The sequence below is a fragment of the Equus asinus genome, unplaced genomic scaffold (assembly GCF_041296235.1).
Source record: "Equus asinus isolate D_3611 breed Donkey unplaced genomic scaffold, EquAss-T2T_v2 contig_545, whole genome shotgun sequence".
NCBI classification, from domain to species: domain Eukaryota; kingdom Metazoa; phylum Chordata; class Mammalia; order Perissodactyla; family Equidae; genus Equus; species Equus asinus.
The window spans coordinates 1,518-132,713 of NW_027225233.1; the positions used below are offsets into that span (position 1 = coordinate 1,518).

Sequence of the window (131,196 nt, forward strand, 5' to 3'; positions counted from 1 at the left end):
ATTTATAAGCTATGCCACACTAGAAAATCATTTATCTTGTAATTCACCATTGTCCCATCCACAAAATGAGAAAATTGTATGAGAATATTTCTAAGGTTCCTTTCAGCTTCAATAAGTCTATGACATCTTCATAAAAAAAGAAACTTGCTAAAATTGAGTATGGATGAGTGTCAAATAGAATACAGATGTATGAGAGGAAGGAAAAGCAACCTAGGTTACAGAGAAAATCTAAGGTAGTCAGAGTGTTGCAGAGGCTGATGGCAGTCCACAAAATCCACTCTCCTCTTTCCAACCAGAAAGCGAGACTACATCCCAGCTTGTGTTTGACAAATAAAAATGGCAAGCAATAGGATATATTGGAGTATATGAGCAAGCCATTTGGTATAAACCTAATTCGGCCTGACCTTGTTTTTTCAAAAGGGCCTGACTGTGGCTGTTGAGCACGCATTGCATATCTGCTTAGACATTTCCTGTGGCAAGAACAAAGGCCCTCGAGATAAAGGTGCAACTTCCCCCCACATTGGCATTTCCTTAGGGATAAGCATCTTTCCTTAGGCTAGGAACTGATTGCTGCACTCACCTTTGACCACCAGCTCACCTGTTACCACTCAGCTGGAGACAACAGACTGCCACCCTGCTGCGTTCACTGAGACAGAAGACCTACCTGCTGTTTCCATCAATCGCTGTGCGGACAGAGCAGTCTCGCGACTACGGTAAAAGGGACATTTCAATCCTATGTGAAACATCCTCTCTGGGGGTATATAACCACTCTGTGCACCCCACTTCTTTGGTGCCCTTTCTTCCTTTGGGAAGAAAGGCCCTGGGTTATAATCCTCAGATTTAAGCTCAGAATAAACTCACCCAAATTTTCATTTATAGATTGATTATGGATTATTTTCCTTGACAATGTCAACCACTTAACATATTTATTGGCATTTAATGTGTTTTCAGTCATTTGCTACTGTCAACAATGCCGCAACTGATAGCCTGATATACATGTCCTTGCACAGTCATTCAAATATATGTATACATTCTTAAAAGCAGAATTGCTCGCATAAAGGGTACATGCGCCTTCCAATTTTGATATTGCCGAATTACCTTCCAAAATAGTTTTATTAAATCAATAGTGTTTTCTACTCCTAAACAACGAACAATTATTAGCAACTGCAGGTCATGTTTTTGGTGAGAGAAAGGAGATAATTCTTGATGCTTCTTAAATCAACTAAGAAAAGGACTGAAAGGAAATGAAATTGCCTAAAGAAAATGTTAATACTTTACTGGGATACATATTTAAAACAAAGGAAAACCAAGCACTATTTCTGGGAAAGAATTCAGAATCACTTTTCCACTTTCGCTAAAAAAGTTTGAGCTCATTACTAAGTGAGTTTTTCCATTCTTCAATAATTCTTTTCCTAAGTCAACCTTTTAGGAACTTACAGCCAATGGGAACAGGAGTTCAAACAAAAAGAAAGAGGAAAAACCTAAAACTCACAGTTTCTAAGGAGCACAAGATTCTTTTGTTTCTGGGCTGGGTAGTAACTTTCAACTCTTGTCGTTTTAAGGGTTTTTAGATTAAAACAGGAAAAAGTATGACTGTTTAAAGGTGGTAATTCTCTTTTGATTGTGGAAAAAAATTTCTCTGCCGTGTTTTCCCACCGATTGCGAAGTCTTCAAGGATGGGCGACGGACGGCGTTCGTACCGGCTGCCCGCCCTCCAGAGGCTTCCAGCAGACGGCCGTCGTCTCCACTGCCGCCAGGACAGCCGCCCTCCGCGCCCCGTGGCCGCCTCTGCTCCAGACGCTGGAAACGCGCCTCCCCGCGGCGAGTGTCCGGGGACGCAGGGGACGACGCGTGACGCCACGGGGCCGCCGCCCAATCAGACGCGGCGTCGCGGAAATTTTGACCTTTAAGGCGGTGCGGGCGTCGAGCCGGCCGGCGCTCGGCGGGATGGCGGAGGAGGCGGCGGTGGCCGTGTGCGTGCGCCTGAGGCCGCTCAACAGCAGGTAGGCCGTCGGCAGCTCGGCCGCTCGCCCTTGGTGCGCGGTCCCGGCCCGGGCGAGAGACGGGCCGGCGGGGCTTCTCTCGACGCTGCGCAGCCGGCTCCCTGCGCGCTGGCCGCTGGCCCGGCCGCCCGGTGTCCCGGGGCGCGAGGCCCAGGCTGCTCGCTGCGCCCAGGCTTCGCTCCGGCGGCGGCTGGCTCAGCGTTCAGGACGCTGCGAGCCTGATATTCGCCCATTTGGAATTCTTTCCTTTTGGTACAGTGTAGACACTACCGTCGTTGCCCCGTGGATCTTACATTCTAGAGGAGGAGACACAGAGGTCATGAACCCTATAGAGAGAGCAGGAAGGGCAAGAAATGATGTCTGTTTGCTTCTCTAGTCTCTGCCCCTCCCTCAGAATACTAACACATTTTTGCATTTGAGAAATATGTGTTAAATGTTACTGTGTTAAATAAAGGGGAATATCAAGACGAGGACTTCCCTCTTGTCTAGGAGCTCATTATCTAATGCGTTAGAAGACAGCTCCGGAACAAAACCATCACGACACTGTGACAGGTGCTGTGACGGGCAGGTGGGGAGTGTGCCGGAGGGGTCATTAGCCCCACAGCGAGATGACGGCGTGGGAGACGGACAGGGCTGGTGTCAGGAAAGTCCTGACACTTTTCAGGGAGAAAGAATAGTTACGTTACTTGATGGAAACGGAAGTCGGGTATTCCAGGCACAGAGGGATTAAATCTCTTCTCTTGGGGAACCTTCAGATAGTTGATTTGTCTTGAGTTAGGGTGTATATAGGAAGTCAGAGGAAGCAAAGGTTGAAGAGAGAAATAAACATGATCGAAGTCTCACGTGCCGTGTGTTGAGGATTTCGGATGGTTTTGAAAGATGTTAAGCAAGAAGGATAATCGGAGTTGCGTTTGAATGTATCTTTTCAGCATACAGTGCTGGGTGGGGGAAGGGCGTGAAGACCTTCCCAGGGACGCTCCGGTGAGAGGGCAGGAGGTCAGGGAAGCCCCATTGAAAAGTGGTGACCCCTTAAAGGTGGACTTTCCACATTTCTCCCAATTATAGTATAGGTCATTACCATCCTTTAAAATATTCTTCAGAAGACGAAATCTTTTTAAATTATCTTTCATATAACAGACTTCAAAACTAGTTATAAAATGCACTGTTTTATTCTTTTAGAGAAGAAGCTCTTGGAGAAGATACGCAAGTTTACTGGAAAACTGACAATAATGCTATTTATCAAGTTGATGGAAGTAAATCCTTCAATTTTGGTAAGCTTATAATAGCATCAAAGTAAACATATTATCCTTTTCCTTTTAAGAGTACAAAAGGCTTATCCAGAATACTGGATTTGACATTAAAGATAAGACTAAGCCGTCTGTAAACTGCTTCAGTGGAAGATTTGAAAAATTGCTCATCCATCCTTTATGATAAGTAAGATAATGAATTGATGTTTAAAACACAGTTATAGTCATAATGCCTTATGACTGAAACTAACATTTTCCTCTTATTCATTAGTGTATTTGTGGCCTAAGACTCCGTAAGCCCAAAATATGTTGCTTAATGTCAAGTCATCTTTAAGATCTTTCAGTTAGGTATATTCTTTCCACAATTATTTTCAAGAAAACTCTTTAAAGAATAAATAGTGAAGATATTCCTTCTTGGCTAGAATACAGTGGGTACCTACTGCCCCTTTTGTGGAGCTTGTCATATGGTGGGAAGAAAGACTTTAGACTACTAATTACACTTATGATGACATGGCTTTGTGGGAGTTTCTAGCAGGGGATCTAACTAGCTTAGGTACCTGGCACCTGTAGGATGAGCGAGAGCTAGCTAGGGCAAAAGGACTTGGAGGCCCTCAAGGTTGGCCAGGCTGATTTGTGTATTGATTTAGCACATTCTGTATAGTGCTGACCATGTGCCGGACACTGTTCTAAGCACCTCATATATATTAACTCATTTAATCCTCCTAACAAGCCCATGTGATAGGTACCTTCCCCATTTTAATGAGGAACTGAAACGCAAATCACACAGCCAGCAAATGGAGGAGTCAGATCTGTGTTCCAGCCACACTGCCATGCTGCCACGTAGGCACCACAAAGCACAGTAAGGTCCCCTCAACAACCTTAGGAGTGAGAGTGATTAGGTTGTTGACTTAGTGTTATGCTAGAAAGCCAATATCTAAGCCTTTAGAGTAAAGATGTATAGAATAGAAAATGATTCCTGGTAAAGGACTATTTGATAGTATCAACATAAATTTTTAAAAGGTAGAACAGTATGTTCCAGAGATGATAAAACCAAGAACAAGGGATACACAGGCATTCTGACTCAAGTGCTGCAGGTTCTCAGTAGCTGTGTATGCTCACAAGGGGTTTGGACTCACCTACCTGTCTGAAGCAGCTGGTATTAAGATTTGAATCATCCTGCCATCTCTCCTTGCCCTGAACTCCTGACCCCTGGCAGCATTCAGATGGCACTTTGGTTTCCCATAGGGTTCTACCTGCAAGTGCAGATGTTGGTCATGGTGCAAGCCGTGTGAGCACTGAATTTCTCAAGACAGTTGATACATTTCCCTCCTGACTGACAAATCCATTTCTTGGGGGCTTTCTAATGTGAGCCCATCACTGAGAGAGTGGTCCATTTTTGATGCACCAACAAAGGAGAGACCACATCCTGGACTGGTGGATTCATCATGGCAAGTGCTACCTAACCCCAGCCCTCAGCAGCCAGCCAACCAGCTGTTCTCTGTAACACTTCAGCTTGGCTCGGTGCTTTTCTTCCAATTGTCTGTGTTTCTTGGTTTAGTTTGAGCCAGGCCTTCTTGCTAGATATGTTATAAACACTAAAATTTCTCAAAGAATAGTAATAGTTTGCATTTCCTAAGTATTAACCATATGTTCACAGTAATTCTCTAAGGAAGATAATATATATTCACTTTACAGGTTAGGGAAGTGAGGCACAGAGACATCATCCACGTTGCCCGAGGTCACATAGCTTGTAAGTGACAGAACCAGGATTTGCAGGCAGTCTGATTCCAGATCCCCAGGTTCAGCCACTATGCCTCACTGCCTCTTGAAAGCACATAAGATAGCTGACTTGTGTTTTTTTGTGTGAGAACCAGCACATTTTACTTTATAGAGAAGTGTATTTTCAGAGGACCAATAAGTTGAAGAAAATATTGTGAGTTAAATATTTTATCATACCATATCCTGACAATTTTATTTCTTTGGGCAGCTACTAATTCAAAGTGAAAACACAGTTGATTTGTTTAGTTTAACTTGTGTGGTTTTTTTTTTAGATCGTGTCTTTGACAGTGATGAATCTACTAAAAATGTGTATGAGGAAATCGCAGTACCAATCATAGATTCTGCCATACAAGGCTACAATGGTTTGTATCCACTGCAGAAACGTTTTATTTAGTCTTGGGTGTGTGTTCAACAGTATTGATAGTTTTACATACTCTCGATGCTTTTTCAATCTTGTGTGTGTGTGTTTTTGTGTCCCCAGGTACTGTATTTGCCTATGGGCAGACTGCTTCAGGAAAAACATATACCATGATGGGTTCAAAAGATTATTTGGGAGTAATACCCAGGGCAATTCATGACATTTTCCAAAAAATTAAGAAGGTAAATAGCCAAATTTCCGGTACATACGGGTAAAAGCAGTCACCTCTTGTCATGGTGGAAGGAAGCAGGTTTACAGTTCTCTTTCGATTATCCACGGGGAAGGAAGAAAGGCATAGCGTACATTTGCTTTCCCCACAGCCTTGCTTTAGAGCTTAGAGTCCTTTCATTCTTTCCCTTGATCCTGAAGCAGTGCTGCTCCTGTCACAAAGCAGGCATTGAGGAACAAGAAATCTTAACCCTGCCTTTGAGGAGCTGTCCGTGATCGTTCAGGAGCAGGAGAGGGTAGATGTGGTGAGAAGACCAGGATAGGCAACCTAATCAGTTAAGGCGGGTTTTCAATTTGTTTTTTCCTTACTGTTTTAATGATTTTTAATGTTCTTATTTGAACATCTGTTTGTAGGGTTTTATTTTAAGCTTAGAGAGTTGGACTGGGCACCCTCTTCTTCGAATTTTATGATGCCATACTTTTCATTATTTCTGAAACAATGCTTTTATATTTCTTTTTTTTTTTTAAAGATTTTATTTTTTCCTTTTTCTCCCCAAAGCCCCCCGGTACATAGTTGTGTATTCTTCGTTGTGGGTTCTTCTAGTTGTGGCATGTGGGATGCTGCCTCAGCGTGGTCTGATGAGCAGTGCCATGTCCGCGCCCAGGATTCGAACTAACGAAACACTGGGCCGCCTGCAGCGGAGCACGCGAACTTAACCACTCAGCCACGGGGCCAGCCCCAATGCTTTTATATTTTTGTGTTTACTTTTGTCAATATAGAACCATAGGATTTTTTTTGTTTGTTTTACAAAGATAACTTCTCAAAGAATATTTTAATGTTTATTATGAGCACATCAACATTCAGTATTAGGTTTTCATAACTGGGTGATCTCTGATGTTTTTACATATGTTTTCCCCTAGTTTCCTGATAGGGAATTTCTCTTACGTGTGTCCTACATGGAGATATACAATGAAACCATTACAGACTTACTCTGTGACACTCAAAAAATGAAGCCTTTGATAATTCGGGAAGACTTCAATGTGAGTAACAGTGGCTCAAACAATACAGTTACTTATTGGGATTATAGTTCATGAACATTAACCTTTACTTTCCATTATTTTTTAAAATGTCTCCTGTTTCTGTGATTTGTTTTTTGTTTTCTTTCTTAAATGTTTATGAGATCATCTTTTAAGTGATGTGTATCATTTTGAAATGTTGACAGTTGTAATATTTTTGTGTAAGGGCCTCAAAAGAACAAGATGGAAGTATCAGGTTAGAATTTGGTGTGCTTTGGTATAGGATATAAATTGTAAATATCATAGATTTACTTCTTATTTTTATACAGAGTAATATTCTCCATTTTCTACTTTTAACTTCTACAAATTAATTCTGTAATAGTTTGCACCTTCTCTTGAGATGCACACTTTTAAGTGACTTCTATTTCTCTACTCTTCCCATCATTAACCTTGTTTCAGAGGAATGTATATGTGGCTGATCTCACAGAAGAAGTTGTTTATACACCAGAAATGGCTTTGAAGTGGATCACAAAGGGAGAAAGTAAGACTTTATGCTGTATTTCCTCAAAACACTTGTAGAATAGTAAAAACTATTCACTTGAATGTATTTAGGCTTCAAATCACACTTTTCACTTTTAAGCTACAGTAAAAGTTAATGTTTTTCTTTGGATTTTAATATATGCCGCTGAAATATGACTCATTTTTACAGAGAACAGACACTATGGAATCACAAAGATGAATCAAAGGAGCAGTCGTTCTCATACCATTTTTAGGATGGTGGGTAATTCTCTCTCTACTTGGTCTTTCCAATTAAGAAGACACTAATTTTTCTACAAGTTGCCTTTTCTGTCTAGATTTTGGAAAGTAGAGAGAAAGGTGAACCCTCTAATTGTGAAGGATCTGTCAAGGTGTCCCATTTGGTGAGTATTGGTAAACCCTGCTAATGTACTCTATGGGCCAAAGCAAAATTTAATTCAGCTGCTGGATGTTTGGTTTCATAAGAACTGTTAACTAAATAGGGAAAAACATCTATAAATTGGTAGTTTATTCTTATCGGTAGCATGAGATAACTAGTTAAAATATAGGAAAAATTCGGGGGTCTTTCTTCCTGTTATGTTATGGCTGCCATCTCCTAAAATTTAGATGTAATGGTTGTAGGAGTTGAGGCCTTTCCTAACCAGTAACAAAAGAGGATTTGGGTTTTTTTTTCCAATCTACATTTAAAACTTAAAGTAATCTTGGAATTTGGTGATTTTTTTTTAACTTAGTCTCAGCCAGTAGAATTGAGACTTGTGAGATCAACAGAAACCTAGATGGGATGGTTAAAAAATAAATCACATATTCAAGTTCGTTCTTAAGTACAATAAAAAAATACGTTTTATATTATGAGCACAATGTTTTATGGTTTTTATTTTTTTAATGAAAAAAAATTACATTTATTTAACCGATGGAAATGTTGCCACTGTTGACGATGTATTCAAAGTATGCATTCTGTAGATGGCACTCTCTTTGGTTTACAGCACAGGCCTTCCCATGCATCCTCCAAGTTGTGTTGGATCATATGCTGATTCACCCAGAGTTTCTTTTTGTTTTCAAATGGAGTGTTTCTTCCAATAAACTTTATTTTTCCCCCAAGGTAGTTTCTTTCTTTCTTTTTCTTTTTTCTTACTGTTCTGTTGGACATGCGTGTCAGTGAAAGCAAATTAAAATGAATTGAGGGGGTTTGCGGCATTCTACAGATCTGAAGAATTTATTGCAACAGGAGAAACCATTGTGGTCTTTCTTATTTAATTTTAACAGTCCGTAGATACTGGGACTTTTTGTTCCCCCTTAATTGCAATTTTTCTCCCAAATGGTGGGTTGAATTTATTTATTTATTTATTTATTTTTTATTGAGTTAATGATAGGTTACAATCTTGTGAAATTTCAGTTGTACATTACTGTTTGTCATTCGTGTTGTAGGTGCACCACTTCACCCTTTGTGCCCACCCCCCACCCCACCTTTCCCCTGGTGGCCACTAATCTGGTCTCTTTGTCTACATTTTTAAATTCCTCATGTGAGTGGAGTGAATCAGAGATTATCCTTCTCTAACTGGCTTATTTCACTTAACATAATTCCCTCAAGGTCCATCCATGTTGTTGCAAATGGGATGATTTTGTTCTGTTTTGCATCTGAGTAGTATTCCATTGTATATATATATACCACATCTTCTTTATCCATTCATCTGTTGATGGGCACTTAGGTTGCTTCCATATCTTGGCTATTGTAAATAATGCTGCAGTGAACATTGGGGTGCATAGGACTTTTGGAATTGCTGACTTCAAGCTCTTTGGATAGATATCCAGTAGTGGAATGGCTGGATCGTATGGTAGTTCTATTTTTAATTTTTTGAGGAATCTCCATACTGTTTTCCATAGTGGCTGCACTAGTTTGCATTCCCACCAGCAGTGTATGAGGGTTCCATTCTCTCCACAACTTCTCCAACATTTGTTAATATTAGATTTAGATATTTTTGTCATTCTAATGGGTGTAAGGTGATATCTTAGTGTAGCTTTGATTTGCATTTCCCTGATGATCAGTGATGATGAGCATCTTTTCATGTGCCTATTGGCCATCCGTATATCTTCTTTGGAGAAATGTCTGTTCATGTCTCCAGCCCATTTTTTGATCGGGTTGTTTGATTTTTTTGTTGTTGAGTTGTGAGAGTTCTTTATATATTATGGATATTAAGCCTTTGTCAGGTATATGACTTGCAAATATTTTTTCCCAGTTAGTGGGTTGTTTTTTTGTTTCAATCCTGTTTTCATTTGCCTTGAAGAAGCTCTTTAGTCTAATGAAGTCCCATTTGTTTATTCTTTCTATTGTTTCCCTTCTCTGAGTAGACATGGTGTCCGAAAAGATCCTTTTAATACTGATGTCAAAGAGCGTACTGCCTACGTTTTCTTCCAGAAGCCTTCTGGTTTCAGGTGTCACCTTTAGGTCTTTGATCCATTTTGAGTTTATTTTGGTGAATGGTGAAAAAGAATGGTCAATTTTCATTCTTTTACATATGGCTTTCCAGTTTTCCCAGCACCATTTGTTGAAAAGACTTTCTTTTCTCCATTGTATGCACTCTGCTCCTTTGTCGAAGATAAGCTGTCCATAGGTGTATGGTTTTATTTCTGGGCTTTCAATTCTGTTCCATTGATCTGTGCACCTGTTTTTGTACCAGTACCATGCTGTTTTGATTACTGTAGCTTTGTGGTAAGTTTTGAAGTCAGGGATTGTAATGCCTCCCGTTTTGTTCTTTTTTCTCAGGATTGCTTGAGCAATTTGGGGTCTTTTGTTGCCCCATATAAATTTTAGGATTCTTTGTTCTAATTCTGTAAAGAATGTCATTGGGATTCTGATTGGGATGGTGTTGAATCTGTAGATTGCTTTAGGTAGAACGGACATTCTAACGATGTTTATTCTTCCAATCCATGTACATGGAATGTCTTTCCATCTCCTTATGTCGTCATCCAATTCTCTCAAAAAGGCCTTGTAATTTTCATTATATAGGTCCTTCACTTCCTTAGTTAAATTTACCCTAAGGTATTTTATTCTTTTTGTTGCTTTTGTGAATGGTATTGTGTTCTTGAGTTCTTTTTCTGTTAGTTCGTTGTTAGAATATGGAAATGCTACTGATTTATGCAAATTGGTTTTATACCCTGCAACTTTGCTGTAGTTGTTGATTACTTCTAAGAGTTTTCCAATGGATTCTTTGGGGTTTTCTATATATAAGATCATGTCATCTGCAAACAGCGAGAGTTTCACTTCTTCCCTCCCTATTTGGATTCCTTTTATTCCTTTGTCTTGCCTGATTGCTCTGGCCAGGACTTCCAGTACTGTGTTAAATAAGTGTGTACAGTACTGTGTTAAATAAGTGATGATACATGTCTTGTCCTGTTTTCATGGGGATGGTGCTCAGTTTTTGCCCATTGAGTATGATGTTGGCTGTGGGTTTGTCATATATGGCCTTTATTATGTTGAGATAGTTCCCTTCTATGCCCATTTTGTTCAGAGTTTTTATCATAAATGGCTGTTGGATCTTGTCAAATGCCTTCTCTGCATCTATTGAGATGATCATGTGGTTTTTATTCCTCAGTTTGTTGATGTGGTGTATCACGTTGATTGATTTGCGGATGTTGAACCATCCCTGTGTCCCTGGTATGAATCCCACCTGATCATGATGTATGATCCTTTTGATGAATTGCTGAATTCGGGTTGCCAAAATTTTGTTTAGAATTTTTGCATCTATGTTCATCAGTGATATTGGCCTGCAGTTCTCTTTTTTCGTGGTGTCCTTGTCAGGCTTTGGTATCAGCGTGATATTGGCCTCATAGAATGTGTTAGGAAGTGTTCCATCCTCCCTAATTTTTTGGAATAGCTTGAAAAGGATAGGTATTAAATCCTCTCTGAAAGTTTGGTAGAATTCCCCAGGAAAGCCATCTGGTCCTGGGGTTTTATTCTTTGGGATGTTTTTGATTGCTGTTTCAATCTCTTGCCTTGTGATTGGTCTGTTCAAATTGTCTGCTTCTTCTTGAGTGAGCTTTGGGAGATTGTAGGAGTCTAAGAATTTATCCATTTCCTCTAGGTTATCCATTCTGTTAGCATAGAGTTTTTCATAGTATTCTCTTATAATCCGTTGTATTTCTGCAGAGTCTGTTGTTATTTCTCCTCTTTCATTTCTGCTTTTGTTTATTTGAGCTTTCTCCCGTTTTTTATTTGTAAGTCTGGCTAGGGGTTTGTCAATTTTATTTATCTTCTCAAAGAACCAACTCTTTGTTTCGTTGATCCTTTCTACTGCCTTTTTTGTTTCAATAGTATTTATTTCTGCTCTGATTTTTATTATTTCTCTCCTTCTGCTGACTTTGGGCTTTGTTTGTTCTTCTTTCTCTAGTTCAGTTAGGTGTAGTTTAAGATTGCTTATTTGGGATTTTTCTTGTTTGTTAAGATGTGCCTGTATTGCAGTGAATTTTCCTCTTAACACAGCTTTTGCTGTATCCCATATGAGTTTGTATGGCATGTTATCATTTTCATTTGTTTCTAGGTATTTTTTCTTCTTTAATTTCTTCAACGATCCATTGCTTGTTCAGTAGTGTATTGTTTAGGCTCCACATCTTTGTGCCTTTCTCAGCTTTTTTCTTCTAATTAATTTCTAGCCTTATAGCATTATGATCGGAGAAGATGCTTGTTATTATTTCAATTTTTTTTAAATTTGTAGAGGCTTGCCTTGTTTGGCAACATATGGTCTATCCTTGAGAATATTCCATTTGCACTTGAGAAGAATGTGTATTCTGCTGTTTTAGGATGAAGTGATCTATATATGTCTATTAAGCCCAATTGTTTTTTCATTTAGCTCCACTATTTCCTTGTTGATTTTCTGTCTGGATGATCTGTCCATTGATGTGAGTGGGGTGTTGAGGTCCCCTACTATTATTGTGTTGTTTTTAACATCTTCCTTTAGGTCTGTTAATAGTTGCTTTATGAATCTTGGTGCTCCTGTGTTGGGTGCATAGATATTTATAAGTGTTATTTCTTCTTCATGAAGTGTCCCTTTGATCATTATATATTGTCCCTCTGTGTCTCTCTTTACCTGTCTTATTTTGAAATCTGCTTTGTCTGATATAGGAATTGCAACACCTGGTTTTTTTTTGCTTGCTATTAGCTTGAAGTATTGTCCTCCACCCTTTCACTCTGAACCTGTGTTTGTCCTTGAGGCTGAGGTGTGTTTCCTGGAGGCAACAAATTGTTGGATCTTGTTCTTTAATTCATTTTGCCACTCTGTGTCTTTTTATTGGAGAGTTCAGTCCATTTACATTGAGAGTGATTATTGATTCATGTGGACTTAATGCTGTCAATCTGTTGCTCGTTATCTGGTTTTCCTGTGTTTGTCTTCCTGTGTGCTTTAGCCTACCCATTTAATACTGCACTTTCTTATGCTGGGTTTCTTAGCTTTTTCCTTATTTATGTTTTGTGGCTTTGTTGTGTTTTTTAGTTTAGTGTCTACCCTGAAGTTTGTATTTTGAATCTCGTGTATAATATAGTCTATTCTCTGGTGGTCTCTTACTTACTTGGCCTAGACTAATTTAGTCCCTTTGCTCTTCCCCTCCTAAATTATTATTTTCATTTCTTTTTTTTTTAAGATTTTATTTTTTTCCTTTTTCTCCCCAAAGCCCCCCAGTACATAGTTGTATATTCTTCGTTGTGGGTCCTTCTAGTTGTGGCATGTGGGACGCTGCCTCAGCGTGATTTGATGAGTAGTGTCATGTCTGCGCCCAGAATTTGAACCAACAAAACACTGGGCCGCCTGCAGCAGAGCGCGCGAACTTAACCACTTGGCCATAGGGCCAGCCCCGTTATTTTCATTTCTTATTCCAACTCGTGTTATGAGTTTGTAGTTAGAGTGATAAGATCCACTTTGCTTTGGTAGTTTCCTTACCTTTGTCCTAATGCTATAGGTGAATATTTGCTATCCTATTCTGGTTCTATTTATCTGTCTCCCTACTCTGTGGATTGTGTCCCCTTTCTCCCTTTTTTCTTTTTTCAGGTATGAGAGCCTTCTTGAGGATTTCTTGTAGTGGAGGACTTTTGGTTACAAATTCCCTTAACTTTTGTTTGTCTGGAAAAGATTTAATTTCTCCCTCACATCTGAAGGATATTCTTGCTGGATAGAGTATTCTTGGCTAAAGATTTTTATCTTTTAAAGTTTTGAATATGTCACTCCATTCTCTCCTAGCTTGTAAATTTTCTGCAGAGAAATCTGCTGAAAGTCTGATAGGAGTTCCTTTGTAGGTTATTTACTTCTGTCTTGCTGCCCTGAGTATTCTTTCTTTGTCTTTCATTTTTGCCATTTGTACTACTATATGCCTTGCAGTAGGTCTTTTCACATTGACAAATCTAGGAGATCTGAAAGCTTCCTCTACACACATTTCTCCCTCAATCCCTAGATTTGGGTAGTTCTCTTCTATAATTTCATTAAGAACACTTTCTGCTCCATTTTCCTTTTCCACGTTCTTGGGAATTCCTATTATCCATAAATTCTTTCTTCTCATTGAATCCGCTATCTCTCAGAGATTTTCCTCATTTTTTTAACTCTTAGTTCTCTTTCTTCCTCTGTCTGGAGCCATTCGGCCTGTATATCTTCAATTATGCTAATTTGCTCCTCTCTGGTGTCTACACAGGCATTCAGGGAGTCCGTATTCTGTTTTATCTGGTCCATTGTGTTTTTCATCTCTAGTTATTCTGTTTGATTCTTCTTTATAATTTCAATCTCTTTTGTGAAGTAACTCCAGAACTCGTTGGCTTGTTTCTCTATCTTTCTCTCTATCTCATTGGGTTTTTTGATTATAGCTGCTCTGAACTCATTTTCACTTAGTTTACCTATTTCTAAGTTCTCAGGACTTAATTCTGTGTTTTTATTGTTTTCCTTCTGGTCTGGAGCTTTTATAAATTGCTGGATGGTAGAGGAGCGGTTTTTTCACATGGTGGTAGAATTGAGTTGCAGTTACAGCCTGTTGCCACTATATGGGGGTTGAGAGCCGCGTGTTTTGAGCTCTCCGCCTTCGGACAAGATGGCAGCACCCAGCATTGTTTGCCAGGGGGAGGGGCTGTTTTTCTGGCTCGCCGATCTGGATTTGGATCAGTTCTGTTTTCTGGTCTCCTGAGGCCCTGGGTTTATAGGGTCCCCACACACGGAAGCTTTCCCCCATCAGCGGGTTTCCACTATACCGGCGGCAGGAGTCCTGGGCAATCCCCCGGTCACGTGGCCCCTCCCCCACTCCTTCCCTCACCTGTGGCAGTGATCCCAGACTCTAGGGGAGGGAGCGAAGTTCTCTCCTACCCTGTTCCAGCTCCTCTGAGGCCAGCAGCAGGGTCTCTGTCCTCCGTCTTTTTGATACTCTAGGTCTCTGATCTCCTGGCATTAGGTTTATTAGCTGAAATTCAGTTTTTTTTCAGTCCTTTGTTGTAGTTTGGAGGGGAGAGAGTCCCAGGTCACCTCACCCCGCCATTTTGCTCCACCCACCCCGTCCATGAGCACAATGTTTTAGACTGTAAATCGCTTGAAGGGAAGAGTAATGTCTAATTCATCTTTATAGCCCCAACACATCGTATGTAGTTTATATTCAATACCTGTTTGTTGAATGAGTGAACATAAGCATTATGCAAACACTCCTTACCACATAAGTAAACCTCCCATTTCCTTCTTGCTGCGCTGTATCAATTCTCTCTGTTTTTGTGCTTCCTTCCTATTCCTTACCATTATTACTTTATTCTCTGTCTTCAGGACCTAAATTCTTTAGCTTGATGTGGGATACGATTTAAGATTATTCTGTTTGGGAGCTGGCCCCGTGGCCAAGAGGTTGAGTTCTCATGCTGCTTTGGAGGCCTGGGGTTTCGCCACTTTGGATCCTGGGTGCGGACCCAGCACCGCTCATCAGGCCACGCTGAGGTGGTGTCCCACATAGCACAGCCAGAAGGACCTACTACAACTAGAATATACAACTGTGTGCTGGGGGGCTTTGGGGAAAAGAAGAAGTGGGGGGGAAGATTGGTAACAGATGTTAGCTCAGATGCCAATCTTTAAAAAATAAAGATTATTTTATTTGAAAACTTCAGGGAAAAAACGAGTAAATCTATAATATGTTTATTCACTTTGAGATTTTGAAAAATCACTCAAGTATCTAATTCTAGTTCACCCCAGTTATTTTACTACACAGTATAATGTCTATTATAATAGCCTATTCTTTCTTCAGTTTAACAATAAAAAACCCCACAAAACCTAACTTCTGTTTTGTTTTCCAAACCTGGCCTGTGATATTTCACTGCAATTTTTAACTTTTCTCTTAATAATGTAGCTTTAATACTCTTGACATATTCAGTGATCCATTTGGTGACTTTTCTTGTGTTCTTTGATGTTCTATTATCTGGCGACCTTAGATATCATCAAGTCCAGCCCTCCAGCCTCCCGCTCACTCTAAGTATCTTCTTGGAAAGAAGTCTTCCCCAGAGTCATTTTCTGGCTCTTTGGAGGGAGTCTCTGAGTGTCTCCTGGCCTTTCTGGGAGAATAATATCCAGGTTCTCTTAGCTCTGCTCCGTCTCTGTTCCCTTCTGTGGCTTCTTTTCCCTACCTTTCTAACAAAAACTCAGGCGTGTTCTGTGGCCTTTCTTACTTCCCCGTTGCCCTCTGACATTTGGTTCACATTTGTCTTTTGATGACAGCCATATATTTATTTTGTCTAGAGCTCTGAGTTCTAATTCATATCTTCCTAAAGATTGTTATAATGGTGTGTCTCACTGATATCTCAAATTTTAGTGTGTCTAAAACCAAGTTATTTCTTCCTACCATGGTGAATATTCCTTTTTCCAGTATTATCAGTGTTATCCTGGTCACCTAGGCTGGAAACCCAAGTCAGTTTCACCTCATCTTTTTCTGCCTTCTCTTTTGTCCCGTCATCCCCGTTTTTTATTGATGCTACCCTTTAGCATTCCATGGGTGTCATACTCAAGTCCTCATCTCTTGAATTACTGTATCATTCCCCTGGACCTGGCCCCCATGACCTGGTTTTGCTTCTTCAGTCTGTTATGCAGATTTCTGATGTCACTAAGCTTGTGTCGTGTCACTTCCTTGGACAAGATCTGGCCACTCTTAACCAGTCTAACTTGACGTCCTTCTGCTCCATGTGCGCTCCTCTCTTAAGGATAGGTTGGGCCACTTGGTATCTTTGAACACTAATGCTTATTCCCATCTTTATACCTAAGTTCATGCTGCCTTCACCACCACTTCACCCCTTTATTATGTATCTAGGCCATCTGTGGTAGATACTACACAGGAAAGGTGAGACTTCTTTGAATGTTTTAAAGAAAGAAGTATCTGAGACAGGACTCCAAAGCAGAAGTGTGTAATCACCTGCTCATCACTGGAGGTCTCCACAGAGACAAATAATTTAAATCTTTGACTTTCTTTTAATGCATTAAGAATATTTGCGGAGGCTTTACAGTGTTCTGAGCCCAGGACTGGGCTCTGAGATTAAAAGAGTAAAGAAGACATCCCTCCATACTTACTGTCTCCATGGCAACCTCCCTAGTCCAGGCCGCCTTGTCTCCATTCACATTCCTGCCCCAGCCTCCTAACTGGGCTCCTGGCTACGGTCTTGCCCCTCTCCAATCTGTTTGCCCCCCAGGGGCCCAGGTGACCCTTGAGGAAGTTCAGTCAAGCATGTCACTCTTGTCAAAGCCGTCCAATGGCTTCCCATTGCATCCCAAAAACCCACTTCTGTACCCTATCTTGTCCCATCTCTCCTTCACCAACTCTGCCACACTGCCCTTTCCATTTCTTGAACACACCAAGCTCATTTCTGCTTTGTGACTGGTGTGCTGGTTGTTCTTTAATCTGGAGTATGGTTCCCTTGGTCTTTGCAGGGCTGGCTCCCTCTTCTCCGTCCTTCCAGATCTTAGCTGAATTGGGGGACTTCCCCTGCCATCCTGCCCAAAGAGCCTGTCCTGTCCTTTCCTCTTCCCACTTCTAACACTCTGTTTAAATTGTCTGTATTACGCTTAACATGCTATGTTTCTTATTTGTTTGTCTTTTTCTCTCCTCTCACTAACTTCCTCCTCCCCGAGTCCCACCCTGTGCAGAACATAAGCTGAGAGCAGGGTCCTCATTTGCCTGTTGCGCTGCCATATCCCTAGCACCTAACGTGCTGCCTGCAGCACGACAGGCAGTCAGTTCTTTCCAACAATATTTGTGAAATGGAAGAGAGGCCCATGGTTTTAAAGATGCTACAGTGTGGTCAGAGACGCAAATAACTAGCTCAACACAGTAAGTGCTATAATAACCAGTCATATCTATAAAGACCTCTGGGTACACCGTTGAAAGGTCAATTCATTCACGGTATAGGGAAGGAAGGATCAAGTTGACAAAGCTACACTGGGAAGGTGGCAGTTGCCTTTGGTCGTGAAGGAAGAGTAGGGGCAGACTAGAACATCAGAATCAGCGAAACACAGGGAATGGCAAAGGGTAGCTGTTCATGGTGTGGAGGGCATAGTCCGTAGTTCAGCCAGAGTTAAGAGTAACTGATGGACAGAAATGAGGCTAGAGCAACACAAGTGCCGGATTATAAAGAATCGTATTCACCATGGTAAGATTTCGAACTTTGTGTAGGAAAGTGAACCTATTCTGGCAGCATTATGGAGGAGGTATTATAAAGAAGGAACAAGATGTTGAGCTCAGTTTGACTCAGACAAGGGAAGGCTTAAATAGTGAGGTGAGAAACAAGGAAACAGATGGGGTGTTCAGATAAACCATGGGTTAAAAATGTTCTTCCAGTACTTTGGATTTTATTATTTCAAGTTACACTTCCTAAAGGTTTATTTTCATCTCCTGCAGAATTTGGTTGATCTTGCAGGCAGTGAAAGAGCTGCTCAAACAGGTGCTGAAGGTAATGAAAACTCATGAAATATTTTGGTCTGAAAGTCCTCCTGTTCTTTAACAGAGTAAAAGTGCCACCATGCATTTTAGAGACTAATAAAGTAATGATGATAATTTTGTGATAAAAGTCTTTAACAGAAAAAGCAGCTTCCTTATCTGGCTTATTATCTGCTTTGTGCTGCTGTAGCGTTAGTTAAAAAGATGAAACTCTGTCGTTGACAGGATTTATAGTTGGAAAGCTCCTGAGAGTCCCATGAACACCATAATCAGTAAGGAAATTCAGAAAAGTGGCAGGATACAAAATTAATCTATAGACATGAGCACCTCCTAACACAACAGCCGGTTGGAATATTTAATGTACGAAAAGACCCCCTTTGCAATAATGACTTAAAAGGCATAATACCTAGGAAGAAACTCAACAAAAATTGTATAAGACCAAAATAAGGAAAACATTAAAACAGACCTGAAAGAGGTAACCAAACACTGAGACAAATGAAAACGCATACTTAGATGGGAAGTTTCAGAACCATAAAGATGTCAGGCCTCTCTCTGTGTTAGTTTCCTGCAGCCTGACATAGAGACACTCAGCTGAGTGTGGCCTGTACCCACCACACCAGTGGATCCTCAGACCTGTGAACAAGAAATAAATGCCTGTTGCTTTAAGCTGGCTTGTTAAACAGCAGTATTCCAGCAATAGCTGAATAACGCACCTGTGCAATAACTGCTGTTCAGAAGGATTTGTTGCAGTATTTTTTGTGTACATGGCAGATTGAACACCTGCATGTCCCTCAGCAGGGTGCTAGGTAAATAAATTCTGATACATCCATACAATGGAATTCTATGCTGTAAAAAAGAGTGAAAAAGACCAATGTTTACCAATAAGATAGATGATATATTGCCAAGTGAAAAAAGCAAAGTGCAAAATAGTGTGTAAAGTATGTTACTATTTATGTAAAGAAGAAAGGGGAAAAATTAATACGTATGAACTTGTATTTCTAAAAATCTCTAGAAGAATAAACTAATAATAGTTCTTGGTTAGAGCGATAGGAACTGGTTGAAAGGAGAATAAAGTGAGAGAAACCTTTTTCAGTAGACTTCCGTTTAAGACATGTGAGCATATTAACAGTTTAAAAATAAGGACTTTTGGTTGTGAACCTCTAGGAACTAACTTGGTTGCACGTCATTAGTTGCCTGTATTGGAGGTTTGGAAAAATAGATTTGAATTGAGGAGTTCGAGGAGCTCTTTTAGGACGTGGTGCAGACATGGGCTTTCCTGCATTCTTATTCTTTTCTTAGTCGTCTTTTTCGAGCTGTTTCTCTTGGGTGAGAGCCTTTCTGCTTCACGTGATGGGTGGGAGGAAGGGAAGGGCGCCTGTCAGCAGTGGGAGGAAAGGTGGGCGCAGATCTAATTTGAAGCACAGACTGTAGCATCTGACCCTGCAATTTCTAATTTCTCCCATAAATTACTGATAAATAAGTTCATCATCTAGTACAGGGGCCAATTTGTTTTCTTATTTATTTAATAAATGCAGGTGTGCGACTCAAGGAAGGCTGTAATATAAATCGTAGCTTATTTATTTTGGGACAAGTGATCAAGAAACTTAGTGATGGACAAGTTGGGTAAGTTTGTCCCATTGTACATTTACCTATTAATGCTTACGTTTTTCATTAGGTTGAAAATTATGATATTTCAGTGACACTCAAATAAATGTACTGATACCCCTGTATGTTCAAAAGCTTCTGTGATTCTATGAGCATGCGTTGCTTCTTATATGTATGACCGTGACCTACTAAATTTACTTTATATTTTAAATATTTTCTAGTTAGTAGTTTTGCTCTGCCTCAAGTAACCAGTAAAGAATGAATTTTTTAAACTGTAGCAAATTTAAGGTTCTGCGTTAAAAATAAACCACTTTTGTTATATAAAAAGTTTTACTCTTTTTCTCCCCAAACTCATCTCTCACTAAGTGGTTTCATAAATTATCGAGATAGCAAATTAACACGAATTCTCCAGAATTCCTTGGGAGGAAATGCAAAAACACGCATTATCTGCACAATTACTCCAGTGTCTTTGGATGAAACCCTGACTACTCTCCAGGTGAGTTTGATTTTTATCTCGAATCAATATGGGGGAAATCATCTTTCAGAAGGAAAAATTAGCTACTAAAATTAGGTGTAATTTTTTGTAATTGACATAACATACCTGTTAAAATAAAATTGGTGTGTCTACTAAATAGCATTCCTTAATCTTCCCAAACTTCAATCATTCATATCCTGCCTCCCCAATTTTTGCCACATCCAACAATATTTTATTGAAATTGACTTGATTTTTTCTTAAATAACTCACTTTTTAAATTTAACTTATTATAAAAGGAAACTTTCTATCAGTCCCATAAATGAAAAACTGGTTATCACTTGGAACAAACAGAAGGTGACCCAAAAAATGGGTGTGCGTGTTTATAACAAAATAATTCTTAAGTTCCTGCTAACAAATTGTTGCCTGCCTTTGCTCTGAGCCTAAGGCCTGTATTTTCTGTTTTCAAAAGAAAAGAAGAATGAGAACTGTCAGTAGAATAGCTGTCTCAATGAAGGGTTCAGTGTTATTTAATGGGCACCCTCACGTACCCAGTTAAAGTTACTTTTGACACTCATGCTCTAAGAAACATCACTTTAAGTAGCTATTGAGCGCTGGATCAAGGTTCTGTCAGAGAAACAAAGGTAGGAGATAGCGTTCCTGGCTTCACAGAATTTATAGTCTTATAGTGAAGATAAGACCTGTCTTCCAGCGTGATTTCCTTGGATTAAAAGTTAAGTGGCTAATAAGTAGGACAGAGTTCAAAGGAAGGAGAGGTGCTTTTGACTGGAAGTGAAGCTTCAGCGCAGAGGGAGCATTTGCCCTGGACTTTGAGGAGTAGATGGATTCCAGTGAGCCAGGGTGTGTAGGCTCTCTGTTGGCATCTGTCTTCAAGATATTTCTCTGACCCTCCTGAAGACTAGTGGCAAAGGTAAGTTATGGACATTGTTACAGGGACGTAGAATGCTGTGTGTTCAGAAGCTGTAAGCCACCTGGGAAGCTTTTACTGATGTTTCTTTACAAAAGAAAATTACAAGAAACCTAAATATTAATTAAACTAATCTTTTGGTGTCAACGTTTAACACTCTTGTATTTTTTCCCAGTTTGCCAGCACTGCTAAATATATGAAGAATACTCCTTATGTCAATGAGGTGTCTAGTGATGAAGCTCTCCTGAAAAGATATAGAAAAGAAATAATGGATCTTAAAAAACAATTAGAGGAGGTATGTATGAACTGTGTATTTCAGTAAAGAATAGAGATGGATTTAGAATTGAGATCTGCCTACATGCCCAGAGACTCTTAAATCCTCAATATCTGAGTTCTACAATCTAAATTTAAAACAAGTAGTTTTTAACTAAGGAGAAATCAACCCGTAAAAACTTTACTATAAACTGCAAGATTTGGTTTCTTGAAATTATTTTAGATTTTGTTTTTCATTTCCAAAGGGCAAAATTTGAGATTTTCAAATGGGCCAAGTAGAGATACGTTTTTTTAAGAGATAAAAACTGTCACAAATACAGAGAATTAGGTTAAAAAGAGAGACGATGAATAGTGTTTAAAACTACTTTGTTTCATTTTACATTATCTTGAATTCCTCTTCTAGCCCTAAGATAGCAATCTAATAAGATAGCATAATTGCTTGTCATTACCATTTGTTTGTTTAAACCATCATGGTCCCCAGTCTGTAAAAAACTTACATTTTACTGATCTTTTTAAAAATGACCTAAAATGTCAAATGGCGGTCTTAGAAGGATCTCTCTTCCTTTGCTATAGGTATTCAAGTCTCTGCTTTATGATTTCTCTGCCTATTTATATATTTTTAGTCAATTAATAGAATTGCTTTAACAGCATTGATATAATCTTATACATGGCATATAGAATAGTGACATGAGGAGAAATGTATATTTTACCCTATTATAAGTTTGAGAAATTATTGATTATGGTAACTGCATATTGGTGTTCTGCAGGTAGGGCATATTTTATTTCAATAAAATTAAAATTCTCAGGCCAGCCCTGTGGCCTAGTGGTTAAGTTTGTTGCACTCCACTTTGGCAGCCCGGGTTCAGTTGCCATCCGCAGACCTACACCACTTGGCGGCCATGCTGTCCTGTTGTCCCATGTACAAAATGGAGGAAGATAGGCACAGATGTTAGCTCAGGGCAAATCCCTTTCAAGCAGAAAGAGAAAGATAGGTACAGATGTTAGCTCAAGGTGAATCTTCCTCAGCAAAAAAAAAAGAAAAGAAAAATTCTCAAAACTCACATACAAATTTATATTTTTTTAAACTATACTTTCAAGGTTTTAAAACCTACCTACATTTATTAATGTAACCCAATATTACATTCTTTAGGTTTCTTTAGAGACTCGGGCCCAGGCAATGGAAAAAGACCAATTGGCCCAACTTTTGGAAGAAAAAGATTTGCTTCAAAAAGTGCAGATTGAGAAAATTCAAAACTTAACACGAATGCTAGTGACCTCTTCTTCCCTCACATCACAACAGGAATTAAAAGTAAAATTTAAAAGACAACAGCTTCTTTTCTTCTTCTTTTTTATTATTGTTTTTTTTAATTGCAGTAACTTTGGTTTATAACAGTATATAAATTTCAGGTGTATATCGTTATATTTCAATTCCTATGTAGATTATATCATGCTGACCACCAAAAGACTAATTACCATCACCACACATGTGCCTAATCATGCCTTTCAACCTCTTCTCTCCCCCTTTCCCCTCTGGTAACCACCAATCCAATCTCTGTTGCTATGGGATTGTCTTTTGTTGTTTTTATCTTCTATTTGTGAGTGAGATCATACAATGTTTGACTTTCTCCCTCTGACTTTTTACTCTCAGCAGCAATACCCTCAAGGTCCATCCTTGTTGTCACAATTAGCCAGATTTCATCCTTTTTTATGGCTGAGTAGTATTCCCTTGTGTATATATACCACATCTTCTTCATCCATTCATCCCTTGACGGGCACCTAAGTTGCTTCCAAGTCTTGGCTATTGTGAATAAGCCTACAGTGAACATAGGAGTGCATGTATCTTTACGCATTCACGTTTTGACGTTCTTTGGATAAATACCCAAGAGTGGAATAGCTGGATCATATGGTAGGTCTAGTCTTAATTTTTTGAGCCATCTCCATACTGTTTTCCATAGTGACTGCACCAGTTTGCACTCCCACCAGCAGTGTATGAGGGTTCCCTTCTCTCTACATCCTCTCCAACACTTATTGTTTCCAGTCTTGTTAATTATAGCCATTCTGACAAGAGTGAGGTGATATCTCATTATAGCTTTGATTTGCATTTCTCTGATAGTGATGTTGAACATCTTTTCATGTGCCTGTTGGCCATCCGTATATCTTCTTTGGAGAAATCTCCATTCAGATCTTTTGCACATTTTTGAACTGGGTTTTTGGTTTTTTTGTTGTTGAGATGTATGAGTTCTTTGTATATTTTGGATATTCACCCCTTTTTTGATATATGGTTTACAAACATCTTCTCCCAATTGTTAGGCTGTCTTTTCCTTTTCTTGATGGCTTCCTTTGCTGTGCAGAAGCTTTTTAGTTTGATGTAGTCCCATTTGTTTATTTTTTATATTGTTTCTCTTGCCCAGTCAGGCATGGTATTTGAAAATATGCTGCTAAGACCGATGTCAAAGAGTGTACTGCCTATGTTTTCTACTAGAAGTTTCGTGGTTTCAGGTCTTATATTCAAGTCTTAAATCCATTTTGAGTTGATTTTTGTGCATGGTGTAAGGTAATGGTCTACTTTCATTCTTGGGCATGTGGCTGTCCAGGTTTCCCAACACCATTTATTGAAGAGACTCTACTTTCTCCATTGTATGCTCTTGGCTCCCCTGTCAAAAATTAGCTGTCCATAGATGTGTGGGTTGATTTCTGGACTCCTGGACTCTGGATTCTGTTCCATTGATCTGTGTGTCTGTTTTTATGCCATACCATGCTGTTTTGGTTACTATAGCTTTGTAGTATATTTTGAAATCAGGGAGTGTGACGCCTCCAGCTTTGTTCTTTTTTCTCAGGGTTCCTTTGGCTATTCTGCGTCTTTTGTTGTTCCATATAAATTGTAGGATTCTTTGTTCTATTTCTGTGAAAAATGTTGTTGGAAATTTGATTGGGATTGCACTGAATCTGTAGATTACTTTAGGAAGTATGGACATTTTAACTATGTTTATTCTTCCAATCCAAGAGCATGGAATAGCCTTCCATTTCTTTACATCTTCTTCAATTTCTTTCAACAATGTTTTATAGTTTTCAGTGTACAAACCTTTCACCTCCTTGGTTAAGTTTATTCCTAGATATTTTATTCTTTTTTGTTGCAACTGTAAATGGGATTATATTCTTAATTTCTCTTTCTGCCACTTCCTTGTTAGTGTATAGAAACGCAACTGATTTTTGTATGTTGATTTTGCATCCTGAAACTTTGCCGTATTTGTTTATTAGTTCGAGAAGTTTTTGGTGGGTTCTTAAGGGTCTTCTATATATAAAATCATGTCATCTGCAGCTAGTGACAGTTTCACTTCTTCCTTTCCAATCTGACCGCTGTTTATTTCGTTTTCTTTCCTGATTGCTCTGGCTAGGACTTCCAATACTATGTTAAATAAGAGTGGTGACAGTGGGCATCCTTGTCTGGTTTCTGTTCTTAGAGGGATAGCTTTCAGTTTTTCTCCATTGAGAATGATATTAGCTGTGGGTTTGTCATATATCAGCTTTATTATGTTGAGGTACTTTCCTTCTATACCCAATTTATTTAGAGTTTTTATCATAAATGGATGCTATATCTTGTCAAACGCTGTCTCTGCATCTATTGAGATGATCATGGGATTTTTATTTTTCATTTTTGTTAATGTGGTGTATCACGTTAATAGATTTGCAGATGTTGAACCATCCCTGCATCCCTGGAATAAATCCCACTTGATCATGGTGTATGAAATTTTTAATGTATTGTTGTAGTTGATTTGCTAGTATTTTGTTGAGGATTTTTGCATCGATGTTCATCAGTGATATGAGCCTGTAATTTTCTTCTTTTGTGTTGTCCTTGTCTGCTTTTGGTATCAGGATGATGTTGACTTCGTAAAATGAATTTGGAAGCTTCCTCTCTTCTTCAATTTTTTGGAAGAGTTTGAGAAGGATAGGATTAAGTCTTTGAATGTTTGGTATAATTCACCAGGGAAGCCGTCTGGTCCTGGACTTTTATCTTTTGGGAGGTTTTTGATAACTGTTTCAATCTCCTTACTGGTGATCGGTCTATTCACATTCTCTACTTCTTCTTGATTCAGTTTTGGAAGGTTGTATTAGTCTAAGAATTTATCTATTTCTTCTAGATTATCCAGTTTGTTAGCGTATAGCTTTTCATAGTATTCTTTTATAATCTTTTGTATTTCTGAGGTATCTGTTGTAATTTCTCCTCTTTGATTTCTGATTTTATTTATCTGAGCCTTCTCTTTTTTTCTTGGTGAGTCTAGCTAAAGGTTCGTCGATGTTGTTTATCTTTTCAAAGAATCAGCGCTGAGTTTCATTGATTTTTTTTCCTGGTTTTTTTTAGTCTCTATTTCATTTATTTCTGCTCTGATTTTTATTACTTCCTTCCTTCTACTGATTTTGGGCTTTGTTCTTCTTTTTCCAGTTCCTTTAGGTGCACTGTTAGACTGTTTATTTGGGATTTTTCTTCTTTGTTGAGGTAGGCCTGTATTGATATAAACTTCCCTCTTAAAACCGCTTTTGCTGTATCACATAGACTTTGGCCTGTCGTAGTTTCATTTTCATTTGTCTCCAGATATTCTTGATTTCTCATTTGATTTCTTCTTTGACTCAATTGTTGTTCAATAGCATTTTGTTTAAGCTCCATCCATTTGTGGCTTTTCTGATTTTCTTCCTGTAGTTGATTTCTAGTTTCATACCATTGTGGTCAGAAAAGATGCTGGGTATTTTTTCAGTCTTCTTAAATTTATTGAGACTTGTTTTGTGGTCTAATATGTGATCTGTCCTGGAGAATGTTCCATGTCCGTTTGAAAAGAATGTGTATTCTGCAGGTTTGGGATGGAATGTTCTATACATGTGTACTAAGTCCATCTGGTCTAATATGTCATTTAAGGCCAACGTTTCCTTATTGATCTTTTGTTTTGATGATCTCTCCTTTGGTGTAAGTGGATTGTTAAAGTCCTCTACTATTATTGTGTTGCTATTTCTCCTTTTATGTCTGTTAATAATTGCTTTATATGTCGAGGTGCTGTTATGTTGGGTGCATAGATATTTGTAAATGTTAAATATTCTTGTTGGATCATTCCCTTTATCATTATGTAGTGCCCTTTGTCTGTTGTTACAGTTTTTATTTTAAAGTCTATGTTTTCTGATATGAATATTGCTACCTCAGCTTTCTTTTCATTGCCATTTTCATGGAGTATCTTTTTCCATTCCTTCTCTTTCAGTTTGTGAGTGTCTTTAAGTCTGAAATGCATCTCTTGTATGCAGCACATATATGGGTCTTATTTTTTTTATGAAAGATGACAGCTTAAACTTGATATATAGGGAATAGAATTGGTATTCTTATATGCTTATTATATAGCTATGTGTTTCTTATCCTTTGATACAGTATATTTTAGGAAAGAACCTTTTGTGTATTTGCCTATACCTCAACAACACCTAGAACGTTCATTAAAAATACTTAACCCTGATTCCCATATGAAGAGATCCTAATTCAGAAAGTCTGGGATGTAGTCAAGGAATCTATTTGCACTATACTTCTTATGAAATTCTAATGAAATTGATTAGGTGATTGGAAACCACAGGTGTCTAGAGTATGTGGTAATATTTTCTATTTAATGAAACAGAAATAGTAATCTCAGGAAAATTTATCTAGACTATAAATCAACATAGTAATCAAAATTCTGGCTTCCAGTCTGTGTGCTTTTGTTTTTACCAGAGTAGGGGTTTATTTATCCAGCAGATGTTTTGGGGAGTGATAGTGTCATGGTTAAGAGAATGGCCTCTGGAGCTGGACTTTCTGGATTTGAATCCCAGTTCTGTCAATTCCTAACTCTCGACCTTGGGCCCTTTCTTAAATACTTTTTGCTGCAGTTTCCTTATCTGTGAGAAAGCTTGATCCTCACCTCATAGGACTGATGTGACAATTAAGTGAAGTGATATATAGAATGTGCTTAACACTATACTCTCCATACAGCAAATCCTCAATAAGTGTATGCTGTTAAGATTATTATTAATAGACGCTACCTTTAAGTCCACCATACCAGGTAAATGGAAGGCATCAAAACCATCTGTTGGCTCAGCCATGAGTAGGAAACAGCCCAAGGAAAGGGGTAGGGAAAAGTATGCCGGTTAGACATCTACATGTACAAAAGCTTGGAGTCGTGAGAAAACATATTTCTTGGACTTAAAATATTCTGGTGGCAGGGGCATTTAAACCACATTGTAGGATTCGAACATTGCATTATGCTAAGGATATGGGAAAGCCTTGTAGGTAACATGATTGGAATTGCTGTTTAGAAAGATGTGGCTACTGTGTACCTACAATTGATTGGGCCTCCACAAGGCTTGTGGCTCTGGAGATGGAAAAAAATGGGTAAATTGGAGAGCTATTTGGGAGACAGACTCGACAGAACTTTGTGATTGTTTCAACATGGGGACATGGAAAGGGAGAAGGAAGCATCTAGAATGACATGCACACATTACTGGGCTTGCTGGATAGCTGGTAGCAGTATTTGTTGAGTTAAGGAACATTGAGTGAAGAGCAGTGGAGCTGTCCAGTGTTTTATTTGGGTCAGCTCTAGTTTAAGGTGTCAGGCAGTTGAAAATGCAAATATATGAAAATCAAGTGAAAGATCTGGGATGGAGATATCAATTTGGGCATTAACTACTGCAAATCCAAATTAAAGTCGTGAGAATGGATGAGCTTGCTCTGGGAGCATGTTGAGAATGAAAAGAACAGAGGGCCAAAGATAAGATCCTCCCAAACAACTTTTTAGGTAAAAGCAAAACAGAGGAATGCCTAAAGGAGCCCAGGTTTAGCTCTAGAGTTAAGAAAGAAACCAGGTGAACGTGGTAAACTAAAAGAAGAGAATGTTGCATAGAGAGGTCACATTCTATGTCAGTGATGTCACGTTCTGCTGAGAAGTTAAATAAGACAAATATAGACTAAAACTTTTTGGATTTAGAAACAAGAAGCTCCTTTGCAAAAACAATTTGAGTTATGTATTGGGAATGAAAGCCACCTTGCAGTAGGCTGAGATGGCCCAAAGGCGTAGGATCTTGAATACAGTAGAAGGGTCTGGCCTTAGATAGAAGGAGAAACACTCCTTCATTATAACAAGGACAGAGGAAAAGGGTAGGAATCAATGCAAGTAATGCTTTTGTAAGTTTAGGCTTGTATTTTCTTTGTGAAATAGGAGGTTTAATTTTTCTTCTGTGGTGGCTGGAGATGGTAGAGACACAGTTTGTAGACCTGCTAAGGGTTTGAAATAGTCTCGCCTTTGTAGGGAATGGAAAAGAAAGCCAACGAGGGGGCAAGGAGTCTTGCCAGGCAGCCTTAAGGGCCCAGGTGATGTTGGTAGCCAGTCTTCTGGCTGTCCACACAGTGTTCAGGAGGCTAATAAAAGCTCAGATGGCAGTGTAATTCATCTGAGTGTACATTGTGATAGGATAGGTGTGGGGAACACAGAATGGGTCTAATAGTTTGAGACCATTGACCCAAAAATGTGATTGAACTGGTGATCTATAGAATCTAAGATGATGGGATGAGAGCCCAAAGGTAGCTGGCAGAAAGAAAACAGTGGATCAAGAGACTAGATGTCCCTCTTAAGCTAACTAGCTATAATGGGATTAACTGAATCACTGGGGTGGAAGGAGTTCTAGGTTTATGAGTTTCAGATGACAGGGTCCAGTGGCTTTGGGAGCGAATGGAGTTGAGCTGAAGGTCATGGGAATCAAGGATTTATATATGAATGTGCTTTTGCAGAGCAGGCTGTGGAAAGGGCTGGCCATTTCAAGCAGAAGCCATATATTCTGGGGACAACAGATAATCTTGACAGGCAACGCAGTGGAATGGGTGGTGGATAAGGTCTGAAGTTACAAGCATGGGCTCAGCCACCAATTGGCTGTATGACTGTACACAACTCATGTAAACTTTTTGGACACTCAGGCATCTATAAAGTGGATGTAGTAAGAGAGGATTGTTGAGAGGATCAAAAAAGATGAGATAATGCTTGTTCTAGTAAAGGGACAAGAGAGGAATATACCTGTAAAATATGGAAAAACACTTAGGCGGTGGTCAGAGAAAGAGAAAGCAGTAAAGCCAAGTGAGTGATGAGGACAGCTAGCTGGGTGGGACAAGAACCAGGAGACAGAGGTATCCCAGGAGGGATGAGGAAGAAGTAGAGAGACGAGGAAGAAGAGAACATAGAAACTAAAAGAAAATGTTGGCTAGAGAGAAGGAAGGAGTGAAGGGTTTGTTTTTGAAAAAATCAAAAGCAGAAAACAGAGGCTTGAGCATTCTTAAAGCCCAGTGGAAGAAGGTAGTGAAGACGACAGATGAACAGATACCTGAGGGAACAGAGTCCCAAGGGAGAACGGAAGGAACAAGATTAGGAGCGCTGGTTGGATCGTGAGCTTTATAAACTGGCAAAGAATTGGCATGGGAATGGCCCTGTGGAAGATTTACTTGCTGAGGGAAGTTCAAATGGGCTGCCTGTCTGTTCCTTCCCAGTTAAGGCTGGGTTCCCAGAAGTGCTTTTGGTCACTATGTTGGTGGCTGTGCTGTCTTCTGTAACACCAGATTACTTGAAGGATTGATACTTAACTAATTCCTTTCAGTAAATTTGCAGAAATTCTTGTAAGTAAGCCTTCAAATACAAAATGAAATTTAAATAATAGTTTCATCAAATTTATTATGAAGTTAACACTAATTTGAAAAGTTTGAATATGTTTTCTTATCTCAGGATGTCCTTAGACTGATAAGATATTAAACTAGGCTGAATAAGAATTCTACCAAGTCAATGGTTGTTAAAAATGGAAACTAGTTCCCTTGTTTTATGATGTTTGAGCCAGATGTGTGTGAGGTAATTTTGATTTCTTCTTCTTTAGGCTAAAAAAAAACGAGGAGTCACTTGGTGTGTTGGCAAAATTAACAAAATGAAGGATTCAAACTATGTAAATGAGTTTAATGTACCAGAGAATGTAACAACAAAGACACATAAGTCTGCTCTAACTTTAGGAGGAGAAATTGATGAATGTGAGTTCTTCTTCAACTACTTTTAATTATAAAAGTATCCCTATAAAGAGAGACTTTATTTATAACTCAGTTAATGTGATAAACACAGTTAAATAAAATGTATGTATTTTAGATGTGATTACGATGATAAAAATAAGTAATTTTAAGAAAGTGAACATTGATGAAGTTCTCTATTTTTTCCAGATCTCTTAAGAATGATGTGCTGTAGTTGAAACATTTGAGACAGATATTTTTATTTTTTGTTTTTGTTTTAATCACTGCTCATTAAGTTAGTACCCATATAATGTCTGGCTTAAACTTTGCTAATCTTGAAAGGGTAGCATTTACACAGGAATCTGTTGCAAAGTTTGTCTCTAACATTATAAGTATTTTTTAGGGGCATTTAAAAATCTGCTTACAATGATTAAATCTCAAATTTAGAATTTGTCCTTTTAACCTATACAGTCGCACGTTGATTAATGATGGGACGTGTTCTGAGAAGTGCATCTTTAGGCAATTTTGTTGTTGTGTGAACATCACAGAGTGCACTTACACAAACCTAGGTGGTACAGCCTGCTACACACCTGGGCTCTGTGGTACTAATCTTGTGGGACGCCTGTTGTATATGCAGTCCGTCCTTGACTGAAACGTCCTTATGCCGTGCATGAATGTGTTGTACTAAGGATCCTACATTTTATCACTAATTCTAACCAGTGATCTTAATTCGCACGAGTATATAAATGATCACATCTGTTTATATATTCTTGGCATTCATACTGTGAGCACATATTAACTAATTTGAGCTTATTACCTCAGATCAGAATTTTTTTAATCTTTAATTTGAGTTTTAGGAAACTTAATAACATGTTTATGGATAAATTTCTTTTCCCCCTAATTATAGCTCTCTATTCAGAGTCTGATATTTTCAGTAACACTCTTGATACATTAACTGAGACAGAGTGGAATCCAGCAACAAAACTACTAAGTCAGGTAACTTAAATGTATTTTACAGAACATTATCCTTTTACTCTTCTTTAAATTCATTTGTTATTGATGTTTGCTGTTGTGGCACATGTCTAGCTCTGACTGTTTCAGTAGTAGTTGAGGTTCTTATTAAGGCTTCCCCAACTTGTTACACTCCTCGTTGGTAACTGTGGCATACAGAGAGAGGCTAAACATTTCCTAAAGTATGGTAATAGGTAAACCTTTGCTTCTAGTTTTTACCAGCAGATCTTGGTATCTATGATTTTTTGGTAAGTTTCTGTTTTGCCTTGGGCCATCCCTTGAAGGTAAAAAGGGCTGATTTTAAAAGTATCAAAATTCTCAGGCATAAAGTAGAATGGTGTATCAGGGAAGGGTAATATTGCCAAATAATGCTGAAAAATGAAAGTAAATAAAATTATATAGTCTTATGAAAACTTTAAGAAATAAGGAATACTGTAGTGAATACTTTAGTAAGTTTAGATTCCATGTTTGCTTTCTAGGCTGCTAATATTCAAAGAAATATAACATAGTCATATAAATGTATTTGTTAAAGAAAATTTCATTTTAATTTTGAAATAAAATTGCAGTGATTCTTGGGAATTGTTATTATCATTAGCTAACCATTATAATTAGTTGTAATGGTTCTTATAATTAATTATTATGGGGAATTATATGCTTTTGTGTCCCTAAAACACTCTGGAAGGTTTGTTGTTTTTTTCAAATCCCTAGTGTTGGTTTAGTTTCTTTTAACTCATGGCTTACTCTTCCTCATGATGGAACAGAAAGCAGAAACAGGCCTCTGTTCAGCACGGTGAGGCCTGGCAGCCGTTGGAGTTTTAGAAGTCAATAAATAATGGCTCCGTGTCACTTCCTAAATTCAGAGCTGTCTGAGAAATTAAACAGGAGTCAAGCAGGTGGAGAATTACATTATTAGCTTTATTACCAAGGAGCTTAAGGATCTGTGGTCAGATGACTTCCCATTATGTGCCCTACTCCTACTCCCGACTGAATTTTAAGTCAGGCACAGGCAGAGCATTTGTTTATATGATCTTTCTTTCTTTCTTTCTTTCTTTTTTAATTCTATCTCTTTGAAAATAGTCTTCCTCTATTCTATGTTAGCTAGTTTACCAAAAGGCAGACCTTCTGTTATGCTGTGGATCAAGCTAGACCATTGGGAAGATATTGGAGAATGGCCCAAACTACCAAATGATTCAAGGTTAAATGAATTATTTGACTAATCCAGATTTTAGTTAACAAAACAAAGAACTTGAATCCTCTCTGACTTGAAAATCTGGTTTTGTTTATAATAGGAAAACTTAGAAAGTGAGTTGAATTCACTTCGTGCTAACTATGATAGTCTGGTACTAGACTATGAACAACTAAGAAGAGAAAATGAAGAAATGGAATCGAAATTAAAAGAAAAGAATGATTTGCATGAATTTGAGGCTCTAGAAAGAAAAGCGGAAAAAGATCAAGAGGTAAAAGATGAAAAGATGTGGAAACACAAAACTAAACTAAAACTACACTTTGTGTGTGTGTGAGGAAGATTGGCCCTGAGCTAACATCTGCTGCTAATCTTCCTCTTTTTTTTGCTTGAGGAAGATTGTCCCTGAGCTAACATCTGTGCTGGTCTCCCTCTATTTTGTATGTGGGACACCATCACAGCATGGCTTGACGAGTGCTATGTAGGTCTGCACCTGGCATCCAAACCCATGGAGTGCACAAACTTAACCACTACACCACCAGGCTGGACCCTAAAACCACACTTTTAAAAGTATCATTTTCTTAAAGATGTTTATTTCTAAGGTTGATATATTGAAAACCCAACCATTTTCCATTTGTACACACAATTTAGAGAATTTAAGAAATAATCAGTTCATTTATATTGCTTTAAAAATAGTTAAATCATAATTGTTTCACTTGTGCTTGTGTGCAAGAAGAGGAAGGAATCAAAAACATCTTTGAGCAGGTTTGGTGAATCTGCCTATTGATGAATTAATCTTGAAGAAATTATTTCCTGATAATTTGTATGTTATCAATACTTTATTGAGTATACCAGAATTGCTGCCTAGAGCATAGCTGTTTCCTTCTGAGACCAATATGAATTTTAATATCTAGTGAATGTTTTATGTATGGATACTACATATTAATGGACTTCATTTTCTTTAGAAAGTATGTACCTAAGTAGTTAGAACATTATTAGAATAGCTGGGAAAGCTGATTTTGCATGTTTCTTTTTCCATAAGAGAGTTATTGTAAAAATTAGTATAACTAATATGAAGTAGTTTTAATGGAATTTTTAGAAATGAAACAGATTAGTTAAATTTTCTCAGTGTATAATGTTAGGCTACATGTTAAGAGAACCTAATCCCCAAATCATCAGACTTTGGAGACAGAAATTGTCCAAAAGATTCAAGAGATTTCTTAGTGCAGAGAGTCGTTAACTTAGAGTTTATAGACACGATGAAATTATTTTGCAGAAGTTTTGAACTCACTCATTTTTTGGGAACGAGAATCCATAGCTGTTATCATACTTGTGAAGTGATCTGTGATTCCCTCCAAAATTAAGAGCCAGTGTTTGGTGTGGTTAAAGTATGAGTTAATTTGCAGCTGCTTCTCAGATTTCTGTATGAATAGCCCAAAGGGACACAATCATTTTTCCTCTGTGTCATTGTTTAGTTTCTCACCCTCTTTTCCTTTTTAAAAGGAAAAAAGAATCCTGTGCCAAATATGTTATTTCCATTCTACCTACAAATTAGTTAATCCTACATTTCATAGGTATTATATCCTAAGACGCAAAAGTTTGTAAGTTCTCCAGAGTTTCATTTTACCTTTTTTAATATTCTCATATTGACAAAATGCAAAATGTCATGAAAAAAACAGTGGACTTCAGTCAGTAAAACTGGATTTTATTGAGAGGAGGTGGTCTGGCGTCATGGTTAAGAACAGGTTCTCTGGGGCCAGACTCCATGGATTTAAGCCCCAGTTTTGCTGCTCCCGACCTCACTGCGGATTCAAGCCTGGCACGCATTATTGACAAGGCCTTGAGCAAGCACCGAATTTCATAGGGCTTCCTTCCTGCGCGTCTCCACCCCTGAGGTTAGATCAGGTGCTTGCCAAGGCCCCTTCAAACTCCAAAATTTCATCTAAGTTTTTGTGTATTTCTTATTATAAATAATATGACGTAAAATTAACTTCGGGCATAAGTGTAGCAGTAATTTCTCTAATTTTTTATTACGTCATTTATATGTTCAATTAGTAAAAACTGAAGCTCACTGAATTGTCACACTCAAAAAGATTACAAAATAACAGAATGTATGACTTGAATCTCACATCTGGATTTTTTTTTCTTTTTTAACCACAGTCAAAGGGGAAAATAATCCTATTCTCTTCAGTTTTTCTTGGACATAAATTGAAATTCTAGGTTCTGTAAGGTAACATAAAAGATTAAGTAATAAAAACTTATTCTTTTCAAAGACAGTTTTACAATATCCATTCCATTTTAAACTGAAAATATTGTAAGTTTATGTGTATGCAGTAAAATATGTTCCAAAACATATATTTTGGGGAAAAGTTTAACCAAAAAAGAGTAAAAGTCAAATTATGGCTTTAGGACCTATGTCATTGCTCTGGTTTGCCAAAGGGTTTCACCAAAAATCACCAAAGCTGTGGATAATTCTCAAGTGGGAATATCATAATATAGGATGTTTAAATAGTGATTTTAGAGGGAGAAATAAGGTCAGTATCATCAAGCTCAGGGAACAAGAGAAATTTCAGTCCTGCTGCTTAAGAAAACAATGCAGATTTCAGCTCTAAGTTTCAGCAGGTGAAATGAAATACTTAAGTTCTTAAGACAAAAACTTGATTTATTTAATTTTATAATTTTCACAACTTGGAGATTTTTGTCTTAAGAACTTAAGTATTTCATTTCACCTGCGGAAAATTACAGCTGAAATCTACATTGTTTTCTTAAGCAGCAACAGATTAACTTTTGATCGTATTGTACACTTTATGCTCAGCATCTTAAACAATATGTTATTGGAAGGTTACACTCAGATCTTTACAAAAGTTGCTTCATCTTTTTCTGTTTATGAGAACCAATACTTCAAATGAAGTGCTATTTCAAATGAGAAGTGGGAGAATTTTTCCTTCTAAATCTTTATTTTCTAAATATTTTCCAAAATTAAGAATGATCATTTAGTTCTTTCTTTTTGGTAAATGTGCTTTTCTTGCACAAAAATTAGAAATAGGCAGTTTTCTTGCACGAAAGTTAGAAACAGAGAAGAAGAGGTAAAAGATGAAGCCAGTTTAAATTACAACCTATACAAATGTCTAAAACTTTGCCAAACAATTGGGCAGCCACTCACCACATGTGGCAGCTGGGCACTTGAATTGGGGCCAGTCTGAATTGACTTCAGTATGAAAAAAGAATGTAAAATATTTCATTTTTTTTATATTGATTACATGAAGAAATGACAATATTTTGGATATATTAGGTTAAATAAAATGTATTATTAAAATTAATTCTACCTGTTTTATTTTTTAATGTGGCTACTAGTAAATTTTAAATTACAAATTTGGCTCACATTATATTTCTGTTGGATGATACTGCCCTAAAATAAGAACGTCAACACTAGTCTGAAATCTGAAACTAGTTTAGGATGGAAACAGCCAGTCACTTGCATTCTACTAGAATTTGCTTTTACTCTTTAAGGACTCATCTGATTATTAAGATTAAATAATTCTAAAGAAAAATATGTTTATCTTAGGAAATTGTAGTTTACTTGTTTTGAACACAAAAGTTTATGGTACTGAGATAGTTAATGCTATAGCTATTTTGATAGAAAGGAAACTTTAATAGAAATACTTATATCTTTAAGTATTCTTTATACTTTTAGACAGTTGGACAATGTAAAGCGATAACATCATCTTTCCAATATTCCCTGTGGAATAAACCAACAGGGTAGATAGTTGGTAATGCTGTGCATACCTCTGTAGCTTTGGTGAGCACCACATGGAACCAGCCTAATCCAAACCTGCATTCCAGATCACAACGCATTAACAAGCACGCCAGTGTAAAGCTAAATGGCTAATTCATGGGAAGAAAAAATCTTACGGGGTAAATACATTTATGCATTTAACTTACCCAAAACAAAAATCTATTCAGAGAATGTTTTTTAAAAGTTTGATTACAGTTCATCTCCTCCAAGTGATGCCTACTAATGTACTTTTGATGTTATTGTAACTTTATTAACAGATGATGTAACTGTTATTTGGGTTATGCCGAGGTTTTCTTCTTTGTTTTGTGGGGTTTTGGGATTTTTCGTTTGGTTAGTTGGGTTTGGTCTTTTGGGAGAGTTTTTGTATTTTTAAATAATGAGGTGCTCTGCTGCAGTAGCTTGAACAGTTATCTCTCAGCCCTTCTTACTGTGTTAGGTGATTCTGAAGCAGTGAATGAATGCTGTCTTTTTTTTTTTTTGCTCTGTTTAACTATTGGTTTGCTCTGTTGCCTGTTCAGATGCTCTTACAGATGCAACTAATTCATGAAATTTCCAACTTAAAGAATTTAGTTAAGCATGCAGAAGTGTATAATCAAGATCTTGAGGTGAGCTTTTATGTTGATATTTCTGTTGATAAGGGACTAGAGCTATAAAATATACATCATATGTAATTGAACATGATTTCAGAAAAGAGAAGGAATTATATTTTTTAAGTATCAACTTTTAAATTTTACTGTCTAAACTATTAAATGTAAATTCTTTTTAATCCCTTAGAATTTAGATCCAATTAAATTGTGTTTCACTCTCCTTTGATTCTTTTAGAATGAACTAAGTTCAAAAGTAGAGCTGCTTAGAGAAAAGGAAGACCAGATTAAAAAGCTACAGAAATACATAGACACTCAAAAATCAGAAAATGTGAACATGGACTTGTCATACTCATCGGTAAAAATCAGGTTTATTTTGTTGTGTAATCATGTTGGCATTTATAGTGTACCATCACCATCATCATAGCAAATGCTTACGTTGAGCCTACTGTGTGCCGAGCATTGTTGTAGTTGTTTTACATTTAGTATTTTATTTAATCCTATCAGTAACCCTATGGGAAAGGGACTGTTGGTATCATTGCCATTCTACAGATAAAGAATCGCTCAGAGAGTTGAGGACATCATTCTTTGAGTGCATGTAAGTAAGTTAGGAGTGAGCTTCCATTAAAAACCAGTAATTCAAAAAACATTTTAATTTTTTTCAATTGTTTTATACAAATGCATGAAGAAGTATGTAGTTGATCTCAGCCAAGATATCAGATCTTGGCATTAAGTAACATTTGAATCTCATGGTGAAATTGTTAAATTTTTTTATTTGCTTTCAATCCACCTGATTACTTCAAGAAAGTATCTGTTTGATTCTAGTTTTTAACACCCTTTTTTAAAAGGCAACAGTTTCTAGCTAGAATTTTTTTCTTTTTTTAAAGATTGGCACTTGAGCTCACATCTGTTGCCACTCGTCGTCATCATTTTTTTTTTCTTCTTCTTCTCCCCAAAGCCCCCCAGTACATAGTTGTATGTTCTAGTTGTGGGTCCTTCTGTCTGTGGCATGTGTGATGCTGCCTCAGCATGGCCTGATGAGTGATGCCATGTCCGCACCCAGGGTCCGAACCAGCAAAACCCCGGGCCACTGAAGTGGAGCTCGTGAACTTAACCACTCGGCCACGGGGCTGTCCACTAGCTAGAATTTTTTTAATCTTAGTTTCTGTTGTTCTTTTGTTTTCATTTGAACTTGTCAGAGTACTTTTTGTTACCTTCTATTAATCACAAATGATTCTTTTTAAAAGTGTTGTTACTGTTTGGAGGCCCTGGGAAGAAAGGTACTTTCATATAATCTTCGAGTGTCTACTGACAGAGTGGCAAGCAGAATTGCCCACTTTTTAAAAGTTGTTCTTTATTTCTTTCTCTTTATTCATTCATTCATTCATTCATGCATTAATGTTTTCCCAAGGACATATGGTTGAATTCATGTCAGCTAAAGTCATGTTAAAATGCTACTTCTCTTTAAAAATGACACAGTGGATCTTTTTATGTATTTATCAGTTATATTTTCTCTTCTGTGAGTTGCCTGTTCGTATCTTTTCTCTCTTTTTCTTTTGGATTGTTTGTCTTTTTTTTTTCAGTTTGTGATTTAATATTCTTAATTTTAACTATTAATTGCTCACCTGTCATGTTTTGGAGAGAATAATTTAAAAATACGTAGGAAACTTTAACAGGCTAGCTGAGCAACAATTGTGTTAATCTTTTTTAAACAATAACAGATTTCTTAAATTACAGTACTTCTATATATATAGTGCTTTTATAATTTGGAAAAAGATAACCAGAATTTTTAAAAATATTTTTATTTTCGAAAATGTCATTTCTTTTCATCTATCCTAAAAAAAATTTGGTGATTAACGTATTTTCACCATTTTTGATTTGTTAGGAATGACATCTGTGTGTGTGTTCTCTAAAGTCTTTTCCAACTCTAAGAAAGTTAGCTTTCAGGAAATCCTTTTTGTTGTGTGTATAGGAAAACATTCAAGACCTCAAACAGATGAAACAGACTCTGTTCGATGCTGAGGCTGTAGCCCTCGATGCCAAGAGAGAAGCAGCCTGTCTCAGGAGTGAAAATCTGGAGCTGAAAGAGAAAATGGTAAGTGATTTTTGTTATATTTATAATAAAGCAGTTGTAATGATCACTACATTTTTGTGAATTTGTATTGTTTCTCTCATAGAAAGAACTTGCAAGTGCATGCAAGCAAATGGAAAATGATATTCAGTTGTATCAAAGGCAGTTGGAGGCAAAGAAGAAAATGCAAGTTGATCTGGAGAAAGAATTACAATCTTCTTTTAATGAAATAGCAAAACTCACCTGCCTTATAGATGGAAAAGTTCCAAAAGGTATTTTATAATTTCAGACTTACCTCTTTGCAAATCCAACTGCCTAAAGGATTTTGCACCTCCATTCCAATGATTAAAAGTCCATTGTTCTCTGATGTTTGTAAGTAGCCTAATATTAAATTTCAATATCATTTGGTGTCAGTATTTATAAGTGTTTCCATGGACTTCAAATTATAAAGGTTTAAGAATTATTTTTCAAATGAATTGGACCCGATCTTGAAAAAGGTGATTCAAGAACTTTTAACAATTGGATTACCTGTTGACCAACACTGGTTCTTTCTTTAATAAATTTTATATAATCTGATTAAGTAATCTAAGTTTGTATGTAATTTAAATTGTCCCAATAACTGCAAACTGTTTAATTTACCAAAAATATCCTAGATTTGCTCTGTAATTTGGAATCAGGAAGAAAGATTACTGATCTCCAGAAAGAACTGAATAAAGAAGTTGAAGAAAATGAAGCTTTGCATAAAGAAGTTAATTTGCTCTCAGAGTTGAAATCTTTACCCTCAGAAGTAGAAATGCTAAGGAAAGAGGTAAATATGTTTTTAAGCAAATAACTCTTACTTTGAAATAAAAACCCTTGCAATATTGCCTTAAATATTTTGCCATAGTTTGTTTTAAAGTAACAGTGAAGAGACTGTAAACATTTGACCCTGCTTGTTAGGAACATTTTCAAAGAATATGTAACAGTATACTTAGTAATGAGATCCATGTAGGGGCCATTTCTATAGTCCTCAGATGTAGTGCTTTTCAACAGAGATTGATGGCCCACCCTTAGTCTTTATCTTTTTTGGTGCTGTTGCTGTGGTCATATCACTATGTTGAATAAAGGAGAGTAAGGAGGTAAAGAGGGTGGCATTGATGAAGTTTTAGAGGTTGACGTAAATATTGCAGCCTAGTGAGCAATTCCGGAAACCTTCTGCCAGCCTTTCCTTTTTCTGCCTTTCTGAAAGAAATAAAAAGGACAAGAATTTGAGTACTTACTACATGGTGAGCATCATGCTAAACAACTTTAGCAACGTTATTTAGTCATCCTAAAAACTCTTTAAAGTACATGCTGTTTTTTAGCCCAACACATAGTTATGGATCTAAAAGCTGAGTTACACAGACCTGCCTCCTACCCTGAGCCTGTGGTTACAAGAGCTCTACTGTCTCGCTCCCTCTCCTTTGTCTCAACTTTGGCTCTCCTCTCTTTTTCCCACTTCCTTCTCCTTTATCTTTCACAATGATTAAACTATTTATAAGCTGGATATTGTTGGTTTAAATTAATTACTTAAATAATAGTTTCAATTTAAGTTATTTAAAATTTAAATTATTCATGGATTAAGTTTTTGGAAATCTGAGCTGCATTCAAAGCCTTTAGAAAGAAAATAATAAGTCAAATTCTAAGAAAAACCATAAGATGCCTGAAACACCATAAAGTTAGAAAACACTTTAGAATGATAGATAAGGAAATAAAGACATCCTAATTAAGTGTTTCTTCTCCACTCAATCCTTACTAGAACCCAAACAAAACTTTGATGGTAAAGTTAAGCAGGATAATATATTGTTATAAAGATGTGACAATAAAAATATTACCTTTCCTCAGTCAAATCTGTGCTTAATTTCAATGTCTTTTTTCTTTTTTGCAGATAAAGCTTTTCTTTTCCTGATAACTGCTGTAGTGGATCTTATATTGCTAACATAGCTAAATTTTATTTCTTTTCCGTAGATAAATGACAAATCTGAAGAGCTCTATAAAATAACATCAGAAAAAGACAAATTGTTTTCTGAAGTAGTTCATAAAGAGAGTAGAATTCAAGATTTACTTGAAGAAGTTGGGAAAACTAAAAGTGACCTAGCAGCTAGCCAGTTGAATTATAAAAGAACTGATCAAGAATTCCAAGATTTTAAAAATCAACATGTTGAAACTGAGCAAAAGTATAAGATGGTCCTTGAGGAGAATGCAAGAATGAGTCAGAACATAGGAAATCTCTCTAAAGAAGCTCAAACACTTGGTTTAAGCTTGGATGCTTTGAACATGGAGGTTGGTACAACACACCCTCTATGGAAATGGTCTTTAGTTTTCTGGGGTTTGGCTTCTATATAGATGCCACAGAATGCTCTGCTTCTCACAGTAACTTTTTCTTATTTTAAAGCTTTCTTACAAAACCCAGGAACTTCAGCAGAAAACAGCTGAGAGTCAAGAAAGGTTAAATGAAGTGAAAGAGCTGAAGCAACAATTAGAAAGTAGAGATTCTAGGCTGCAAACTGTCGAAAGGGAGAAAGCACTGATTACTGAGAAACTTCAACAAACCTTAGCAGAAGTAAGAACCTTAACCCAAGAAAAAGATGGCCTGAAACAGCTCCAAGAGAGCCTGCAGATTGAGAGGGACCAGCTCAGAAGTGACATTCAGGACACCGTGACCATGGTGAGGCTTTGACAGAGTAAACTGAAAACTCAGAGCCTCTTCAAGACATTCAGGAGCCATCAGTTATTATTTATGATCAAGCAGTAACTATAAAGTTATTTTCATTGTTTCACATTATTCTAATTGAAATTGTGTTCCCTTTCTCTGACAAAGAACATAGATACCCAAGAACAATTACGAAATGCTCTTGAGTCTTTAAAACAACACCAAGAAACAGTTAACACACTGAAAATGAAAATTTCTGAGGAAACTTCCAGGAATTTGCGTATAGAGGAAAACATAGGAGAAAATTCGGATGAATTTCAGGAAAAGGTAAAGGGTATTTCTGTTCGAGTTTTCATATACTATATGTGAGCTTTCTCCTTAACTTCAGACACTTAAGTACATAATGGTGACCTCAATCTTATTGATTATTCACAGTGAATAACTAACAACAGTTTACAAGATTAGCCCTAGTGTCTTTGAAATAACTTCAGATATAACTGCTTACAATCAGTTGGAAAAGGAAAAGGCAAAAATGTTAGTTCAAACTTTGAGCTGATATTTTCCGAGGCCTGGTGTATTTTAAACATCTTTAAAAGCCCCTCTGAATTCTAAGAATGTAAGAAAGATTGAGTGCTTATTATTACTTATGGGTAAAATATTTGTTTTATATCAGATTTTGTGTACTAGTTGAGAGTTCACTATCGATGTGTGTGTCGTGTTCATGTCTGTTTCTAGAGCTGTGCTGTGCTTAAATCTCAGCTTATTCTAGGCAGCATGGTTCGTTTTGTCCTGAAACCTGGGGAGAAGAGCTGCTTTGTTATTTAATTATATACAAGAAAGGCTAGGATGCTAATGATGATTTTTTAAAAGGGAGGTATATTAGTCTGCCATCACAAAATATCATAGACTAAGTAGCTTAAACAACAGAAATTTACTTTTTCCCAGTTGTAGAAGCTAGAGGTCCAAGGTTAAGGAGCTAGAAAATTCAGTTTCTTGTGAGCCCTCTTCCTATCATGCAGATGGCACCTCTCCTCACATGGCCCTTCTGTGTGTGAGCCGAGAGAGCTCTGGTTCTCTTCTGCTTCTGGAGTGGACACCAGTTCTATGGGGTTAGGGCCCCAGCCATATGATCTCATTTAACCCTAATTACTCTCCTTAAAGGCCCTCTCTCCAAATACAGTCATTTTGGGGCTTAGAGCTTCAACATGTGGATTTTGGGAGGACATAATTCAGTCCATAACGGGATTGCCTGTAATTTTATATAACTGATTTATTTACAATGCATTTCTACTTTTCAAAAATGCCTTTTATATGTCAGAATTTTTTATACTATTTTTCATTGTTATTATACTTAATACTATTTAATCCAGAATAATTACTACTGGGAATTTAAAACGTTCACCAATAGGAGAATGGTGAAATAATCTTTCATACATCCATAGCTTGGAGTAGTAGTCATTCATATATATATATATATATATGTATAAATTTATTTTTGTTTGTTTTGTATCTTTAATTGTGGTAAAATATACATAGCATAAAATTTACCATCTTTATCATTTTTAAGCAAACAGTTCAGTAGTGTTAGGTACGTTCACGTTGTTGTGCCACCAATCTCCAGAATTCTTTTTATCTTGTGAAGCTGAAACTCTATACCCACTAAACAATTCCTCATTCCCTCCCTCCTCTAGCCCGTAGCAACCACTTTTCCACTTTCTATCTCTCTTAATTTGGCTACTCTAGGTACCTCACATAAGCGGAATCATGCAGTATGTTGTCTTTTTTTGACTGGCTTATTTCATTTAGCATAGCGTCCTCAAGGTTCCTCTATGTTGCAGCATACATCAGAAATTCCTTCCTTTTTAGGGCTGAATAATATTCCATTGTATGTATATACTACATTTTGTTTAACCATTCACCCATTAATGGGCACTGAAGATTGCTTTCACCTTTTTGCTGTTGGGAATAATGCTGCTATGAACATGGTGTACAAATATCTCTCTGAGTCCCTGCTTTCAATTCTTTTGGATGTCAGATTTACTGGATCATGTTTTTTATCTTTTGAGGAACTGTCATACTGTTTTCCATCATGGCTGTACCATTTTACATTCCCACCAGCAGTGCATAAGGGTTCCAATTTCTCCAAGTTCTCACCAACACGTATTATTTTCTCCTTTTTTCACAGTAGCTATCCTAATAAGTGTGAGATGATATCTCATTGTGGTTTTTATTTGCATTTCCCTAATGACTAGTAATGTTGAGCATCTTTTCATGTGCTTGTAGGCTATTTGTATATCTTTACAGAAATGTCTGTTCAAGTCTTTACTCATTTTTAAATTGGATTGTTTGGTTTTTGTTGTTGAATTTTAGACATTCTTTATATAGTCTGGATATTAACCCTTTATCAATTGTGTGACTTGCATATATTTTCTCCCATTCCTAGGTTGCCTTTTCACTCTGTTGATTGTGTCCTTTGGTGCACAGAAATTTGTAGTTTTTATGTAGTCCAGTTTATCTCTTTTTGCTTTTGTTGTCTGTGCTTTTGGTGTCATATCCAAGAAATCATTGGCAAGATCCACTTTATGAAGTTTTTCTCCCATGTTTTCTTCTAAGCATCTTACAGTTTTAGTTCTTATGGTTAGGTCTTTGATCTACTTTGAGTTAACTTTTTTATATGATGTAAAGTAAGGGCCCAACTTCTTTCTTCTGCATGAGATATCCAGTTTTCCCAACACCATTTGTTGAAGATACCATCCTTTATGATTGAATGGTCTTGACATCCTTGTTAAAGATCATTTGACCATATGCAAAGGTTTATTTCTGGGCTCTGTTTTCTATTTCATTGGTCTATATATCTGTCTTTATGCCAGTACTGAGCTGTTTTGATTACTATAACTTTGTAGTAAGTTTTGAAATCAGGGTGTGTGAGACCCTCAGCTCTGTTCTTTTTTCAAGATTGTTTTGCCTGTTTGGAGTCCCTTGAGATTCCATATGAATTTCAGGGTGGATTTTTCTATTTCTGCAAAACACTATTAGGATTTTATAGGGATTGCATTAAATTTGTAGATCGCTTTGGGTAGCATTGACTTCTTAACAATATTAAGTCTTCCAATCTGTGAACATGAGACGTCTTTCCATTTATTTGTGTCTTTAATGTATTTCAGATACATTTTGTAGTTTTCATTGTACAAGCCTTTGCCATCTTGGTTAAGTTTATTCCTTAATATTTTATTCTTTTTGATGCTTTTGTAAATGGATTGTTTTCTCTATTTCCTTTTTTAATTGTTTATTGTTAATGTATAGAAATGTAATAGAGTTTTGTATAGTCATGGAATTTCTTTAAAGTAGACATTATCTACAATTGGAAAATTTCCAGGATACATTATTAAATAAAAACAGATACATACTAAAGAACAATTCAGTAAGATCCAACTTATGTAAAGAAACCTCTATATACCTTTATATACTATTACTCTATATAATGAGCTTCTTTTTTCCCATTTACTCTGGGGTACAATATTCCTGCCTTGGAAAAGGAGCTTTCTCTTCCTCTCTCCCTATGCTTCAGTCATTCTTTCCTAGAAAGCATTTTCACTTGCTCTATATCTTGTATTCTCAGTTTATCTATATTTTGGGTCAACTATGGGCCAAAGGCACTTGACCTTGATTTAAAATTTATAACTTCCACTTTTATAAGGGGAAAGGTTTTTCAATAGTTTTTTGAAAATAAATGCACAGTCAGTAGCCGCTTTTAAACAAATGCAAAATGCAGTCACAGGGCCCCATGAGAAGGAGCAGTAGAGGCGGAGTGAGGGAAAAGGAGAGTTACACTCACTGGACCAGCCAGTCTGTGGTATTAAGTTCATGCTGGAATCATCTGTGTTGATAAAAGGGTCTAACTGGAAATTCTCCTGGGCCATTCTGTTCATCAGGGTTTCTGAAATCTGGGATGCAATGCTGAGGTGAGCTTGGTCTTGTGAAATCGTGTTCATGCTGGAATCACCCATGAGGATAATGCAGTGGGTCTAGGGATTTCCAGATAAACCTGTTTATCAGAGCACCAGAGGGCAGCCTATGATAGCCTAGTAGGTCTATCATGAAGCCTCTAGGAGTGCCCGTTTTCAATCCTGCTTGATATGTCTCTCTCTGGAAATGAGTTTCTCTAGTGTGTCTCAACAGAAATTTTAAACTTTGTGATTAGTAGGCTTATTCTCATATAAAGGACACAATTTTTTTCCTTATTTAATAATTAGACCTATTAGATTTGCTCATAACCATGGTAGCTGGAATACTTTCTAGGCTGAGTTCAGTTTTGCACTTTGTCTCAATCTGCTTTGTTTTGTGTACATTTCCATATTTAGGAGTAAAGATGCAAGATTCTGAATTATAGTAGCTGACTGACTAATCCCAAAGACTCTGTGTTCCTGCCTTAATTTCTCCTGTAGTTGTAGTTAGCTCTCTGCTCATCCTTGTAGAAGCTCATGCAGATTGCCAAAAAGAAGGGGCTAACCAAATGAAATATGGTTTGTCTGTATCCACTCTAGAGAATTGAGCAACTACTAAAAATTATAATTTGGAGATTATGTAACAGCATGGGAAAATGCATATCATCTAATCTAAGTGGGAAAGAAAAACTAAAAAGGATCTTATATGTAAAGTAGTCATAATTGCAATGTTAAAAAAATTCTTTTAATAGAAGAAACTCTGGAAGGAAATATTCCCAAATTCTAATAGTGGTTGTGTGAAGTTGGTGTCATTGGATGATTTTTTTTCTTTTTCTTTTTTTTCTAATTAAATATAGATTATTACAAAAACTTTTTAAACATCTGTGACCAATATTCAGCTGAGTGTTTTTACTGGGCTAGTATAGGATTATATGGTGATACCCTAATTTCATACTGGTAACATCAATCTTTGTCTCCTTTTACCAAGGAGTCCATGTATCAGGTTACCTTTGGTTAAGACTTATTTATGGATAAATGGATTTATATAACATGCTTTTCTTAAGCAGTATATGAAAAATATGAAAAGGTGAATTATGCTACTATAATATGAAATATGTTTCTAACAAAACTCTTTTGTCCTCTTATCTATAATAAAACTCTGAAAATAAAGATTTGTTAGTAGTAGGGCATAAGTTATGGTTTCCAGCTTTTGAAGGAAAGAAATAAAGAGGGAGAGTTTAAGCTGGCTTACTCCTTCATAAAGCCAGGTTAACCCATCGTACATGAAGATAGTTGTGAATTATCTATAGCTGTCCACATAGCTCTTACCAGTGAACAGGCACAAGAGCACGAGCTCTGGAACCAGACCACTTGGATTCAAAGTCTGATAACTTCTCTGAGTGACCTTGGGCAAGTGACCTACCCTCTCTGGGATTCAGTTTCCTTGCCTGTCAAACGGAGATAGTAATAGTGCCTACCTTGTAAGGTTATGGGGAAGATTAAATGTGTCACTGTGTGAAAATAGTGCCTGGTACATAATAAGTAATAGAAGTTTGGCTATTTTTATTATTAAAACTGTTACTAAGAAATTCTTCTCTAATGTATTAATATTTTAGATGGTTGGCATAGATAAAAAGCAGAGTTTGGAAGCCAAAAAAACCCAAGTGCTGATTGCAGATGTTGATAATGAGCTAACTGAACAACAGAGAAAGATATTTTCTTTAATACAGGAGAAAACAGCACTGCGACAAATGTTAGAGAGGGTTACTGCAGAAAAGGAGCAACTGAAGACTGACCTGAGGGACAGTATTGGAATGGTGAGATTCAGCAATGTGTTTTTGTCTTTGTATGTTTTAGATTTTTACAACTTTATTGAGGTATAATTTCCATGCAATAAATGTATCTGATGTGAGTGTCCAGTGTGATGACTTTTGACAAATGTCTCTACTTGTGTTCTCTCCACCCCAGCAAGTTCCCTCCCACCTCCACCCAGGCAATCCTGATCTCATCCTCTGCCCCACATAGTCACTGTCCTGATGTTTTCCACCTCAGCTCACTGTCTCTTCTAGAACTTCACACAAATAGAATCACACTGCATGTGCTCTTTTGTCTCACTTCTTTCTACACTCCTTTTTACTGCTTGGTAGTCTTCCAGTGTATGAATAGGCCACAATTTGTTTAGCCTTTCTCCTGTATTGATGGAAATTTGAGTTATCTCTACTATTTGGGTATTTTGAATAAAGCTGCTATAAACATTCTCATACAAATGTTTTTATGAACATATATTTTTTATTTCTCTAGAGTATGGATCTAAGTGAAATAGCTGGGTCATAGGGAGATGTATGTTTAGCTTGGTAGAATTTACTAGGCTGATTTCCAAAGTATAGTTGCACCGTTTTACATTCTCATCAGCACATTAAGAGAATTCTGATGGCTCCACATCCCCACCAACACTTCATATTATTGGTGTTTTTAATTTTAGCCATTTCTATTGGGTGTAACCTTGTTTTGATTTGCCTTTCCCTAATGACTAAAGATGTTGAGCATCTTTTTATGTGCTTATTGTGTATCTTTCTATAAACTGTTCTCTCAGTGATGTGTTGTATAGATTTCAATGTACAGATCTTGGACATATTTTGTTAATTGGTTCCTAAGTGTTTCTATTTTATTTATGCTGTTGTAATTTTTCTTAAATTTCATGTTTAATTGTTAATGTTTGCCAATATTTTCAAACCTACTTTAGTTTTTGTTTCTATATGTGGGGGCAATCTAATGTGTAATAGATTGAAATTAATATTTTCAGAAGTTTGCTATGGATCACAGTAGACCCTGACCTTTTGTGTAATTTTCCATGTTTCTTAGGATTGTCTGTTTGGTCAAAGAGCTGAATGTAAATAAGAGTACAGACAAAAGTTGTATTTTCTTCTCGGTATCTGTCTTGTAATGTTTTTTGGTCTTGATACTTGAGAATGTCACTCTTTAAGCATAATAACTAAGATTAGTCCAATTCATGCTAGCAAAGGACGGCTGCTGTTTTGAGCTTGCTCAAAATCAAAGCCATCCCAGCATATGAAAAGCCTATAACCTGCAGTCTCATCGTCTATCGATGAAAGCTTAGAAACAGTCTCTTTTGGCTTCAGGGTAGAAAACAAGCAAACCTCTTATGATGGAATACTAAATCCAGTTCTAATTCTCGTGGTAGGAATGTAAGTTGAGCAATAAAGAAACAGCATAAGAAAGCAGATTCTTGGCATTTACATGATCAAAATAGACTCACTTTCTTTTTAAGTTAGTCTTTTCCAATATAGTTTGCCATGATTTCTCCATTTTCAGGCTGAGGTAAATGCTGATTTTTACCTGATTTCCTAAATGTAAGCTAGTGTCATTTAATCTCAACTTTTTAAAAATTCTAGACCATTGAAAACCAGGAAGAATTAAGAATTCTTAGAGGTGAACTTAAAAAGCAACAAGAGATAGTTGCACAAGAAAAGAACTGTACCATAAAGAAAGAGAAAGAGCTTTCTAGGACCTGTGAGAAACTGGCAGAAGTTGAAGAAAAGCTAAAGGAAAAGGTGAATTTTTAAAGTTATCTTCCTGGCCATATTTCCTGACTAAACTTTTTTTTTTTTGGTGATAAATTTTGGTTCTAATAGACCTAAATTCCAGAAATAGAATGTACCTCCCAAATGAACAGCTCTCAATGCTAATATTTTGGACAGTTTGAACTCACACTAGGATCTTAGCTAACCTCTTTTGTGTGTATTATATTATCCTAGAGTCTTTCAATGAGAGGGGGCCTTGGTTCATCTAAACTACTCATGATGTATTCATTCATTCATCAAATATTTATTGAGCATTACCGTGGGCCAGGCACTGTTCTGGGCACTTGATATACATTAGTCAGTAAAACAAAGCTCCTGCCCTTATATAGAGCTATATTAGTCATTCTCTAAACTCTAAGATTTGTCACTATTACCATCTCTTAGATGTTTGCAAGTTCCTGAATTATTTCTTTTTTAGAAGTAAGGTGCTGTTGTAATATAATTGTGTAAGAGCTAAGACTGTTAGAACAATTGTACTGCTCTAGTAATTCTAAAATGGACCCACTGATATCTTTCTGTTTATCCTAAGAACAGTGCTACATGCATTATAAATAGCGTAGTGTTTCCATTGTGCTTCTGTGGAATGTTTTTTTCCTAATATATGTTCTCTTAATTCTCATCCCTTTCACTATAACCTAATTGAATTTACTAAAACCTCCTATTTCATACTCCTCCCAAAGAGGTGATATCAATAGGCTTATGTAAAAGTTAATGCCTCAGTGTTTGTGTGGGCCATCCCCTAAAGACCTTATTGGAACTAAAAATAAATTATCCAAAAAGGTTTTAAGAGATGAGGAATTACAGTTTATTTGCCAGGTACATCTATATATTTAGTCAGTCTCTTTTCTTTTTAAATTTTTCGCATTTTTACTTTGCCTCCTTGATTAACCAAGTGACACTATGTTAGTTTCTTAGGACTTCTGTGTCAAATTATCATAAACTTGCTGGCATAAAAACAATGGAAATTTATTCTGTCACATTTCTAGATTCTCGAATTCCAAAATCATGGTGTCGGAGGACCATGCTTCTTCTGAAGGCTCTAGAGAAGAGTCCTTCCTTGCCTTGTGCTATCCGTGGCTCCCGCTGTCCTCGATAGTCCTTGTTCTGTAGCTGCATCACTTCAATCTCTGTCTCCATCTTCACAGGATCTTCTCTGTGTCTCTGTGCGTCCTTTCCCGTCTCTTATGAGGACATTCTCATTGGATTTAGGGCCCAACCCTAGTCCAGTAGGGTATCTTCTCAATCCTTAACTAATTACATCTGCAAAAACCCTCTTTCCAAATCGGATCACATTGAGGTTCTGGGTAGACTTGAATTTTGGGTGGGACCCTCTTCAGCCCAGTACAGACACTATGCCTAGAAGCTGCTTTACTTTCAGTGCTGCTTGTCTGTTTCCACTAGGGTAGTGTGCAGGGCTGTGATAATGATTCTCTCAGTTTGGCAAAGTACATTTTACATAAGAATTTTAAGATAATATGGCAAAATGGTAATAATAAAAACTTTATTTCTTAAGAGCCAACAACTCCAAGAAAAACAGCAACAACTTCTTAGTGTACAAGAAGAGATGAGTAAGATGCAGGAAAAGATGAATGACGTGGAGAATATAAAGAATGAATTAAGGAACCGAGAATTAACGTTGGAACGTATGAAAATGGAGAGGCTAGAGTTGGCTCAGAAACTCCGTGAAAATTATGAGGACATAAAATCCATAACCAAAGAAAGAAATGATCTACAGAAATTACAAGAGTCCTTTGAAGTAGAGAGAGAGAAACTTAAAGAATACATAAGAAGAATTGAAGTTAAGGTCAGTTAGACCCTTTTCTTCATCTGTTGTGTTTCCTTAAAACTGAGCCAATTGGGAAGGGGGGCAGTGTTGAGATGATGTTGTTAAAATATTCTTTAAACTTCACATGCTAATAAAGGGTCTGGAAACAAAAGAAGAACTCAAAATTGCTCACATGCATCTGAAAGAACACCAAGAAACTATTGATAAACTCAGAGAAGTTGTTTCAGAGAAGACAGATGAAATATTAAATATGCAAATACATTTAGAAAACACAAATACTGCCTTAAAAGCACAGGTATTTTTTTAAAGTTGTTATCTGAGTAGCTGAGAGTTTGAATCAGGTCTTTTGTGTAAAGAAACAAGATATGAGTTAGCCTAAAATTGGAGACAAGTAAAGATTTGCCTATTAATTTAGAAACTATTATTTAGCTTTTTATCAAATCTATCTATATCATAATTTATTGTATGCTTATCTCAAGATCCAAGAACTTCAGGAGAAAGAACATCAACTTCTTAAGGCAAAAAATGATCTCAAGGAAAATATGCATCAAACAGAGCAATTGAAGAAGCAATTAGAGGCCCAGAATTCAACTCTGGAAACTATAGAAACAGAGAAGTTCAAATTGACTCAGAAACATCTTGAGAACCTTGAAGAAATAAAACTTGTTGCTAAGGAAAGAGATGGCCTCAGAAGAGTGGAGGAAACCCTCAGAACGGAGCGAGAGCAGCTCAGGGAAAGCCTGCGAGAGACGGAAGCTACAGTAAGCGATACTCCTTCCCTCCCTCGTGAGGAAGCGTGGGCTTTGCTGACAGCAGTGAGCCCTGCTTTCACATGATGGTGCTGCTGGTGTGAGTGAACTGATAGAAACTTTTAGGCACGTAACTTGGTATTGTTCTTGAAAATTGTAAATTCTGTAAGCAATATTTTCTTCATAGACTTTATCCTACATGTATACTTAATCAATTGTTAAGATAAAGAAATATATATATATATACATACACATATATACACCACAGTGTTGTTCATTGTAGCAATTTGTAATAAAAAATGGGATACAATCTGAATGTCCATCAGAAGGAAACTGGGTAAACAAGAGCAATATGTCAGAATACTATGCAACACCTAATAAAAAAATGGAATAGATTTGACCGTCCTAATATGGAAAGCCCAGAATGACTCTTAGGAGGAAAAGCAAGCTGTAGAATAGTGCACATATAACATGTTTGCCTCTGGAAAGTGGAAGCAGGCTGTGGGAGGTGGGGACAGGGAGGAAAAGCTTATCACTTTCTAACAACAAAAATACAGAGTAAGAAGTAATAGTTTTATTATTTTTACTAAGAAAATATGTTATTTTCATTAAAAAAATACTAACATTTTAACATTAAGATATGTCACTGTTCTCAAAATTTCTCTAATGATGAAGAATCTGGAAAAACAAGAGGAACTAAGAATTGCTCACATGCATCTGAAGGAGCACCAGGAAATTATTGATAAACTCAGAGGGATTGTTTCTGAGAAGACAGATGAAATATCAAATATGCAGATGGATTTAGAAAATTCAAACACTAAATTACAAGAAAAGGTATGGGGGGAGGGGAGGGTTATTTGATTGGCTGTCTGACTTATTTGTGCCTATAATCCTCTGGGGATATGAAATAGTTTAGCCACATTGGAAGACACGTTGGCAGTGTTTACTGACACTGAACATGTACATGCCTGTGGCCCAGCGATTATAGGTATGTACCTGAGAGAAAAGAACGCATACTTCCACATAAAGATATGTACAAGAATGTTCATAGCAGCTCTAATCATAATAGTGAAAAACTGAAAACAACTCAGATGCCTTTCACTGGGAGAATGGATTTACACCTTGTGGTTTATAAGTTCAAAAATAGGCAAAGTCACCTAAGATGACCAAGGTCATGATAGTGGTTGGCTGTAGTAAGGGGGCACACAGGAACTTTTTGGGGTGCTAGAAATGTTCTATATTTTAATCTGGGTTGTTATTACATAGATGTAAACATATGTCAAGAATAATTGAGCTATACACTTAAGATTAGTGCACTTATGTGTATATGTACATGAGTGCATCTATATACATGTGTATATATGCACAAGTATATATATGTATATATATGTACACTTGTGTGTATATGTACATATGTACACACTTGTGTGTATATATATATACACTTACGTATATAATCTCAAAAGAAAATAACTTCTGTGTGGAATTATGCAGAATATTAATGAGTGACATTAGAAGCCTATTGTCTTAATCAATTTAGAAACTATTCTTTATACTTGTCTTAAAAACCATCTGTATCCTGACATGTTATTTTATGATTATCTTGATAAGATCCAAGAACTTAAGGCAAATGAACATCAGCTTTTTAAGTTAAAAGAAGATGTCAGTGAGACACAGAAAAAAATGTCCGAGATAGAGCGATTGAAGAAACAATTCAAGGCCCAAAGTTTAACTCTGGATAAAATAGAAACGGAAAACTTAAACTTGGCTCAGAAACTTCATGAAAATCTTGAAGAAATGAAATCTGTAATGAAAGAAAGAGATAATCTAAGAAAAGTGGAAGAGGCACTCAAACTGGAGAGAGACCAACTGAAGGCAAACCTACAAGAAACCATAGCTAGAGTGAGTTATACTCTTTCTTCCTGTCCAGCACACATATTTTTAATACAAGAAGCTTCCTTCTCTTTTAAATAAATGATACTGTTGGTGAAAAAGTAAATGTTAGAGCCTTTTAGGGAGACAGTTTGACAATATCTTATTAAAAATTTATCAGCATATACGTTTGTTACAGCAATTCCATTCCTAGGAATTTATCCAACCAATACATTCACACATTTGGGCAGAAATACAACAGCATTCACTGCAGCATTGTTTGTGGTAAACAAAAGCTAAAAGCAATCCAAGTGTCCGCCATAAGGCACTGGCTAAGTGGGGTTTGTCTGTATAAGGGAACACTAAGCATAAGAATGGGACACTTTTTCTGTGACGTTGATCTAGAAGGGTGTCCAAGGGGTCTGAAAGGAGAAGAGCAAGCAGCCAGTTCAACAAGGAGCAGGACTAGGATGGGCGAGGTGAGGGACAGGGTCTGTACTCTCTATCCTTCCATACTGTTCTGATTTGGGGGTGGTGTGTTGGTGGTTTTTAACTGTGAGAATGCATTTTTTTACTTTAACTAGTTCATCATTAAGAAAAGATAATGTGCCTTTATATTATCATATTTCTCAATTTCTTCTAATAATAAAGGATCTGGAAACACAACAAGAACTGAAAATTGCTCGTATGCATTTGAAAGAACACCAGGAAACTATTGATAAATTCAGAGAGAGAGTTTCAGAAAAGACAACCCAGATTTCAAATATTCAAAAGGATTTAAATAAGGCAAAAGATGAATTACAGGAAAAGGTATTGTTGTTTTATTCTTTTGGGAGTAGTTGTGTCCAAAATTATTTGTAGACTCAGCAAGGAGATAGAAATAGATATATAGACATAGATATGTGCTTGTATGTAACAAATAGACTATTTTCCGTCCTTGAAGGAGTTCTGTTTGCATTCTAACTTGTTTTATAATTATCTCAAGATCCGAGAACTTCAGAAAAAAGAGCTTCAACTTCTTAAAGTGAAAGAAGATGTCAGTAAAACTCATTAAAAAATGAATGAAACGGAAGGATTGAAGAAGCAGTTTGAGGCCCAAAATTTATCTATGCAAAATGTGGAAATGGATAACTTACACTTGACTAAGAAACTTTATGAAAGCCTTGAAGAAATAAGAATTGTAGCTGAGGAGAGAGATGAGCTAAGGAGCATAAAAGTCTCTCAAAAATGGAAAGAGACCAATTCAGAGAAACCTTAAGAGAAATGATAGCTAGAGCGAGTTCAGAATCTACCCCTATCTAGTAACTATTTATAAGAAACAAGCTTTTTTGAAAAGGGTAGCAATGTTTTTACTTTTTTTTTCCGGGAAATTTCTACAAACGGAGGATAATGGGAAAACTATTACTATAACTTTTCACACAAACAGGCAAGTACAGTTTTAAAAGAAGCTAAAATCTATTTCAGAAAATACCATTTTAATTCTTTATTTTTAAGAAAAAATTTGTTAAATAAGCAGACTATTTTCTTTAATGAAATTTTAAAAGAGTTTTTAAACCAAGAAATAGCATTATTCTCAATGGAGAAATAGTTGAAGGATTCGATTTACAAAAGATTAAATAGCCCATCTCTCTATCTCTACCTGATAGGGTTAGACGTGGGCTCTTGTTAGTGACATTAGAAGGGAAGAAGGCAAGATGAATACAAAAAAAGAAATTGAACTGAATCCTCTAAAAAGTAATGTAAACTTCAGATCAATAAGAAAGTTTATGAAATCTATAAAAATCTTTTTCATTCTCATATTTCAATAGTGAAGAAAGAATAAAGTGGAAAACAGTATCATTTGCAATCTCAATAGAAACATCAGACACTTGGGAATCATATTTATGTGGACCCTAACTAAATTTATAAAGAGATTTAATTCATTCAACCAATAATCATTGAACAATTAGTCTTCTGGGTACTGCAGTAAATAAGATAAACAAATGGGAGAAAATGTTTTGTTTTGTACTTGTAGTCAGAAATACAAAATGTAGGCAGGGTATGAATTTTCTGGTCCAAGGTGCTGGGAAGAATATATGAATGGAGCTTGGAGCACCATGGACAGTACAGACAGTGGTGCTAGCATGTTTAGTTGACAATAATTATTCTCATGCAGAGATCTGGAAGAGTAGGAACCAGAGATAAATCTAAAACCTAATTTGCAGCTATGAAGGTTACAGGAACAGATTCTGTCTCCAAAAAATATGTGGTTCTCCCACTTTTTTCCCCAATGAGTTGAGGTTACTCACTAAAAGACTTCATGATACTATTATTCATTTTCTGACCATTTTTTACATTTTTTTGTGTTACAAGTATAATATTTGATTCCATTATTGAAATAATGTACAATGTGTAATTGAAAAAGTAAATGATTAGACATTATATATGAATGGAGTTATAGCTGAAGCCTTGTTTATTTCTTTCCATCCAAGCAGGACCAACAGAACATCAAAGAGGTATTAAAATATGAAAAAATGTTGCTATGTGATGGAAAACAGCACCTTACAGAAAGCCTGAGAGAAAAGTGCTTTAGGATAAAAGTAAGTGCCCCTGTTCAAATTACAAATAAATATTGGGGCCCTTCCAAAGGCCTGTGGAGTCACAGGCACCTCTATGGAATGAATAGATAATGCTCAGTATTCTTCTAAACTTCATAATCTAGTACAGATATGTGTGTGCATACATGCATACATACACAAACAAAACAGTGGGGTTTGGGGCCGGCCCTGGGGCCAAGTGGTTAAGTTTGTGCTCCCGCTTCGGCAGCCCAGGGTTTCCCCAGTTCAGATCCTGGGCACAGACATGGCACCGCTTGTCAGGCCACGCTGAGGCAGCATCCCACATAGCAAAACCAGAGGCACTCACAACTAGAATATACAATTATGTACTGGGGAGGCTTTGGGGAGAAGAAGAAAAAAGATTGGCAACAGATGTTAGCTCAGGTGCCAATCTTTGAAAAAAAACAGTAGGGTTTATGACTTTGAGGCTTCACTGGAAAGGTGGTATTTCAGCAGATACCTGAAAGGAGTCAATGGTTGAGACATACAGGTATCTGGTGGAGAGCAGAACAGGCAGGGAGAACAGCAAGGACAGAGCTCCTGAAGCAGAAGCTGCCTAGTGGGCTCCAGCAACATCAACAAGGGGGAAAGCTAATGAGAAACGAGGTCAGAGTTAACAGGAGGAAGCAGGCTGTGGGGCTTTTAAAAGACTTTGGGTTTTACTCTGAACGAGATGTGGATCCACTGGAGAGTTTTGACCACAAGAGAGACATGGTCTGACTTACATTTTAAAGGGATAGCTCTGATTGTTGTGTTGAAAATTAAGTGATAGCAGGAAGACTATTTGAAAGACTAATTTCAGTAATCATGCGAAGATGGTGATGGCTTGGCCCAGAGAGGTAGTAGTGGAAGCAGTGAGAAGTGTGTGGATTCTGAACATGTAGTGAGGGTAAAGCCAACAGGATTTACTGTCACCCCTATTAGAACACAAGATCCCTAAAGACTTCTGTGTGTTTATGGCTGCATCACTTAGCACAGTCCTGACAGAAGTCAGCCTTCAATATGTATTTATTAAAAGTACAAATGAATGACTAGACAGTGCTGCTCCAACCATAAGGTGATTCCTCCTAAGACCAAAGGCAAGAATCCCCTCTCCAACATCCCAGATTAATGAACATCTATCTAGGTTTTCCTTAAATTATTAAAAGGAGAGCTCATTATTGTCAGAAGCCCCTTACTCTATTGTTTAGCACCCTGAACTAAATATGTTAATACCCGATTGAATGTAAAGTGTTCTTCCACCTGTGCCCTGACCAGCTTGTCACCTGTCTGGTCTCTAGAAAGTTGAGCTGCTGGGCCTAGGCCTAATGGGTGTCTGCCATACATAAGGCACTAGACTGGGTGCTTTACCTCATGAGACAGAGTTTATTGTTCCATTTATAAACAAAGAAATTGAGGCCCAGGAGGAAGTTCAGTCATTGCCCAAGGTCACACAGCTGGTAAATTGGTAAAATTAGGATTTGAAACCAAGTCTAAGTTTAAAACTTGGGTATAGAAGCATTTCTACAAATATAATTTTATTTCCTTTAATTTATAGTGTCTATATGTATTTTATAGGTTATATATAATCTAACATTTTACTTAATTCCCTAGAAAACTTTGTGGAAATTATTGTAGTCTTCATTTTGTAGTTGGGAGAATGGCTCAAGGATTTCCCCAGTCAGGAAGTGACAGGGCTAGAACCTGAACTCTAACTCTGATAAAAGGTGAGAAATCTCAGATTCTAGGCAGATAATAGAACGTAGGTCATGTGATTTGTTGTCACTCGTTTTGATGCTGGCTCAGTGAGCTGAGGAGTCGAAAGAAACATTTCTTGGACTCTCAAGGTCTGGCAGTAGTGCTCTTTTATTCAGGAAGTAGCATGGAGTAGCATGGGGACAGGACCTATGGGCAGTGAAGAGCTGCAAACATGGGTTGAGGGTAGGGCTAAATTTATAAGGCATAAGTATGTGAGTTGCTTCTTTACAAGACAAAGGAAAAATTAGGTAAAAAAAGTATCAGTGCAGGTGGAGTCTGGTTATCAGGTGGTCTTATAACTTTGGGTAAGAATCAGATTGAATGAGGTCAGGATGTCCCATGCTTCTGTGAGGATGATATAGATTGGTATGTAGGCCAGGAAGCCTTGGGCTTTTCTCCCTGAGGCATCCTTGATCCTCATCAGTTTTATCTGCTCACTCACACCACCTATTGTCAACAGAAGCTAGCATTCAGCCTTGAGCTACAATACATACTAGATTGAATTCATGCAAATTTCTCTTCCAACTTTGTAAATGTTCATTCAAATCATGGATGTTTGGAAGACTAAAAGAAAATGTATCAAAATGATAACAATGGTTGTTTCTGGTTTTCTTTGTTATAGCTGTTTTATAGAGGATTAGAATTGGCCACCCCAAGATATATCTCTTTGGCATGAAGATTATTTTGGGCTGGTTACTTTCAAAAACTGCAGACATGAGAGAAACTCTGAAAAGTAGAAGTTACCCTTTGTAAGAGACATTTCCATTTGTAAGGGAAATCTCCATCTGTAAAGATGTCTCCCTCTCTGTACCAGGAAGAAGGGGGATGACCTTACCTCTAGAAACTCTTATCAATGCGGAAGGCAAGGACTTAAATCTGCATAATAACCTTACTCTTGTTTACTGTACTTGTCTGGTAACCTCCCATACTGACTCCCCCTACCCACAACATCCTCCTTTGTCTTTAGCTGAAGATGATATTTAAGGTGAGAGCTTCCGCCATTTTGGTGAGTTGCTCAGTTTTCCTGGGTCTCTCCCATGTATACATGTTATAAAGCTTTGTTTAATTTTCTCCTGTTATTCTGTCTCATGTGAATTTAATTCGCTGTCCAGCCAGAAGGACCTAGAGCGTGTAGAGGAAATATCTTCCTCCCCTACAGTTTAAACTTCTTAAATTTCCACAATGATTATAATTATTTCTATAATCCAAAATCGACAATAACATTTTCTTTTTGTTTTTTATACACAAAAGTCTCAATTTATTTCTGCCCTATAGAAAGTGTTAAAGCATAAATTTTGTTACAATTCCAGAGCTAGGACTACTTATTGTTAAAGTAGAATGAATTATTAAATTGAATGAATTCTCACTGCCTTTAGGAGCTTCTGAAGAGATACACAGAGATGGATAGTCATTATGAGTGCTTAAATGGACTCTGCCTTGACTTGGAGAGGGAAATTGAAACCCAAAGAGAGCTTTCAATTAGAGTAAAAGCAAACCTCTCACTTCCACATCCACAAACCAGACAGATTCAGAAACTTCTCACTGTCAACCAGAGATGTTCCATGGAGTTCCACAGAGTCATGAAGAAACTCAAGGTACCACCTGTTTTAGTAATATCTTTGTAAATATTGCCATTAATTTCAGTTACAAACCAGTATATTTAAGTCCTGCTTTGGGAGTTGGTGTATTTGCTAATTAGTACATTTGCTACTGAATTAAAGATGGCATGGGTCTGAGAATAGCATGTGCAGGATCCTCAGTGCATCTAGGACCTGCTCATTCAACAAAACCTGAGCTCTGCCTTTGGCCTTAACAATGTGTCAGGGTGCTGGGGAGACAGAGATGAGCAACCGCTAAATCTCTCCTAGTCCAGTGGGTGAGGCAGACATTTGAACAGGTGAGAAGTGCAGTAGTGGACAATGTCCTGGAGAACAAGTTGAAGACAAGACTGGACTGGAAGCTGGGCTCAAGCAGTAAAGCTTAGAGTTCATTTTAGAGATGAGGAGGGGTCACTGGACAGTTATTTTAAGTGGTGGCAGTAATGTGATCGGGTTGCCATTGTAGAGACTTCACTACAGACAAAGAAGAAATGAGTCTGCAGGGGATGATAAGCCTGGTGGCAGAGAGAAGAGACAAGAGGCAGTTACAATTGTCCTGATGAGATGTGATGGGTGACAGTACTATGGGGGAAGGATTCATAGGGATGGAAAGGATGAAAGAAGTTAAAGAAATATTTGGCAGTTTACAATAGTAGGTCCATGTGCTTGACAGTGGAGGGAGGGGAGGGAAGTTCAGACTGAGCCCCAGGATTTGGGCTTAGCCGGGTTTGTGGATAGTGGTGCCATTAACTGATAGAAAGAAAAAACGAAAGGGAGAAGGCAGGTGAGGCAGGAGGAGAGATCTGGTGTTTAATTTGAGATGTTTTGAGATAGAAATACCTATAATGGAACATCCAGGAAGAGAAACCAAGTAGGCTTTTAGTTGTGAATCTGAGGTTTGTCAGGAGAAAAATCAGGACCACAGATAAAGATGTGGGATCCATCAGCATTTGGTGATAGATAGTACAACAGGTGTGAATGAGGCCACCCAGAAGCATAATAGAGTGAAGATAAAAGAGAACTCTGGAAAAGATCAGTTCTCAAGAGGCAGTAGCAGAAAAGAGAGCAACACATGAGTTTGAGGTTGGAAAAGTCAGAGAGATAAGAGAGAACTGAGCAAAAGTGCCATTGGTCAAGTCAGTGGAGGAGAGTGTGTCAAAGATGAAGTGGTCAAGAGTGGCAGATGCTTCAGACAGCCAGAACATGAATGAAGAGATCCCCTCAATTGTTGACAATAGAGCTTACTGGTGACCTTTGTCAGAGCAGTTTTAGTTGAGTGGTTAGGAAAGAGGCCAGATTGTAAATTGTTAAGGAATGGTGGAAGTTGAGGAAGTAGGAAGCGGTATCTTCCCTACCTAGGTAGATTGCCCCTCAGGCTCTAATAGTCTTCAAAAGCCTAACAATCAGATATCCAGAACTTATTCATGAGGTCCATAGAACCAGGGCATTCAAATTCTTGTCCCCTTTAAGCCACACTTGACAGGTAAGTCCTGAGGCAGGGCACACTCACGTTGGCCACCCAGCTGACATAGGCAGGAGAGGATGTTGAAATGAATCTCACTGGGAAAACTGCGTGATATAATTAACCAAAAGGAGGCAATAGAAAAAGGTGGGTTTATAGGGAAAGGCATCATGTTACATTGTAAACATATTGAATCTGAGGTAACTGTAGGACATCCCTGAGGTAGCTCCAGAAGGAAGTCAGAAATAAGAAACTAGAGGTCTGGAAGTCACTCTCCGAAGACGCTGAGAGTAGAAACGGGAATAGAGAGAGGTTCTTCCCTTCTTCCTCACTCCTCAGAGGATAGAGACAAACAAGACAAGCCGCCCCACCTCTTAGTCTTGAGAGTTTAGAACTTCCTCTAAACGTGATAAAAGTTTCATTTCCCAATTTGTTTCATGTTTTCCTGCAAGTATGTGTTAAGCTATGTTACAAAGATAAAGGAAGAACAACATGAATCCATCAGTAAACTTGAAATGGTTTTTATTGATGAAGTGGAAAAGCAAAATGAACTGCTAAGTAAAATGCAGCATCTTCAACAAGATGATGATGTACCATCCAGAGAATTAGGGGACCTCCAGTTGAGCCAGAAAATGGATCTACATATTGAGGTATGATTTATTTAAAATGGATTTAATTAGATTTTAAGTCTTTTTATCAAATAGAAAGGTACCTCTTCATGTGCTTAGAGTCATTTTCATTTATGAAATTAAAAACAGCTTGCAGAGGGGCCAGCCTGGTGGCGTAGCAAGTGGGTTCCTGTGCTCTGCTTTGGCAGCCTGGGGTTCGCTGATTCAGATCCTAGGCGTGGACCTGGCACTGCTCGTCAGGCCATGCTGTGGCAGTGTCCCACAGAGAAGAACCAGAAGGACCTAGAACTAGGATATACAACTATGTACTACTGGGGCTTTGGGGAGAAAAAAATAGGTTGCAGGATGACAGCTGGCCAGATGTAAAGAGTGCCAAGTCATAGACTAGCCTCCTTTCAGAACTACACAGATATAGAAAAGTAGACTTAATATCAGCAAGTAGGATTTCTTGGAAGGCCAGAATAAGTTTCCAAATGCCTTCTAAAACTTCCTAGATCTGTGACTGGGAGTCACAGACATTTGTATTGTAGCAACCCCACATGGAGTGTCCTGCTCTCACCCAGCAGTGTGAGGCCCCTGCAGTTCCCAGTATGCATGCAAGGCCTGCTGTATGCACAGAAAAGCTGCATCCAGAAGCACTTCAGACACTGTCACAGATTCATAGTTTCGAACAGGTTTTAAAAATGCCAAAAGGCAGAATTTGTAGATGTGCCTCTGTTACATAGCCTATACTGCCAAAATTTTATTATTTAAATTAGAATTATATTTCTAATATAATGAGGATAAATTAGAATTATGTTTACTTCAAAATATTAGAAGTGAAAGTTCAGTAAGGTTATTTTCCCCTTTTTATGATATTTGTCTGATATTTAGATAAAAACTTTCCTAAGATTCAGGAGATTCAATGCTTATTTTTCACACAGGAAATTCTCAAAGATTTTTCGGAATGTGACTTCCACAGCGTAAAGATGGAATTTCAACAAGTACTGAGTAATAGGAAAGAAATGACCCAGTTTTTGGAAGAGTGGTTGAATACTCATTTTGATATAGAAAAGCTTAAAAATGGCATCCAGAAAGAAAATGATAGGATTTGTGAAGTGAATATCTTTTATAATAAAAAGATAATTGTAAGTAGTACTTTTTTTGTGCTCATTCTTTTTTTTTGTTTGCTTTAATTTTTCTGCCTCATTCTTAAAAAGACTTAGAGCAACTTAATTTTAAGTATATTTTCTTTCATTTATTTGTATATGCTTCTTTATTTTTTTATTTGAAAAAGAGTGACTGTAAATGTGTTCTTCCTCTAACACATTTTGCTTCCTTAAGGTAATTAAATATATCAACTTGTAAAGAAGATAATAAAATGTTGCAGTATAACAATCCATTTCCACTGGTGAAACCTCAAATCTTGCCATTTTCCTCTGTCCTTTCTCGCTTCCGTAGGACCTGAGCTTTTTCCCCCAAGTATCCTCAAACAAGGTGAGATGCTAGCCTGTTTCAGGGCTGTGGGCAGCACCTGTGGTCAAGCCAAAGACAGCTCTAGTCCACTAATTAGTGAGGCCTTGTGCTTCTCACCTCGGTGCTGTTGCTATCATACGTGCTGATCCTTCAACTGTGAGGTTCAAACATGTGGTTTGTATCATTGTTCCCAAGGTGACCAGCCCTTGTGGACAGATTCATATGAACCAAGATTGCTTGAGATCAGTTTTATTAATTTGTTTTACTTTCCACTGATGAGAAAATTCATTCGGCTTTCTGAAGTAATCTCTACCTCATACACCTGGTAAAATTGTCATTAATCAGAAAGTTGCTTGTTATATAGGCAGTTGGAGCAAAGGGAGCTAGATTAATATTATAGCTCCTAAGATTGGTTTTATATTTCATTTGTTTGGGTAGTTCTTTCCTGACACTTTAATTTCATCTGGAAACTATACTTAAATCACATTGAAATGTAGATAACATTTTTAAAAAAGGTTTTCCTGTGGATAGTGAATCCCATTTGTCGAATACCCCAAGCTAGCAAAACAGTAAATGAGCTTTTAAAATAAAAAAAAATGGTCCACAATCAATGAAGAAAAGCATAAAACCAGTGTTTGGGATAAGATAATTTCCATATAATTCAGTGTTTTTCTCATAATATTGAGGGCTCACTTGTGGTTAGAAAGTAGAGATTTCTGCTCTGTGGATCAGCATGGATATGTGGCTTCTTCCACCATCTGAGCATAGCAATTGATAACTTGGTGTGGTGTGGGGTCAGTAGTCCAGAACCAAGGAGAGTCCAGGGTGCCAGCAAGAACACAACTAATTTAGGATCCGCATCTCACAGAACTACCATAAAGCCACAAAGAAAGATACAGGTAAGGCCAAGAAGGCATTCATGATGAGAGCAAAAAGTACATCCCATAAGAATAGGAAGTAAAAAGATGATAGAAGCAATTTCAGAGTGAGTCAGCCTTTGATGTAACGAGGGTATGGATTGGCTGTTACTCCCTGCACGGAAATAGAAGATTTTCAGATTACGAAAAGTCAGTAAATTTTTTTCCTTATAAACACTGAGGTTTGAAATGAAAGAGGAAAATAGATTGTTATTAAGTTTACTGGGTATGCTCTGCTATTAGATGTCAGTTAATGTTTATATATGACATTATATATGTCATAACATACATAATGATTTTAACCTGACCAGTTCTTCAGATTCCTCTTCATATGTCAGTGCTGATCTAATAGAATGAGATTATCATCTTGCAAATCAATATGAATCCTCTCTAGTCCTTATTCTTCTTTTATTCTCATAATCAATATCCAGCGTCTTCTGAAATGTCAGGAACTGGTGCAAGCCACAAAGAATGTTCACATTCTTTTAAAGTACTATTCTAGAATGTTCTGAATAATGAATTTCAACATATGCCTTGTCCTAGAACTCTAGTATTTTCCATAGTGGTTTTTTTAATACGTAATTCATTTTAGAAGCTATAGTGTTGTCTTTACTACTCAATAGGCTATAATAAATGAATCAACAGAGTTTGAGGAAAGAAATGTGACCATCACCAAAGAATGGGAACATGACCTGAAATCAGTGAAAGAGAAAAATGAAAAACTGTTGAAAAACTATCAAACTTTGAAGATCTCTCGAACATCTGGTGCCCTTGTTAATCCTACTACACAAGGCGATAAGAATCTTCATGTCACATCAAGAGCTACACAACTAACCACAGAGGTATGAGATTTCTTATAAGATGTTTTTCAATTTGCAGCTTCATTGTAGAGTTAAAGATGTATCATATGTAACATTTCAGAGCAAAATCACAGTATTGAAGGTATTAGGGAACATGCATGATGGACTTGTTTTTTAAATATAGTTCTATTGGGGCGCTCACTCAACTAATTATAAAGCTACATGTTACATAAGATCTTACCTTTGAATTATAAAATAGAAGTAACTCATGCCTTAATTTGATTAATAGGTATGTATACCACTTAAGGTGTTATTACCATACATTATAAGTTTTCTAAATCATGTGACTTTCTATTAAATTATAATCTATGTCTATAGTACCAAACTAGTTTAGAGAGAAAGAGCAATTTAGCTTTTCTCTAATTATCATCAGTGTCTTTAATATTGGTTAATGTGATCAAAACAAAAATGGAAGAGGCTAAAAGTATAATAAATTTCTTATACAGATTAACCTGTGCCCAAGAATCAGTACATTATTTGAATAATCCAATAACTGTATTAACTGCCCTTACTTGGGAATCTGTACAGCAAACACGCTGTTTTATTTTGTTAGCACACACGTCTTAGTGGGGAACCCGAGTGAATTACAACTTAGCATTTTTACCAAAATAAATATTTATAATAAAACATCAACTGCCAGTTTAATAATTATTACTAGTGGAAACTAGAAGATCACTAATATAGAGTTTATTGATTTGCTGATCACTACAGACCTCAGTCAGCTGTAGAGGTAAAAATAGTGGAAATATGAAACCCATCTTCCAAAGCAATAAGATAAACAAGCACAAGGAAATCCCATTTTCAATGACCCCAGGAAATACCCCATCAGATAATAAATCGTATGTTATTAGTTTGATAATTAGGCCAAATCAGAGTAGCACAGAGCAGGTCAGTGATGTGGAGGTAGAGCAGTGGGGCAGGCAGAGAGTTGGGCAGTCCACCCAAACAAGTAGGAGAATTCAGTGCATGACAGTAGGAGCAGTCAACTCAGGGGGGAAAGATAGTCTGCTTAATGTTTGAATCAGAACAACCAACTAGCCATCTTAGAAGAATAAGTCTGGACTCCTACCTCATTCATTAAACAAAAGTAAATTCCAGGTGGACCAAAAAGAAACGTTTTCCAGGAAAACCTGCATGTGTGTATATGTGAACAGTCTTATATTATGAACAAATTAAGATATTTTTGTACTTATAAAAAACTGGAAATAACCTAAATGTTCATTAGTAGGTGACAGGTTAACTAGTTTATAGTACCTCCATGAAATAGGATATATTTACCCATGAAAACAAAAATGCGAGAGATCTATGTGTTGATAATGAAAAGATCTGGAAAATATATTATCAAGTGAAAATAAAATTTTTAATTTTTTAAAAAGCAGGAGGCCAGCCCCATGGCATAGTGGTTAAGTTTGCATGCTCTACTTCGGCGGCCCAGTTCATGGTTCAGATCCCAGGCACGGACCTACACCACTCATTGGCAGCCATGATGTGGCAGCAATCCACATATAAAATGGAGGAAGATTGACATAGATATTAGCTCAGGGCTAATCTTCCTCAAGCAAAAAAAGAGGAAGTTAGCTCAGGGCTCATCTTCCTCAGCAATAAAAACCCACAAAAAACCAGAAGTATATATTTATTGTTGTTATGTGCTGTAGAGTCAGCTCTGATTCCTGGCAACTCTATGAATGAGTGATGTCCAATATCCTGTCCTCAAGAGCCCTACTCAGCTCCTGTAGACTCACGCCTATGGCTTCCTTTCTGGAATTACGCCATCTCGTATTTCGTCTTCCTCTTTTCCTGCTGCCTTTTACTTTTCATCATGTCCCCAAGGTAGGATAGTCTCAGTTTTACAATTTTTGCCTCCAGAGATAGGTCAGGCTTAATTTGCTCTTGGACCCACTTGTTCATTTTTCTGGCAGTCCAGGGTATCGGTAGAGCTCTCCTCCAACACCATATCTCAAATGAGTCCATTTTTTCCTGTCAGCCTTCTTCACTGTCCAGCTTTCGCACCCACACATAGTAATTGGGAATGCGAGGGTGTCGATAATCTTGGCCTTGGTCTCTAATGATACTCCCTTACTGTTGATGATCTTTCCTGATTCTTCCATCGCTGCCCTTCTGAGTCACAGTCTTCTCTTGATTTCTTGGCTGCGGTCTCCATTTAAACTGATGACTGAACCAAGGGAAACAAAACCTTTAACAATTTCAGTGTCTTCATGGTCTACATTAAAGTTGTATAGTTCTTCTGTAGTCATATCTGTCTTCTTCATGTTCGAATGCAGTCCTGCTTTGGCTCTTTCTTCTTTCACGCTATTCTGTGTGAACTTTCTTCTTACACACTATTGTGTGTGTGACTTACTGTTTTTGTAAACTGTATATTCACATGCGTAGATACATATAGAAAATTTCTAGAAGGATACACTTGAAAGAGTTTAGTAGTCATCGCTTTAGAGTCAGTGGGGGTTCTGAGATGGGGGAACTTAATCTTAATTATATGCCTTTGGATTTTTCCACATACTTGTATTTTTCAGCATAAAAACTAGGTAATAAAAATAAAGGGAAAGATATGTTACATGTATTCCTCTAAAGTGTCAATTAACAAATATACTTTCTGTAAGTAGTGTTAATTTAAAATGTAAGTGCCTATTTAATATGCTTAGCACCATGCTAACTAGTAAATAAAATAAGTACTAACCTTATATAAAATCTGGGCCTCTTTTAGTCCTAAATGATCAGCTTCTAAATGAAAAAAATAATACATGTATAAATTGAGTGACATTTGGAGTCTCCATCTATCCTATGTTGATGCAATCTGAAAGATTAATACCTATATATGATCTTTGTTTCATATAAACTGTGATTCTGTCTTCAAGGCACACCTTATATATGTGTGTTTTTTTTAATAGAAGATTCAAGAGCTGGAAACTTCACTACGTGAAGCTAAAGAAACTGCCATGCAAAAGGAAGACAAGATTATAAAGATGCAGAAAGAGCTTGAGATGACTAATGATATAATAGCAAAACTTCAATCACAAGTTAATGAATCAAATAAATGCCTTGAAAAAACAAAAGAAATGATCCAAGTACTTCAGGTAACTTAAAACTCATTTTATAAATAAAGGCATAATTTTATAAATTATGCATAATAAATATAAATAAATGCATACGTTTATTTTCATGCCAAATAATGATTGTTTTCATCTTCCTGTAAAAATTATTTTTAAAAAACATAAATATTCTTGACAGTTTAAAATATATCTTATTTTTTTAATTTTTTTTAATTTTTTTACTTTTCAAAGTAAGGAAATTTTTTATTTTCACTTTAATTTCTGAATGCCAAAAATGTAGAGGATGTATGTTTGTATATCTCTAGTAGTATATTGCAACATTTTTTCATAAATATGTTTTTTTTAAATTTTTTATTATTGCAGTAACATTGGATTATAACATTATATAACTTTCAGGTGTACATCATAATATATTTCGAATTCTGTGTAGATTACATCATGTTCACCCCACAAAGACCAATTATCCATCACCACACGTGTGTCTAATCACCCCTTTTGCCCTTCCCCCTCCTCCCTTCCCTTCTGGTAACCACCAATCCAGTCTCTCTTGCTCTGTGTTTGTTTGTCATTTTTATCTTCTACTTATGAGTGAGATCATATGGTATTTGACTTTCTCCCTCTGACTTATTTCACTTAGCATAATACCCTCAAGGTCCATCTATGTTGTCACAAATGGCCAGATTTCATCATTTCTTATGGCTGAGTAGTATTCCATTGTGTATATATACCACATCTTCCATTCGTCCCTTGATGGGCACCTAGGTTGTTTACAAGCCTTGGCTATTGTGAATAATGATGTGATGAACATAGGGGTGCATATATCTTTTATGCCTTTGTGTTTTCAAGTTCTTTGGATAAATACCCAGCAATGGGATAGCTGGATCATATGGTAGATCTATTCTTAATTTTCTGAGGCGTCTCCATACTGTTTTCCATAGTGGCTTCACCACTTTGCACTCCCACCAGCAATGTTTGAGGGTTCCTTTCTTTCCACATCCTCTCCAACACTTGTTGTTTCCTGTCTTGTTAATTATAGCCATTCTGACCAGAGTGAGGTGATATCTCCTTGTAGTTTTGATTTGCATTTCCCTGATAGCTAATGATGTTGAACATCTTTTCATGAGCCTGTTGGCCACCCATATATCTTCTTTGCAGAAATCTCTGTTCAGATCTTTTGCCCACTTTTTAATTGAGTTGTTGGTTTTTTTCTTGTTGAGACTTTCTTTTTATTTTTCAAAAAAATATGCTTCTTATCTAAATATTTAATACTCTGTTAGATAAGTACATTTTAAAATTATATTTTTTTCTACTTAATCCCCTGTTATTGAGTCCCACCTGGTAGCCTATGGGCTTAATCTAACCTGTTTTCTCTAGAAAGAGCAGAGTTGAAATGTTTTTGAGCTTGAATGCCGTTACACAAGTCGCACCCTCCTTCATCACAGCCTTCCTTCCTCGTCTGAGCCACAGCTACTTCTCACTCTTCTGCTACTTGGGTCGGATCCTAATAGGCATTTTGTTCACTGTTCCTGCTCCAGTGTCTCTTCTCTTCATTCAAAAATTAGAAACAAGCCAAGAATGCCTACTCTTTTCATTATTTAACATTGTTCTAAAAATTCTGGTTCTTTCAATGAGACATGAAACAGAGAGGCAAGAGAAAATAATCTTAATTTTGTTTTTAGAAATTGTTAGTATAGCTAAAAACCAAGAAAATCAACTGTAAAGCTTTAAAATCTTTGAGAGTAATTTTTTAATACTTCAAATAACTAAATGATCACATTTTTATTCATTCAACAAGTATTTGTTGAATACCTACTATGTGTTGGTCATTGTTCTAGATGCCATGTGTACTGCAATGGAAAAAAAATAAAGCCTCCTTGAAGAGGCTTACATTCTGCTTCATGAAGTCAGAAAATAAACAAGTATATATGTTTGTTAAACGGTGAGAAGTGCAATGGAAAAATATTAAGCCAGACAGAGGTATATAGGTGCAGGGTGAGAGTGGGTGTGAGTAGGAGTGTGATTTTGTAAGGGGAGTTGAGGAGAGCCGCACAATTAAGATGACGAAGTGATGGTGTGAGCTGTCTGGTAGGGAAGGGCCTTCTAGGCAAAAGAAGTAGCAAATGCGAAGGCCGCAACACAGAAGTAGTTGAGATGTATTCAAGGAAACAGCAAGAAAGCCAGCGTCTCCTGAGCAGCGTGGGCAAGGATAGAAGGGGAAATAGGTGAGAAGTAGCAGAGAGCCAAATCATAAAGCATCTTGAAAGCTATTTGTAAGCACTTTGGGTTTTATTCTGGATGAGATGGGAAGTCATCAGAGGATTTTGGCAAAATGATATAGTCTGACTTAAATTTTTAAAGGCTGCCCTTTGAAAATAGAATCCAGGAAGGCGTGTTTGTTAGTGACGTGCCAGCTCCTACAACAAAGGGAACCACAAAATGCAATGGCTCAAACAAAACAGAAGCTTATTTCACACGTAAAAGTGTGGGTTCCAGCTTGGCAAGTGGCTCCTTTCCACATGGTCATTCAGAGGCCCCCGTTTCTCCCATCTTGTTTCTCCAGCACTTCCTTGGTGCTGTTTTCATCTGCATGGTTAAAGCCCAGTTGTAAGCTGTCCGTGCTCAGGCTCACAGAAAAGGGACAAGATGGAGAAGCTAAAAATTGTCTTAAAATCTGTACTCATAAAGGCTCTGGCCCAGAAGTGGCACATGTCTCTTCCTCTCATATTTCTTTTTTTTTGCAAAATATTTAGATTCAATTTATCAAAGAGAAAGCCAAACACGTACCTCTCGTATTTCTTGGAGTCAGAGATGATTCCAAAGTTTTTGGCCTGAGCAGCCAAGAAGATAGAGTTGCTACATACGGAAATGGGAAAGACTGCCAGAAGAGGAAGTTTGAAACCAGGAAAGTTCAGTTTTGGACATGCTGAATTGGAAATGCCCACTGGGGACACCCAAGTTGAGATATGACTTAGGCAATTGAATATCTGAGTCTGAGCAAGATATAGGCGAGAGGTTTAAGTTTGGGGAATCATCAGCGTATAAAAATCATGAGACTGGACGAGGGCATAAGCATAATGGAGAGGAGATGTGGAGTAACCAAATGATGCTGAGATGGAGCAGCCAGTGAGTGAAAAAGAAAAGGGGGTCTGGGCAACAGAGTGGTTCCAGTTTCTTCATATAAGTGAAGCTAGTGTTTCAAGAAAAAGGGAGTAAGCGACAAATTTCTCCACACTCAGTATAGATTGGTACAGGTGTCTATGGAGAGAGGAATATCTTTCCTGCATACTAAAAGTAACCATTTAGATAATATAATAGAGTATGCCATTGTACAGCATCCATGAGGAAAGAAAACAAAGTATAGGGTATCCATAAAATCTTTATACAGTTTGAATTTTTAAGAATCTGTTTCTGTATTTTATATAAATATTCTATAAAATGCAACAGTATATTTAACTCGAGATTTGGCATAGTAAAATGCAAAGATATTAACTTTTAACCTATTCACCACTATTTTAATTCACCTGGATATAGCTGTCCAATATAATGTAGGGTTTATTAAGTGAATATAGAAGAAAGTAATTTGAACAAATGACTCATTAACAGTTTTGTTTAAATCTTGATACATTTCCTCTGTTGTATCTTTACAAATTATTTATATCAAGTAGCAGTAAATTTGTTAAAAATTCAAACTGTGCTAGTACTTTAGGGACATCCTGCACAGTGGGAAAAAAAGATCTTATTTATAACTGGCACAAAATATAAAATGCTCAAGTGACTAACCTTAACAAAAAATGAGACAACATATATGAAAAGAACAACAAAACTCTAAAAGGAAATATAGGAGAGCATGTGGTTTAAAATAAGAAATATGCCATTTCCTAGGTTGTAACCTAAATACTGTACAACCATCAGTTTTTCCCAAATTAATTTCTAAAGTTAATGTAATTCAAATCAGAATCTCAAAGGAATTCTTTTTCTGGTAGAGCAAAGAAAGTTTCTCAGCAGACTCCATCTAAAATAGGATGAGCAGGTGCTGTTCACTGAGAACACAGGCGCTCAGACTCCTCAGGCGGCTAGAGGATGTTTAAGGCTGTCAGCGCTTCTGAGTGCAGCTTGGGCACACGTCATGTGTTTGAAATAAGGAATTCTCACTGTCTTTCATTTCTAAGAGAGTATTTCCAATTTCAATTTCTTTTACTCAAGAATTGTTTTAAAACTGTTATATATGACTAATTTATTTCATTATATTGTGGCAAAAAAATTACTGCAATTTCTCCATTTTTAGAATATATTGAAATTTTCTTTTAGGTGTCATAAATGAATAAATATTTTTAGAGTTCTTTGAACTTTTAAATCAAAATGTATACAAGTAGATCAATGGAACAAAATAGAGAGCCCAGAAATATATACACACAAATATAGTCAGGTCATCTTTGACAAAAGAGCAAAGGCAATTCAATGGAAAAGGATAGTCTTATCAACTAGCGGTGCTGAACAACTGGACACCTTTCACAAAAATTAACTCAATTGATTGTAACCTAAATCTAAAACACAAAACTAGAAAATGCCTAGAAGATAACGTAGGAGAAAATCGAGGTGACCTTGGGTTTGGCATTGACTTTTTTTACATACAACACCAAAAGCATAATCTATGAAGGAAAAAAATTGATAAACTGGACTTCATTTAAATTAAAAATGTTTGCCCTATGAAAGACAAGCCACAGACTGGAAGAAAATCTTTGCAAAACACATATCTTTCAAGAACTGTTATCCAAAATATACAAAGAACTCTTAAAACTCAATAATTAGAAAGCAAACAGCCTGATTTAAAAATAGGCAATGGATCTGAACAGACACTTCACCAGAGAAGATACACACATGGCAAATAAGCATATGAAAAGATGCTCCACATCATATGTCATTAGAAAATTGCAAATTAAAAAACAATGAGATACCACTGTACATCCACTGTATCTCAAAATATAATGGCCAAAATCCGGAACACTGACTACACTAAATGCTGGCAAGGAGTGGGGCCAGGAGCTCTTGCTCACTGCTGGTGGGAATGCAAGTGGTACAGTAGCCACTTTAGAAGAGAGTTTGGCAGTTTCTTACAAAACTGACACCACTCCAGCCAGTCATATGCTCAAGGAGTCCCTGATATCAGCATCTGGTCCAGAAAGCCAGGGTATTTTACTGGTGCCATGACTGAGCAAATACTGGGCTCCTCCCAGAATGGGCTTATCTGACCTAGTCAGCAACCTCCTTAAGCTGAGCATCTCAGCTTTGGAAGCTTGCATCTTTTTAGTCTTTGCTAACTACGTGTGTGTGCAAATGTTTTTATAGGCACTGGGGGTAACGCCTAGAGGAATGAAGAGCTCTCTGGGTCCCTATTTAGATGGGTTTATTTTTGTATTCAATATATAATAGTAATCCATAGTATGGCTGTGGTAACAGCAATAAAAGAAATGAATGATTTATTCAGCAATAATAAGAAATGAGCCATCAAGCCACAAAAGACATGGAGGAACCTTAAATGCACATTGCTAATTTTAAAAAGCCCATCTAAAAACACTGCATACTGTATGACATTCTGGAAGAGGCAAAACTAGGCGAACAGGAAAAGATCAATGATTACTAAGGGTTCTGGGGGAGGGTGGAGGGATGGATAAGTGGAGCACAGGAGATTTTTAGGGCAGTGAAACTATTCTGCATGATACAGTGATGATGAACACGTGTCATACATTTGTCAAAACCCATGGACTATACAATGCAAACAATAGACTCTAATGTAAACTGTGAACGTCAGTTAATAATGTATCGATATTGGCTCATCATTTGTAACAATCATACCACACTAAGATGTTAATAATAGGAGAAACTAGGGGAGGACACGGGTATTACCGGGACTCTATGTACTCTGCTCAATTTGTCTATAAACCTAAAATTGCTCTAAAAAGTTAAACCTATTTATTAAAAAAGATTTTTGTATATGTTTGTATGTATATATGACTGATTTTTTTTCTGAGTCGAAGTAGATGTATGGCTAGATTGAACCAACCTTGAGTACAGAATATCCCCAATAATGTTATATAATATTTTGTGCCTTGAATTCAGTTCTACTTTGATATTTATATTACTGTTCATCTCTTGTCTTATTTTCCTGATTTACCTTTATCTACCCATTTCATTCGTTTCAACCTTTCTGTTTCATTTTGTTTAAGTATATTGTTTTTTAATTGGGAAAAATATTTGTTTTAAGAAATAGAAGTCATAGGTTTTCTAATTACACATTAGCTTCCAATAGCTTCACATGTACTTCACATCAAATATCTATTTGTTACTCATTTTAGGGTTAAAATTTGTGCCTTTCCTCCTTTTCATATGTTTGGAGTTTGCTGTTTTAAAATGTTCCTACTATATTAGGTAGTTAACAAGTCTTTGAAACTGCTCTAAAATTACTTTATTTCTCTTTTCTCTAAAACCTTTAGGACAAAGTTGCTTTAGGAGCTAAGCCCTATAAAGAAGAAATTGAAGAGCTCAAAACAAAGCTGGTGAAAATAGACCTAGAGAAGATGAGAAATGCCAAGGAGTTTGAAAAGGAGTATGTCTTTGTCTTAATTGAATATGACTTTAGTAGCTTAAATTTCCTTTCTAAACTGTATAAATTTAAAATATATTAAGATATTGTTATTGCTTTTTATAAAATAAATACAAACATCTACAGATTTTAAAGTTATTAAATTCTCATTATGTATGCAAAGGTTTTGAAAACAAGCACAATTCTGATCAATTACTGACATACTATGTCTTTGGATACTTCTTGTTCAATCATATAGGAACAGCTTAAAAATGGCCTTTTTTGTTTGAAAGTGAATATTAAGAACGTGTGTGTGTTTTTAGCAGTTTGTCTAAGGTTTCTGTTGGTTCTCTTAATTTCATTTGTTCTTCCTATTGTATTTTTGTGTAAGGTTTTATTTCCTTTTAAATTGTAGTACTTAGTGCCCAAGAGCATATTCCCTTTTTATTGATTTATTTATGTATAGTACCATATACAATAGCATGCCTAAAGTTCTTTGTGGTATAGCATAATGAAAAGAACATTAAACAGAGAGTCAAGGAAACTGAATTAGAAATATAATGTTGCCACTTATTAATATGTCACCTCTGACTCCTCACACTTTTTATTCTTCCTGTAAATGTTTAATAAATGTTTAATGATGATATCTAATTTTGCCCAAAAAGTCGCACTCTGAATCTTCATGCATTCTAACCAGCCTTCTATTGATAGGACTGTTGGTTTTAGTGGAGCATCATTAAAAAGGCAATTTTAGTGGCCAGCCCAGCGGCACGGTGGTTAAGTTTGCACATTCCACTTCGGTGGCCCAGGGTTCACCATCCTAGGTGTGGACCTACACATCACCTGTCAAGCCATGCTGTGGTAGGCATCCCACATATAAAGTAGAGGAAGATGGGCACCGATGTTAGCTCAGGGCCAGTCCTCCTCAGCAAAAAGAGGATTGGTGGCAGATGTTAGCTCAGGGCTAATCTTCCTCAAAAGAAAAAAATTTTTTTAAATAAATGCAAAGCAATTTTATATAGAATAGAATCAGCAGATACTTTCAGTCTCTAAGAAAGGCAGAAAGTCTCATAATTTAGCATTGCCAATTAACACTCAAGCAAATAATTAACAGAATGTCTTTTTCTCCTGGGTGCAATGAGCAGACTGTGACCTCTGACTGTGTCACCTCAGATCAGAGCTGCAGTCGAGTGTGCTTTCCTTACAGTGTATACAGAAGGTGCTTTTGGTTTTACGCTTTGGTAATTGTTGTACCTTCAAGAGGTTTCTAGGACCTCATGATAACAACCCAATTATTTGTTTTATGGTGCCCCTGAATGTAATTTTGCTCAATATCCAGTTAATAATACCTATTGGGCTTTCAGAAATTTTAAAAGAATTGGTTTCTCAATGTTAAAAAAAAATTGCCCCTGCAGCCAAACAGAACACTTCCAATTTGATGGTGTTATTTATGGCTATAAAGTGCATGATACCAGGGGGTATCGTGAGGGCTTACCTACTGCTGCTTATGCATATCATATCAATGTGATGTATCTTATCAGAAAATTCTTGACAGCAGTTCTGTTTATTCTTCCATTAAAAATTAGTTGCTGGCCTTTTACATATTTCTGTTGTTATTCTTAATAGAATTACTTGTACAAAAGCCACTGTAGAACATCAAAAAGAAGTTATAAGGCTATTGAGAGAAAATCTTAGACGAAATCAGCAGGCCCAAGATACTTCAAGTAAGTAGAAAATGCTGATATTTCCAGATCTTTTTCCATCTTACTTCTCAGTATACTTACACATTTTGAAGACTGCTATTATATATATGACAGTCAAGAATAAACCTGTTAATCACTAATTTATAAAGAACTATTTTTAAAATGAATTCATTGAGATCATATTTATCCTGTGATACCTCCTTAAGTTTCCTGTAATCTCAACTATTTATCCATTATAGATTCTTAAAAACTATGAATGTAACCTGTGCGCTATCAGATCTTTACATATTAGTGAAGATACCTTCAGTAGTATACAAGAATGACTTACCTGTCAAGGTAGACGTACCCTTCCCAATAAAACACAAGCATATCTTAATAGATTTTAACCATGTGCACTGTAAAAACATAGTATACAGTAAATATTATCCTACTTGTTGTTGGTACTGAAAATACAGACTTGATGCTTACTGGCAAACTCTTTGAAACTTATCTTAGATACAGTTTTCAAATCTAATCATCAAATTTCTGCATATACATTCCTCAAACTGTATCTTTTCCCATATTTCTGTCTCTTATGTTTCATTTGAAAAGAGAGAATGCTGAACAGTACTTGGGGCAGCTTTGTGTAGTGGGTCCAGCATCGAAATAACGTCACGAACAGTTCTCTAAGCTGACTGCCCTCACTTAACAGCCTGTGAAATCATGAGGAGAACGCCTGACCTTCTAGATTGGATATAGACTTGTAAGGATCAGGCTAAAAGTTGTGTGTGAAAGCACACTGAAAATTCTAAATGTCAGGCAAATGCAAGATGATGTTTGTGTGTATTATTGTCCACGCATTGTCTGGTGCTTGTTTAGTTTGAACTGCCCTAGTGTCCATTGCAGGATAATTGCAGCTCCTACCTGGAAAACTTCAAGGGGTAAAAATAGAACTTTTGTTGTTAGAGAAGGGTCAGGATGATTCCTTCTAATTTGTGACTTTCAGGTACGTGTTGTACCTGAATTCAGAATAATTCAAAAGGAAATGGACATTGAGTGTCTTCCCCACACTCATCTTGCCCCTCCCTTGTAAACAGTCAGTGACCCAGTGGATCATTCCACTTTCTAAGCACCTCACACTTTTATGCAATTTTACCTAAAATTTACAAAACAGTTCTTTACATTACTTGTACACATATGGTGTAAAATACTGAATAGTATATTCTTTAATAGCAGTCTAAGGTTTATTTAGTTAACAAATACGTGTTGAGTATTGGGAGCACATTGACTGCCTTGGGGTGGACCCCACACACGCTGTGTGGTGGAAGCAGCCCTCCAGGGGACCCCACTGGCGTCGAGAGTAGACAGTGAAGGGCAGCTCCGACTGCTGCCGTCACCGTGAGTGATCCTAGCAGGTGGTGGTGGTGGAGGTAGTGGGTGGAGAGAAGCAGGGGTTCCGCAGATACTTAGAATCCATGATGGAATTGGCATAGGAGGTGAGGGAAGAGGAGGAAGTCAAGGATGACGTTCAGGGAGATGGTGCTGAGATGTTTTGTTTTTTATAGTGATTTATTGAACTTACTAATGTTTGCTTTATTGTGAACTTTGGAGATAATTAAAATTATCACCTGTCTGTGTGTTTGCCTCCCACAGTGATATCAGAACATACTGATTCTCAGCCTTCAAGGAAACCCTTAACCTGTGGGGGTGGCAGCGGCATTGTACAACTCACAAAAGCTTTTATTTTGAAAAGTGAATATATATGGCTAGAAAAGGAAATTTCTAAGTTAAAGCAGCAAAATGAACAGTTAACAAAGCAAAGGAATGAACTGTTAAGGTAAGATCTGCTTACCTGATACAGGAATTATGCTTATGGTGGTACGTGTGGGAGAGGATGATGCCTACACATGCATATATATTTTTTGCAGTGGGCAACCCCTCACACATATAGGGGAAGTAATTTTTAGAGCTCATGTAATGTGTCTTTTTTAAAAGGAATGAGAATATGGTAGCACCATTCCAGAGGTTTGCTATCCATCAACTGACCTTTTTTTTTTCCTGAGGAAGATTCGCCCTGAGCTAACATGCCAATCTTCCTCTATTTTTAGTATGTGGGCTGCCAGCACAGCATGGCCACTAACAGAGTGATGTGGGTCCACACTCGAGAACCAAACCCAGGCTGCCAAAGTGGAGTGCCCGGAACTTAACCACTAGGCCACAGGGCTGGCCCATCAACTGATTTTAGCTAAGCCTGTTTTTAACTAAGCCAAGAACCAAAAAGTAAACCAAGATCTTTGAGGGGAGCTTAAATATGCCACAAATATGCCCAAGTCAGTGAGGCTTTACTCAAAGGAGAATCCCTGAGGTCCATTATTGTAGCCCATTAACCTTTATAAACAGTTGTAAAAAATTTAATTAATTGGCTTCTACCAAAGATTAGAATCTTGTGCTAATCTTTACTAATGATGCAATAGAAGAAAAATAGGCATTAAATAAATATGCAAATAGCTACTGTTCTGTGTGAGGCTATTAAACAACAAAAAAAGCAAACAGGACATTATGAAAGGGTCCAACAGAGGGATCAGACCTTATCTAGATGTGGGGAGGGGCGGTGATCAAGAAACTAATATGTAAGAGTAGATCTGAAAATGAGTAGCAGTTAGGCTTGATGACAGGAGAGATGGCTAAGCCTTCTAGGCTGAGGGAACAGCATGTGCACAGGCTTTGAGTCAAAGAGGAAAGTGGAACAGAAAGACATGCAGTGTGGCCAGAGCATACAGAATGAGGCAGAGTAAGTGCAAGATGCGATGCCAGAGGCCACTGGTCCAGATTACACATTGCAGGTCATTCTGAGGCAGCTGGGGTGGTCTCCTAAATGTAACGGGAGGATTACCACCACTGGAGGATTTTAAGCTGGGGCCTAATGAGCTCATACGGCGTCTCTAGCTGCTAGAGCAGAATGGGGGGGAACCCAAAAGTGTGAGGTTGTATCAACACACTTGGCTGACTGATCAAAGAAAGGAGAGCAGGGCCTAGGATTGCTTCCCAGGCTTCTCTGAAGGAGTGAATAAATGCAGGCAGCATTTCCTGTGGGAAGCAACACTATAAGTAATCCAGAAAAGCACAGTGTAATATATCTTTTAAAATAACAAAGGTACATTAAAGATTTATCCATCCAGAAGACTAACTTATCAAATTATTGCCACAGAGTATCAGTAGATAAACCATGCTGGACGACATCACTGATTCATTTGAAACCTAATATCATACTTTTCAAGATTCTGTGATCACGGAGATTTAGTACAATTTTTCAATTTATATTGACCTCATTTCATTTTCTGAACTGTGGAAATAATCCAAACTTAGGAAGCATTAGGTTGAAATTAAAATGTAAATATGATAAAATGGTAAATTATATGTCACATATATTTTACCACAATTAAGAAAAAAAATTTTATGTAAATATGAATATATTTCTGGAATTGAGCAGTCTTACAGTCTCTTTTATTTTTCCCCACATTTAAGCAATAATCATCATCTTTCCAATGAGGTCAAAATGTGGAAGGAGAGAACTCTTAAAAGAGAAGCTCACAAAGAAGTGACTTGTGAGAATTCTCCAAAGTCTCCTAAAGCGACCGGACCAGCTTCTCAAGAGAGACAGCATACGCCTTCTCAATGCAAGGAACAGAATTTACAAGATCCTGTGCCAAAGGACTCACCGAAATCTTGGTTTTTTGATGGCCGATCAAAGTCTTTCCCAGCACCTCACCCAGTTCGCTATTTTGATAACTCAAGTCTAGGCCTCCGCCCAGGTGGGTAAATATACTGGTTACTTGGGGATCGGGGATAACGGTTGGAACTCATTTGTCACCTGTGGCCCCAAAGGGCAAGTTTAGACAAGAGAAGATGTCATGGAGAAGCTGCTCTGCAGAGATGTCATTTGCTGTCTCTGTGAGAAGTTTCTCCAAAGCACAGCACTGAAGTGAAATCACTTTTTACCCCGAGGGAAGTCTTATTCTGCCTCCTGAACCTTCAACTTTTCCCTCAGATAGACAAGCAGCTCTCGAGGACACAGAGAGACACCATCCTACAAACATAACTACTTTTACTGCAAAAGACCTTCTTATCAATTCAATGGGCCAGTATTTCCAGTAGCATTATATTCATTTTACACAAGCCAGATCATAGACTTATATCATTTACATATTCATTCAATGAACAGAAATTTTTGGTCTCCACCTATGTGTCACATATTGCACCCTGATGGTACATTGATAACCAAACCAGATATGGCCCCTGCCTTCCTGGAGTTCACAGTCTAGTGGGTATAGACAGTGATCAAGTAGTCAAAAAAGGTACAGTTCTAGAGTTCAAAAGCCTATGAGTTTTTAATAGGTTGTTTTAGGAACATAAGGAAGTCTTCCTTGAAGAAGGGGACTGAGATCTAACAGGTTAAGGTGAGTTAGCTTAACAAAGAGGGGAGGGGAAGGCGATTCAGGCAGAGGGAACAGGGTCGGCCCAGCTGGGAGAGACCGTAACCAGGGGAAGGGTTGGAAAACCACGTGTGGCCAGAGCGCAGTGCACACAGGTTCCTCTGGGTGAAGTCGGTGAAGCCAGAGAGAGAAGAGCCAGATGCGCAGGACTTTGTGGGTTGTGGAGAGGAATTTTTACTTCATCCTGGGAGCATGCTAGAGGAAGCCGTTGAAAGATGTTAAAGAACAGCAGGAGAACATAATGGGTTATCAATTTGAAAACATTACCTCAGCTGTAAGGTAAACTGTATATAAGCTGTATGTTGTGTTGCAACCAAACGTGTTTTTTAATAAGATGACTTTTGCTTTCCATTTTTTTCTCAGAAGAACAAACTGCTGGAGCAGAGAGTGTGGATCCTCAGCCAGGCCCTTGGCACGCCTCCTCAGGACAAGCTGTGCCCGAGTGCAAGACTCAGTAAACTCTGCTGTCACTTTTCTAGGGGCCTAGTGTTCCTTATTTAGAAATGACTGTATTTGTTACTTTATTTTTCTATCCCTGGCAATGATGTCACAGTCCAACTTAATTTCAATTCAGTTTGCACTTTGCCATTAGAAATTGAGGCATTCCAGTCATTTAGAATGGTGATAGACTGCCTTCTTCCTGAATGTGGTAATACTTTAGAAGTTGAATTGTTTTATTTATTTATATATTTTGTGAAGAATAAAGTTATTGAAGGAAATTTCCAGTCTTTCCGTGTATACATAAAATGTATACATTTTCATTAATCTCGTTATCCACATGTGACTTAGATAATACATAAATTAAAGCATCATTTAATTAACAAAATTCCTAAACCTGGGCTCCCCGCAACACATAAAGCATCTATGGATGGGCTTCACACAATCTGTAAAACCTCTGAAATTTTATCTTTTGTGTGTGGATTCAGTTTTCTAGGATACTAGGGTCCCTACTTTCTTATAACATACTCTCTGAGAGGTCTGTTACTCTATAAGAGGTTAAGAACTGTGGTTTTAGAGAGTATCTGATAGTACTTTTATATCATATGACTTTGAAAAACCATATAAAACAGCAAGTTGCATAAGGTTTAGAACAGAGTTAGTGATTTCAAGGCATTCTTGGCTCTTTGGTAAGAAGACTTATTCAAAGGGAGAGATTATTAATTGTATCATAGCCATCACTGTTAAAGTCTATGAATTGGTTATTTCCCTTACCTTAACACACTGTCACAGGTTCACTAGGGTGAAGTGAAACTGTGCCTTCCTATAACGCTGTCCCTCAGGCCTGTCCCTTGGGAGTTTGGTTTCTCCTCTGCACCCAAACCAGACATGATTACAGAGCTGCAGGTTGATTCTCTACGATGTTCACTCCTCCACTGAATAAGAGTATTGCAAAGTAGTAGGTATGTTCACCTGGGTAATAAAACGACTTTAAGGCCATTAAAAATATAATCAGTCTTAAAAATAGATGATGACATAAAGAGATGGAAAGAGATTCCACGCACATGGATTAGAAGAATAAACACGGTTAAAATGTCCATACTACCCAAAGCAATCTACAGATGTAATGCAATCCCAATCAGAATCCCAATGACATTCTTCATGGAAACAGAACAGAGAATCCTAAAATTCATATGGGGCAACCAAAGACCCCAAATTGCTAAAGCAATCCTGAGAAAAAAGAACAAAGCTGGAGGTACCACCATCCCTGACTTCAAAGTGTACTACAAAGCGATAGTGATCAAAATGACATGGTACTGGTACAAAAACAGACACACAGATCAGTGGAACAGAACTGAAAGCCCAGAAGGAAAACCACACATCTATGGACAGCTAATCTTTGACAAAGGAGCTGGGAACATACAATGGAGAAAGGAAAGTATTTTCAACAAATGGTGTTGGGAAAACTGGACAGCCACATGCAAAAGAATGAAAGTAGACCATTATCTCATGCCATACACAAAAATAAAATGGATCAAAGACTTGAAGATAAGTCCTGAAACCATAAAACTCCTAGAAGAAAATATAGGTAGTAGACTCACTGACATCAAACTTAAAAGGATCTTTTTGAATACCAGGTCTTCTCAGACAAGGGAAACAGAAGAAAAAAATAAGTGGGACTTCATCAGACTAAAGAGCTTCTGCAAGGCAAAAGAAACTAGGATCAAAACAAAAAGACAGCCCACCAAGTGGGAGAAAATATTTGCAAATCATATATCTGACAAGGAGTTAATCTCCATAATATATAAGGAATTCACACAACTGAACAACAAAAAGACAGCACAATCAAAAAATGATCAGGGGATAAGAACATTTTTCCAAAGAAGATATACAGATGGCCAAGAAACACATGAAAAGATGTTCAACATCACTAATCATCAGGGAAATGCAAATCAAAACTACACTAAGATACCACCTTACACCTGTTTAAATGGCTATAATCACTAAGACTAAAAATAACAAAAGTTGGAGAGGGTGTGGAGAAAAGGGAACCCTCATACACTGCTGGTGGGACTGCAAACTGGTATAGCCACTATGGAAAACAAGATGGAGGTTCCTCAGAAAACTAAAAATAGAAATACCATATCCAGTTATTCCATTACTGGGTATCTACCTAAACAACTTGCAATCAATAATCCAAAGAACATATGCACCCCTGTGTTGATAGCAGCACTATCCACAATAGCCAAGACCTGGAAGCAACCCAAGTGCCCATTGACCAATGATTGGATAAAGATGATGTGGTATATATACAATGGAATACTACTCAGCCATTAAAAGAAGACGGATCCATCCCATTTGCAACAACATGGAAGGACCTGGAGGGAATTATGCTAAGGGAAGTAAGACTGAAAAAGACAAACACCAGATGATTTCACTCACATGTGGAATATAAACAAACACATGGACAAAGAAAACAGTTCAGTGGTTACCAGGGGAAGGGGGTGAGGGGTGGGCATAGGGGGTGAAGGAGAACACTTACGTGGTGACAGACAAGAAACAATGTACAACTGAAATTTCACAATGATGTCAACTCTTATGAACTCAATAGAAATTATATATATATATAAGATCAGTCTTCAGATATCCAGTCTAGTAGAATGTTGCTTAACTCTTGAATTTGGATATCTTTCATTCCTCAGATTTGGGAAGTTTTTGGCCATTATTTCCTCAAATAAATCTTTTGTCCCTTTCTCTTTCCTTCTGGAAGTTCCATGATGCATATATTGGTCCACTTGCTGATGTCCCATAAGTACCTTAGGCTCTCTTCACTTTTCTTTATTCTTTTTTCTTTTTTCTTCTCTAACTGAGTAATTTCATATGACCTGGTTTCAACTTATTGATTCTTCTGCTTGATCAAGTCTGCTATTGAACCCCTCTGTGAATTTTTCATTTTAGTTATTTGTATTCTTCAGCTCCAGAATTTCTGTTTGGTCCTTTTTTATAGTTTCCATCTCTTTAATATTCTCATTTTGTTTGTGCATCATTTTCCTGATTTCATTTAGCTGTCTATTGGTGTTCTCTTGTAGATCATTGAGCTTCCTTAAAACTATTATTTTCAAGTGTTTGTCAGGTATTTGTTCATAGGTCACCATTTCTTTGGAGTTGGTTTCTGGAGATTTAGTTTGTTTCTTTGATTGCATCGTGTTTCTCTGTTTCTTTGTGTGCCTTTTGATTTTTTTGCTGACTTTTATGCATTTGAAAAATAGCCACCTCTTCCAGTCTTTATGGGCTGCTTCATACAGGGGAAGACCTTCATCAGTCAGCCCAGTTATAGATTGTGGGCCCTCTGAAAGCTTTTGGGCAGATGTGACTCTCTAGGCTTGTGTGTGTGATTTGCCAATTAGAGAGGTTTGCCAGTTTCTTTTTCAGGAGCTCATAATCTCTTGCTCCCTCTAATATCTGTCTGTAGTACTGCAGCTTCTTTGGTGCTGCATCAGGAAGCCACCCCACTCTCCTTTGTTCTCATTGGCCCCCAGGCATCCAAATTACGTCAGCTCCCATCAGCACCCCAAATCAGGTGAGATAGAAACCAGTCCCAATGGCAGCCCTCCAAAACGCTGGCACATAAGACACACGCTCTGCTCTCCTCCCTCCCTCCCTCCCGAGGATGAAGCTTCGAGTTGGGCACCTACTCCTGATGGTGCTGAGCCACGCTAGGCTCTGTCTGGTGCCAGACCATGCCAGTTCCATCAGCAGTTCGGGTCAAGTGAGACAGAAACCAGTCCTTCAGGCAGCTCTCCAAAAAGACGGAACTGTGAATGAATTTTCCTCTCTTTTCTTTCCCCTGCTCCTCACGATGGAGGAGCTGTAAGCAGGGGTGAGCTGTGCTGGCTTGGGGGAGAGGTGGTCGCAGGGAAAATGAAAGGGCTCTTCTGCCTAGTTTCAGGGTGGAAGTTGTTAGCTTTGCCCTTACCCAGGGGACTGCAACTTCTTACCTGGCTTCTGAAGTTCTCACAAAGATACTTTGGTCCATGTATTGCTGTTAAGACAGTGTCTCTGTCAGGGAAGAAGAGCTGGGACTTTGTATTCCTCCATCTTGCTGATGTCTCCCTCAGAATGTTGCTTAACTCTTATGACCTGAGTTTCAGTGTCATGATGAAAGATTGTGAAGGAACAATGATGAAAGTTAGCAATGGAAACTTGCGAGAATGTTAAAAAGCAGTAAGATGGTCAGACGACGCTAAAATCTGAAAAGTCAAGTCAGGACCAGAGAAGACAAAATACAGTATTGTTCATAGGAAACATTTTCTTGAGAGCCTAGCAGAATCATGTTCAGGAAACTTATTGAGAGCCTGCCATTCATACTCAAATATTTAACTACCTTCTACTGTGTGCTGATCACTGGTCTAGGCACCGAAAGGCACTGCCTTTGTGGGACTCATGTTGTAGCTGGAAAACAAATAACTCATACTTTTAATATGAGCTGATCACAATGTAAGGGTGAAAAAGATATGGTCCCTAACCTTAAACAAATTTAGTCCACTGACTATACAGGGGGTAAGCAAATATCTGCAATACCATGTGACTTAGGCGGTCGTAGAGTAAGCATAATTGTTGAAGATCTGTGAATAAAGGGAGGCTGAAGACAGCTGCATCGAGAAAGAGGTACCTGAGTTGGCCTTGATTAGGGAACTCTCATATTCATAAAAAGTCTATTCCAAAATCCTCAAAAGTCAAAGGAAAGGTATTGGCGCTGGCCCCATGGCCAAGTGGTTAAGTTCGCATGTTCTGCTTTGGTGGCGTGGGGCTCACTGGTTCAGATCCTGAGCGTGGACCTACCACCGCTCATCAAGCCATGCTGTAGCAGTGTCTCACATAGAAGAGCTAAAATGACCTACAACTAGGATATACACCTATGTACTGGAGCTTTGGGGAGGAAAAAAAAAAAAGGAAGATTGGTAACATGTTAACTCAGGGCCAGTCTTCCTCACCAAAAAAAAAGCATAAAAAAAAAAGAAAGGAAAGATGTTGTTAGGAACACAAGGAGCACAGCTGCGTGTGATTACAGTCATTAGACCCAGTGTTAGAAGCTACAGTGGGGCAATGAGAGACAGTTTTACCAAAGACCTTATGTGAACACAAGCAGAAACTAGGGCAGGGTTTTAAAAAATCTTTAAGGGTAATTTTTACCATCCATTATAATTGAATTTCTAATAATCATTCACATTTTTAAGTACAAATGTAACAACTATTGTACATGCCAAGTCCTTCCTCCTCACAACATCCCTGAGGTAGGTGCTATGCCTACCTTCATTTTACAGATGTGAAACAGGTTTGGTCAGCTGGGTAACTTACTCACTTAGCTGGTGAGGGAAAGATGTGGGACTTACCTGCATCTTTCTGACTCCACAGTCTGTTCTTAACCACTGTGACTGTTACGGATACACTTAGCTCCAAGAACAAAAAACCTGAAAAGTGACTAAAGTTTATTTTTCTCACATAAGAAGTCCAGAGGAGTTACTTTAGGGATTTTGTCTTAAGCCTGTCTTCAAGGAACTAGGTTCCTTTTCTTCCCTATTGTCCTTAGTGTGTGCCTCTGACCTCAGACCAAGTCACAAAATGGCTGCTAGGTCCCAAGGCATCATATCCACGTTCCAGGACCGCCCCCCCCCTCAAAAAAGGAAGGAGCAAAAGCCAAAGGCCTTTCTATCCAAGAAGAAAGGCCTCCTCAGAAACTCCAGCCCACATTTCATTGGCCAACCCTAGCAGCAAAGGAAGCTGGCAATTTGAGAGTTTTGTTTTCAGCCCCTTGACACAAATAATCCACATCAATCTACAAATCAAAATTGGGGTGAATTTATTATGAGTCAGGTCTGAGGACTAGCCTGGGGCCTTCCTCCCCCAAGGAAGGAAGGGCACCAAAGAAGTGGGGTGTACCGAGTGGTTATACACAGTCTTGGAACAAAGAGCATCCATCATATATGGCAGGAATATCCCTTTTACAATTATCGTGAGATGCTTTGCTGGCCCAGCAGGTCAGAGGTCAGTAGGTCAGTGGTCACAAGGTGGGTGGTCACACAGTGAGCACAGCAGGTCCATAATTAATCCTTAGTTTAGGGAGAGATGCATATTAAAGGAAATGCCGATGTGGGGGGAAGCTACCTCCTTATCTTTAAGGGCATTGTTCTTGTCTTTGGGACATTGTAAGCGTTTAAAGCAGATGTACAATGCATGCTCAACAGACCTTTCTGGAAAAACAAGGTCAGGTCAAATTAGTTTCAAACCAAATGGCTTCCTCATATCCTCCAATATAGCCTACTGCTTGTCATTTATTTATCACCCTTACAGTGTAGGAGGCAGGTGAAAGTGAGTTGGGTGGGTGCTGAGTGAAGCCACTTAAACAGCACGTGCACAAACAACCTACACACTCACTCTGCTCAGTTACCTGCCTGAGAAAGTTGGAGTTACGAAGCCTAGTGTAGAGGGCTCACGTGACCCAGTCCTTTCTTTTCCTTCTTGTGTCTCTGTTCTCTTCAGCCAGACTTGGCTTTTTGCTCTTACCCAGCATGTTCTTTCCTTGAAGCCTCCACACTCCCACTGAGGCTCAACCTGCTCCCTGACGCCACCGCCAGTGCAGTCAGGACGCCTGCATTCCGCCACTAAGCGTGTATTAGTGTTAGAAGAGACGGCGCGTCACAAGAGAACCACAACCATACCTTCAACGCGAGAGAACGTGTGCTGCCCTCTCAGCAATCATGTCAAGGGCCAGGAGAGAAGGCTCTAGTATCTTCAGTGACCTGGGCTCCTTCTGTTTCGCGGCTCTGCCGTCTTCCACATGCGACTTCTGCCTCATTCCATCTTGAACACCGCAGAACGGCACGTAGTAGACACAAACGACAGGGACTGAGAGGGGTCAAAGCCAAGGGAGTGGTTTCCAGTCCTGAGCATGCTGCGGGGGCTTTTTCCGCTTTTCACCGTTTACTCGGAGTTAGCAGTTCGACCTGAGCTCCACTAGACGGCAGCACGTACACACATTGAGTATACCAATGTGCGAATCCTTAAAAACTCAAGGAAACAGAACCAGCAAACTCGGAAGAAACCTGAACTACACATCCCAGCATTCATCATTAAGCGCCTGACTTGTCTGCACGAAGGTCGGTCTCCGTTTGCCGCTCGCGCAGTGACCTGGAGGACGCCATCCACCTGCTGCTACTCTAAAGTAAGATTTCCTGGTATTTTTTCAATGAAACTTTAAATGGACTGGGAAAAGGAGATGTTTAATTTTTATGTGTTGCTTTGCTCTGCACGTTACTTATTTCAGGAAATCTTAGCAGTTAGATCAGGATTAGGGTGCATTTGGAAGTCTGGTATCTTAAGTTTTTCAAAATAACCAAAGAAGAGAGGATTTTTCAGTGAACATTTTTCTTCCGGGTTCATGAAGACAGAATTCCCGAAAATGCTCTGCCTCTGATAACGAAAAATTAACACTTTGATTCCAGTGTTTACAGTAAGAAAGCCATCACGTTTGCTTTTCATGTTGGAATTTACCATTTCAGGCCATGTTTGCAACTCATTTTCCCAAAAACTCTGTTTTAGCGTGGCAGTGCAGTTGACCTAACAGTAAACCTTCGGCTCCAAACTCCGGGCCCAGAAAGGCGGGGAGGCCGCCCGGAGCCCGGCGCCCAGAGCCGCGGGGCGCACGGGCTCAAGTCACAGCGTTTGATCCGCACGCTCAGGACTGGGGGTGGGTAAAGGTTCCTGGAGTCTCTCATTCCTAAAGTACATATTGAAAATATCTCAACTCTCCCCAAGTTTAAAGTGAGTATGAACCTCTCGTGTAAGAAGGGGGAAAACCAGTGAAAATTTCGTTGCCTCAGAGTGGCTGGGCTTCTTGGTGGCTGGCGAGGGCGGCCGCGGTCGGAGCGCCTCCGGCAGCGGCGAGCTGGTCCCGGAGTCGGGCGCCGGCAGCTCGGGGCAGCGCTGGGAGCAGAGGGAGCGAGCGCCCGGGCAGGGGCGGGGACGGCGGGGCACCCCCTGGAACGCCCGCCTCCTGTCCGCGCGTGGACGCCGCGGGCCCCGGGCGGCCGAGGGCTGGACGGCAGGGGTCCGGGCGACACGAGGCCCGCTGGGCCGGCTGGTGGGAGGCCCGGGTGCGACGCCGGCTGGGACGCGGGAAGGAGCGCGCGAGACCGGGCCACACCTCGGGCCTTCGCCCCGCGCCCCGCCTCCCCCGGCGCGCCCGCCCCCGCCTGCCTGACGCCCCCCGGCGCGCCCGCCCCCGCCCCCGCCTGCCCGACGCCCCCCCCCCACCCCGCCCCGCCCCCCCCCCCGGGCGCGCCCGCCCCCGCCTGCCTGACGCCCCCCGCCCCCGCTTGCCTGACGCCTGCCCGCGTGAGCGCCCCCGGCGGGCGGAGCCGCGCCTGGCTGAGGAGCACGGAGTGGGGCTCGGGAGGAAAGGGCTTAGGGGCCCAGGCCGGAGAAGCCGCCTGCGCCTTCTCGGGCGCGGTGTGTGTGCGCGCGTGCTGCTTGAGTGCGTTCGCTCAACGCCCTCCCAGCTCGTTTCCCTGCCTTTCCCATCCTGAGGGGGGAAGACGGCGCCCCCACATGCCGGCCCCCGCGGCTGCTAGGGCTGGCGGGTGAAACGTGGGCCGGGGTTCTGAGCAGGCCTTCCTTCTTGGGTAGAAAGACCTTTGGCTTTTGCTCCTTCCCTTGGTGTTTTTTGGCGCGGATGCGGATATGGTGCCTTGGGACATAGCAGCCATGTTGTGACTTGGCGCGAGGTCAGAGGCACACGTTGAGAACAGCAGGATGGGGGAGAGAGCCTGGCTCCTTGAAGACCACCTCATTTGATCATCGTTTGACTCCTCGCCACCCCGACCTCAGCACTAGCCGTTCCGCGCGCCCTGCAGTCGGCACTGGTCAGACCTGATGCATGCCACCTTTCCCCCGGTCACAGTGTCTCAGTCCTGCCTGTCAGAAGTGACTGACTGTGGCTGTTAAAGCGTTAACTCCCGCCGGCTTAAGCTTGAGAAGAGGATCGGCAGCGTTATGGGGAGGCCTGCGTTTCGTCTGTCTCTCTCACCTGGACCAGGCCACATCAGTTTCCTCATCTGTAAAATGGGGGTATTGGACATGATTTGATTTTCCGGTTCTTTTGTTCAGTGACTTTCTGAGGCCGATGGTGAAATCTTTCCAAGGGACAAGGAAAAACCACAGATGAGAGCCAGCCCTGATGGCTTAGTGGTTAAAGTTTGGTGCACTCCACTTCAGCCTCCTGGTTCAATGTTAGCTTAGGGCGAATCTTCCCCTGCAAAAATAAGAATATAAATAAACAAACTAGAAATGATTGATGGTGCAAACCCAACGGAAGTTTACAGGACAGAAAGCAGGAAGGACATGCCCAGTGGCATAGCAGTGCGTGCGGGCACAGCGGGGAGGATGGGCAGGGGAGGACTCCACCCCTTCTGGATCAGCATTGGGTTCTCAAAAAACCGAAAGGTGGGTCAAGTCCAATGTCTGTCTCTTACTGAGTATCAGTTGAGTGGGCTGTGCCAAATGGTTTTGATGTACAAAGCTAGGTATCTAGAGTGGGCGCTCTTGGAGAATTCTCATGGTGGGAATATTTGTGCTGAGGTGCCATCTTCAGGTTCTTAAAGGAGTACATTGAACCATTCATTCTAGATGTTACTGCATAGGACCATGTCTACAGTGCATGCCATTAAATACACGTGTCTGTAGATTAAACCGCAGGTTCCGTTATGGGTCGACTTGATGGGAAGGTCATCGTCCTGACAGCTGCTGCTCAGGGGATCGGCCGGGCCACTGCCATAGTAAGTTACTATCTCTGTTTGCTTCCTGCCTTTGGAGGTGTTGAATCACGTGGACAGATCCCATGGCTGTTTAATTCTGCTCTACTTTTTTTTATTGGCTTTTGTGCTTCTGTTGTCTTAAGTTACAAAAATAAAAGTTGCTACTCCTGATCCCAGGCGGATGAAGCAAGGCTTACCTCACATATTTATTATGTGACATCTCATAACTTTTGACTCTGAGAACTTATTTCTTTGCCTCAGTTTCTCTGCACTGTAATAAATTTATTACAGGGGGCCTAAAGGAGTGCATAGCCCTCTGAAATCATGTCAGTTCAGACATAGGACTCCAGAGTTCTAAGACTATCAGGTTACCGTTACCTTTACCTTGTAATTTATAGCAGCTTCTTGCACATTATATTCCTCACCTGAGCTAATAATGCAGCTTAACTGTAACGGTAGGATATAGTTTGATATTTGTGAAAACACTAGTATACTCTTAGGAGGAAAAGTGTTGAAATAACCCATTTTTCTCATTATTTGGGGTTTAGTCACCTCAGAAATGGAATAAAGGCTATCAAATCACAGAATAGTAGTATTTTGAGAGGTGTTAATAACAGAATCCTAGTTTTTTAAAAACACTATTGTATTTGATGTTACTAAAAGGGACAAAGTCAGATGACAAGCACAATGTATGTCATGTTGTACTAATTAATGATAAAAATAACAAAGGGAAGGGCGAAGCGAGACTAGATAGTTTGAAATTCCACCCATGTATAAGGAAAACAATGAAAATAAGATAAAGGGAGAAAAGGCTAAAGGATTTTCTATTCATGAGAGCAGCTTAACCAAGTAAACAAAGGATTCATTTGTGTGTTGTCTTCCAGGCTTTTGCAAGAGAAGGTGCCCAAGTCATAGCCACAGATATCAATGAGTCCAAACTTCAAGAACTGGAAAAGTACCCGGGTAAGCAACTCAGCAGCTTGAACTTGGGATTCAGAGTCCATAAGGTATTATAAAAAACAGTACTCGTCTGCTGAAAGAAAATTACTTGGCTGGTCAGCTCCACCGGCCTTCTTCTTAGAGCCTGATTCTTTGATATCAAATCTATATTCTGTGAACCTACAGACAAAAATCTGTATACTTAAATATATAAAAGTTGTATACTTAAAATTTTTTTTATCCAGCATGTTGAAGGATTCAGTACCTAATTACAAAGTTGTATGTGAAATTTAACAGTTGTTGCGTTAACTTTTAATGACAACTTTCACTTCTGTGCCCTACTCAGCACAGTGCTGTCCAGTAGGAAAATGATGTGAACCACGTGTGTGATTTAAATTTCCTGTGGCTACATTTAAAAAGTAAAAAGAAACAGATGAAAATTAATTTTAGTAATGTATTTTATTTAACTAAATATATCTAAAATACCATTTTAACATACTCAATATAAAAAAAATTTATGGAATATTTTACATTCTTTTTTCATACTAAATCTTTTAAATTCACGTGTGTTGTACACTTACAGCGCATTTCAGTTCTGACTAGCTGCATTTCAAGTGCTTAGTAGCCACATGTGCCTGGTGGCTACCATATTGGAGACAGCTCAGCCCTAAAGCCACATATGATCAGAAACCCTAAGAGATCATGCAAATTATTTCGCTGTGTATCACCCCTTACTGCACCACACTGAACTCAACTCCAGCATCAAAGGACTTCAACTAGAGTTCCTCTGAAAGAAATCAGAACAGACAGCTCATTTGAAAGTTAATTCTTCCAGCAAAATAGAACAGGTTATATAATCAAATGCAAATTAGCACATTGAATTCATGAACGGAATTAGACTATGCTATTTTAATTATTGGATTGTTTATTTATTATTGGAAAATTATTTAATTTTAATAATAGGGAATTTTAACTCCAAGTCAGAAAAACGCTGTTGTACTGAAAAAGTACTAAGGGAAGAAAGTCCTCCCAAAACTTTCTCCCCTTTCTCTCCTTTTCTATGTTTATAATCTTTTCTTTCTATATCTATAAAAGAATAATAAACCATATTTTTTTTAAAAACATTAAAATAGTGACTTTCTTTTATTAGAGAATGTTTGGGGTTTTTTACTAACTATTACAGTGTGTCTCTGAGATCCAATGCTGGATCTCTCATGTCTAGCTTTCAAGTGTTTCATCCCTTCTCCTGGCCCCTCATTTCTTCTCCTTGCAATTTAGTGCAGAAATAAGTGATTATACCCTTGACTGACAAAGTTGTTTCCAATAAATAATGGAATTGACATGAAGGTAAAGTGCACAAATGGAAACAGTCTCCTGTCTCACTGCCCTGCCCTTCCCTACCCCTCACTCAGATAGGATTCAGTGTTCCTGGGGCAGTGACTCACCTCTGGGGAAAGAGCAAGCCTGCGCTCTGTTATTACTGCTGGCTCACTGAGAAGCATCTAATATAGATCATACTTCACTGTAAAGTCTTTTCTCAGAAAAGGCCTTTAGTATTCAATTTAGAGAGTGAAGAGAAAGGGAGGGAAAGAGAGGTGTGTTATTGGGAGTTCAGGATGGGGAGGATTTTAAGATTTTTATTAATGAGATTCTTAAGATTCTTAAGACCCTACCAATGGTCAACAATCCTATGAAGGCAAAATGGACAGATACTGTAATCTTTGTACTTCAAAGCAGCTACATCTACAAGACTAAACATTTTTTATGGGTATAAGTAAATAGTTTCCCTTGTTTTATGTTTCAGGTATTCAGACTCGAGTCCTGGATGTCACAAAAAAAAAAACAAATTGATGAGTTTGCCAATGAAATTGAGAGAGTTGACATTCTCTTTAATGTTGCTGGGTAATTCATAACTTTTTAATTTCATTCTCCTCACAGAAAGTTTTCTATGTCTTTTATTAAAAGAAATTTGATAATATGGCCAAATTATTCTTTGTGAACCCTAATATATTCCTTAGGAAATAAAGCTGGATTTTGGACAGAATTTTTGTTACAAGTAAGATTCAGCAAGTAAAACAGCCATAGAAGTTGACATGTGCTTGGGGCCTAAAGGCACTTAAGGATACTCAAGACAACTGCTACCAATCCAACGCTGTTGATCTACCTAAGGCTGGGGACAGGCTCACACCAGTGGACTTGTCACTGATGTTCCACTAAGACTTATAAAATAAAATTAAAAACTGTTTTCCAGGAGTGTCTTTAAGGCAAAGTATATCTGCCAAAAACTGAGTACTCAGTTTATTGAAATGCGAATGTTCCCCATTTGTTGGCACAACATTCTGGCAAGTTCTTTCTACCTCCCAAGCGCAGCATTTCTTATTAGGACAATTAATCCCAGCAAAAGAAGTTTCACTCTGTTGCTTTATATACAGCACAAAGAGAATGGCTTAATTGAACTTGATAGAGTAGTACCAAACTTGCTGAACCATGCTTGAAGGATGAGAGACTGGAGCTGGAGCAGCCCCATGTGGAGCAGCTAGTGCTTGTGCTCACTCTCCCTTTTCAGGCATGACAGTAGAGATGAGGACAGTTGAGGCTTACGCAGGACTAAGTAGATAGAGTCTGATGTTCCACTTTTCTTGTGTGGTGTTAACGTTTATACTGTGGCATTGATAGAAAAATCCTAGAGCCTTCTTATGTATTTTTATGATTCTTCCTAATCATGTTTCAGTATGAAAAAAGTCTGTCTATTCATAGTTTATCATGTGTTACAATGTATGGAAATTAAAGCAACAATTTATGATTATCTATTTTATAAATAATCTGCTCATCTTTCATAGAAGAATATATTCAGAACCATGAAAAAATCAACTAGCAAAATTATTTTTTGAGCATCTATTAAATTTTCAGCAAAGTAAGGGATATAGAAATATAGCATGTGGTTCTTGCTGTCATTTGATTGAACTGGAAGTACAGTGGTACATGGGAATCACAACTGACAATATTTTATAAGTAATTACATAATCTTGGTCCAGGGGACAGTGAAATCAATTAGGACCCCATTGTTATAAAGCTTCCTTGAGGAAATGTGACTTGGAAAATAGCAAAGGCTATTTTGAGGGTTTTCTTTTGTTCTGCTTTGTTTACTCAGTATGTCAGAACTGTACAGTAGCGATATTACTTTGCTGCCCTGAGATGGTGAGATACTTGTTTTCCCTGCAACTTTGATTTCCCTTGAGAATGATAAGTTCTTGCCACCTGAGGGCACTGCTGCTCTTGAAATCAGAGTCCACTGGGGCAAGTGTCCTCAGTTGTTTGTAATGGCGTTGATATTTCCTGTGCATTTGGTATAGAGCTTCTTATGTTTGGGGGCTCCAGACACTTGCCGCCTTCTTTTAAAAGAAGGATCTTGTTTTCAAATAATGAATTTTTTACCTTAAGTTGTTGAGACACTTACTTACCTAATGTACCAAGTGATACTATGTTTGAATTGTTAAAAGTCTTGGTTAGGGAAGGGACAATGGTCTAAGTCAATAAATGAAAATAAAAATGAAAAGGAAGTGGAATAGAAATCGTTTTTAATGATAATTTTTCCCCATTGTTTAATTACTCTTCCAGTTTTGTTCATCATGGAACCATCCTGGACTGTGAGGAGAAAGACTGGGACTTCTCAATGAATCTTAACGTCCGCAGCATGTACCTGATGATCAAGGCCTTTCTTCCTAAAGTAAGGTGACCACCACCAGGATGACCACCACGTTAGTCTCCAGGTCTCCATCCTGGGCATCCAGAAAGAATCCTCACATGTGCTGAAGAGTAATGGTAGTTAACGTAATGACTAACATGTAGTGAACATAAATACCAAGGCATTTAGTATAAATTAATTCGTCTGACCTTCCAGTTCATCCATTCAAAGAATATTTATTAAGCACTTTCTACATGCCAGGCTCCATTCTAGGTGCAGAAGACAAATCAGAGAACTAAACAAAGTCCCTTCTGTCAGGGAACTTCCATTTTGGAGAGGTGAGACAGGATAATATGTAATCAAATAAACATATAACATGTGAGGTAGTTATAAGTACTATGAAGAGAAAAAAAGCTCAGTTATTAGAGAGGTCCCAGAGGGCCTCACTGATAAGGTGAGATTTTCATAGAGGCTGAATGGAGCAACGGAGCTAACCATTCAGGTGTTTGGGGAGAAGCTTCCAGGGAGAGGGACAGCAGGAGGCCTGTGGGACCAGAACAATCCGATGAGGTAGGTACTACTTTGTCCCATTCACTGTACAGAGAAAGAAACTAGGAGGTTAAGTAACTTGCCCAAATCACATAACTAGCAAGTGGTTAGAGCTAAGATTAGGCACACGCTCTCAGGATGGATGTACCCCACTGCTTTTCTGTACCTTGAGTACCCTCCTTACTCTCCTGTCTTTAGCTGAGCCACTGAAGTTCCAGAGAGGTGAGAGACAGCATGTGCTGAAGAGAGAGTATTCCTCCTGAGTCTGCCACCCTTGAATTCTCCAGCCTTCACACAGCTCATCAATGTTTTTCATTTTGTTATACAAATAAGCTTTAAGTACCTTTTGATACAAAGCACCACACCAGGTGCTCTAGGGGAGACAGGTGTAAATATGAAAAATGTTGACTTCAAATGAGCTTGTAAGCCAGCAGTAGCAGACAGCACGGGCTCAGACAATGGACGGGTTGACTGTGTACAGAACCAGCTCAGTTCAAGGTTGTAAATTAAATCCTAGTGAAATGCAGAAGAGCCATTCTTTCCATCCATCCCTGCTGGATGAGATGACTGGAGTACTGAATGCTGCCCTGTGCGGGACAGGAGAAGAGCTTTTTAATGGCGCAGCAGGACTGATACTTTGCTCTGAACATTCAACCTAACGTCAAGAAGGATGCAGATGAATGCTAAAAGGAAAGTTAGAGAAATTGACTTAGTAACAAAGGAATTTGTTTTTAATCTATTTGTTTAGTGCCTAGAAGGGATCTTTGGGTGGGCCCACAGATTGTTGAACTAGCAAATTTTTTAAAAATATAAATTGCCTTTTTTACCTATCTGGAGGTGATGAAAATCTGTTATTTGGAACTTGGATGCATTTTTTGAAGGCTGGTCCTTAACACAGGATTTGGGGAGAAGCAGAGGCTGTGGTAAAAGGGGAGAGCGTCCGTCACAGCTGGTGAGACGTGTGAGACTCATTTGTAAAATGAGCTTGTTCGTGTCTGCAGTGCTTCACGAGTATCAGTGAGGAACGTAGGTGTGAGGCACAGTGGAGCTGAAATTTACACTTGTAAGTGTTAACTTTTAAAATATCGAACAATAACTTGCAAATTAGTGAGTTTGCCTGTGATTTAAAGCACCTTAACAATAATCCATATGAAACAATGACACTCGTTTGTAAAAAACGAAAAGAAAAAAATCCCCCAAAATATTAACCAGTGGGATGGGGAATCAAAAGGAGTCAGTGCCACTTGTTAAGGTGACCCTAACCAACCTGACCCCAAGGTCAGACTCTGGTGTCAAAAAACCTTCGGCACAGCCTGAGCTCTGCCCCTAATTCGCCAGGTGCCCTAGGAGATGGTACTTAGGCTCTCTCAGCATCTGTTTCTTCTATTTATTTATTTACTTTTTTTTTTCTAAGATTTTATTTTTACTTTTTCTCCTCAAAGCCCCCTGGTACATAGTTGTGTACTTTTAGTTGTGGGTCCTTCTAGTTGTGGCATGTGGGATGCCACCTCAGTGTGACTTGATGAGCAGTGCCATGTCCACACCCAGGATTCAAACCAGCAAAAGCCTGGGCCACCGAAGCGGAGTACGCAAACTTAACCACTCAACCGCAGGGCCAGCCCCATGTTTCTTCTGTTTAAAATGAGGGTGATAGATTACACAATCCCTTCCAGCAGTAATTGTCTAGGATCCTCTTGTGTTCGTTAACCATGACACACATATACCCAGTTAGAACTTTCCAGAGGAAGCCAGGATTTGGAGTCCAAGCAGATCTGCAAGGTCAGGTGGTCAAAATATAGGAACACTTGTAGGAAATTTCTGTTCATGGATAGACATTCCAAGACTGAAAGATCGGTCAAAAGGCAGAGGACAAATTGAAGATTCTGTAAGAGGTCAGTGCAGAATCCAAGGTCCACTAGAAAAGAAGATCCATTACGGCAAGGATCTGGGGAGGGCTTGGATGTTTGGGGATTTTTCCTCCTTTGCTGTATTGTAGAAGAGTCCCTAGCACACGGAAGTGCTTAGCAAATGTTGGTTGAATGAGTAAGTGAATCTAGGTTATCAGTCCAGGTTGGGGTCAGGCATGGAATCACTGAAGACCCAAGGAGCCAAGGTCTGCCAAGTTTAGGAGCTGAGTTCTGGTTGATGGGGACAGAAGAGCTGAGTCAGAGTGGGACTGACTAGATACAGCTAGAGGAGATCTTTAGAGACCTTTGTAGCCCTGCCTGAGCTTCTGGAAGATCAGTCCTATGTGGCCTTACTATGTACAGACACTCCACTTTATGGGCCACAGAGGGCTGCTGCTTGGCAGGCAGAGGGAGCATCACATGGGACAGCAGGTTCTGAGCTGGGGGTAGGAAGGCAGCATGGAGGGAGGCAAGGACTTTGGGCTGGAGAATCAGCAGACAGGCCCAGCCGAATGTATGGTACCAGTGTTGGGGCAGCAGTAGCATCTCTAGGCGTGAAATTCTAGTTTGCCTGAGAGATTATTGCATTTCAGAAGATTGGAGACTGAACTCACTTAATAGCCCATTTTTATATATTAAGTTGGGCTGTATGTATTAAAAATGGATTATGTATGTTAATTATATTTCAATAAAACTGGAACAATAAAGTAAAATGGGTTATTTGCTAAAATGGATAAGAAAGAATAATTTTAAGGCTTAGTTTTCAACACCATTCTACTCTACTAATTTTCCTAGTGTTTTTTATGAGGACCCCATTTCATTATGATTCTCTTTATTTTATAGACACACAAGTTGAGTTAAATATATTCTCCCCTCCATCTTCCTTGACTTGGTGGGTCACCTCAGCCTCTCCCGGTGTCCTTCGCTGTCTCCAGCACCATGCCATAGGCTGGTTTCAGACTCTCTGCTTTTAGTATGATTGGTAGCTAAGTATCAAAACGGAAAGTAGGAAGATGACCATAAAGAGATGTATAATCTTGGCAGCCTCATCCCTGATCCATTCGATCATTCACCGTCTCCATTCCTGCCTCTGTCTGAAAGCTACTGGAGAAACTCACCCCAACGGAAGTGACTTTTTTCTCTAGACCCTTTACACTGCCTCTCAAGACTCTGCTCTTTTAGAAACTTCACTTGATTTTCATGATAGAGTATATCCTGGTTTTCCTTCCTCTGTTCTCTAGTTGATATTCTCCCTTTTCCTCCTGGCAGTTATTTGAACTCTTCCCCACTCTCTCGTGGCCACCATCTCCCCTTGTTCTCTATAGTCATCCTCCCAGCCTCTGACTTCCATGAAAAGTTAGTGCCCATTAGGCCCATTCTCTCAACCTCTTGCTTCTTCCTCCAAAACGTTTATGAGTACCCATGCCCTTGCATGTACATAATATTATCTTGAAAACATACGTATATGTTATAATTAATAAAGTGTAAGTTCATTGAAAACAAAACATTTTTTAAGTCATAGCAGCCTGTTTCATTATATATTCTTTTAGGTCTGGGGCAGGGCCCAGTAATCTGCACTTTAAACTAGCACCTCAGGAGATCTTAATTCATCAAAACGTATTGACCGCCTACTGTGCCCCTTGTCTAGGAGGACAACACAGCCCCAGACCCTCCTCTCTCAAAGTTCACAATTGAGTGGGGAAATCCTGCAGGACGTATTTTTAGGAAACACTGCCCTTGACAGGAGGCTGCCATCAGTGCATGTGGCCATGGACTGAGCTCTGCCTGCTGTGTCTGCTTTTACCACTCCTTTCCCGAACCACTACTGCAGCTTCCAGTCGTCTCCAGCATAGGCTGCCAGAGGAACCTGTAATCCCCGGATCTAGACATACCGCTCCTCCTCTGCACTAAGGCCTGCCTTATCTTCAGGGGAAATCCCAAATTCCTAAATTTAGTCCCTGTTGGCCTCTAAGGCCTCTTTCCTCCCAGGGCCTGCCTTCCAGCCAGACCCATCCCTTCCCCCCAGTTCCATAATAGAACCTTTATACCTATGGTTCTCATTCCTTAAAACACACTTCTCTTTTGTTTTTCTGACTGTTACTCCACAAAAATGGGGTTCTCCTACCCAATGCACGTAGAAAAAAAACAATTAATTACAGCATCAGATTTGGGGAAAGAAAAAAGCTTTATTGCTAGCTTGATCTGCAAAGAGACAGGAGGCGTATTCTCTCAGATCTGTCTCCCTGATCAAGGACTTGGGGCAAAATTTATGGGATGAAGGGCAGGGTGGTCTGAAGGGTGGAGACGGATACTTGGAGGTGAGAAATGAGGTGAGTGATGATCTGTGCAAGTGCAGTCAGCTCCATGGCTCTTCATAGGACGCATATTCACAGAATGGTGATGTTGGCATGATCTGAGGGTGGAGTTTTCAGCCCTTTGATGTCAAAAAGATTACTTAACAGGCATTTGCGCAGGCCCACTTGATGGAATGGTGGTCTTACCTGGCCTGAACTGGACAAGGGGGGACTCTCAGTTCCTGAAAACCCACTCTTATTACTCTGTTGGTAAGACGGGGTCAGTTGAACTGGTCCTGGAGGGCCCACGGTTACACTAATACTCTAGTTTTCAAAAATCGACCCACATATTTCCTCCTAGGAGCCCTCCTCTGAGTGTCCAACAGTGGATTGGCCCCTTCCTACCACCCACCACCTGTTCTCTGTGAAGGCCCATGCTGTCTCTGGATGCTGATTATGTCAGCCACCCAGTCAGACTGGCAGCTCTCCATAGGCAGGGACTGTGTCACTTATCTTTGAATCTCCTGGACCTACACAATACCCAGCCACTGTAGGTATTCATCAAATAATGTGTTCACTGGAGTAAGAGTTTTCTAACATCAGGAACACAGTAAATATGAACATTCATTTGCACTGGCTTAGAGTTCATCCTCGGTCTTGCTGATACTCTTGTGACAGGGAAGGTGGTAGTCCCCCTGGGAGATGTACTTGCCAGTGAGAGTGTACTCTGCCATCAGTTCCCAGCAGTGATGAGGAGGTTGTTAAGACTGCTTAATAGTACTTCATGTTAACAGCTAATAAGATGGTTCTGCAAACCCAGAGTAAATGCAGATCTTTTAAAGAGGTAGTATTTTTAGCCTGCAGAGTGGCATTTTTTTTTTTATTATTTGTTTTATTTTGGCAGATGCTCACAAATCTGGCAATATTATCAACATGTCCTCTGTGGCTTCCAGCATCAAAGGTAAGTCTGTTTTCCTCTGGGGGTTGTGATGAACATACTCATAATCTTCACAAGCTAAGGGTTTTGGAAACAAGCATAGCAGATATGATAAAACTTACCCATAACTTCAAAACTGCTCTTTTAAAATTAGTATTAAGTTCCTTGTCTACCAGTCCTTTCACCTTACATGTGATCCAGTGACATTAAATGAAAGTTTGTTTTTTGTGCTCTCCCGTTTAGTTCTTCTAATGGATATGGCAGTGGAGATCAAAGTGGGAGAAGGAAACATTTATTCATTTGATTAATCAAAAATGTATTGAACACCTACTGTGTGCCCCTGCCCCCAGAGAGTTCACAGTCCAAAACGGGGAGTGGGGAGAGGCTCAGGCAAACACACGTCTTCCACCATGTGATAGTTCCACTAAAGCGGAACACGCGCACTTAACCACTGAGCCACCAGGCTGGCCCCAGCTATTTCATTTTAAACTTGAAAATCCATGTGTGCCAGACTGTGCCCTTATCTCCATCTTGCACTGCAATCCTGGCCCTTCAACTTGACTTCTCGTTTAGGGCCCAGATCAACTGTCTTTGTGAAGCACCCCCCCAAGCCCACAGGCAGAGTTACTTCCCGTATTGTCACAGCACTTCATACAAAGCTCTGTTACAAAAAAAAAACAAAAAAAGAAATAGCCACTGCTGAGAGAACATTCCTTCTCTTTGCGAGGATACACACATTAAGCCTGCATGAGAGAGAAATGCAAAGAAATGCCTAAGCTTCTTGGTCTTTTGTTTTGCTTTGCTTTACCCTAATTTTCTTTTCTTTTCTTTCTTTTTTTTTTTTTTGAGGAAGATTAGCCCTCAGCTAACATCTGCCGCCAATCCTCCTCTTTTTGCTGAGGAAAGCTGGCCCTGAGCTAACATCCATGTCCATCTTCCTCTACTTTATATGTGGGACACCTGCCACAGCATGGCTTGATAAGCGGTACTGTGTCCGCACCCGGGATCCAAACCGGCGAACCCCAGGCTGCCAAAGCAGAACGTGCAAACTTAACCACTGCGCCAGTTTTCTTTTTTTATCTTTTTTATTTTATTGAGGTCATAATAGTTTATAACACTGTGAAGTTTCAGTTGTGCATTATTATTTTTCAGTCACCATATGTTGCCCGCAGCCGCAAAGGGCAAGGAATGACAGGCACCGCCAAGGCTATTTGGTTGTTTCAGCAATCAAAGGTTTTGGATAAAGGGAAACAGAACAAGGAGTGGGCATAAGGGAGAACAACAAATCGGTACTTACAACATCCACACCACAATCAGCTGGGGAAGTCCCAATAGTTTGTACGGCGGGTGGGAGTGCCGATTGTCCGGGTCTGAGGCAAGGTGTCCTTTCCTCAGTGAGACTCCCAATTGTTCTATGCCTGTGACTCCCTTTTACCCTAAGGTTTCTCTGGGTTCTGACTCAGGGTTTTAGACATTTGGATATTTTGAGTTATTTCTTCTTGTTCCCACAGATGGGGTGCTTCTATCTTTTTCGTTCCCATGGATAGGATGTTTCTAAAGTCCTGTCAGGTGCCCGTCAGGGTGGCCAGCCCAGACAAGGAACATGACACAGGACTCATTCTTTGTAACTTGTGCCTTAGAGTCAGGGCCGAAGTGGCCCTGAGCCCAGACACATTCCTTTGTGTAGGGCCCAGGCCCAGTATCCTTGGAAGGTGGGGAGGTCAATGAACTCTGTGCACCTTATAAATGGTGCCTCTTCACCCCTTGTGCCCACACCCTAACCCCCTTCCCCCTGGTAACCACTAAACTGTTTTCGTTGTCCATGTGTTAGTTTTTCTTCCACATATGAGTGAAATCATATGGTGTTTGTCTTTCTCTATCTGGCCTATTTTGCTTAGCATATTACCCTCCAGGTCCATCCATGTTGTGGTGAATGGGACAATTTTGTCTTTTTTATGGCTGAGTAGTATTCCGTTGTATATATACCACATCTTTATCCATTCATCAGTCGGTGGACTCTTGGGTTGCTTCCACATCTTGGCTATTGTGAATAATGCTGCAGTGAACATAGGGGTGCATATATCTTTACACATTCATGTTTTCATGATCTTTGGATAAATACTCAGTAGTGGAATAGGTGGGTGGTATGGTTATTTCTATTTTTAACTTTCTGAGGAATCTCCATACTGTTTTCCATGGTGGCTACACCAGTTTGCATTCCCACCAGCAGTGGATGAGGCTTCCCTTTTCTCCACATCCTCTGCAACATTTTTTGGTTTTTCTCTTGGTAATTATAGCCATTTTAACAGGTAAAAGGTGATATCTCATTGTATTTTTGATTTGCATTTCCCTAATAATTAGTGATGTTGAACATCTTTTCATGTGCCTGTTGGCCATCTATATATCTTCTTTGGAAAAATGTCTGTTCGTGTCCTCTGCCCATTTTTGGATCAGCTTGTTTGTTGTTGAGATGTATGAGTTCTTTGTCTATTTTGGAAATTAACACCTTGTTGGATTTATGATTTGCAAATATTTTCTCTCAGTTGGTGGGTTGTCTTTTTGTTTTGTTCCTGGTTTCCTTTGCCTTGCAGAAGCTCTTTAGTCCAATGAAGTCCCATTTGTTTATTTTTTTCTTTTGTTTCCCTTGTCCAAGTAAAAATGGTATTCGAAAAGATACTGCTAAGACTGATATCCAAGAGTGTACTGCTTATATTTTCTTCTGGGAGTTTTATGGTTTCACATCTTAGCTTCAAGTCTTTAATCTGTTTTGAGTTAATTTTTGTGTGTGGCAAAAGATAATGGTCTAACTTCATTCTTTTGCATATTTCTGTCCAGTTTTCCCAGCACCATTTATTGAAGAGACTTTCCGTTCTCCATTGTATGTTCTTGCCTCCTTTGTCGAAGATTAACTGTCCGTAGATGTGTGGGTTTATTTCTGGGCTTTCAGTGCTGTTCCATTGATCTGTGTGCTTGTTCTTGTACCAGTACCATGTTGTTTTGATTACTACAGCTTTGTAGTATATTTTGAAGTCAGGGATTGTGATGTGTCCAGCTTCATTCTTTTTTCTCAAGATTGTTTTGGCTATTCGGGGCCTTTTGTTGCCCCATGTAAATTTTAGGATTCTTTGTTCTATTTCCACATCATTGGGATTCTGATTGGGATTGCATTGAATCTGTAGGTTGCTTTAGGTAGTATGCAAGTTTTAACTATGTTTATTCTTCCAGTCCATGAGCCTGGAATATCTTTCCATTTCTTTATGTCATCATCAATTTCTTTCATTTAACGTCTTAAAGTTTTCATTGTGTAAGTCTTTCACCTCCTTGGTTAAATTTATTCCTAGATATTTTATTCTTTTTGTTGGGATTGTATATGGGATTGTATTCTTAAGTTCTCTTTCTGTTAGTTTGTTATTAGAGTATAGAAATGCAACTGACTTTTGTAAGCTGACTTTGTACCCTGCAACTTTGCTGTAGTTGTTGCTTGTTTCTAATAGTTTTCCTATGGATTCTTTAGGGTTTTATATATATAAAATCATATCATCTGAAAACAGCAAGAGTTTGACTTCTTCCTTGCCAATTTGGATTCCTTTTCTTTCTTTCTCTTGCCTAATTACTCTGGCCAAAACCTCCAGGACTACGTGGAATAAGAGTGGTGAGAGTGGGCACCATTGTCTCGTTCCTGTTCTCAGAGGAATGTCTTTCAGTTTTTCCCCATTGAGTATGATGTTGGCTGTGGGTTTGTCATATATGGCCTTTATTATGTTGAGGTACTTTCCTTCACTACCCATTTTATTGAGAGTTTTTATCATAAATGGATGTTGGCTCTAGTTAAATGCTTTCTCTGCATCTCTTGAGATGATCATGTGGTTTTTATTCCTCATTTTGTTAATGTGTATCATATTGATTGATTTGCAGGTGTTGAACCATCCCTGCATCCCTGGAATAAATCCCACTTGATCATGTTGTATTATCCTTTTAATGTGATGCTGTATTTGGTTTACCAATGTTTTGTTGAGGATTCTTCGTCTATGTTCATCAGCAATATTGGCCTGTAATTTTCCTTCTTTGTGTTGTCTTTGTCTGGCTTTGGGATCAGGGTGATATTGGCCTCATAAAATGTGTTAGGAAGTATTTCATCATCTTCAATTTTTTGGAATAGTTTGAGAAGGATAGGTATTAAATCTTCTTTGAGTGTTTGGTAGAATTCTCCAGAGAAGCCATCTGGTCCTGGACTTTTATTTTTTGGAAGACTTTTGATTACTGTTTCAATCTCTTTACTTGTGATTGGTATATTCAGATTCTCTGTTTCTTCTTGGTTCAGTTTGGGAGGTTGTATGAGTCTAAGAATTTATCCATTTCTTCCAGATTGTCCAATTTGTTGGCATATGGTTTTTCATAGTATTCTCTTATAATTCTTTGTATTTCTGTGGTATCCATTGTAATTTCTCCTCTTTCACTTCTAATTTTATTTGAGCCTTCTCTCTTTTTTTTTAAATTAGTGAGTCTGGCCAAGGGTTTGTCAATTTTGTTTTTCTTCTCAAAGAACTAGGTCTTAGTTTCATTGATCCTGTCTACTGTTTTTTTGGTTTCAATTCATTTATTTCTGCTCTAATTTTTATTATTTCCCTCCTTTTGCTGACTTTGGGCCTTTTTTGTTCTTCTTTTTCTAATTCTGTTAGGCGTAATTTGATTGCTTATTTGAGATTTTTCTTATTGGTTAAGGTGGGCCTATATTGCCATGAATTTCCCTCTCAGGACCACTTTTGCTGCATTCCATGTGAGTTGGTATCGTGTATTTTCATTTTTATTTGTCTCCAGTTGTTTTTTGATTTCTCCTTTAATTTCTTCAATGATCCATTGGTTGCTCAGTAGGTTGTTGTTTAGTCTCTGCATGTTTATCTCTTTCCCAGCTTTTTTCTTGTAGTTGATTTCTAGTTTTATAGTATTATGGTTGGAAAAGATGCTTGATATGATTTCGATCTTCTTAAATTTATTGAGGCTTGCCTTATTTCCCAACATGTGGTCCTTCTTTGAGAATGTTCCACGTGCACCTGAGAAGAATGTGTATTCTGCTGGCTTTTGGGTGGAGTGTTCTATATATATCTATTAAGTCTGTCTGGTCTGTAATTCATTTAGTTCCACTATTTCCTTGTTGAGCTTCTCTCTGGATGGTCTATCCATTGATGAAAGTGGGGTGTTAACATCACCTGCTATTACTGTGTTGCTGTTAATGTCTCCTTTTAGGTCAGTTAATAGGTGCTTTATGTACTTTGGTGCTCCTGGGTTACATACACATATGTGTTAAATCCTTTTGGTGGAGTGTCCCTTTTGTTGTTATATACTGCCCTTCTTTGTCTCCCATTGCCTTTTTTTTTTTTTTTGGGTGAGGAAGATTGGCCCTGAGCTAATGTCCATGCCAGTCTTCCTCTTTTGTATATGGGATGCCACCACATCATGGCTTGATGGGCAATGTGTAGGTCCACGCCCAAGATCTGAACCCATGAACCCTAGGCCTCCAAATCAGAGCACGTGAACTTAACCACTACATTACCAGGCTGGCCCCATCTCATTGTCTTTTTTATCTTGAAGTCTACTTTGTCTGCTGTAAATATGGCAACACCTGCTTTCTTTTGTTTGCCATTGGTTTGGAGTATTGTCTTCCATCCTTTTACTCTAAGCTTGTTTGTCTTTAGAACTGAGACGTGTTTCCTGGAGGCAGCATATTGTTGGGTCTTGTTTTCTAATTCATCCAGCTATTCTATGTCTTTTGATTGGGGAATTTAATCCATTTGCATTTAGAGTGATTACTGATATATGAGGGCTTAATGCTGCCATTTTATCACTTGTTTCCCAGTTGTTCTGTATTTCCCTTTTTCTTATCCCGTGTATTTCAGACGGATGATTCAGTTTGGTGGCTCTCTATGATGGTTTTCTCAGTTTTCTGCTTATTTATCATTTGTGTCTCAGTTGTGATTTTTTTAGTGGTTAACCTGCACTTTGTGTACAAGATCTCATAGATGAGATAGTCCATTTCTGATAGACTCTTATCTCTTTTGACTAAGCAGTTTCCATCCCTTTCCCCTTCGCCTTCTGCATTATTGTTGTCACAACTTGTTCCATTTTGTATTGTGAGTTTGTGGTTAAAATGATGAGACTATATTTATTCTTGATATTTTCCTTCCCTTCATCTTTAATGTTATGCTAATCTGTTCTGATAAAGAGTTGCAGTTTTCTGATTTTGTCTGCCTGTTTATCTCCTTGCTGAAGGCTGTGTAAACCCTTTCTTCTTCTTTTCAGGTATGAAGGCCTTCTTGATCAAATCTTGTAGGGGGCCTTGTGGCAATGAACTCCCTGAGCTTTTGTTTATCTGGGAAAGATTTTATTTCTCCATGATATCTGAAGGATATGTTTGCTGGATAGAGTATTCTTGGCTTAGAGTTTTTGTCTTTCAGAATTTTTAATATATCATTCCAGTCTCTCCTAGCCTGTAAGGTTTCTGCTGAGAAATCCAATTAAAGCCTGGTGGGGTTTCCTTTGTAGGTGATTTTCTTCTGCTTTACTGTCCTTAGTATTTTTTCCGTGCCATTAAGTTTTGCCAGTTTTACTAATCCATGCCTTGGAGAAAGTCTTTTTACATTGATGCAATTAGGAGTTCTCTTAGCTTCTTTTACTTCTAATTCCAGCTCTTTCCCCAGGGTTGGGAAGTTTTCAGCTATTATTTCTTTGAACAAGTTTTGTGCTCCATTCTCCTTCTCTTCTCCCTCTGGAATACCTGTATTTCTGTTCACTAAATTGCTAATTTTATCCTCCGTAATATCAGCTCTGTCATTCAAGGTCTCCAAATTTTTCTTTATCTCATTTATTGTGTTTTCATCTCCAACATTTCTGATCGTTTTTTTCTTTATAGTTTCAATCTCTTTTGTGAAGAATTCTCTCCGTTCATTAATTTTGTTCCTGATTTCATTGAACGGTCTTTCTGAGTTCTCATAACTTATTGAGTATTTTATGATGGCCATTTTGAATTCTCTGTCATTTAGATTGTAGACTTCTGTGCCTTCAGGATTGCTTTCTGAGTATTTGTCTTTTTCCTTCTGGTCAGGAGTATTAATATACTTCATACCATTCAATGGGGTGGATTTGTGCATTTGCATACTGATAGTATCTGGTCATACATTCCACCTGCCACCACTGGAGAGGGGGCAGCACCTGTGTAATCTGAGCCCACCGTGATCCCTGTCAGCCCTGCTTGTCCGAGCCTGGGCCACTTGTTGGGACTGCAGAGGCCCTGTGGGCTCTCCCACCAGACAAGAAAGCGATTATGCAGGAGCTCAGGGCTGCTGCCTGCTCCCACAGTCCCACTGAGTTGCAGTCCACCCCTTGGGGCTGCAGTGGTCCTATGGGCATTCAAGGCAGCTGGGAATTTGTTTGCCTGGGTGCACAGCTCCACTGCCATCTGCTCCTAGGTCACACCAGCCATTAGTGCTTTGTGGGCAGGGCCTCCCCACTGGGTCTGAGCCTAGCCATTCCCTGGGACTGCAGTGGCTCTGGGCTCTCCCACCAGACGAGAAAGCGATCGTGCGGGGGCTCAGGGCTGCCATCACCTGTTCCTGTGGTCACGCCGAGGCACGCTCCCACCCTTGGGGCTGCAGCAGTACTATGGGCCTCCAGCTGGGAGAGCAGCTGCATGCGTGTACAGGTCTGCTGGGGGACCAGAAGAGTACTCACCTATCTCCACCACCTCTCCAGGGGTAGTCCATCCCCCTTCAAATGTATAGCTGCGCAGGTCTCTCAGGCATCCTGAGGTGCTGTGTGGGTATCTTCTGCTGATCAATGAATGACCATTTAGTTGTAGTTCGAAGAGGGAGAGACAAAGGGAACAGCTCACTCCACCATGATGCCGATGTCACTCCTAATTTTCTTTTGGAATCTGCCTAAGGTTTCTCCCAGCTGATGATGAAAAACTAAAACCACTTGTCATTTAAGTGCAGCATCTCAACACCTGAGTCTCAGTTGAGTTGTGCCGATAATGATACTATTTTCCTAAATTCAGAAACTCACCCTATTAAGGGAGAAAACCTGATATCAATTTTTAAAAAACAGTGGGGTGAGAGGAAGCATGACACTGGTTACTGGGGACACTAATTTGTGTTCCCTTTCTAGAGGAGACTGTGTTTTTCATTCCTTCACTTGTCGAACCTTCTCTTCATCCTCAGGAGTTGTGAACAGATGTGTCTACAGCACAACCAAGGCAGCCGTGATTGGCCTCACAAAGTCCGTGGCTGCAGACTTCATCCAGCAGGGGATCAGGTGCAACTGTGTGTGTCCAGGTGAGTTAGGCTCCACAGGGCTATGAAATTGTCCTTTGTGACATCCCACTTGCCACTGTGAGAGAGATCTCCATAAGCTTGTTTACTACCTGTTACTGTGGCCTGTCATTGGGACAAGTTCAAAAGGGAAAGAGTCCCATCCTGTTAAGGTAACAGTCTAACAGTCAGTTGGGAGAGAGATCCTAAGTCATCAGGAATAAGCCACTGAGGCAAACAGTTTACATGCTGCTCATGCACGTGGCGGCAATTCTAAACCACTGGGTTAAGAGACATGAGTCACCAGGGCTTACTGTTTTGGAAGCAGACCAGGGATGACTGTGTCGGGGGGAAGATGAAAAGTAGCCCATGCTCACAGGACAGCGGAAGAAAGTAAGAGGAGCCTCCCAGAACACAGGGGCTCTGCCGTGGAAATCACCTGGGTTGGCCCAGGGATAAAAAGGAGGGATTAATACCTTCCTTGATGCTATACAAAGTGAGTCAGCAAACTATGGCCTGCAGGCCAAATCCAGCCCACCGCCTATTTTGTAAATATAGTTTTATTGGAACACATCCACACCCAGTTTGCTTCTTGTATTGGCAATGACTGCTTTCATCCTACAACAGCAGAGTTGAAAACAAATGGTTCTTAACACCAAGAATATTTACTGTTTGGCTCTTCACCCAAATGTGCTGACCGCTCATAAAAGAAAGGAGAAAAGCAGAACTTATTAGTAGCAAGGACATTCAATGTGTCCAAACTAAAGCATTCAATAACCTATTTCTTAGGAATGACTTCTCATTTTCTTAATATCTGTAGGTGTGTCTATTAATTAGATATGCCCTTTCACCTGGTTCCACTGACCAACATGAATATAGGCTACCTAAGAAGAATTACTAACTTCCTCTCTGGAAAGAAATGAAATGAACATCCAGGATCCAGGTTTTTCTCAGTAGTTCACAGCTGGTGTGGGGATTGAGGAGGGGAAGCATTGCAGTTCCCTGTGGGACCTTTCACGACCTGGAGGGTATGATAGGATCTGGGGGGGAGTTGACGGGGAATAGGCTGGACAGCCCCACAGGAGATTCTGATGTAATCCAGCCTGGTCTCCCCTCAGGTTGAAAACCACTGATTTATTAAAGAGGGAAGACGACTATATACCTTTTGTTGACACAGAATAACCAATAACCATTTTATAGATAAGAAAGATAAGGTGCGTTTTACTTGAATCAGGCAGTCTCTACAAAGGAAGAAAGCGTTCCAGAGAGGCATGGTTTTCAGTACAGTTTTATACCTTTTTAGAACACAGAACATCCATAAAACACACCCAGGATACATATTCATCAAAGTTTCAGAGAGATACTCAGTTGCAAATTAGCAAGCAGGTCAACATGACCCTGATGTCAGGAAGGGGAACTTATCTTTAAAGAGTTCTGATACTGGTGGGCACAGGAGGGGAAGTGTGCATCCTTATCTTCAAAGAGTGCCTTCTTTTACTTTGAGATAATGCATAATGCCCTCTTTAATGGTTAAGGCAGATGTTTGATAGGCTATAAGTCAGGTGTCTTTAGTTCAAGCCAAATCAGTTTTAAACCAAAATAGCTACCCCATATACCTCAATATGTGAAAATTTCTTGTCACTTTCAAGCTACAGCATTCCCCTTATGGAGGTGTTGTGTATAATTTTTCTTGGACTAAAAAGGTAAACATCGGTAGCACTAAGAAACAGGAGGATACAGAAGAGACAGTTTCACTTGGTTTTAACATACAAACTGGTGATACCTGAGCCTAGCTGTTCTTGGTACCATTTACCCGGTGGAATAAATGGCAAAATGATTTGGAAAATGTGATTGTTTTAGCAGCTAGCCTTTTCAGAAGATTGGAAAATATGTTATCAAATTCTCTGGGACAAGGAACTAGCTGTGACTCACTGAGCCAGTCCCAGAAGGAAACATGATGGGGAATGAGTGTGTGTGGGATGGTGCTGATGGCTGTAGAGTCACAGCTGGTCAGCACGACTTGGGTAGACAGTAGCATGGTGTGTCAGCCTGTGCCATGGACACAGCAGAGTCAGGTGACAGTGGAATGAAGCAGAAGGCATAGGCTTGATCCACAGCTCTCATTTAATGGCCATTCATACTGGCCACATGTAAGATGTGACGCTCATTTTCCTCAGTGGGAGGAAGCTGTAGAAGCTGTAAGGATTTTGAGGAGAGTGTTAGAGAAGCTCAAGGCATCTTGAGCACACTGCTGGTGAAATTTTGGACTTTAAGGAGGCTGTTGATGAGAGAAGTAAGCAAAATGTTGTCTGAGGGGCTGGCCCCGTGGCCGAGTGGTTAAGTTCGCGAGCTCCGCTGCAGGCGGCCCAGTGTTTCGTTGGTTCGAATCCTGGGCACGGACATGGCACTGCTCATCAGACCACGCTGAGGCAGCGTCCCACATACCACAACTAGAAGGACCCACAACGAAGAATATACAACTATGTACCGGGGGGCTTTGGGGAGAAAAAGGAAAAAAATAAAATCTTTAAAAAAAAAAAATGTTGTCTGAAACTGGATACAAGGGGGTCTTTGTTATGTGGTTTCAGAAATTTTATCAGCACTATTGGCTGCAGTGACATGGAAGGTATAAAATGTTTCTAATGAACCAGGCAATGTAGCGAAGGCAATTTCCTCCCAGAGTGGGGAGAGTGCCGCCCCTCCGAGTAAAATGTGAGAGGAGAAAGAAGCTAAAGAAAGGGTTCTTAGACAGAAAAGTGTCAGAAAGTGCAAATTTTGAAGCTTCCCAGCCTCTCCAGAGAAATGGCAAATGGTCATAAATTTAAGGAATTATTTCTGAGCAGACCTCAAATCTGCAGTGCTGTGAGGAGCCCGCTCTAAAGATGGACCTGAAGGATGACTGCAGATCATTTTCCGTGACCGTAGGAAGACCGTGTGGCCTCCTGGAGTACTGTCAGTCAGAAAGAGGCTTCCTGAGAATTTACAGGTTACATACGTTAACAAAAAGAGTCTGGGGAACTTGCTCTGTAGGAAGGTGAACTAAGTGGGGTTGTAAAAATTTTAGTGTCATTCTTATTTTTCTTTTTTTAAGTAAAATATTGTAAATTATATTTTTCAATGAAAAACATGAAACAATGTTAAAATAGGAATTTGAAGCCAATGAAAACTGGCAAGATAATGAGGAAAATTTAGAACCAAGGACTGTGACAAGCATGGAGCTGTCCCTGAGGATTCAGAGTGAACGTGACAGCAAAGAATGGTTTTGAGATCATTGAGACAATGTGGGTCCTTGTACTGGTAAAGAATTGTGTGATATTACCTAGCCCTCAGGGTTGTTGTGAGGATTACTGAGATAATACCTGTAAAACTGCATACAGTCCATAAAGTATCATGTCAGTGTAATGCGACTAAAATGCTGGTGTTTCACTCAGAGTCCCTGCCTAGTGTCATAGTGAATTGTAGTCTGTGCTTTTAAAAATCATGGAAATGCTGTTAAAGAAGTTATAAGCCTATGAAATAAAAGGGCAGGCAGAAGAGGTGAAATTGCTGTTCCAAGTTATGGACAGGATTTCTCTGGTACCTGTATCCTACGGAAAGGAAGTTTAAAGTTGAGTTGCCAATTTCTTTTTCAGTCTAAGTAAGTAACCAAGCTGAATGTCACCCTTTGATTTAGGAACCGTTGATACCCCATCTCTGCAAGAAAGAATACAAGCCAGACCAAACCCTGAAGAGGTATGTCTCCTATATTAAATGTGTTTAAATCTTTTAGTTAAAAAAAATGCCCTCTTCCTTACGCAGAGTAGACAAATGCATAGAGACAGAAAGTAGAAGGGTAGTAGCCGGGCCTGGGGGAGGGGCCTGGGGAGTTAGTGTTTAGTAGGCATAGAGTTTCAGCTTTGCAAGATGAAGAGACTTCTGGAGATTGGTTGCACAACAGTGTGAATGCACTTCATGCTACTGAACTGTACACTTAAAAATGGTTAAGATGATAAATTTTATATTATGTATATTTCACCACATTTTCAGAAAAATTTAAAAACCCTCTACTTTAAGATTAACTTCCTGATCTGTCACAGTGTCTGTAGGTTTTAGTATAACACAAATAGTTTGAGCAGCGTAGGAGTCACCATAGTCCTGCGTGGCCCACAGTTAATAATATTAATGATACTCTCATGTATCATGCGTGAATAATCGAGGCAGCAGGCCAGTGGCCTCTGTAGATCTCTCTTGCTTTGCCTCCTGAAGGTGCTGCCAGTGAGTTCATACTTTAGCTCACACCACTGATGTCTGGTGTGGTGTCTGGTCACAGGCACGGAGCGACTTCCTGAAGAGACAGAGGACGGGAAGATTTGCAACCGCAGAAGAAATAGCCCTGCTCTGCGTGTACCTGGCTTCTGATGAAGTAAGCGCTATTCTTCCCAGGGAGGTCATTATTCTCAATCACATTGGCCCGCTATTTTTGCTCATCAAGTAATGTCATTTTACAGAGTTACAGCATATGATCGTTAAGTTGCTGCATTTACGAGGTAGGGATAAGTTCTGATTTAATTTGCTCAAAGAAAAACCACTTTGATCTGAGCCACTAACTCTTCCTCATTCAAGTTTATATGTCACCAAATCTTGTAGCAAATAAAATGGAGGATGGAAAAAAATTAAATCACTCAATTTTATGAGAAACAGTTACTTTCAAAAATTACAGTTGGGGAAGCCTTGATTAAGTGTAAATCAAACGAACCTCCAAAATCATGAGAGCTTCAGGTGAAATGGGGAGAGAGTTAACCAGATATAATTGTGTCCAGGAGACACAGAATTGGCATCTGGTGTTCTTAGTTTTACTGGAAACTTATTTAGAAGAATCCCACTGACTCTTTTCCTATGAATTTTTACTGTTTGTCATCATATATGGAAATTCCTAATTCTGTCTCTTTCCACTTTGCATCTATTTAGTAACCAGTTTCTTCCTTTTTTTTTTTTTTGAGGAAGATTAGCCCTGAGCTAACTACTGCCAGTCCTTCTGTTTTTTGCTGAGGAAGCCTGGCCCTGAGCTAACATCCGTGCCCATCTTCCTCTACTTTATATATGTGGGACACCTGCCACAGCATGGCATGCCAAGCGGTACCATGTCCACACCCAGGATTCAAACCAGCGAATCCCGGGCCGCTGAGAAGCGGAATGTGCGAACTTAACCACTGCGCCACCGGGCCAGCCCCCCAGTTTCTTCCTTAATGGCTATTGTATATTTTTAAATGGCTTACAACTGTGAAGGCAGAAACTACATTTATAAGGAATAGAGCACAAGAATATCCCCCTATGTTATGTCTTGAAATGTTACATGCCCTGGAAACTAACGTGTGAGCAGAAAGAAGGAAAAGGGAGCAGGCAGGAGAGAGGTGTGTCACTGGCCACTTAGCTCCTCTTTACAGTGATTTGGTGCACATGAGGTGGTTGATGAATGTGGCAGATAGAAGGGTTGAAATGTTTTAGTGACAGAGCAGTTACTACTTGTCAGAACTATTACAACAGCTGTTAATAGCTGGGGAAATTGCTAGGCATTTGATTAATGGAGCATACATTGGCTTTTGTGATTTCTCTGAATCTATATCTTCAGAAGAGCTCACTTGATTTTGAGGTACTGCTGATAAGCTAAATTGTCCTTGTTTAGCCAGAACTTAAGTTACCAAATATTTAGAAATGTTCTGGCTTGAAATGTGCAACAAAAGGACCATTGGCCTTTTAGAGGAGACCAGAGGAGTCCATATATAAAACAGAGAACTTGCCTTTTTAAAAAAACTTGAGGGAATTGGGGTTGTTTCTTGATAAACTGATTTATCTGCTTTATATGATCCGTTTTCATATATTGAACTTGGGGCCAGCCTGGTGGCGCAGCAGTTAAGTTTGCAGTCTGCACTTTGGTGGCTAGGGGTTCACTGGTTTGGATCCCAGGTGTGGACCTATGCACCGCTTGTCAAGCCATGCTATGGCAGGCATCCCACATATAAAGTAGAAGAAGATGGGCATGGATGTTAGCTCAGGGCCAGTCTTCCTCAGCAAAAAAAAAAAAAAAAAAAAGAGGACGATTGGCAGTAGATCTTAGCATAGGGCTACTCTTCCTAAAAAAAAAAAATTTCTGTTCTCCTATTATGATGTCTTTCCTTCTTGCCTCTTCCATCGTCTCAGGCTTTAGATGAGTTTAAAACTAAGAACACAAATTTGAGTCTTTATTATCCATGTTTAAGTTAAAAGACTGTTAAACCTCTACCACAAGGATCACTTCACCTTGAATTCTTTAGAAAATGAAAAATTCTGTGGGGAAAAAACAGTAATATTTTTAACTCCTTTAGTTTTACACAGATTTAGATGTCTGAAGTTAGTATAGAATATTTTTTTGTAGTTCAATAGATAATTATTAGTATTCACATAAATTTTAAAAACACATTTAGCATGCTCCAGTTCGTGGAATTACCTGTGTATGTTGACCAACTAAATATACACCATCTTTTAAAACAATTCTATTTGTAAATTGACACCACCACTTTATGACTGACACACTTGATTATGTTCAAAAGTTTATTAGTGGCATAAAACTCAGCTAGTTTAGAATAGTTCTGAGTCTCAAAATTAAAGTGTACTATTTTAGCCTCGACTTTATCCTAATTTGGAGAATGGGTATATATCACCAAACTGCTTAATTTTCTGATTCTGAGACCAAATACCTAATAGCCCCTGCGTAGAATGTGATACATGCTCAAACACCAGCTAGAGGCCACTTAGCTCTGGATCACAAGAACACTCAGAAGTTTTAAATCACCCGAAACTTAATTCTAATTTTCCTAAATTCTGTTTGTTAAGTGAAGTTTCCTGTTACCAGGAGAGTAAATTGTTTAGTTATCTCAGTCATACAAAAATTGAAGAAACACAACCTGTGTTAAACCTGGCTAATTGTTGGGTCTCCTTGTGTTTATCACTACAGTCTGCCTACATCACAGGTAATCCTGTCATCATTGATGGAGGCTGGAGCTTGTGATTCAGGATCTCCTTGCTGGGAAGGCAGGCCCTTCCTATACACTGTAAACCCGGCTATGAAGAAAACTCACTCATCATCTCTTTCCTATTAATGGAATATTAATGAAAACAAGCCCTTTTTAAGGATGTCATTGTTCACAAGAATTTGATTCTTTAAATATATTAATCTCTTTTGAAATCATTGTAGCTTAATAACATCACTGCAAAAGAATAGTTTTTAAAATAAGCCTCAATTTGTAAGCATATAAAATTAAAATATGAAGGAAAAAAGTAAGTTTTTTAAAAGAAAAGTGTATTCATTTCTATTTCCCAATATTCAGATGTTTTTGTTCAGGTCTGCATTGGTCTGTATGTGGATACTAATTTAAAATTTTTACACCGTTATAAATGAACAGCAAAGGTAGGAAGGAGTTTGGCTTCACTAACTTATGTTAAAAGAACTATAGACTATTCAGAACTATATGTTGGTCTGTTATATAAAATAAAAATAATCATCAGGTGTTTATACTTAATGGATGTTAGCACTTGGAATTAAGTACTATTTTCTTAGTCTAACTAAAAGATCTTTATTAAAATAAACAATGACATTTGACATGAGCCTAAGAAACATAATAGTTAACTAACGCAGTGATGCAGGCTTGGCGAGCCGAGGAGTCAAAAGAAAGATTTCTTGGACTCTCGAGGTCTGGCAGAAGTGCTCTTTTATTAAGAGAATAGCATGGAGTAGCATGGGGACAGGACCCATGGACAGTGAAGAGCTGCAGGCATGGGGACAGGACCCAGGGGCGGTGAAGAGCTGCAGCATGGGGACAGGACCCAGGGGCGGTGAAGGGCTGCAATGGGTTGAGGGTAGGGCTAAATTTATAAGGCATAGGTATGTGAGTTATTTCTTTACAAGACAAAGGAAAGATCATGAAAAAAATGTTAAAATGGTGTCTTTGCAGGTGGCGTCTGGTTATTGGGTGGTCCTAGAACTTTGGGTAAGAATCAGATCAATGAGGTCAGGATGTCCTGTGCTTCCCGGAGGATGATGTAGATCGGTATGTAGGCCAGGACGCCTTGGGCTTCTCTCCAGCGGGCAGCCTTGATCTGCATCAGCAGTATCATCAGTTTGAGGGATATTTTTTAGATTAAGTATAGATTTCTTCACCAAATTCCAGGATAACAGACAGGAGGATATAAAACTTAGAAATAGTCTCTGGATAAATAAATATAAATGAATCATATAACAGGAAACAAAACTAAAGAAAATAAAAGTTCCAAGAAAAAGTTCAAGTAAATTCATGTATGAGAGAGTACTAGGAAGTTTTTTCTTGTTCTTTTAGTTTTAGCGTTTTGTGTTTGTTTTTTATTTGTAGCTACCTCAAAAGACCAAATGGTATGATGCACATATAGATAATAAATGAGCAGTCTTTTCTCTTAGAATGTTAATTAATATTAACAAGGAAATTTTTAATGGACAATGAAAGGATAACATTTTGTTATAATAATTGCAGTGGATTCTAACATTAACTCATGACCCTCAGGGTCAGTTCTCTCAGAGCTAACTGTGAACTATAAAACAGTGTCAACAATAAAAGTAAACTGGAGCCCAAAAGTTCATGTTCTCTAAAGTAAGGTTAATTAATCAGGTTGATGGATCAATGAGGAGCATATGACTGAAAGAAAAGGAAAAATACATTTCACTCCTGTGGTAAGAGGAAGCTGGATGTCACCAGAAGCCTTTCAAGCTTTAGGGAGGAAGAGTCAGTGTAGGAAAATAACCATTGTAGACGGCCTGAGCCAGGTCATGGGACGGGACTTGGGTTCCTCCATCCTGTCCACAAAGGAGCACCTGAGAGACGAGGAGGAGCGGCTCCTGTCTGCTGGGGATGGTCCTGGACACTGTCTGTCTCGCCTGAACAGCGGTGATTAAAACTGGCAGTTGCTTAAAGGAGTAAAAAACAGGTAAGAAATTCTTTATTTCTGAAGGACATGGAAATGCCCCGGAAGGGGCGCGCGCCCAGGCTCACACTCGGGTGGCGGGGTCGATCAGGGAAGGCAGACCCGAAGCGGAAGGGAGGGGAGGGGAGGGGAGGGACGCGGGCTGCCGCCGGCACCGCAGCATCCACGCGGGCCAGCGGGAGGCTCGAGCCAACACGCGGCCGAGGGGACGAGCCGCCCGCCACGCCGCTCGCTGCAAGGGTCCTGTTCTCGCGGCGCCTCGGAGAAGACGCGCCGCGGTGCGCCCGGAGCGCGCGACGGCACGGCCCGGGAACCGGGCTCCCCGCCGCGGGCTGCCGGCCCGCCCTCCCCGCGCGGCCTCGCCCGACCCTTCCCGCCGGCTCCCCGCCCGCACAGCGCCTAAGGCCGCCAGCGCCGCGCCGCCGAGCCCCGGACCCGTGGAGGCCGCGGGCCCGCCCGGGTCTCCCGCGCCGAGAGGGCGGGGCGCCGCCTGGGGCGATGCGTGCGGGCGCCCGCCCGGTCGTCCCTGGGCCGCGGCGCAGCCGGGTCCCCCGCGGGCCCGCCCGTCCCTGAGCCGCGGCGCAGCCGGGCCCCCCGCGGGCCGCGAGCTGGGCCCCCGAGACACCAGGGTAAGCGGAACCGGCGGGGCCTCAGGGCTTGCGGGCCGGGGGCGCGGAGGCGGGCGCGGCCCTGGGGTGCGTGGCTGTGTGCGCGCTCACTTGTTAGTTGTTGCTGCCGTGGGTTTCTCTCGTTTATTTTAGTTCTTAAAACAACCGGAGGGTGTGGCTCCTGTGGGCCGAGGTGCCGCTGCGCCCAGACGCCGCCGCTGGAGCCGGCACCACTGTCGAGTTGGGGGCGGCCGTGCTGCCCGGGCCTCCCGCGGGGGCGTCAGCGGCCCTGCAGCCGGCGGTGCGGGCTCTGCCGCCGGGGCTGCGTGCGCGCTGCGGGGCGCGGAGAGATGCTCCTCTGCCTTCTGGCTCTTCTGGCCGCTCTATGATCAGATCGCCACGAGAGACTCTAACGGGAGAAGGAAAGCCTAATAGCGTGTGTACACGAGAGAAACCCAGGAAAACAAGTAACTTGCCAAAATGGCCGAGGCCCTCGCCTTAAATGCCATCCTCAGCTGAAGACAAAAGATGTTGGGGGTGGGGAGAGCCAGGGGCTTCAGAGGGTAGGAAGGCAGTTCACAGGTAGGAGAAAAGGAGCAAACATTTGGAAAACAAGTGTTTGGCCACGCAGAAACAGAAGACAGAGGGGAGCCCAGCAAACAGGCTTTTCTAGGCTCCTCCCGCTCTACTGCCTCGTTCTTGTCACACCAAGGTGACATAGCTCGCTTCCTGAGACAGGTTTTTGTATCACTTTTAGGCGCTTAAAGTGAAGGTAACAAGAAAAACCTCTGAGTCTTTTTTTTCTTACAAATAATCCTAAAATAATGTTCATGTTGAAAGAACACATTTTGGGGTCACACATTTTGTTCCGCTTCAGTACACTCTGATGCTTGCACAACAAAATTGCCCGAGAACGCATTTCTCAGAACTATCAACATGTCAAGTGACTGTACTTCCCAGGCAGCAGCCTGTTATCTCACCCTAGAAGCTGGTGTACTTGTTGCCCTAGAAGATTAACAGCAGGAAGCCGCATTTCCTTTAGCCTCCGGTCAAGAAATGGATAACATGAGTGGATAGAGAGAGGCAGATACCCTACTGAGACAAGTCAACCTCTGTTTCCACTGAAAGACTAAAAGCCCTTTTCAACCCCACTCCATCTCTCTAATGGGGCCTCCGCCTGAAGTTATTGCTGCTACAAAGTGCTCTCGTGAAATTCTAGTTTACTGTTTCTCTCCAAGTCAAGAATGTAACGTTTCAATTCAGCAAGTACCCGTGTGTCTTCTCTGGGCCACGCAGGCATGGGGACAGGAGATACAAATATGAATTAAATAAAGTTTCTGCCATTCAGTAACTCAAAATCCAATGGATCAGAATATACCTAACAAAAAATTAGGTAGTGGATTCATGGTATGCTAATGATGTGAGCAAAGTGACTGAATCGCATAATATATTTTCCAGCATATTTTGCCTGTATTTTTATTTTTTAATTTTTTCCTTTTTTTAGGATTTCCCTAGAAGGCATTGTAGAATAAGTGGGAAAAGGTCGATGATGTAGGTCTGAGCCCTGGGGCCTACACCAAAAGTTGCTATCCTGGATGTGGAAGTTTGGCCCTCACATCCATTCCTGCTTGCTTCTTGTATGCCTCTTTGTACAGGCGAAACTGGAAAGCTAAAGTATTTCCTAGACTCCCTCGCAGGTAGAGTTCTGGATGTAAAATTAGCGTCTGGCAAGTAGATGACTTGCCTGAGATTTCGAAGGCAGGGATGAGGCAGAGGCATCTCCCTGCTATTTTTGGCGAATTTCTGTTGACAAGGACGGTGCAGGAGATGCGAGTGTCCAGTCTCCAGAACTGTGGGTGTTGGGAGGGCCTTACAGCAGCAGGGACAGCCAGGTCAGCGTTGTCGTGTTGAAGCACCAGCTCTCTGGCTGTCCGGAGGTGGTTGAGGGAGGTGGGAAACATCTTCTGTGTTCTCTGTCCAGGCAGCTTCCAGATCCCAGCCTCTCTGGGTCTCAGCTACAGTGTTGTTCTTGAACGCTGTAGTCCCTGTGGGGTCTCCTGATTGAGGCAAAAATAGTACATTCCCCAGTGGTTCAGTTACTAGTGTTCTAGAAGTCCTTCCTGGAGGCCCAGCGTAGACCCTGCTCTCTAGCCTTTTCAACAGTTCACTCAATTCCCTGTAGAATCTCTTTCTGCTTAAAATACCTGGAGTGGTTTCTATTTTCTGCGCTGACTCATTAATATGTTTGCTCTGTAGCCTCCAAGAGTCATCTAAACCTAATCTCTTCAGTTTCTTTTGATGGGAAGTGAAGACATGAGATGAGGCCCAGGGGCCTGCAGTGATCTGATGCCTTCAGCTGGGCTGTGCCCTCACCGGGTGCTGCAGACCCCACATTGAGTTTATCCCTGAAGGTATTTGAGTTTGTTACGCATAGACTAGATTATCTCTGACATCTCTTGCTGTACAAATATAATGTAAACGCCTTCTTCATTTAAAACATTTACAGAATGTATTCTGTAACAAGAAATTGTTGAGTATCTGGTTCATGCCCAACTGTTTCCTAGTCCTATTGATAATTGATAGGCTGCTCACAGACCCCAATGATAGAACAGATGTTTCCTCTAGGGGAAAGGGTTTACATCTTTTGCACACAAAGCCTAGGAACACAGTATGTGGGGAATGGAGCTGCCTGTATATGCACTTGTGTGAGGCGGTGGTGTTCTCAGTGTTTTTAGAGTCATGTATCCTGCATGTTAAAGAAAGCACAATTATGATAAGTTCTAAAGAGTTTTTAACAGCTTTATAAAGTTATTAAAGATATCTTGTTGATATCATAAAAGCTCTTTGCCTTTTTCGAAATCCATTCCTTTATTTTTCTGTGGTTTACATGAAGGACTGAAAGGTTTGAATTTACCAGTGTCCCTTCAGCACATGTATGCTTTCTTCTCAGGGAAAATCCTATAAAAGGAGGAGAAAGCATTGAGGGGACTATTTTGGGACTGCATGATGTACTTAGTACTTTTTTAAGATTTTCTGTGACATAGGCATTTTCACCATTTTACTGATGAAGAAACTTATCTGTACTGGTTAAGTAACTTGCCCCAAATGGCCCAACTAGGAGGCAGTGACACAGGATTTACAGTAAGGATTAATCCCATTGTCCTCTAACCACTCCGCATCTTGCCGTTTATGGTGTAGTTGATGCAGATATACACAGAGTTCCCTACAGACACATTCTCTTTCACCTCTCATCCTTTAATCCTGTGGTTTCTCTGCCTGTACTGGTCTTTATTTTCTTCACAAGAGTGGGTCCTCTTTCAAGGCTTGACCCCAGCCAAGTAGGCAATACCTCCTTTCTCCATTTAACTATGTGACTGTACTTCTCACATCACAATTAAATTACCTTGAGGTAACACTAGCTGCTATAACAGATAAACTCAAAATCTCAGTAACAACACAGAGGCAGCTTATTTCTCCCTCATGGAAAGTTCAATCAGGTGTTCAGCTAGTGGCCTTCTACTCAGTGATTCAGGAACCCACACTCTTTTTATATTATGGCTGTGCCATCCCCTAAGACCGTCGAGTCCTTAGTTTGCAGGCAATGGACAGGAAAAGAGAGGGTATGTGGAAGACTGCATGAGAGGTTTCTTACAAGTGAAGAGTAGAAGTAGCAGACATTGTTCATGCCCACGTCCTGTGGCCAGAGCTCAGTAACATGCCACACTGACTTGCAAGAGAGGCTAGGAAATGTCAAATACCTGTGTGCGCAGGCAGCAGGGGAAACTGGTTTGATGAACACATATCAGTCTCTGTGCCTCCCTTAAAGAATAGAGACTGCATCTCAGTCATCTTGGTATCTTATCCAGTGAAAGTCTGATGAACGTCACTGATTTTGAAGTGATGGGGTTGCTGTCTTATGTGCCCCAAATTGAAACTTACTACATTCTATTATGGTTGCTTAAGGAATGATCTGTCATTCTCTGATTAGGTTTTAACCTCTGAGTAGAGGAACTATGTCAGACTGTTTACTTTTGAATCCCCAGCACAAGGACTAGAACATAGCAAGAGCTTAATAGATGTTTGTCAAATAAGTGAGTGAGTCCTCAGAGAGAAGAAAGAGGGACAGAGCTAGTCTATGTGGAGTTAGGAAATACTAATTGACAAGGTGACTTGTAAGTTAAATGTTGAATGACTGATAGAATTTTACCAAGTAGAGAGAGCAAAAAGGAAGTGCAGGCAGGGATGGTAGTGGTGTTGTGTTACTGTTTTGTTTGTTTCATGGGTAGAAATTTAGAAAACAATCACATGTTTATAAGCCCAATTTTTTTTAATTCGATATTCAAATATTACAAATGAACTTCAGGGATGGGGAGGGAAAATATACAACTTTACAATGTATATGATCTCTATTGACTAAAAGGGTGGTCCTAAAAACCTTGGTATTGGTCTTTAGCTACTAAAATTGTTATTTTCGGTTTATTTGTTGAGATATATCAATACAAAGGCAGTGTTCTGGTTGTGTGTCCTCTGAAGATTTTGCACCATGTCAAGAAGCTAGGGAGATAGATATGTGTGAGCCAAAGGTCCCTCATCACTGCTCCTCATCAGAACTTCTCAGAGCTGGCTCTGCGTCAGAATCACCTGTTGGATTGGTTAGGGTGCTTTTGGCTGCAAGTAACAGGATATTTGGCCAAAATTACTTTCAAAAATACAGGTTTAATTTTTCCCACACAACAAGATGTCTGAAGGTAAGCGCGTCCAGGGTTTGTTCGGTCCCCAGTGATATCAGGCTCTAGGTCACTTTCTATGAGCCAATCTTGCCTTTTTCTTCATGGGTGAATGATGGCTGCTAGAGTTCCAAGAAACATAGTGCCCCTCCACAGCTCCATTTCCACACACACACACACACACACACAATTTAAAGGCACAAAGAGGAGAGGGTTCTCTTGCTTCCCTGTCTTTTTATTAGGAGTCTTACCCAGTGGCCTCCAATAGCCTTGCTCACAAACTTCATTGGACAGAGTGAATTACGCTCAGCTCTGAACCACCAGCCGGCAGAGAGGAATGGTGTTAGAGAGATTGATTTAGCCCAGTCGTGATTTACCCCTTGGGGTGGAGGAGGGCCCCACCGGCATGCCTGAGCAGTGGTTTTAGGTAGTTAGTAAGTCCTGTCTGCCACACTTGGGGGGTTCAGTCTCTGGAGATTCTGATTGTAGTAGGCCTAGAAATAATATTTTAAACTTTCAATTAAATGCTTTTTTCCTAGGTGAGGAGAGAGATTACAAAGGAGAAAAGCAAGTACTGGGTCCTTTCTTACCTAGGGATAATTTCCTTTCATTCATATCTCATTATACAGTGTTTTACTTTACGTGTCTGTATCAGTTAACCAAACAGCAGAGCAGTTGTTTTTCTCTGATAACTTGGTCCCATGTGGTTGGCACGCTAACACTTTCAGATGAGGTCGTTCTTGTTCAGGGAAACATTCTCAGTCGTTTCAGTACTTATTTATCAAGGACATTTTAAGCCCTACTCTTCACTTGATCTGAATTCGTCACGGCTGGGCAGTGCTCCTTTTGGAAAATGAGCCTTAGATCAGAGTTGGTTAGCAGGACCCAGGAACTGGAAGGTTTCTGTATGTTCTATATAGAAGTACTGCGTGAGACTGAGAACCCCCCCTTTCAACACGTGAATGGATAAACCCCGAAGGTAGGTGATGTTTATCATTGTAATCATTATAGAAGGCTTCATGAACAGTCCTGGAGATGCTCCTTCAAATGTACGAATACAGCACATATTGTACTCCAGCAATATATGTAAATTCTCAATAAGAACATCCCAGTAAATGTTGGACAGTCCATATCACAGACAACAAACAACAGGAATAATCAGCCTTTATCCATGTAATGATCTTTTAGCAGTAATTCAGTCGATAGCAGTAAGCCTTTGGACATTTGCAAATCATAGTTCTTTTATTTCCTCTGAAATATTACTGAAAGCACTTTTTTTTTTTAAGGAAGATCAGCCCTGAGCTAACATCTGCCTCCAGTCCTCCTCTTTTTGCTGAGGAAGGCTGGCCCTGAGCTAACATCCATGCCCATCTTCCTCTACTTTATATGTGGGACGCCTGCCACAGCATGGCTTGACAAGTGGCATGTCGGTCCGCACCTGGGATCCGAACTGGGGAACTTTAGGCCACCGAAGTGGAACGTGTGAACTTAACCACTGTGCCACCAGGCCAGCCCGCAGAAAGCACCTTTAAACATTTAGATTAATAAGATAACCTGAAAAAGAGAAGGCTGATTTAACAAACATCTCCTCTATGTGAAAGCGTGTTTACAAAAGGGTTTTAATTGTGCTTCACTTGCCAGAAGGAGCAGGGCAAGTGATAGGCTCCTTCAGCTCCACCTTTTCTCTGTCCCATTTGTTGGGTTTCAGGAAAAGGTTTCATTTGGTGAAAGATTTTTGGCTTAAGAAATATTTGAAAACTGCTGTAGAAGATTCTAGGCAGTTCTCCATTTTCTTAACCACAAAAACAAAAATGACCTTAAATTGTAGCGGGTGGGATTAAGTTACCTAAAGTCAAATGACGAGATTCTATCTCTGAAAAATAGTGTTACCAAGGAAAGCTGTATTCCTTTTCTCTAAAGCTTTAAGAATTGCATAAATTTTTTCAATGTATTTTAAATTGCGTAAGAAAGTCTTCTTGTAAAAATCCTAACAGTACAGAAATATAGAGAATGAAAATGAAATTTCAACCTCTTCAATTCCATTTTCCACCCCAAAGGCAACTACTATTAACAGACCTTTTTTCTCTATTTACATCCATACTCATATACAGAACTGCTCATCTTCTTGATGTGCAGTTTTCTCTCAGGTTTGGAGGAAAGACTAAGGAAACTGTTCAGGTCCACAGCTCTATGATTTTGGTGGCATATATCCATAATACTGGAAAGCAAAGCTCAAATTGAGCCAAGATTGTTTCTAAGTGTTTGGGTCAGTCCTGTAGGAAATTCTCTATATTAAGAATGCTAGAGAGTCAGCAGCCGTTGGCGTGTGTATGCAGGTGACACCTGACCTACTGACCTACATGCAAGTGGACAGGCAGATGGTCTTAGCAGCCACGTCCCTGGGCTCAGGTCAAACCTCCTTCTTCTATTGAAATCTGTATTTGAGTCACAGAATTTGATTAAATTCATGTTATTTACTGAATTTATGAAATCTATAAAATTTCACCATTTGACGCAGGATAGGTTTTTTTTCCTAATATAGTGTACAGGTTGTGATATCAGTCTGAATAAGGCACTACCTTGATGGAGAAGCAGAAAAAAACTTGTTTCTGTGTATAGGCGCTTTTATCTAAAATATCTTCCGAGTTCTCAGTGTAATTTTCTGATAAACAAAAATCTCTCAAAGCCTCTCAGCTTAACTGGATTTTTTTAAAAGAAAACCTCCTTAATTCTTAGAATCTTAAGACATGGTTAAGTGGCAAGGTGTCAGCCAGTTAACTATTAATTGAGAATATGTAAATAATATTTGTCATGAGAATAGGACAAAAGTTCTTGTTCCATTCATTTTGTCACCAATGTTGTACAACCATTTAGGTTAGTACAATTTTTTATTCATAATAAACTCTATTAACATTTCTAACAATGGGAAAGAGTAAAGCTGAACATAATACAAGGTAGAAAATAAAAATATTTGTATTTGCTTGTAGAAGATGTTTTCAAACTTCTTGTGGAATGTGTTTTCAAACTTAGAATTAACTATGAGTATATATGAGTGGGATTTTAAATAAAATATTATAGCAAAAATGTAAAAATATAATATAGTGATTTGGTAGAGATGCATGAAGTCAATGATACAGATTAAAGAACCAACTCATTTCACAAGTTTTTACACGGTTTTACTGTGAGGCTTGGCTGACATTGGCTATTAGTTGAAAAAGTTACTTAGCTTCTCTAGGCAGTAGTTTTCTCATTTGAATGTTAAAGAGATTAGACTAGGATATTTCTAAAGACCTTTCCAACTTTTTTTATACCATTACCCTGTGATTCTTAATTTCTTGGAAACCACCTAGTTTCTCTGAATTTCCCCACTTTTTCATTTTTCCATCCCAGATACTCAGCATCTCAGATGCTTAACAGCTCTCTTAAACCTTCCCTGGGACTGAGGACTTCAAAAGTCTTCCGTGAACACAATGAAAAAATAATTAAGGTCCATTAACTAGAGTATTTTATTTAACCAACATTGTTTAAAAAAAGAGCATTTCACTTAAATTTATTTTTTGGATAACTGACACCTATTTTATTGAATACCAGATTTTTGCTTATTTTAACATTCTCTTTAAAGAAAATCTCTAAATTGTATTATATATTTTAATGCCTTTAATAACAGAAAATATCTCCACATCATTTTCTTTTCTTTTCTTTTCTTTTTCTTGGAGATGTAGAATCACCTTTCTAAACATCTCTTATAATACTGGGGATCTTTCAGGGCAGTTCAGGTATGAAGGTTCTTATGAAGGATGCATTTGGTGGCAAGTGACAGGAACCCAGCTCGAACTGGTGAGGAATTAATTGGCTCATCTAACTGAAAGGAGCTGCTTCTAGGTGTACCAACAATATGAGTATTAATCTGGAGCTCTCTCTCTCTCTCTCTCTTTGCATATTCAGAATCTGCTTTGCTCTATGATCATTCTTTGGAAGGCTTTTCTTATATGTCACAAAGATTGTCAACAGCAAGTCTGGGCTTAGCAACTCTAAAAGAAAGCAAGCTCTTTCCCAGTGATTCCAGGAAACACCATAAAGCTGACTCTCATTAGCCAGGTATGAGTCACTTGCTCATGCCTAGAACAGTCAGTGTGACCAGGGAAGGAGCTCCTCATTGTCTAGGCCTGTCCCCCTCTCTGGAACATTGGTGCAGTAGGGGGTTGGGGAGGTGAGGATGACGTGAGCCTCACATGAACCATGGATGGAGACTAGGGGAGCTGTGGATTCCACAAGAGAAAATTAGTGTGCTGTTGCCAAAAAAGGAGGGGAAGAGACACTTGGCAGGACAAAACTGTAAATACTCCTGTGGAAAAGACATTTATCCCCACGTTTTGTACACCTAGATTGCTCTTTTCCATCTCTTTCACTGTCAGCTGTCACTCGTGCTGTTGTCAGTTTGCTTCTTTACAATCTCTTCATTCGTTTGTTTTAATTTATAACGTCTTATCTTCTGAGGGTTTGGAAACCAGATGAGCAGAGTCATTAGAGTTGTTTTCAAAATAAGAGTTAATGGGCTCTGAATGAGGACTGGAGAGCCTCTCTCTGAGTAAGGGGTATAAACTTTCTACTTTTTAATGGATTTCATCACATTTCTTTTGGCCCTTCAAAAGTCATTTCTGGGGGCCAGCCCTGTGGCCGAGTGGTTAAGTTCACACGCTCTGCTTCGGCGGCCCAGGGTTTCGCTGGTTCAGATCCTGGGTGCAGACATGGCACTGCTCATCAGGCCACGCTGAGGCAGCGTCCCACATGCTGCAACTAGAAGGACCCACAACTAAAATATACAACTGTATACTGGGGGAATCTGGGGAGTTAAAAAGCAGAAAAAAAAAAAAAAAGATTGGCAACAGTTGGTAGCTCAGGTGCCAGTCTTTAAAAAAAAGTCATTTCTGCATATTTTCTGATTTCTTTGCCAAAACTGCTTTCTTAATAGGTGATATACTATTGTAATTTTAAGATCCAATGACTATGAACAGTAAATGCCATGAACACGGTTGCTTTAAGTAAAAGTTACATTTTTGTGATTTTTCTAAATTTAAGTGGGTTTCTGACGATAGCTTACGTGTTCTTTTGGAAATGAAAACAGCAGAGAATAAACAAAGCTGAGCAGCTGTAAGTTGCTTTACTGGACTTACTAAAAGACTGGCATTTTATTTTACCTTTCCTCTTTGTAATACTGCTCTGATTGCAGATAAGTAGTTTAGCATTCATGGTGGAGTTTAGGGGAGAATAGGGAAATTTTTTTGAAACACAAAACTATGTATTTCCACAAATATCATATACTGTGCAACACACCAAGTTTTGATCATTTATGTTAAAAAGGACCAGAATAACATTAATAAAATAAATTCTCAAAGGCTTCATTTTAGTCAATAGTTTATCTCTACTAGAAATAATCAGTTGTACTTGTTGGCTGTTTAAAAATACTCTTCGTAAGTAGCATAATTGGCTGATTTTGAGAATTTGGTGGAGGTAGTTCTAGTGGCGCTGCCCAAGAGTTTCTATGTAATTCTACTAAAGAAAAAGGTGAAGAAATGACAGTGGTGAGTGTTACATCCACCTAATCAAGAAGCTGGCCTTGACAGAAAGAAGTAAAAAATATGGTCAAAGAAAATCAATGGGCTTAAGTAATAAATTCTTCAAGGTTAATAGGAAAAGCAGAAGGATTCTTAGAGATTTATGATAATTAGAGAGAAGGAATATGAGTGGCTTATAACCAACACTGTTGGATGCTTATCGTGTGCATGGTTGGAACTACTCGTCTCCATTTTGTAGATAAGGAATTAGTTAGAAAGAGGCTAAGCGATTTGGTATATGATGGAGCTGAACTTCAGACCCAGGTTTGTCCAACTCCAGAGCCAGCAGACCTGGTCACTTACTCTGAGATGAAGGGTCATTCTCTACAGAGGGTAAAGGCCAAGCCCCATGGTTTTGGACGTGATATTCCAAATCTCTACCCTCCTCCCCCGTTACTCTCAGCCTCCTCCTACATGCAAAGTGGGAGCAGCAAAGTTTCCCTCACACCCCACTGGCTTTCATGCTTCTATGCCCTTAAGACAAGGGTTTTCTGAGCCCAACATTTTCCTGTCAAAATGCTGTTCTTTCTCATTATGAGTCTAAATTTTGGAATAAGTTTTTTAATTCAAAAAATTATATATACATATATATAATATGTCATCATATATGCATATGTTTATTATACATAATAAAAATCAAGCTGAAGTTTCTTTGAGATGCCTTTCTGGCTAACACTGTGTTTTGTAAGGAAGAAAAATGGTGGTGGTGATGGTGGTCGTGGTGGAAAGGATATAATTTTCTTTGAAATTTTAAATTCAAACATCTTGGCACTTTGTTAAACAGAAAATGATTCCTTGAGGCAGGAGTCCTGTCTAATTAATCTTTGTCTTTATGGCCTAGCATAGTGCCTGGCACATATTAGGCACTTAAATATGTGTTGAATTAGATTTTCCCTTATCTTACATAATTTTTCCTTTGGTCCTACCTAGGTTTGTAGTTTGTACCTCTACTATAATATTCATCATACATGTTGCATTAGGAATAACTTTGGTTACTAGTAAAAAGAAAACTTGACTAATAGTGGTTTAAACCATTACCTCAAAGCTTGGCAGCCCAAGACTGATGCAGCAACTCAAGGATGTCATCAGGGAACCCACTCCACTTCTGTACTCTCTTTGGTATAAGGCTTTTTATTCTCTTGGTGGAAAGAGGGCTGCTGTCCCCCAGGTAGTGTATCTACATCCAAGGAAGGAGAAAGGGAAATGTTAGAGGTGAAAAGTAAACAGTATGATTCTCAAAAGTCCTTCCCTTATTATTTGGGAATGAAAGCCCTTCCCAGGGACTCCCACTTATGTCTCATTACATAGAGCTGGGACACATGGCTACCTCTAGCTGCAAACATGGCTAAGAATTGGATTATGTGGCTTTTCAGCCTCTATAGCCTGGGCAGCCAGGGGAGAAAAGGTTGAAGTGGGTGTTTACGAAGCCAACCTTGTAGGTCTGCCCTACAAGTTTTTAGTTACTTGGTATAAGTTTATGTTTCCTGGCATACCATAAGCCTATGGAAAACAAAGAATGTGTTTTGGCAATCTTTGAGTTACCCATAATAACCAGCAGGAGACTACCATAGCACTTATAGTGTCTAAGACATTGTGGCTACTCAATCAATGTTGTATTTTTTTACTTTAATTCAGAAATAAGAGCCGGGCAGGAATTAGTGACTCTGGTTTCTCTG

At 39.1% G+C, this 131,196-nt stretch overlaps 1 protein-coding gene, 1 long non-coding RNA gene and 1 pseudogene across 3 annotated transcripts; 2 read left to right on the forward strand and 1 right to left on the reverse strand.

Annotated features, from left to right (window-relative positions):
- The first annotated feature begins 1,940 nt into the window (after positions 1-1,940).
- LOC139044049 (centromere-associated protein E-like) lies at positions 1,941-81,458 on the forward strand. The gene is made up of 43 exons (XM_070503653.1): positions 1,941-2,003; positions 3,183-3,274; positions 5,302-5,391; positions 5,511-5,629; positions 6,537-6,656; positions 7,092-7,173; positions 7,342-7,409; positions 7,487-7,552; positions 18,045-18,096; positions 19,619-19,706; positions 20,055-20,184; positions 21,264-21,383; positions 22,512-22,670; positions 30,272-30,419; positions 31,300-31,388; positions 32,693-32,860; positions 36,913-36,987; positions 37,205-37,324; positions 38,939-39,061; positions 39,144-39,309; positions 39,691-39,845; positions 41,024-41,338; positions 41,451-41,723; positions 41,877-42,035; positions 47,269-47,469; positions 49,066-49,224; positions 50,768-51,058; positions 51,177-51,335; positions 51,520-51,801; positions 52,465-52,623; positions 53,401-53,691; positions 54,313-54,471; positions 56,133-56,240; positions 59,372-59,590; positions 61,508-61,705; positions 62,608-62,811; positions 64,680-64,898; positions 67,823-68,008; positions 74,476-74,588; positions 76,191-76,288; positions 77,900-78,083; positions 79,772-80,058; positions 81,103-81,458. The coding sequence occupies exons 1-43, from the start codon at positions 1,948-1,950 to the stop codon at positions 81,195-81,197; spliced, it is 6,645 nt and encodes a 2,214-aa protein (XP_070359754.1). The 5' UTR covers positions 1,941-1,947; the 3' UTR covers positions 81,198-81,458.
- LOC139044052 (uncharacterized) lies at positions 38,301-89,391 on the reverse strand. Of its 2 annotated transcripts, none has more exons than XR_011501111.1 (4): positions 87,897-89,391; positions 40,891-41,046; positions 40,085-40,258; positions 38,301-39,046 (listed from the first exon to the last, which is right to left on the reverse strand). It is a non-coding gene; the product is annotated as an uncharacterized lncRNA (long non-coding RNA). The 2 variants fall into 2 exon arrangements; XR_011501112.1 differs by having other exon boundaries at positions 40,008-40,258; positions 87,897-88,248.
- Positions 89,392-90,207: 816 nt separating this feature from the next.
- On the forward strand, positions 90,208-116,900 carry LOC139044051 (dehydrogenase/reductase SDR family member 6-like; annotated as a pseudogene).
- Positions 116,901-131,196: the final 14,296 nt, after the last annotated feature.

Bases quoted from the DNA above. Each gene is read 5' to 3' on its own strand.
- LOC139044049 (XM_070503653.1), top strand. From the start codon at position 1,948: ATGGCGGAGGAGGCGGCGGTGGCCGTGTGCGTGCGCCTGAGGCCGCTC. The intron at 30,420-31,299 runs GTGAGTTCTTCT...CCCTAATTATAG, and splicing joins AGGAGGAGAAATTGATGAAT to CTCTCTATTCAGAGTCTGAT. The intron at 49,225-50,767 runs GTGAATTTTTAA...TTATTTCTTAAG, and splicing joins AAGAAAAGCTAAAGGAAAAG to AGCCAACAACTCCAAGAAAA.